The 142,190-nt window shown below is 47.2% G+C and overlaps 4 protein-coding genes across 15 annotated transcripts; 2 read left to right on the plus strand and 2 right to left on the minus strand.

Annotated features, from left to right (window-relative positions):
• Positions 1–3,895: 3,895 nt before the first annotated feature.
• Positions 3,896–51,160, minus strand: Dido1 (death inducer-obliterator 1). The gene is given in 17 exon segments (XM_037205465.1): positions 3,896–6,671; positions 6,674–8,530; positions 15,780–15,975; positions 16,742–16,831; positions 17,199–17,352; positions 17,715–18,243; positions 18,449–18,584; positions 19,406–19,510; positions 19,653–19,769; positions 20,867–21,026; positions 21,140–21,599; positions 30,375–30,603; positions 32,114–32,326; positions 34,851–35,172; positions 36,306–37,137; positions 39,960–40,049; positions 51,018–51,160. Coding segments are annotated over 15 exon segments (6,789 nt in total). The 5' UTR covers positions 37,136–37,137; positions 39,960–40,049; positions 51,018–51,160; the 3' UTR covers positions 3,896–5,280.
• A 10,782-nt stretch (positions 51,161–61,942) lies between these two features.
• Positions 61,943–68,847, plus strand: Gid8 (GID complex subunit 8 homolog). 3 transcript variants are annotated; one of them, XM_028885319.2, is made up of 5 exons: positions 61,943–62,031; positions 64,587–64,716; positions 65,993–66,189; positions 66,920–67,117; positions 67,927–68,846. In XM_028885319.2, exons 2-5 carry the CDS (start codon positions 64,599–64,601, stop codon positions 68,098–68,100), a joined length of 687 nt encoding a protein of 228 aa, XP_028741152.1. In that variant the 5' UTR covers positions 61,943–62,031; positions 64,587–64,598; the 3' UTR covers positions 68,101–68,846. The 3 variants fall into 3 exon arrangements, with proteins under 3 accessions (XP_028741152.1, XP_037061361.1, XP_037061362.1); XM_037205466.1 differs by lacking the exon at positions 61,943–62,031 and adding an exon at positions 62,488–62,585 and having other exon boundaries at positions 65,969–66,189; positions 67,927–68,847; XM_037205467.1 differs by lacking the exon at positions 61,943–62,031 and adding an exon at positions 62,488–62,585 and having other exon boundaries at positions 65,972–66,189; positions 67,927–68,847.
• Positions 68,848–75,416: 6,569 nt separating this feature from the next.
• Slc17a9 (solute carrier family 17 member 9) lies at positions 75,417–110,111 on the plus strand. Of its 10 annotated transcripts, XR_005091454.1 has the most exons (16): positions 75,419–76,228; positions 81,760–81,957; positions 82,332–82,471; positions 83,688–83,787; positions 85,661–85,791; positions 86,688–86,784; positions 87,025–87,121; positions 87,698–87,785; positions 88,578–88,612; positions 89,494–89,609; positions 90,211–90,266; positions 90,390–90,419; positions 95,021–95,218; positions 95,374–95,476; positions 97,080–97,187; positions 107,845–110,111. XR_005091454.1 is itself a non-coding variant. In XM_037205468.1 (13 exons), the coding sequence occupies exons 1-13, from the start codon at positions 76,137–76,139 to the stop codon at positions 95,086–95,088; spliced, it is 1,248 nt and encodes a 415-aa protein (XP_037061363.1). In that variant the 5' UTR covers positions 75,419–76,136; the 3' UTR covers positions 95,089–95,367. The 10 variants fall into 10 exon arrangements, 6 of the variants coding, with proteins under 6 accessions (XP_037061366.1, XP_037061363.1, XP_037061364.1 ...); XR_005091458.1 differs by lacking the exon at positions 89,494–89,609 and having other exon boundaries at positions 75,417–76,228; XR_005091456.1 differs by lacking the exons at positions 95,374–95,476; positions 97,080–97,187.
• Positions 110,112–126,982: 16,871 nt separating this feature from the next.
• Positions 126,983–127,883, minus strand: Bhlhe23 (basic helix-loop-helix family member e23). Its single transcript, XM_028885364.2, has one exon. It carries the CDS (start codon positions 127,834–127,836, stop codon positions 127,165–127,167), a length of 672 nt encoding a protein of 223 aa, XP_028741197.1. The 5' UTR covers positions 127,837–127,883; the 3' UTR covers positions 126,983–127,164.
• Between the last annotated feature and the right edge of the window lie 14,307 nt (positions 127,884–142,190).

The following is a 142,190-nucleotide window of genomic DNA, read 5'->3' on the forward strand; positions in this document are numbered from 1 at the left end:
CCACTGCCCCACAGGGCAGATAGCTGAGGCTGTGGCCCTGGGCTCTGCAGCTCTGGCCCCGGCCCCCTCTGCAGTGGGCCCTGTAGCCACGTCCCAAGAGCAGATGATGAGCCAGCCAGGCAGCATCAAAGCTGAAGTGGAGCTGCTGTCCATCTCAACCCCAGGATTGCACTCTCCAGAGGCTGTAAATCCTGACTCCAGGCATGTACTCCCCACCCATTAGCACATGGTCTTTTGCTGTAAGAAGATGCTTATGGCCCCTTCTTAGGGTCACAGAGCCAGATACCTGCCTGTGGCCCTAACTAGTTAGAAGTTTTTGTACCCTGCAGTGATGAAATAAAGTTGCTCTGGCTAATAGACTTTGGTGGTCTGATTCCCATTATTTGCACAACTCCAGGACCTAACAGTGCCAGTCCCTCCTTTCCCCACTGACTCCACATCTCCTGTTGGGGACCTGAACCCTGTTGGAGCTGCCACCCACTAATAGATGGAGCCTCTTCCAAGGCTGGGTTCTTGAGGAATAAGTCATGTGATAGTATTGCCATCAAGATACAGAGCAGTCCCAGTTCCCCAAGCTGTTCCATGTGCTGCCCCTTACCCTTGTCCCAGCCTGGCCACCCTGATCTTCCTTCTGTTCTCAAAGTTTCACCTCACACAGCTACTCCATGACAGACTCTGGAGGGCCCTGGCCTTACAAACATGGCTGTCACCCATACTGTGACCATGAACAGATGTAGTGACCGCGGGCCATTTCCTAGATTGGGCAGTTCGGAATGAATCCACATCATTTCCTCAGTTCCGTGCTTCTCAGAGCGTACCTTACTGCTTCCCCAATCCTCCAGCTTTTTATGGCACTGGGAAACTGCTTGCTTAGGTGCTGGCCTGAGTAGAACCACACACCACTTGAATAGCTCAATCCCTGCTCCCAGGAGCCCATCACCCCTCAGACAAAGCTGGCTCTGGCTGTTGCTGGTGAGTGGTGTCTCTAGGTCATTTGAGAAGTGCTTGCTTTACTACGTGGATCAATGTTTTGTTTGCTGCCTGTCTACGTGGCCCAGTTGCTCTGCATCCTGTCTCACTTGACATACAGCACTGGTGTGTACTGAAGAACAACACGATACACTCAGTTTTCCTGTCCTCTTAGGCTCTGATTTGTTCAGGAACAAAGAACTCAGGCAGCCTTGCTTCTCTTGTATCCAGACTGTCAGGCTTCACAGGGCTGAGACGGCCACAAGTCTCTTGAGGGGCATGGGTGCAAGCATGCCTGTGAGGCCGGCTATCTTTTGTTAGTTTTGCACAACAACGGTACAGAGTCTGGCAGCTGTGAGGGCAGAGGGTGCAGCAGTAGCCGGCCTGAGCAGTAATGAAGCCTGCACCCCGATAGGGGCCAGACCCTCTACTGCACCAGGCTTATGGAGCCACACACAGAGTCCTTTGTTCCCTGGAGCTTCATTTCTGGTAAGTAAATGCTCCTGTCACATCGTCCTCCCAGCCAGTAGTAACACGGCAAGGCAAAAAGGAGCGGGAGAACCATTACATGGCTGTCCCAGGATGGTGTGCTGTAGCTTTGGGCTTTCACACACTTCCTTCATTTCTCATTTCCTCTACCATGAGCACCAAGGACTTCACAAACCTACAAGGAACATTTATTTATTTACTTATTTGTTTATTTATTTATTTAACTTGTTTCACTATGTGACCCGGGCGAGTCTTGAATTCCTGTCTTCCTACCACACTTAGGCTCACAAGTGCTGGGATTATAGATAACACCACACCACACCCGGTGAGCTTGTACCCTATTAACTTTTCCTGGGAAGATATGAACATGTCTATTCACTCCAGATAGGACACTTCTGACACAACAAAGAAACAGTTCCACCGAAGTCCAACCTTGTCAACTAAGGAGTTTCCAAGCCTACTTGGAGCATGAGTGACTCCAAAGCAGCCGCATCACTGCCGAGTCTCGCATTGTAGATGGTGACCTCATGGAAGCTACATCATGGAGTCCTACCTTCAGTTAACTTTCTACTTCCTATTTACTCTAGCATTACTCAAGACCACTTGTAGCTGGGGGAGAGCAGGGATTATCAGCACTATTACCATGAACCTGACTATCCTTGTATGATGTCCTGTTTAACTGCTATGACTACCAGGCCAAGCTGATCTGTACTCTAAGATGGTATAATGTTATGCCCAAAGGAAAAAGTAGATACAAACCTTTCAAACAATCCAAAAAATGCAACAGTACTGTTTTTGAGGCAAGGTCTCACTGTGCAACCTGGCCTTAAACTCAGAGATCTGCCTGCCTATGAAGGATGTGCCACCACGCCCTCCTGTAAACAAGAGTTTTGGTGAATGTGTGATGCCTTTGGGAATCATCCAGTTTACTAACAAGTAAAAAAAAACAAAACAAAAAACCCAATAAATGTATTCTACTTAAAAGATAAAATTAAATATGGATCTGAAATGTCTCCCACAAGTTCAAATGTTTGAATACTTGGTCCTCAGTTGGTGGTGCTGTTCTGGGAGCTAATAAAACCTTTAAAATAGGGGAACTAGATGGATGACACCAGCCACCAAGTGGGGGAGGGTGGCTTTGAGGGTTACAGCCCAGCTGTGCTTCAGGTCCTGAGCAATGCTTCTTAATTTACTAAGATGTGAAAAAGACATGTCACAAGCTCCCACTGTCAACAACAGTGCACCAGTCTCTGTAATGGACTATTAAGCATTCTGTCACAACAATGAGAAAGGCAAATATGTAAGGGTATACCAAGCATTACTAGCTGTCTGCTAGATGTAAAATTATGGCTGGATTCTACCCCCAACTTTTGCTGAGCCATACAGATGTGTGCTGCTGCAGGGAGCAGGTGTGAGGTCCAGTACTTACCAGCTACTTTCCCAGTGGTTGCTGCCCTTGGTATGACTGTAGAGATCTGCCTTCTCTGCTCTACAGGTCATAGAGCCGGGCCAAAGCCAGTGTCTACTGCTTTCCCTAGGACACAGGTACTATTGCTTGCTTGTTACTGGACTTGGTAATGCATGTCTTGGCTGCTGTTGCCAGGGCTCTAGAATGGTCAGAGGGCGCCACTGTACACTGGGGGCCCTAACAGCTCTTTTCATTTCCTCTTAATCTGCCTTGTCAGGTGTGTATTAACCCTGCAATCGGTGTCAGAGTTTTGGGGTGAACACAAGTGACATAATGCAGTCACAGTACACATGTAGGATCAAGTTAAAATGGGAGCTGGGGTGATGGTACTGAGGCTGAAGGAGGACTGCTGTGAACTTGAGGCTATATTGAGGGGATATCTCAAAACAAAAAGGTGATGTGGCTTTCAGAGGCTTTTTTGGTGAGGGAGTTACTGTCAGCCTCCAAGCCCCAGCAAACACTTCACCAGCTGGGTCCAGGTCAGGATCTTCCTGCCAAGTTCTTGCTGCACTGGGTACCTATTGGAGATATAGCAGCTGGATTTAGGTCCAAGTCTTACCAGCAGGTGGCAGTCAAGGGCAGGGCCACATGCAAGCAACCTGGGCCATCAACTCCACCAGAGTAGTTGCTCCACAACCAGCTTTGTGAGCAAAAAAAGAAAAGCCTTTTCCTTTTAAAAAGCTAGCAGTGAAAGGCTGGACTCTACCCCCGACACCTGTGCATTCCAGAGCCACTGCTTCCTACTCCAGCACAGGTTGCCTTCAGTAACACCCCCAGGCTTCCTGCAATCCCATACACATGCAGTCAGGGCTCTGCATAGGTTACCAGCCAGCACATTGCTCTCTGGATCCTGACACCACACAGCAGGCAACATCCAGTACAGGGACGAGGGTTGCTAGTTGGGAGCAGGATACTTCTGCCTGCACCTGTGACAACCAGGGTCCAAGGCTGAGTCAAGAGAGAGACGAGAACTCTGTAGATATTTATTCTACTTCAAGTAACAAAACCTATGAAGTCCTGTGTTTAAATGGACAGTGATATAACACTCTGCAATACAAAATACAATGTACAGAAATTTCTATGAAGTAAACCTAAAGAAACACACTTGATTTTTATGCTTGTGCATTTAAGTTAGAAAATTTTACTTTATATGTTAAAAAAACCCTTCACATCTTATTAGATGTTGAAACTGACATTTTCGTGTAATTTTAACCTACTGACATTTGGTTTATAATAGCAAATATCCCAAATTGCTATTTTTCCATGTCATATCAACTTAAAAATTTGTGCTATAAAGTGAAAAAAAAAATCTGTAGTGATGTACAATGAAATAAGACTCCAAAGAACAAACGAAGCTCTCTAATTCTCTATCTGAAAAAGTAAGTTTATGAAAATATAAAAGGAACTATCAAACATATTTGCACAGTCAAATCAGTTAGCCGATCTTCTCAGCATCTTCAGAGGGGCTTGAGGGCAGCAGCAGAGCAGCCTTTCACGAAGCAGTCTGTCTCACCATCCTCCTCCTTTCTTCCAGATGTGGTACAAACGTTGCCCTGTCCCAGGGAGAAGCTTCCAAACCCATCCTGTCTGGGGTCTGTGACTCTGCAGAGAGCCACTCTGCAGAGAGGACAGCACTGGGCAAAGCTTTTCGGATTGACTCCTGTCTCTTCCCTCTTAAGCTACTCTGAACAGCTTTGCTTCTTTCTTTAGGCTGATAAATTTGAACATTTAAAAATAAATTGTTATTTGAAATGTAACAATTTCCACTAGGATGGATTACTTCTAATTATGTTCTGAAAAAACTTTTAAAGTGATGCACTGTGGGGAACCAGGCCTGGAAGACTGTTCTGCCACAGTAGCAAGCACACCCCCAGCTCACCCCTCAACAGTGCTTTCTTTCCAGGACAGCACTGAGCCCCTGACAGGTCTGGGTATCTGGAAGCAGAGATGGCAGCACAGGAAAGCTAGCTCTACAGTCCACTGAAATTCCCTTAAAACTTACACCAGTCAAGTTATTGGAAAAGATAACTTTATAATCTGAAAAAAAGCAATATGCTTTTGTAGATACTTTCCCATTTCTGTAATTTTAAATGGAAATATTAAGTTATTAAAAAAAAAAACATCAGAATTGTAAAGTTGGGAAATTTTGTAACAAACCATTATACACAAAATTACAGTAATTCCTGAAGTCCAGAATATTATATCCTGCATCTAAGTTCATAGCTATTTCAAAAACTCTTTGCTCAACACATTTTATGCACTTGGCTTTTAAAGGGGTCTTTGCCAGGCTGAGCCTATATTAACAATAGCTGACACGAGGTCTTTGTCCTCACCAGCCCTGAGTGCAATGGCCTCTAGGCCTGGGCTGTGGCAGGGCCCCCATCAGAGGTCCTGGCCTCAGACTTCAGGTCCCGAGGGCTCTCTCTGCTCTTGCTGCGGTCCTTCCGGTCCCGGCCTCGGTCCCGGTCCCTGTCTCGGGCTCTCTCACGGTCCCTGTCTCGGTCTCTGCTCCGGGACCTGTCTCGGTCTCGCCGCCTTTCCCGGTCTCGGTCGCGATTCCTGCTTCTCTCGCGGTTCCGGTCCCACTCCTTAGCCCGGTCGGTGTCTCGCTCCCTGTCCCTGTTGGAGATCCTATCCCTGCCTTTGTCCCACTCCCGATGCCGGTCCCACTCCCGGCTCCTCTCCCAGTCTCTTTCTCGACTCCAGTTTCTGCCTCTCTCTCGCTCTCGCCTCCGATCCTCAAATGCCCGGCCCTGCCGATTCTCCAACCCTGGAGCTTCAGGCTCATCCAGAGGCTTTTCCTTAGGTCCTGCTTCAAACCGCTCCCTCTGTCTCCCTTCAAAAGCCGGGTTCCTATACTCATGGCCTTTGCCTTCTCGGAACTCTGATGTGGCCCACTGCCCGTCAGCCTCAGGGCCCTGCCCAGGCCCAGCACTGGAAGGCAGGGTTGTGGCTGGGCCTGCCTCATCCCATCGGTCCTTCCTATGCTGAGGAGGGTGGCTTGGTAGCTCCAGCAGAGGCCGAGGGGGAGGCTTCACAGGCTGTGAAGATGGGCCTTGAAAGTGAAATCGAGAAGATGGCTGTTCATTTTTCTCAGCAAAGGGTGCAGGCCCCCTTGGTCCTCCATATGGCAGGGGTGCCGGTGCCCTCTGACCTGCAAACCGTGGCGGTGAGCTCACCCTCTGCTCTTCGAACTGCTGGGGCTGAACACCCCGGGGGCCAGGCATGAAACCTGGTGCTTGGCCCCTTGGCCCTTCAAATTGGCCAGGGTGAGGGCCCCGGGAAGTTTCGAACTGACTAGGATGGGGCCCACGTGGGCCCACAAAATGGCCAGGAGGTGGTCCTCTCTGGCCTCCAAACTGAGATGGTGGAGGTCCTCCACGGGGCCCTTTCATCTGACTCAGCAGTGGCCGTCTCTGGCCTCCAAACTGGAAGGGTGCCCTGTTCCCCATGAACTGGGCCTGATCTGGTCCTTCACACTGAGCAGGGGCACCTGTCATCTCGTTGTATGGAGTGTCCTGGAATTCCCTCTTCTCCCCATGTGGATCCTTGCGTTCTTCAAATTGAGCGGGTGCCCCTCCTCTGGGTCCACCAAGATAAGAAGGTGAGAGTCCCCTGTTGTCCCCATAGGGAGGTGGCCCATGTTGCCCAGAGAATAAGGAAGGGATTGGTGGCTTCTGGACCCCAAATCTGGCAGGTGGAGGGCCTCTTGGTCCATCATTGTTAGGAACAATAGTCTCTTCTGAAATGGAGGGACTGGCCCCCTAGGTCCTGGGAAACTAGGGCCATGATGTCCTGACATCCCAAAATTGCGTGGTAAAGGTTCACGCTGGCCAGGAAACTGGGGCTGAGGGCCTCCTCCCCTCTGCCCAGGTTGGGGGAATGGAGTAGTGCCCTCACCAGGCCTGAGCTGTGGCTCTCTGCTGTCCTCAGTATCAGCTACTGGGCTACCACTCCTCCCAGCAGACTGAGCACCCCGAGGGTCCTCGTACTGGGATGAGCCAAGAGATGTTTCCTTAGACAGAAACACGGGCCCTGAAAAAGGCTCCCTACCCCCAGAACTAAAATTCTGTGCTTCAGGTTGCAAAGGGAAGCTTGGTGGAAAGGTGGTGCTAGGGGGTGTGGGCAGCAGCACTCTGCGGGGTGCAGCTGGCCTGGCTGTGCCATCACCAGCAGTAGAAAAGTGGCTGCTGTCCAGGGGCAATGAGACAGGGTTACCAGGGTGCTCGCACTTCTGGATATCATGTTCAGGTCTCAACACAGCATTTTCACCCGTAGCCCAGGGATTAGCCACTGACTCCTTGGCCTCGGAAGTCAGCCCAGGGCCCTGGACTGCTGCAGTCCCAGCAGCAGGAGTCTCCCTGGCAGGCAGGGTGCCTTGTGAGCCAGGTGTGCTTCCTGTGGAGGCCCTGGGAAGAGGTTCATTCTCCATGTTCTCGGCAGCCAGCCTCCTGGCCTGCCTCGGATCCCTACTCTGTCTCGAGTCTAAGTTGTGGTTGGCGCCCAGGGCTCCATGACTTGGGTCAGGGGCCTGCTGTTCCTGAGAGAACAGGTCTGTCTTAGCCAGGGAAGACTTGGGAGGTGGTGACATCAATGCATCTGACACAGAGAAGTGTGCCATGGAGACACCAACAGCAGCCCTCTGCTGCCTAAGGGCTTCTTCTTGCTCCTCCAGCTGCCTCTTTTGCTCTTCAATCTGCTTATTTAGCTCTTCTAACATTTTCTGTTGCTCCACTAGAGAGGCATTAGTGGCATCAGTGGTAAAGTCAGCAGGCCTCTCCGTGGAGCTGACTTTCACACACATCCGATTGGGCAGGTCATCAATGGTCACTTTAGCTTCTTCTAAGATGGTCTCATCTTCTGGATCATAGGCCACCTCTTCCTTCTCGGCTGTCTCAGGGACATTTTCCACGTCCTGGTGCCTCCCTGGCTCTGTAAGCAGCATATGAAAGGCCCGCTCAGGGTTGTACTCCTCTTCTGGGTCATAGGGCCTGTCATCCTCCTCCTCTTCCTCCACAGCCTTGTCCTTTGAGAACTGACCGAACTGTTGGACAATTGGATCCAACAAAGGAGCTGCTGACATGGCATCCTCCCCCTTGGCCTTGGAATCCTGATGTGGAGACAGGGTAGACGCAGCAGATTCTTTGGTGGAGGGTTCAAATGATTTCTTTTTCCCAAACAGAGTCTGCAGGATGTGCTCCAGAGGCGAAGCTGTTTTTGAAGTGGCAGAAGTGACAGGGGAAGCTGTAGTGGTGACCACTGCGGATGTGGTGGGTGCTGTGACAGTGCTGGTGGAGCCCGGCTTGAGGGATGACAGTATTTTCAGTACTGGGGGTTCAGGAAGAGGAGGAGGGGGTGGAGGAGAACCAGGGGGTGTAGTGCTGCTGGCAGCTGTGTCTGCAGCGTGCAGCTGGTACTTGGGAGGCTTCTTCTCAGATGGCAAAGCTGTAGTCACTTTGGGATAGACTGAAGTTTCTACTTCTTCCTGTTGGACTCGGGTCCGCTTTTCATCTGTCTTGTCTAACTCTCCAGCACTTGAAGGACGTTTGACTTTCTGACATATTACTAACCCAAGAATTATATTTGGACGTGGTGATTCAAGACCTGGAAAACAAAATATTTTGACAAATTTTAGAATCTAAGCCTAGCTTTCACCCTTCAGAGGTGATGAGGAACTTTCACTGATGGGGAACTTCAATAGGCAGAGGAAGAAATTCTGTGATAAAATAAAATCCCAAGTTTAAGAAGCTTATTGTAGAAGGCCAAGGGATTGGAGTCTTTGAATGTATCAGCATACCCACCTAGAAGTTTGAAAGGGACCCATGACAGATTAACACCTGATCAGAAACCACAAAACAAGAACTCAAGTCACGAGCAAACTGATCCCACATTAGAATTTATGCTATGTCTTTCCAGTTGCTAAAATGCCAAAGCTATAGAAGAGGTGAGAGAGACAGGCGGCTGCTGGAACATCTGACTGGCAGGGTTGGCAAACTATGTTTTTCTGAGACAGGGTTCTGTGTAGCCCTGGCTGTCCTGGAACTCATTCTGTAGACCAGACTGGCCTTGAACTCACAGAGATCTACCTGTTCTTGCCTCCTGAGGGCAATGTTTTAAAACTCTCAGCCAGGTGGTGCTGGCCCACTTTAGTCCCAGCACTTGGGAGGCAGAGGCAGGAGGATCTCTGGGAGTTCGAGGCCAGCCTGGTCTACAGAGCAAGATCCAGGACAGGGACCAAAACTACACAGAGAAACCCTGTCTGGAAATCCAACAGCAGCAGCAAAGTCTCAGCTATGCTCTCCCACTCGCCCCACTGCGCATCAGGAGACAGCAGCCCCCTTTCAGTTTTAACATAGGAGTTGCATATGTTAACTATACTAAGCTAGCAAATAGTTAGGGACCAATTAAAATCAAGCTATAATGACCAATGACAGTGAATTTAGTGTTTGGTGTCAGAATTATAGTAATGAGAAAACAAAGCTCAATATAAAACAAAATTCATTGGACATTCATATATCAGATTTCTCCTGAGCTGTGAATGAATGGTAGGCACAGTGCATTTGCAAATGATGGTAAAGAACATACCCCAGGGAGGAAGCACTAGGGAGATTCAGGGCACATTGCTTTTAAATGCAAGGACCTCTCTAAAACAGTGTGGCAAACAGTCTCAGGAATGCCAGTTTTCCAGTGCTGCTTCCCACTCGTCAGGGTGTGGAACAAAGCAAGAATGAAAAGTCCAGATCACAAAACTTGTGACTTGGAGGAGGAGGAACGACAGAGCGTCAAGAGTACAAACGTGGAATGAAACAAGCTGTCAATCTGACCATACTACTCAACCGACTGTCATAAAAATACATTCATATAATTTGTATGCAATTAAATCACTATCAAAGATTTTTTTACTTGTATTTCAAGCTACTGTAATTACTGTATTTCAAGCAATTGTAAACAATTGCTTTTAGACACTGTAATGTAGTTAGTTCTAAGGGTGTTACAATTCCTAAATTCCAGTGAGGCTTAGCACAGAATGGGGAACAGAGGTGACAGACTGGGCCAGCCCTTGAGAGCTGGCTACCCAGCCCCCACACCTAGCCCTCCTTCCTCCTCCTAGGAATCTGTGAGCCAGCCTACTGCTTCCTGGAGGGATGTACAAAAACTGAGATAGGGCTGTAATTGCCTAGTGTATCAAAGACAGAGCTAGGCAGTAGAAAAACAAAACAAACAAACAAAACAACCCGGAGAGCAGGCAGATCCTACTGAACACTCAGGATATGTGGAAGACAAGTTCTTTTTCTAAGGAGAAACTAAGGGAATTTTAAACTTAAAACAGGAGTTGCTATTGCTTCCTGGATATTATACGGCTTGTTAAGATCTATAGTTTGGACTAATTGTTAAAACAGATTTTTTTTTTTTTTTTAAGCCTTTCTGGGCAAATCTGTAGGAAATGGCCAGAGCTTGCAAGTTTGAGTTATGAAAACTTTCTGGAACATTTGGGCCTCAGGCTGAAGTTTTATTGGACAGCTCTCTCTGTAAGCCAGGCCTTTTCTAGAATCTGACACTAGGAGGCTGGCTGGGGGTGTGAGGTTGTGGGTTGTGGAGGAACATGGTGCTAAGGGATGGAGGCCCTGGTATGAGGGGGCAGGGTAGGCAGCTTAATGTGGACCACTAGTCCTCCAGAGGGGGCTATATTGCCTCATTCCAGGAAGGACTTCCAGACCACCCAAGTGCAGGTGATGGGCCCTCCACTGCAACCAAGACTCATAACGGGGTCCAGGGTATTCATTAGAATTAATGTGTCCCACCACAGAATGCTCCAGCAACCATAGTAAGCTGGTAGTTGTGTTAGTGTTTATGCTGGTTTTGAGCACAGCAGGCTGCCTAGAATGGCATCTTACCAGCAGCTGTTTCTAATCACCTGGCCATCCTGTGTGCATACTGCAGGGCTCCACAGACTGGTCCAATTTCTGGCTAACCTCCCCAGAATGCACAGCCCTGTTCTGAAACAACCCTTACTGCCTACCTCCTATATACCTACAACTACATAAAGACCCACAAGGAATGGTGACTCATATGTATTATCTGCTCAGGAGTCTGAGGGCAGGAAGATCTTCATGAGTTCAAGGTCAACTTAGACTATATGGCGACTTCCAGGTCAGCCTGGGCCAAAACCAAACAAACAAACAAAAAAAGAACAAAACCCAAACCCAAATGTAGCTAGCCCCCTGGAAGCAGCAGCATCTTGTGAACAATCAAATTCAATATCCATCTTGGGCCTTGGAAGTGTCTTCACTGAGGAGGGGCATGTCCCAAAGTTAATGATGCTGCTTCATTGTGTATGCAAGGTATGCTATATAACAGGAAATGTTAATGAAGGTCAAAAGCCCCAAGCCCCTGTCTCTACCCCACACCTCCTGGAGGGGCAGTGGAGATCCAGGTTTCTTGGGGTCCAATTTCCAGGCTTGCTGCATTTCGTCAGCCATCAGGTAAAGAGTTCAGCTCCCCGGAGTGTGGGATGTATGACCTGAGAAGCAATGGTCACCCCAGCTGCAGTGCAGATGGGGTCCACAAGAGCCAGCACTAGACAGGATGGAAGTCACTTACTCATCACCCTTTGGGGCTCTTATGAGGTCGTCAATTCACACAACTACACAAAACAAGCACTGGGAGACTGAAATACTAGATCCAGTTAAAGTGTGCTGTCCAACTAGAAGGGATACATTGTTTAATGTGTATGAAAGCAAGCCCTGTAAGTTCGACATCTGTCCTCGTTTTCAAGGTGCAAATGTCTTTCTGGCCTTTGGACTCAGTGGTATCAGACAGGAAGGGAAACCAGACAAGGGTACACCTAAAGAAGTGTGCTAGTTAATCTCTCGGGACCTGTATCTAGACGTGTTAGCAAGAGTCTGAAGATGTGGCTGAAGACAACCACCTGCTTCTACAGACAGTGGGAGGTGGTACTGTGACCTGTGTGCATGTTAGCGTTCCCGTTTATTAACAGAATCACCCCAAAGTAGACTCCCACTGACCTCATACCTATTTAATTGACACCTCTATTCCCAAATCTAACAGTATGTTCAACATGTTCAGGATGAGAACCTTTTTATGGTTTGAATCTGACAAAACAAAATGTGCACACCTGCTGGATCAAACACTGTGTATGACTTGGACACACTTGGCAATGAGGGGAACTGTATACTTCCCAGCCCACCTAGCACACACACACTCACTCACGTCCTCCCTCCTTGACTGACCCCGTGCATGCTTGGGGTAACCAGGGCGCTGTCCATCTTCTTCCAGGTGCCCAAGTACAAAGGACACCATGGAGCATGCCAGTCTGCATGCCCTCTGCTGTGCACCACTTGGCAGGATACTGGGAGCCCTTGTACTACCAGAAGAGAGTTATGCTGGCTTACAAGGAGCAGAGGCAGGCCTAGGGCAAGTGGCCCTAGCTACCACATGGTTCCAAGTCAAACAAACAATGACCAGTTTCCATGACATATTTTTATTGATTTAGATAGACAAAGTAGTACATTCCATTCAATACTGTATTTGACTTTGATTACAGTTTCTGTGCAAAGCTTTGATACATACACAAGAAAACTGGAGTGCTTACCTGCTAATATTTCAAAGCATAAAACTTTCCAGCTAATAGAACTGTTTAAACACAAAGACACTGGAGTGTAACACTTCCTGAGGAATGTGTTCTATATGTAAAGGCATGCCCTTTCCCTCAGAGCCACTGAGGGTGATTTGGGGAGGAGACTGACTGCATGCTGAATGAACTGGGGAGTCCAACAGGCACTGACTGACACCAAACAAAGTGCCCTTGGTTTTCTCCAGCCTGGCAGTGGGCCCTGATGAATATGAGGTGGATACATGGGTTTCAGACTCAGTGTTGTCAGGGCCAGGTAGAACGCAAGAGTTCCCTGTAACTAAACTAGTCTCACTCCCTTGACTAAGGCCATAAGTCATCTGAGAACCTGTTGGTTGCTTTAAGATAGCATCTAAACTAGTGTGGAGAAGATGGACAGCAGAGTCAGAGGGACCTAGGTTTTTTAGCTGTCCTTTGAAATAATCAAAAGGTATAAACTAGGTATAAACATCAGTGTCTGACACACTAAGACCAGACAGCATTTTTGTAGAAAACCATTAAAAAGCACAAGGACTCTAGAGTCATGAAGAAACCCAGCGGCTCTGGATGTACTGACTGGATCTGTAAATCACATATGCTAGGCCAAGAACCAAATGCTGGCTGTAAGTGTTCTGAAGGTGTGGCCCAAGTACTTTTGAGGTCTCGTCATCCTTCAAAGTAAGAAAGAAGCCAATGTCTGAAAATCTTTGGCTCTGAGTTCAGTTGGAGAGGACCACCTGTGGTTCCATGTGTAGAAAATGGGGTACATAGACAAGTGGGTCACTTTCCTGCAAGGCCATCTCTACTCCTATCATGATCTTCTGCACACACACTACATGGGGCTGACTCTACCTGGTCATGAGGACATTTCCTGCTATGAGGACAGTGCTGTACCATTCACAGTCAAGGCGGAGTCTTTGGATTGAGAGAAAGGCTTTGGGTATGCAGACCCAAGCCCCAGTAATTTCCTAGGTATGTGACGCCCAGCTTGCTGGGTAGCTGGTACTGAGACGGGGCCATTGGCCGGCTGAGGGGACAGAGCTACTACCTATAGATGGCCCAAGGTGTCCAGAGCTTCTGGGAAGATGCTATAAGGACAGGGAAAAACAAGCCAGGAACAAGGCTCCAGCCCAGCCTTACATACATATAGCACACACAAGCATAAGCATAAACACACACACACACACACACACACACACACACACACACACACACACACACCCTACACCTAGAAAATGCCAAGTCAAGCCATCAGTACATAAGGCAGGTCCAGCCACAAGCCTGGCCTAGGCCAAGGCTGTTTGCACTGACAGTGTGCAAATACCACACACATGTAATTGTGGCAATGGTATCATTAAAAACTGTATGTCAGTCCTTAAGTTAAAAAAAAATCTTTTGAAGTTTACAGGTAGTATTTCATTACTTTTCTAAATTGTTATTTTAGCAAGACACATTTATGATGTACTGTGAATGGAACCTGCCTATCTTTTGAGCGCGCCCTTCAGTGTCATGGCCTCAACAAGTGTGCCCCTCTACTTGGCCAGTGGTCAGTGTCCATCTCTTAGTGGGATGCAATATGCCAACCCCCAACCCCTGTCATCTTGGAAGCACAGTGTGGCCTTGCCCTGTCCCAGCTGGCTATTCTACAACCCTGAACCCAGATGACTGTGCAGCCACAACCGATAGTGCCATTCCTCTGGCAGTTTCCTCCTGGCCCTGGCCACTGGGAACCTCATCCAAGATCTAGTTGGTTAAGGGTCCCATGTACCCCAACGCCCACGTACTCTGCAAGCTCCATGTACTCCCAACAGTCTGTTCTCATCTGGCAATGCTGAGATGGAGATGGGGTAGAGAGAATATAAAGGGTGAAGTATGCTTTTGTTTTTACGTAAACTGGAGGTAAGAGATCTAACTCACACTTCTGCAATAAATGGTGTACTTTTCCACCTGAGGAGGGTGTCCAGGGGCAATACCTACCCTCACTACAAACACCACCTGTGGACACTAACTCCTACCCTCCAGCTGAGACACATCTAAGCAACCGGCCGCTCTTCACACAGGTGCCAAGGGTCAGCAGCTTCTGGATCTTCACTTCCAGGAGAACTGGATACCTCTTTCCCCATGGTCATGGAATATGCTGGCCAGAGCTCTTCACATGGCTGTCATCGAACACTTCCAGGGCACTTTCTGCCACCCACAGTGGCAGTTTTTTTTTTTTTTTTAATCCCCAATATGGCTTCACAGAACACACTTTGCTTTTGAAATGTGCTGGGCACTAAAATCACCTATTGCATCGTGCCCATTATCATTTAACCCCTGAATTATGACACCAACCAATACCTTAATGTACACATATTTTGAAATTGCAGGCACAGGAAAACCATGCCATGAACTAGGAACAAGCTGTAGTTAGCAGAGGGCTGTGCTTGGGCAATGGGCTTGGGCCTTCAGCATCCCAGCAAGTTTAGGTGTAGTGCAAGTGGTGTGGATAAAGGGCTTGGGCATGCATCAGCTACCTCTATGACAATATTTAAAGAATATTTAGCACATGTCAAACCCAGTGGCTTTTAGGTTAAGACTAATCCTCTGGGGACATAATGACCAAAGAGACCAATTTAGGAACCTAGTGCAAATTCCCTAATTGAAGCCATGAAAACTCCTTGAAGGCACTTAGCAGAGCTGGACATCACTGGACCAGACCCCTCTGTGTCATCTGAACCCCCGTTTGTGTTTCTGTATAGGTAGGTAATCTGTTAAGCAATGCTTCATAGGAAAGAGCAAATCTAGATAGTTTGAAAAGATAAAAGAAATTACTACAGTATGTGCAGTGACTGAAAAGCAGTCATTTTGAGATGCTTCTTTATAGTAATAGCAACCCTCTTTCTAAGAGTGGAAGGCACCCCTGGATCCAGGCAAGCCCTGTCTCTCCTCTCTGGGTCTGGTTCTTGATCGTGGCATTTGAACAGCTCCCTGGTCTGAGGCAGCAAACAATTTGGTTGTAAGTAGTGAGTCAATTTTCACAAGAACTGAGATAGTTTTAGAGCTATGTGCCCACATCTCTCAGAGAACAGATTCTCCTGCAATAGTTGTCCTAATCTAGCTCTTTAGAGCTCTTTAGGCCAGGTGGCAGATGTCCCTGTGACAACCTGAGAGAATTGTGTCAGTGTAGAGGACTATGTGGGGACTGGCTGTGCCTACACCTCCCAGAAACTGGGTGCTTACCTGGGCCCTCAAAGGGCAAGAGTTTGGATGGCACAGGGTCCTTAGCACTCAGTGGAATCAGGTACAGGTCCTTGACATGCCTGTTGTTATTAGCTACAACCCCAAAGCGGCCACGGCTGCTAAAATAGGAGTAGAGAGAGATGTAGGCAACTTCCTCCTCCTCTGTGGCGGGGTGGAAGCGGATCAGACAGAGCTCCTGTAAAGCAAACAGAGCACAGGGAAGCATGCACCTGGGCTGCCCTGAACAGCCCTCCTTCAGATGCAGACCCTAAGACACACTGCCTAGTAGTTCTGACGGTCAGAACTACTATACTACATCGCTTGCACTTACATCAAGTGTAAAGAACAAAGGTTCTGGTTCAACTAGTGGGCTAAAACCACCTCCACTCCCAGGACTTTCAGTGAGCCACTGTGTACAGCTGTCAGACACCAAGCAAGCGTTCACTATTCATATGATGGGGTCACAGCACACAGGACACACCAGCAGCAGGTGTCTGCGTGTCCCCACACTAGAAAGTCGGTCTATATATATGGTTTACCTCCTCTTGTGAGCCTGCTCCAAACTATGGACCACTTTCAAAATAAACCTCACATACTTCACATGCAGCTGACTTGAGGGTTTTTAGGAAGCCTAAGCCTGCATATGAAGTAACACTGTGTGCCTGAGCCAGGACACCTCCAAGTTCTTACCTTCTTTTCTCTTAGTCATGAAAGAGGGAAGCAAAGCCTGTGTATTTACTAAAATTTGAATGCATTCACACCATTATGATAAATTAGAAACAAACTCCTATCGCTACTAGTCAAGTATACCTTCACACCTTTATGTACTTATAAACATTTTCAACATCTAGTAAGTTATAGGCTGATGTTTCAAGCCTTAGCCCAATAAAATGGAAATTTAAAAAAAAAATTAAGCAAACACAATTTCCCACTGTTGCAGAGACCACACTGTGAGCAGGTACCTTGGACACCGATGACTTGAGCTTGCCAACATAATCCCAAACTGTCTTTGGAGCAATCCTTCCACCGATGTGGATGGTGTCAGGCAAATCCTACACAAGAACATGAAGTCAACATCAGAGCTGCAGTCTTCAGAAATTGACACAATTAATTCCAAAACACCAGATCACACACCAAAGCCATCACCACTTTAGAAAGACTGTCGCCAGAGTGGGAGACAACCACTTCTTCCCAAGGATATTATGTTCCAAAACTGAGGCAGGTCACATACGTGGAAATAACCCACCTAAGCAGGGAACTGGAATGCCTGACTTCTGATCCACATTTCTGCCTTTGGCCATACAATATAAAAGCAGCATGAATCTGATTTCTCCAAGACACACCAACATGCCCACATACCCAGAAGAGAAGGAGAAAGGGGAGAAGAGAGAGGCAGGTGGGGAATTTCTTGGTTCTAACCTCACTGAGATAATCCAAACACCCAGAGACAGGATATGCCTTAGTGACAAATTTTGCTACACTCTGCATATTAATAAATCCTTTCCAAATCGTGCTGAGTCGAGACAAGAAGAGGGTTGTATCTCCTTCTGGTGGGGATCGTGATTCTGAAATGCTGTAAAACCAAACCATAAAAAAAAAAAAAGTCATTTTCTTTTTGTACAATGGATACTTCAAAGTATGGCAACTTCATACTTGGGAGCAAAAGGTGGCTTCCTTTACCAAGCAACTATTTAAGTCATAATGGTTTAGACATTTGGTCAAGAAAATAAGTGGATCAGGAACAAATCGGAATGGCCATAAGTTAAAACCTTCATACTCAAGACCTGAATGATCCCAAATTAACAATTAGACTTCCAAGAAATGGAGCATTTCTAAGATACTAAAGCCAGGTTTCTGATCAATCTAATCACTACCTTTCCTTGTCAGTCTAAAGCAAAAGTTTGAGGTTTTCTCAGAACCCTCCTAAAAACACACCTCGTATTTGGTGATGGTGGTACTGACAGGTATCTTGAGTCAGGAGAGGAGGATGGCTTAGCCAGTATGGACTTAGGCACCACTGCAGGAGTCAAAGCAGGCTTTAGCATGTCCAGTTTGGTTTCTGATGTGTGGGAGTTGTCCAGGTGGGCTGCCATGGAGGCTGTGACTGTGCATGATCCACTCAGGGCGGTCCTGGGGTCTCGGCCAGACACTGTGACTGTGGTAACCACCCCACTCCCACCAGAGGCAGAGCAGGGAGAGAGGCCATCCAGTGGGGAGGGCTCAGGATGGCCATCACCTGGAGGCCCAGGGAAACATTTTCTCTCCTGGTTCAGATTAGATATACTCTCCAGGTCTGGCTCAGAGGCATTTTCAGGCAGTGTCTCTGCAATTCCTTCATCAGCAGTGTTAGAGACTGGATCAGATGGAGAGCTGTCATGCCTGGGCTTCAAGTCTTCTTTCTTAGCAGAAGCTGAAAGCTTTTGCTTTTTAGGAGCTGGTTCGTCCTCCGATGATGGAACCTGACCTGAAGAGTATGAGGTATGAGGAAGACACATTCAAGAGCACAGCTCCATCACAAGCTCATCAAAAGCAACTGAGGCACAGCTACACACACCAGACCGCCACTCTCTGAACAGCTTGAAAACTGACCGCTACATTTACAAGAGCAATTTTAAACAAAATCCAATTTTGTTTCATTTCCAAAGTTTCAGGCCTTAAATTATGCTCACCTGTACAAATTTTACAGTTTAAATCAAAGAGATGAGCCCGATGCTGACTTGTCGTGTCCTTTAGCATGCTGCTGAAGACATCGAGGAGAGGCATCGTGCTCTTTTCAGGCGCAGCTCTTACTGATTCTTGTTGTTCCTACAATTGAAATACAAGTTTAGGTCTTGCCTTTGTCGTTTTCTTGAGACAATGTCTTGAAATGTAGCAGAGGATGACCCTGAAACTCCTGAACCTCCTGCTTCCGTCTAGCATAGTTCTTCACAACATTTCTTTATGCTGCCACCTTTAATACAGTCTCTCCTGTTGTGGTGACCCTCAACTCTAAAATATTTTTTGTTACTACTTAATAACTGTAATTTTGCTACTGTTATGAATTCTAATGTAAATATCTGATATGCAGGCCATCTGATATGTGATCCTTGTGAAAGGATCACTCTACCCTCAAAGGGCTCACAACCCACAGGTTGAGAACCACTGATCTAGAAAGTGCTGGGATTACAGGTAAGTGCCAACATGCTTGACTCAAATAGCTAATTTCCTTTCCAAAATCCAATCCATTTCTAAGTTAATAGCAGAAATGGTGAAGAACCAATGGAGAGCCAAGTGTGGTGCCTGGAGGTGGAAGCAGGTAGATCTCTGAGTTCAAGGCCACCCAGGTCTACAGAACAAGTTCCAAAAAAATAAAAAAAACCCAATGGAGAAAAAGCCCACCAAGACAGGTCTATAATCCCCCAATTCCAGAGGTAAAAATTTTAGGCCATACAAAGAGAAATTGTATCAAAAACTAAAGGAGCCCAAATTATCCCAATAAATAGCAGCACTTGGAAAACACTGCACCATGCATACATATACACTTGTTTAAACGTCAGTGACTTGCTCAGTGACTTAGGGCGCCTAAAAGCAGGTAAGAGATGTTAGTCTTAGTCTCCATACAAACACTGGACACCCCAAATGCTCACTTCTGAATCTGACACTGGTGGAGAATCTTCCATGTCAGGAATAGGTTCTGGCTTAGCAGTGTTCTTCTTGCTTTCATTAAGCAACTTAGTCCTGGACTCTATCACCTACAATAAGGAGGATAGAAATGAAGGCTTCAGCTTTGGGTTCCAGGGAGAAGGAATATTCATCCATCCTACAAACAGCTTATTAATGGATTCTAGAAAAATGAAACCTCTAGGGCCTCAGACAACCATCCTCAACACTTACAGATTTTGTAGGCTTCTCTGTCCACGTGGAAAGCTCTTTAGATACAAGTTCTTCAGGCTTCATTCTGACAAGTTTTGCCAAGGAGATTTCTTCTCGAAGAACTCGATGGAAGAGCCCCTATTTAAAAGAAAAAAAAAAAAAAGCACCTTTTATTTCCTCATCCATGAACCTTTGGTGTTACCTTCTGCTATGGATCAATATGAAGAACCAAAGCAGCACAACGGAACTCAGGTGGACACTGACTATTCCTAGAACTTAGCCACCCCCCTGCAGAGTGTGCTCCCCACCTGCAGTAGGCAACAGTGAATCTGAGAGAAGACTTCAAGGCCATCTGCAGATTCTATGCCTTCTCAGGATCACAACTCATGCACACAACTTGGAATATAGGTTAAAAAGTTGGAAGCCAGGAGAGAAAGGTGGCACATACCTGGGAAGCAGAAGCACAAGACTGCTTCAAAATTAGTATTTAGAAGGCCAGACTGTACACACCTTTAATCCTAGCACTGGGATTTGAGTTTGAGTCCAGCCAGAGAGCTACATAGTGAGACCCTGTTTCCCTCCGCAAAAAAAGTTAGAAATAAAGGCAGGAATATATCACTTCTACCATGGGATTGCAGACCATGGCAATGTATGTAGCCAAGGCACTTGATTCAGGTTCTAAAACACAGAGGCTGTGTGTGTTCAGAGTCTAGAGAACACTATAAACAGCCCCAGCAGCAGAAAGCGAGGGGCACCATGCTAGGCAAGGCTGAGAACTGCAAGGGGTGGCCCATATCATGTGGCTGAGGAAGAAAGGTAAGGCAGGAAAGGTTGCCTGATCCCAAATGTGGTAGCACACACCTTTAATCCCAGCACTTCCTACGCAGAAGCAAGTGGATCTCTTAAGAGTTTGAGGCCAGCTTGGTCTACAGAGCAAGACTCAGGCCAGCTAAAGATACGGTGAGACGTCTCAAAAACAAAAACAAACAACAACAACAACAAAAAGTCCACCAGACATCCCTGAAAATTGGGATGAAAAACTTTTATCTCAGGACGGTGGGCATGTGATTTGTAGAGGGGTTATAAAATCTGTTTAACTCCAGTTCTGGCAGAGAAAATGATGACCCACAAAGACAGAAAGGATACTCCAAATGCTATATGGTATGTCACTGTAAAGCTAACAGGGCTCTATTCTGGGTCAAGAAGTCCCAAGACCTAGCTGGGGGCACACAGACCTGATTCTTAGGATCCTTAAGGTTGAACATGATGCTGCGATATTTGCTCTTATAACGATTATCAGTAACCTGGAACAAGTTAAACATCTCCTTTTCAATGTGGAGGGCAATTTTTCCTACTTCATTTTCTGTCATTATTAAGTCATCGCTGTCATTGACTCTGAATAGAATGAAAAGAGGAATTACGTAAACCGGGGGTACTTGCTTACTGAGGAAATTCAGAATACTATCATCAATGCTTTATCTGCAAGAGTGACATGTACAATGGCCCACCTTTTCCACAAAATCTCTTTCAAGGAGCGTCTTATATTTTGCCGAATTTGTGAATTGGGCTGTGATGGGGCTGGGCTCACAGGCCCAACGCGTCCTGGGGCTGGAGTGGCTGCAGGGACATTGGCAGACATTGGCTTCCTGATAACTCCCACCACAGCAGCAGAGCCAGGCAACTTTTTGGAAGTAGCTGTCACAGGTGATGGTCCTGTCTGCCTGGCAGAAGTGCCTGAAGGGGTAGCTGTGGGCCATGACCTCTTGGGAATGGTACCCTTGAAGCCTGAGGGCAGCTTCTTGATGGCTGGTTTGGCTCCTGCCACGTTAGCATAAGGGGGAAGCTTCTTTGGAACAAGATTTCTAGGTGAAGTCTGTCTGCCCATCAGGGAGCCTGGAGGAACCATCTTCTTTGGGACTGCAGCTGCTGCCATTGTTCTGTCTTCCACTCTCCTGTCTTCCTTCATGGCTAGAAAGCAGAATGCAGACAGGGTGAGATACGGGCAACACATTAAAACTCCAAGTTGACATTGTACCATGTCCACCCTGGAAACAGCCAGTCAACCTAGGCATTAATCAGATACATTTGCATGTTTTTAAGATCTTGAAACTCAGAAAGGTTTTCCACAGTATTTTATGATTGTAATTATTCTTTATTTCAGAAAGAAAAGGCTTTAGTGTATTAAACCTTTCACTTCAAACAAACCAATTATCAAAGGTCCAACTAATCACTAGCTAAGCTGTAAAACTAAAGGATGAGCTTCCCATCAAAATAGGGCAGATTTACAAGATAACTTTTATTAACAAGTCAAAGTATTATTGTATGAACTTGAATCCCCACCCCATCCCCCATTCCCCACGCCCTGACAAGTTTTCTCTGTGTAGCTTTGCAGCCCGTCCTGGAACTAGTTCTGTAGACCAGGCTGGCCTCAAACTCACAGAGAGTGTGTGCCACCACTCCCCGGCTAAAAAAATATTTTCAAGGGGAAAATCAGACAAACTCTCCTCCATGAACTCTAAGGGTCCTGGAGGTTGACACCTTCCTGTTGGCACAGGGAATACACATTACTTCATCACTTTGCAGGAGTTCACTGGAGACAGTTGATAAAAATATAGACTGGTGATGTTTTCAATATAGGGAAGATCAGCCAACTTATTTTCATACAACTCAGAAAGACTCCAGTGGCTGTCTATTCCTAAGGACTCTCAGCTCCCGGAATATTTAGCATTTCACCTGCATGTCTGCACAGTTTATGTGAAAGGAAATCAGCACAGACTTTTGCTTGAGGGAAAGCCAGGGAAGCAATGAACATCAGATGCCAAAAGTAGTGATGCCCGTTTATACAGGTATCTACCCCTAACACTGCCCTTAATTAGGTCAGCATGGTAAAACGACAACCTGGTGTTTTAAATGCTTATTATATGCTAAGTCAAAGAGCTTTGGCTTGCACCAAAGCTTTTACATGTCAGTGGGCAATCAGCTTAATAAAAAATACTGCATCAAGGGCTCACAAAGTATCTCAGCAAGTAAAGGTACTTGCTGCCAAGCCTTAGTTCAGTCCCCAGAACCCAAATAGTGGAAGGAATAGACACCCCTCCCCCACCAACACATATACTTTCCCCAAGTCCTGAGTTAGGTAAGTGGATCAGTGTCACAAGCCTGGGTCATAGAACTGCATGATGCTTGTCCAACACGTTGACCAGCAGCCCAAGTGGTCAAACAAGGTAAGGAAATGTTTGTGAACATATGGCTCAGGAGTGGCATCTTTCCATGCAAGGAACAAATACCTTTGAGATGGCTCATCTAGATAGGCAATCAACACTGTCTGTGCTGGCAAAACCCACACGTACAGGGGCAGTTCCAGCCATCGCTGAAGCATGATTTCAAGACCATAGATGATTACTTTCCACCTTCTGCTCCCAATAACCATTTCCAATATACCAGGAAGCGTAGAGAGCTCAGAGAAGAGCAGAGATCCCATATACGAAGAAAGCTCACTTCAACAAGCTCCTCCAGGTGTCAAGGCGCCCCACCAAGTCCTGCCAGAACTGGCTGCCAATGTACCACAGCCATATGGCTATTTACAAAGAGGCACTGAAAACCTAGAAGATGCAAGTCTTGTATTTCATCTGAAACCCTTCCAACTTCACCCCAGTGGGCCTTTGCTTCAAGTGGTCTGTGTGCTCAGAAGCATGCCAAACCCTAGCCTCAAAGCACTTAGGGGCTTTGCAGAGTTGTCACATCTATCCAACACTGCACCTCTTGACACTAAATGAGGACAGAAAATATCGAGGCAGATTTGTACAATAGAAATTAGGAGTATACTCTGAACAATGAAATATACTTTTTTTTTTTTTTTTGAGACAGGGTTTCTCAGTGTAGTTTTGGTACCTGTCATGGATTTCGCCCCGTAGACCAAGCTGGCCTCGAACTCAGAGATCCGCCTGGCTCTGCCTCCCGTGTGCTGGGATTAAAGGCATGTGCTACTACCACCTGGCTCGGAATGTAATTTTTTTTTCTTTTAACTGTCAAGGACCTATTTTTTACAATACAGTGTGTAAGATAATTATTAGAAAAGAGCACATTCTGAGCCAAGGAGTACAGCCATGCTTCCCATAGATCAACATCCAAGGACTCTGCAGTGGTAGTCTTATTTCTAATTCAGAGCTCCAGGGGTATTCAACAATTCACCTGTATGTCTGGTTGCTGGGTTATGCAGAAGAAAAAAATAGTAGGTGCAGACTCCTTTGAGGAAGGGCCAACGAAGGAATGAGCACTCGCACAGTAAAGACCAAGTGCTCCGTGAGATGCTGACACTGGACAGGGGTATAATAAGTGTGTATTCGATTGCCAGTCCTTTAGGACAACTGCAAGAGTGAAGTGGTAACAAAAGCGAGATCTAAAACCAGCTGTCTTCCCCTCTATAAAATCAACACATTGCCAGAACCTCAACAAAGCCCCTCCACGTAGCAGTAATATGGCCTGAAACATCTCAGTGATATTTTTGTTCCTGGTTACAAATGTGGACTCCAAAGCCATGATTTCCACAACAGACCCAGTCTCTCTTTTGGTCTGACTGCATTCTGGTTATTCTTAACACTCCCAGGACACACCTGATGACCTGAGAGCAGACATATCTGAATACCATCCATCACTAAATGTAGCTCTCTAACCATCACTCTACAGTCTTGCAGCTCCAGTGGCTTTTGCCCATTGAAGGCTAAATCATCAGGACACTTTAGTAACACTTCCAACAGTGTGTAAGAGGTCATGTTATGTAATTATAAACCGGAAGATACATCTCACAAATAATGGATGTCACTAGCCATTTGCCTACCAGCACCTTGACACACCAAGCTCTCTATCCTGGAGGGGGTCAAATGCACTGCCATTGCTCAAGATACTGGCATGCTCCTCTAGCCCTTATAAGTAGGAAAAGCAGTGATGTTGACTTAAGAGCAGTAACTGCTGCAATGCCAACGAGGATTCACTTTCATTTTGAATAGAATAAATGAATTTTTAAATCCTTATTCCATTCCCTTCCCCAACCCCTGGGTTCAAAACCAGTGCCTTGTATGTACTAGGCAAATATTCTATCATCCAGCCACTTCAGCCTCAGAACTCACTTTTAGCTGCACACTGTATAAAAATTAAATAGCTGTAACCAAGGGGAGACCTATCTTATAAACAGCACTTTCCACTGTGTGCTTTCTCTGCTTGCTAACAAGAGCCATACCTGGTGCCACTAGGCAAAGGGCAATACTGGGTTCCCATCCACATGCCCACCCCGCTAGCTGAGCCATTCTGCTGGTATCCTCCTCTGCCCTCTTGTGGGGGTAAGAAGGTATTGACCAACACTGAGTAGAAGGTGTTTCCAGTGCTGTTGACCACTATTCTAGGTGAACTGCTGCCAAGACCACTTCTTGTTTGTAATGGAAACTAAGCTGCTTCACGTTTGATGGAGTCTAGACGTAGACTGCTCTGCACGGATCAACAGCTAAACTACTCTCGTCACACCATGGGTTCACTAGAAAGGATAAAGCACTTCTGGCCACCAGATGGCAGCAATGACCCACAATGGAGGGAAGGAGAAAGAATTGGAGGCACAAACTCTATTCATGTGCTCACCAAGCAGAACCCTAAAACCGCATGGAGTCGAAGCCTAACGGGAAGCAGGGTCCACACACAAGAAAGGGGTCCAAATCTACAGAGTGCCAACCACCCCACTTTGCCTGTTGACTGCCCTTACAGGGGGCTGCCATAGCTTGTCCCCAAGCAGGTATTTCATCTCCAGCACTCTCAAGGGAACTGCTTTGAGTGGCCATAACCAGCACCAGGTTTAATTCTGCTCCTCAGCTGTGGACCACATAACAGTTTCCCATTGTTTCACTGCACCTCTTCCCAGTGAAGCGGCAGTAGCAAGTGACAATGTTTGGGGGTTACTCTCTATCCCTAAACATGTATCTTCAAAGAAACACCCCTTTATCAAGGCCTCATACACATGCCTGTAATCTCACGATTCAGGAGCCTGAGGCAGGACTCTAAGGGAGGGGTAGCCAGAGCTATCATATTGAGACCATTTAAAAAACAAGCTTTTTTTTTTTTTTTTTTAAGCAGGTACTGATTTACTTTTATATAAAAAAATGAGACCTGGACAAAAGCAGCACAGGCCGTATCAGAGATGCTCCTCAGATGCCCACTGTGACTACAATGACCCTGTAGAAGTCCACATCCAACTGCTATGTTCTAGGGACGAAAACCAAAATTTTCTTACTGATGTCCAGTATTTGACTTCCATCTTAATGTAGAAACCAACTCTAAGAAACTTGCAAATTATCTTAACCATTTCACATAGTATCTTGAAATTTTTAACTTAAATCATGTTGGGTTGGTAATGTTAATTTCATACATTATGTTAGTGGCTGGAATGCAGTTGAAGGCCATGGGGTGTGTTCTGTCTGCCCAGCTATGTGGGAGCTGAGCTGCCGCTTCTCAGATTTCTCCAAACACAGGCACTGATGACTTCAGTAAAGTTCATTTTTAACCATTATTTCTTTGTACCTAAATTGTTTACTGAAACTAACAAGACAGGAACATGTTAAAACAATCCATGTGCCTTCCTTGGACCCACTAGACCTAAAGGGTCCAAAGCTAGAGGCACAGTGGAGAACCAGGCGAAGAGAATGCAACCAGTTACCTTAGGTTCTTGCTGAGCTCTTCCAGGTTTGCGGCAAATCAATGTTGCTCAGTAGGAAAGAATCTGATCTTCTACATTTACTAACTTTTGGACACTAAGCATGTTAACTATGTGCATGTTGGTGTGTAGCAAAAGCATTTTAACACTTTATGCAAATATACTAATGAGGAATCGTGGTAGGCATCTTCAGAGGTGACCTTTGTACTCTTGACATCAGCAATGCAATCAAAGGATTTTTCTTGGAGTGTTAACCCTTGGATCCACAGCTCCTTAAGTTTACAGGAAGGTAATTCAGAGAGGTGAAGGACACACAGGGACAGCTGTAGGACAGACTGTAGTATTCTTAGGGGCTCATTTGGCAGGTTCAAGTTTGTGCTATGATCCAATTTTTAACAGGCTTTTTTTTTTTTTTTTAAAGATTTGTAAAACTCAAAATGATTTAAAGTACCAAAAGAATTTAACTGACAACCTAGTAAGTTTCAGCTCTATGTATATTAGAAAATAGCTGCCAAGTTTAACCCCCTAGCACCAATTTTGTTTGGGAGAGGCTTGGTTTAAATGTGCAAAGCTGCTCCCCTATCCCCATTTTATTGCCACTAACTCTGGAGACAAATAAACGGCTCATACAGCTGATAAAACACAGGCCCACCCTTAGCTTTAGGTTTCTAGTATCTTCCACATACTACAGAGGATTGGTTCCTTCATGATCCCATGAAATGCGCTTCTGGAGCCCACACCTTGAGATAACCTGGTTAAAACCTATGTTCTCCCTGTTCCATCTACTACCCAACCTGGTCGCCAGTGCAGGACACATCCATCAACAAGGAAAATGTTTCCACATGGGTAGGATGGAGTCAATCCCCAGGACTTGGGTTTACAGGCTTTGGGTGTTTTCTATTAAATCCCCACAGCCAGATGCAGTGTTGTCAATACCTGTTCAAACACCTAGTGTTTTAAGTCACTTGATGAGCCATTTAGTGAGTCCAAAATACTACTGTGCATACAAGTATAAATACAAAATTGTTTCAAAACTAATAATCCAGGAATATTTTAGTCAAGTGTTCAGCCCCCTTCCCTCCCCTGACAATAGGAGGTGTCAGTGGAAATAAAGAAACACAGAAGGAAACAAAAAAGGATAACAGCAACATTAGGATCTTTGGGAACTTTAAAAATGACAATTGTTTCTATAATTTAAGGAAATTGTACAGATATTCTAGAAAAAAATTATCAGAGGAACAACTGTTCGTGAAATCGAATCACCTGCATGTAGAGGAATGGCTTCCTGTGCAGGGCAGCGTGCTGCCTGCCTGTATCCACTCAAGAGGGCAGCAGCAGGTCACAGCTCTGCCATGCAGTCTTCTCACAGTGTACATGGTGAACATCCATTCAGAAGATTGTAGGAAGTGTTCCCAGCACTGGTTTCACTTTGAACCCTACCCCCGACCCCCTCATTTGTGTTCTGCACACAGGCAGTGGGAGACAGGGCCAGAGTCCTTGGGCCACAGTTGCACAGTACCTTCCCACTGTGCAGGGGAAGAGGGGTCAAAGGGGACAGGCCCTGTTTGGACAGCAAGAGGCAGAGAGGGGACACTGTTCCTCATTGATGACACCACTCTCTTCTCAATGTTTGGAAGATAACATTTATGGGATAAAGGGAAAAAACAGAAGCAACTGGTTGAGAAACATGTCCTGATGCATGCTGTATTTTGAATGCCGGTCAATTTTGAGATGCTGGTATGTTGGGGAGATTAATCAGTTAACTTGTCCACATTCCTGCTCCTGGAGCCCATCAGCTCCACTAAAGAGCCAATGTGTAAGACAAGGTGGGACAGGTCAAAGAAAAAGAACCTCTGAGCATAGAAACCGGTCACCAGCCAGGCAACAGCTGCACACACCTTTAGTCCCAGCACTTAAGAGGCAAGTAGATCTCTGAGTTCGAGGCCAGCCTGGTCTACAGAGTGAGTCCCAGGACAGCCAAGGCTACACAGAGAAACCCTGTCTCAAAACAAAACAAAAATAAAAATAAACTAGTCACCTTGTTGACCCCTAGAAAGCCTTCCATCTCTCCCAACCTCGTGGAAGGGAGACAGAAGACAGTACTCAGACTTCAGGCCCACTATCCTCCATCTTCCTCACCAATATCCTCTCTCCAGGGCACAGGACTGTCTGTCTATGATGCCACATAGGCAATATACTTACCAGGGTCTGAAACTGAAACTAGTAACTGCTTCTAAAGTGAGAGAGACCCTGAGTCAGAAGTTCAAGAGCAGCTTTTCCATTCTGGACACACAAATAAAGATGAATCGAGTTATAATCACTCTTCAGCCCCCAAGTTTCTATCCTTTATTGTCAGATCTACAGACACTTAAAGCACTTGAGCCCTACACTTGGTGGGCCTTTCCCTATTCTCAGAGGTGGTACTTGGCTCTAAGAATACTCATCAGTTCATAATGCTGCTGTTGTAGAGCTGCTGTGGTGGAAAGAATACCTGAGACGAGACGTGTCATCTGCAAACAAAACTCACTACTCATAATGCAGTGGAGTAGGCTCATTTACTCCTTTCCTTGGGTCTTTTACATTCCTTTCCCTCCCACTTGCCCTAAAGTCAGGTTCTCACTCTGCAATCCCAGCTAGCCTAGAACTCACAATCCTCATCTCAATTTCTCTTAGAACTCTAGTTCTAACTCTCTGTTAGAACTCTAGGTCTAAAACACCATGCATAATAGCATTCTCATTTTGTGAACCTACCTGCAAGAGGTCTCTCCCTTAGTTATCTTGCTGAAAGGCTAATAAGAAATGTACCATGTTTATACTCACGGCATTCAGGGCTCTCTAACCTGATGCTTTAGAAAGGGTACAAAATGCACTAGCGGGGGTGGGCCACAGAGTAGTGCTTACCTAGTTAGGCTTGACCCCCAGCACCACATGCCTATAATCCCAGCACCCAGAAGTGAAGGTAGGAAGATCAGAAGTTGAAGATCATGAGCTAGAAATGCAGCTCAGTTGGTAGGTTGCTTGACTATATGCCCTGAGTTTATACCCCAGAACATAAATCAGGTACGTGCCTGTAAATCTCAACACTCTTTACAGGTGGAGGCAGCAGGAGGATCACAAGTTCAAGGTCATCCTCAGTTTCAAAGCAAATTTAAGGCTAGCCTGGGTTATAAGAGCCTCTATCTGGGGCTAAGGATGGGCAAAGATGGACAAAACACTATCAAGAAAACAACCAAAAATTCACTTGAAACCATTGTACAAAGGGTGTACCTTGAGAAGTAGGGGGCTATGAGACAAGAATGGCTCCATATTTTTGTGATCTAATCTGGGGTTTCAAAAATTTACTCAAACTACTGCCATTTCAATTATTTGAAATCTGGATCAGACTAATAATCTAAACATCTAAAAGTAATCTGGACGCCACTAACCACAACTCTCCCCTTGATGAGAACACTGCCCTACTGTAAAGGTCAACATGATTACTCACCATGGGGTCTGAGCTGCAACAAAAGATGACCTTCAAAATGTGAACTTGTTTATTATGTAGGTATGTAGTATGTGAAATAGACACAAGCAAATTATCTACCTGTCCTTTCTTAGCTCCTGAAAAATCGATTTTGCTATAGAAGAGCAGTGATGACTTCATGTGCAGAAATAGGTAATGTGGAAAAATTCCTCATGGTTTATGCATGGCTGTTCTGTGAGGAACTGGTGCTTGCACAGTACTGAGCCTGGAGTCTGAACAGTGATGTAGTCCCATCTTGAGAGCAGTGCAAATACTTACCAAAGCCTGAAACTGAAATAAGAAATTGCCTCCAATGTGAGACTCTCAGTATCGAGGCCTACTCAGCTCTTGAGGAAACACCCTCAGAAGCTCCACAGGCTAGTCAGGAACACTGGGGTCCACAGGCATCTTGGTATTTGTTTCAGTTTGGCGGTGAGCTGCTGGCTACCAGCAGCACCAGAATACCAGGACTCCAGTCCTAGATAGCCCCAGCAGCCATCCAGATGATGGGAGGGGCCTGGGAAGCCAGCCTTTGGGTGATACGTACATTTACTCAATAGGGTAGGTGAGAGTGCAGTGGGTTTCTCAGACTTCTCAGGCTTCTCTGGCTTCACAGCATTGTAGTTGTGGTCACTTGCCCAGGATGGTGTGGTGCTTTCACAGGTTATCTCCTTCCCTGAAGTTTCACTCCTAGGAGCCACCATCACTTTCTTCACTGGGTTTTCTTTTTTCTCTGAAGCTAGTCTCTTGTGCACAGAAGAGATTTTAATCCCCGCCTGGATAATCAGTGAAATCCCAATTATTAAGGTCTGAAATGATACCTTTGCTTCAAAGACCCATTAGAGGTATGATACTGCCTTTATTTTGATATCTGAAGACCCTTCACACAAGCTGAGCAGAATCTTGTGATTCCATATGGTTACGTCTACACATCCAATAACCCTTAGCATTCCCATGTAATATCTGTGTAATGTAAGGTTCCTGACCCAGATCTGTCCCGTAACCTAGTTGAGGCATGAACCCCTCAGCAAGACAATGAAACAAGCTAAAAACAAAATGAAAAGGGCCTGCATATGGGCATCAGGACCTGTAGAGAACAAATGATATCTGCATTTCCTGTGGAAAATCTGCCCACTGGGAAACTGTGGCCAGACCCCAATGCTCTGTACCATTACCCTCACACTGCATAGAGTAATACTTTTCTGGGAGTAAGATCCAAGATGACAGGCTTTGGAGGAAAAAAAAGTTATCTAGCCAGGCTTGATGGCACAGGTCTGTAATCCTAGCTGAGTGGGAGGATAAAGGAAGAAAACCAAGTTCAAGACCTGACTGGGTAGGCTACAGAACTTCCTTTAAAATAAAGAAAACACTCTCGGCTGAGAGAGCCACGGTTAAGAGCACTGCTCTCCCGAGTTCAACCCAGCAACCACATGTCTCACGACCATCTGTAATGAATTGACGCAACAGAACATATAATAAAAAAAAAAACCTTTAAAAAAAAAAAAAAAAAAAAAAAAAAAAGAAAACACTCTCCCCAAGACATATGTAGAAATCTAAGACTGCCAGGTGGTGGTGGCACATGCCTTTAATCCCAGGACTTGGGGAGGACGAGGCAGGCAGGTATCTGTGAGTTTGAGGCCAGCCTGGTCTACAGAGCAAGTTCCAGGACGGCCAGGGCTGTTACACAGAGAAACCCTGTCTTGAAAAACCAAAAGACAGAAATCATAAGACTGTTTGCATGCTAGGCATTCTACCACTGTGTTAGCCTATACAAGACACAGAGCCTTGCCCAGAACCCATGTCCTTCTTTAAGTGCCAAGTGGACTTTGCACAAGGCTCTGTGTGGTACACATTCTGAGGTCTTGGTTCTTCATATATATATATTAAAAAAAAAAAAAAAAAAAAGGAAGAAAAAAAGCCACATAGGCCAGGTGGTGGTGGTGCTTGCCTTTAATCCCAGCACTCAGGAGGCAGAAGCGGGAGGATCTCTGAGTTTGAGACCAGCCTGGTCTACAGAACTAGTTCCAGGACAGCCAAAGCTATATAGTGAGACCCTGGGGGGGGGGGGTTGAGAAAGGGGGAAAAAAAACCACATGCTTGCTTGTTTTACTGTATTCTAATCCCTCAGCAAATGAGGAAGAGATAAGGAAATTGTGATCTAGATTTTACTGCTAACTGTTGTTCCTGCACTTCTCATGCAAACAGAAACAAATCTATAAAGAGCACTTTCAAACACTTCTTGTTTCAATTTTTCAACTGTCCTGAAGGTGACTTTGGTCAGCTTACCTGAACACTGCATTTTGGAAGATTGAACTTTTCTGGCTTCATCTTGACCTTTTCCTTGGGTTTTGGTTTTTGTTCTTTACCTGAACTTAGAAATCTCATGGTAGCTGCAGCGTGTTTGAGAATGCAATCATTACTGCAGTACACTGAATCAGGCTGTGCTACATTGGAACACCCAGGGCCAATGCACTTAGCAGCACCAGGAGCCTCTACGACCTGCAGAATGAAACAGGTGACTTCAGACAATGTACGTACTGACACCAGTAGTGAGTGCTGTGACAGCACTACTGACGGCATTGATGGTTACTTGATTGTGACACTAGCAATATTTTTTGTTTGTTTGTTTGTGTGGTTTTTGAGAGGGTGTCTCACTATTAAATTATGGCTGGCCTGAAATTTGCTATGCAGCCCTGGCTGGCCTTGAACTCAGAGATCTACCTGCTTATGCCTCCCCAGTGCTAGGACTAAAAGTGTCTATCACTATGGCTGACTCTAACAGTATTTTTGATAGGAATAAATATCTATTCTTTTTATTCGTTAGCTGTGCATGATGGCACAATCTTTAATACAATTAATTCCAGCATTTGGGAAAGGAAGGTTGAAGATTCCCAAGTCCTAGGCCAGCCTAGGCTACATAGTAAGACCCTGTCTTTGTTTATGTGAACTATACAAAACCCATTTCCCCCTTAACTATCCCAGCAAGCCCTATATACATGAGCGCTTCAGATCAACATGCCCTCTACAGAAACATGTGCAGGTCCCAAACGATATCAAGAGTCAGCAGGGTTGGAAATATGGCTTGGAATGCTTTTACAGAAGACCATGTCAGGGAACTCATCACTGCCTACAAGTTTAGACTTCTGACCTCTGAGGGTACCTGCACTGTATACATTACCTTCCTAGACATACACATTAAAAATAAAACATTATGAAAAAAGTAAAAATGTTTATTTAAAGAGGTATAAATGATGTTAAAAATTTTTACTCTGTGTGTGTGTGTGTGTGTGTGTGTGTGTATAGGTACACACATGTGTACAGTTGGGGTCAGGACAACTTTCAGGAGTCAGTTCCTTCCTTTTATCATGTGATAACTCAGGTCATCAGTTTAATGGCAGGTGCCATTACTCAATGAGCCATCTCAGAGGCTCAGGTGAAAATTCCTTTATGTGTATGGGTGTTCTGCCTACAGGTGTGTCTTTCTACATGTAGTGGCACAGAAGACAAAAGAGGGTATCCAATTCCCTAACATCTGAGTTACAGATGGTAGTGAGTCACCATGTGGGTACTATGAATTGAACCCAGATCCTCTAGAAGAGCAACTAGTGTTCTTAATCATTGAGCTACCTTTCCAGGCACCCAGGAGAAAGAAAAAGTCTCCTAATGAAGTCTTGGCTGGCCTGGAACTCACTACATAGATCAGGAAAGCCTTGAACTCATATTGCCTTCAGAATGTGGGCTCTGCCACACCCAGCTCTCAGGTGAAAAATTCTTAAAAGAAAAAATGTGCCATTTCCTAAAAGAGAAGAGATCCAGTTGGTTTTGAAGAAAGGCAGCCCTTATTTTGGGTGGTGGTAATACAGCCAAAAGACACAGGATACCCAATTAAACATGCATTTTGGATAAATAGTGACCATTTACACCATTAAGTTTGCAGTATGTCAGAAAGACTGAATGGAACATATGTCTGACAGTTTGAGAGCCCCCAGAGAGGGTCATCTCTAGCTACCTTCTCATGAGATCACAGCCCCAGCCAAGCTGAAGCCCTGGAAAAAACTCTGTGCCCCTTAGGGTCAGGGCTCTGTACCAGGATCTGAGCCATGGAGACTAGAAGTGGAATTTTAAGCTAAGTCTGTAACAGCAGCAGAAACAACACATATGGATGTCTCTGCTTACAACTTCTAATGTTATGTTGATGGAAAAGCTAAGTACACATTAACATGTCCCTTACACTGATTCAGGCATAAAATGTCAGTTTTCAGGTTAAATATTTAACATAGTTGCTTTTCTTCTACCAAATCTAAGTTTACACAGAATAAAATTCAGGCCGTGTCTAACATACTGGCAATAAAAATATCAAACTGACAACTTCCTTTAATAAATGGTGCTAACAGCACCACATTTTCATCTTGCAGCACACAATGAATGCTAAGGCAGTGACATTCTAGACTCTACACCTACTGGAGGGCAGGCTATGAAGGTTAAGGATCCAAAATGAAAATGCACATAATAGTGGCACTCCTCATGAGAAATGCAATGCAGACGTTAAGAAGAGATAGCTCTCCTTAGCAGCAGAGACTGTTAGTTTTACTTTGGTTTATGGGAAATGTGAACATCATGGTCTGTAACAAGATGCTAAGAGGGGAATGCAAGTCACCTTTCTCTCAATAATTCTGAGCACTCAAAACATGTAACCCCAAGCACAGGTCAACAGCACTCTGGAGAGATGGGTATTTTTCCCTTGAAAGCTCCACTAGAGCATGTTGGTGGTATATACCTAAGGCAGAGGGTCACAAACTGGAGGCCAACCTGAGTGACAAAACGTGTGCAAAAATGCCATTAAGCTGATACAAGATGGAAGCAATAGCAGGATGCGCCTTTGCAGGGCTCGGACCCAGACAAGATACAGTATCTGTCCCCACAAAATACCTAACCATTCCAAAGGAAAGGCACCTTCCTAATCTTGGTATTTTATCAGCAGTAAGCCTGACATTTGTGCCTGCCACGGCAGACAGATACTTACAGGCTGGAATATCTTGAGTTTTTTCTTGCCGCTGGGGTTTGCCGCCTTTTCAATTCTACCCTTTATCCCCTGGTCTTCACCAGACTTCTGTTCTACTATCCCTATACTTGTACAGTCTGTGCCGTCAGCACCTATAGGTCTGCACCCAGGGTCCTGCTCATCAGAGGCACTGGCATTGGTTTCATCCTGCACTTGCAAAATGGTGCAATTTGGGCAGATGTAGTCTTCCCCATTCCTTTCCAGGAGCCTCCCTCGGGCCTCAGAAATACCCACACAGTCTCCATGGAACCACTCCTCACATCGATCACAGCAGATCATAAACCTGAAATGGGAAGATTATGTAGTTACGTCTAACATATTACCAAGTCAAACTTTTAACATTTCATTATGAAAAACATGCAAATAAAGTAAAAATAGGAAATCAGAGCGAAAACACCCATGTGTCCTTCCTTTTGTTACCAGTATTCCAAATCTGCTTCATATTTTTTCTTTTCTATTTACTTTTTTTTTTTAAAGATTTATTTATTTATTAATGTATACAGTGTTCTGCCTGCCTGTAAGTCTACAGGCAGAAGAGGGCACCAGATCCCATTATAGATGGTTGTGAGCCATCATGTGGTTGCTGGGAATTGAACTCAGGACCTCTGGAATAGCAGTCAGTACTCTTAACCTCTGGGCCATCTCTCCAGCCCCTATTTACTTATTTTTTGAGACAGAGTTTCTCATGTCTCAAACTCTCTATGTAGCCAAGGATAATCTTGAATTTCTGATTCTCCTGCCTCTACAGAAAGCTGAGATTACAGGTATATGCCACCTCACCATTTTATGAGGCACTGGAGATCAAACCCAGGGCTTCATGCATGGTAAGCAAGCACTCTACCTACTGAGCTACATCCTTAGTCCCTCATCTTTTGGATGGACCACTTGAGGAGTGAACTAGAGGCTTCAGAGTGTCTCTATGCAGCAGCAGCAGCAGCAGCAGCAGCAGCAGCAGCAGCAGCAGCAGCAGCTTCATCTCCTGTATAACCCCACTAGGATGCCCCATCACCACTTGGCAGCCAACTCAAGCAAAGGACCACACTGGATGCAGTCATATCCTGATCCAACTCTTCCATTGGATCTTTGGGACAACAGATGGTTCTCACCTATCTACAGTGTCCACTGGTTTTACATGGCTTGAGAGACTGAGGCAGTGAGCTTTTCATCTCATGCTGGACACTTTGTACACAAGTGACCATATGTGACTGCCACAGTGGAGGGGGTGCTCTAGGCAGTCCACATACACGCACTCCTTTTGTTTCTTTCTTCATAGGACTCATTCATCCTTTTTCAATAAACCAACTGCTTGGCAAGCCCAGCTTTAAGCTTCTTTGCATCAAAGCAAACAGGAGTCCACTCACTGTCTCCATCCCTTGGCTCTCTGAAAATGGGCACAAGTTCCCTCCCCCCACCTACCTGTTGTTATGAGGCTGGCGGCAGATGCAGTACAGGGCATTGGGGTCGTAAACCTCACACTCAGGCTTTGGTTTGCCCACATCCCTGGGGCCTTCCTCTTTACTTCCCTGAGTTGATATCCCCTCTGACTGATTTTCTCTGTCATCTTTCTCTGACTGGGACACTGGTCCCTGACTAGCCTCAGGCTCCTGCTTACAGAGAGGTGTATTCTCATCAGCACTGCCTGTTAGGACACTCCCAGTTTCAGCAGGGTCCTCCTCTCGGCGCTTCTTCCGCAGGCGATTCTGAATGCCTCTCAGAGGCCTCTCCACAGGTTCTTGTTCTCGCTTTCTTCGAAGGCGGTTCTGAAGTTCCTTCAAAGTAAGGCCATCGCTGTCACTGTCAGAGGTGTCTTCTTCCTCATCACCTCCTTTTGCCTTTTCGGAAGAGGCAGGATGTTCCTTCCCTGAGGAACCAGGTGCAGGGCCACTTCTAATCTCAGAACTACTCTCCACGCTCCCCTCCGAGGCTGTTTCCACATCAGTGACCGTGGAGGATGTGGGTTCACTGGAATCCTCCAGGGAGACTGGCACACTCTTTCTTCCTCGGCGGCGAACTGTGGTAAGGAATTCTTCTACCCTCTCAGTACGCTTTGGCTGCCGTCCGCTGCGGCGCAGGGAGAGGCTATGCTGCTGTGGTGGCTGCTCACTGGGGTCTACCTCGGTGTCTCCTGCACCCTCACGTTTGGCAATCGTGGTTCTTCGAAATCCCCAGGTTTTCTTGAACTCTTTACTGGTGGGTTTAATAGCCTTGGGTGCTTCATCATTGCTCAGGTGCCCTTTATCATCCATACCTAATGAGAAAAGGCAATCACACTGTGACCAACAAGCTACAAAGCCACCACACCATGTCGTCTTGGATGGCATACCAGGGGTGCCCCTTACCAACACTGGCAAGATAGGACATTTTCTTAGAGGAGCAGAACTGCACATAAACTTAATGCTTCTGATCACTGTTTCCTATGGTGTGTATGTGAGGTAACTTATAGAGGCCATACCATTCTCAAGGCACTCTGTGTAGTGTCAGGCTGCTCATGACCATCAATGAGCACAAGGCACATGGTGTGTGCCACATCTGGGCTTATCCACTGAAGTCTAGCCATGTCTGGCCAGGGCTTTGGCCCTGGCTTTTTTAGTTTCATCCAGGGCCTAGACTGGGAAGGACAGTGTCTGGAAAATAGAACCAACTGAGCATGGAGTAACTCTTGTGGACACCAAGTAAGAACTGCCACCCAGATTCCTGATCACAGTTTAGTCTGCCTGTACCTACTGATCTAAGGTATATTCCTCCCAAGTATCCCCATATCTGTATCCCTCCCTAAGGTCTTGCTATTACTATGTGGCAAAGGTCTGCTTTAAACTTGTGGTGACCTTCATGTCTTAGCATCCCAAGTGCTGAGACTATAACATATACCACCACACACTCAGGTCTTTCACTTTCTCTCTAAAAGATGAAATTTTCATTGTTGCTTAAAATGACAAAATTGGAAAAGGTATATACCTTGAGAATTCTTTTCCTAGCTGTTCAGGCTTTAATAGCATTTAAATGCTAGTGATGAATGATTTTATTGCACGGTCCATCTTAGGGAAAGGACTGGTATTAAATGAAAACCCTAAAAATGCAAAACACAGAAAACTTAAAATTATTAGTACCCTAAATATTGTTTTCCTTCCTAGTAGTTTAGTAAATAGTTGTCACTCAGCTACAGAGGCTGCCTAGCACTGACATTTACCACCCTCTAACCTTGACCTTTAGGTCTTGTGAAGCTGTTGAGAGAATAACCACTTCTTTAGTCACCTTAGGTGACCTCCTCTAAAATGGTAAACGTCAGAACTCAACTAAGTCAGCACAGCTCCTCAGACTGCCTAGACACCGAGGACAGAAACAATGGCATTAAACTGCTGTTACTCAAGAGGAGGGGCTGGCCTCATGAGCCTGAGGTGTGCTCCATTTTATCTTTTGGAGATAGTGTCTCACTATGTAACTGATTGGCCTGGAACTTGCTATGTAGACCATATGCTTGTGTTGATACTGTGTTCCCCAAAATATTGTGCACCCTAATAAACTTATCTGGGGTCAGAGAACAGAACAGCCACTAGATATAGAGGCCAGAAAATGGTGGCACACACGCCTTTAATCCTAGCATTCCAGAGGCAGAGATCCATCTGGATCTCTGTGAGTTCAAAGTTACACTGGAAACAGCTAGGCGTAGTAACAAGAGCCTTTAATCCCAGGAAATGATGGCAAAAAGCAGAAAGGTATATAAGGCGTGAAAACCAGGAACTAGAACTGGTTAAGCTTTTAGGCTTTTGAGCAACAGTTCAGCTGAGATTCATTCTGGATGAGGACTCAAAGGCTTCCAGTTTGAGGAAACAGGATCAGCTGAGGAATTGGTGAGGTGAGGTTAGCTCTGGCTTGTTCTGCTTCTCTGATCTTCCAGCATTCACCCCAACACCTGGCTCCAGGTTTGTTTTTATTAATAAGACTCTAAGATTCATGCTACACAAGTTGGCCTTTAACTCAAAAGATCCACCTGCCTCTGCCTCCCCACTGCTGAGATTAAAGACATCATCACCATGCCCACCTAGTGTATTCCTTTTAAATAAACAGCTAGGGATGGAGAGATGTTCAGCAGCTAAGAGCACTGGCTACTCTTCAGAACCTGAGCTTAAGTCCCAGGACCCACAAGAGAGCTAATAATTTATTCTACCCTCAGCCCCTTTGGCCTTTGTTGGCACTGCATAAACATGGTACACAACCATGCAAAATGTCCATACACATAAAAGTTAAAAATTCTACAAATTAGAAAAAAATTAAATACACAGAGCTGAGTAAATATCAAACTGTGCCTCCTATAGTGGCTTGTTCATTCAAGTTAGGAAATTTGGGGGAGAGAAGTATGGTCTTGCTGTTTATGCAAAACAAGTTTTGTACCAAAACATTTTAAAACTAAACTCTATTTTACCACTGAGCCATACTCCAGACACAGGCTGAAGCAAGACAGCTGCATCCTAACTTCAGGCAATACTGCATCTCTACTCAAAGTGCAGTCTAGGGGCCACCCTGTCCAGCCTTCCTAAGAAGTCCTCCAGCCCAGAACCCAGGAGGCAACTCCACTTTTCCTCTACAAAATTGTTTTCTCGTGCTGGGAGGTGGTGGCATATGCCTTTAATCCCAGCACTCGGAAGGCAAAGGCAGGCCTGGACTACAGAGTGAGTTCCAGGACAGGCTCCAAAGCTACACAAAGAAACCCTGTCTCAAGAAAACAAAACCAAAAAACAAACAAATAAAAAATTATTTTCTCATCAGACAGAAACTACACAATTAAGGTTTACAAACTGATAACATAGCCAAAGTGAAAACAAAGAAACAACGAGTCAAAGTCTTAACAATGGCCATTCATTAAACAAAGCTGTGCTCAAGTTACGAGTATAAAATCTGATACTTTAGATTATTAAAAACACATATAAATGCTACATTATACTAATTTCTTTATACAAATAATGCCACTTACCTGTCCCTAAACTGAAAGCTTGGAAATCTTTGGCTGAGAAATCCTACATATAACAATAAACCTGGGAACCAGGTCCAGCAGATAGCCAAGTCTCACCACACCTTTCTTTGTCAGTCTTAGCTCATCAGTGAGAAGATTCTGGAGCTTCCAACAACCAAAGGGACAGTGTGGACTGCTTCCTGAGCAAGCTCCTACAGGAAAGGGAAAACATGTTACAGATCTTAAGCAACTGTGATTAAACCACATGCCAACAACCAAGAAAAAGTAAATCTACTCTGAGAGTGACCTACAAAGATACCTGAAGAATAGGGAAGTAGTGATAATGGTGTACTTTGAAAGAAGGAGCCAACCAGGCAAGAGTCAAAGGCAAGGTAAGAAGGCGGCACAGGGCATCAGGTACTTCTGAACTCAATTAAGAGCCTATCATGAAGCAGACCCAGCACAAAGAAACACAACACTAGAGAGGAGAAAACAAAAAGTGGCAAGCCTGAACAACAAAATTATATAATTGTTTTTTAAAAATCTTAACAGTATAGAAGTATCATAAGTTAATGTAAAAATCTAAGAAATTTAGAGGACTAAATTTATATTTACTAAACATCAATGTGATATGGTTATCTATGTATATCTGAGAGCCAGGCAGGGTGGTACATATCTGTAATCCCAGCACACAGAGGCTGAAGCAGACAGAAGATCATGAGTTACAGAGGTCTGGGCTACACAGGAGACTGCTTCAATCCAAAATAAGTAAGTAAATAAATAATCATTTTAATTTTGCCCAATCTTCCTGGTAAGGTCCTAACTAATGACAATGTTTTCTGGCTCTATCTTAAAAAAGCAGAATACCTTCCACCCACCCCCTATGCCCCCTAACTTCCAAACCAGCCCTCTCCTTTCCTCTTTCATACAACCATAATATAAACAGTCTCTCGAGATGCCTTTGTTTCTAGCCAGTCTTTTAAACTACAAGGGCCAAAGCCAGCAATTCTGAGCAGAACTCACCTCTTAACTCCTCTCTCTACCTGGCTTCAACTGCCTTCCAGCTAACTGTGGTCTCCCTAGTGACCCAAGACAAAGAGCAAACATTCCATGCGTCCTTAAAGTGACAATGACCTTTTAGACCTCACGTCCAATCCATGTAGCTATAAGGAGGTGTCACTATAGCTTCTATCACAGGGAAGGCTAGCCAAAAAAAAAAAAAAAAAAAATCAACTTCCAGAGTTCAGAAACTACTGGCTGGACCAGATCACAGAACCTGGGTTGATTCAATCTATGTAGCACCTCAAAAACTAAACAGATGTCATGTGGGGGTGGAACAAGCCTTTAATCCCAGCACTCAGGAGACAGAGTCAGGTGGATCTCTGTGAGTTTGAGGCAAACCTGGGCTACAGAGTGAGTTCCAGGAAAGACACAAAGCTACACAGAGAAACCCTGTCTCCAAAACGAAACAAACAACAAAACTAAACAGACAACAAAACAAGAAGTCAGAAACTGTTTCTTAGAGTAAAATGGAAACACCTTTATAATATCGAGTACTTATAAAGACAAAAACAACAACAACAAAAAAAAAAAACCTCACAATAATCTCAGGAATGAAAAGCATTTTAAAAGATTCAATTTATAGGGATTGAAGGGATGGTTCACCAATAAGAGCATTTGTTGCTTTTGCAGAGGACCTGGGTTTGGTCCCTAGTACCCACAACTCCAGTTCCAGAGTATCCCCAGAAAATCTAGCACCCTCATTTGACTTCCACGGGCAACAGGCACATATGTGGTGCACTGACATACTTGCAGACAGAACACTCACACACATAAAACAACTTAAAAAGAATTTCTTTTAAAGATTCAATTCATACATGAGAGCTCGCTGGTAGTAGCTGTCTATCATGGATTAGATGCCCAACATTGGAGTATAAAGTACAGGTTAACCTGAAGAATAAACATGTTTCTAAGTATTTAGAATACTCCTGAATATTAAGAAGCAAAAATGTAGTTATTTCTGCTAAGTAGAATAAGACAGAAGTCATTCATAATAGATTATTCTGTATTTGAAAATTTTTTCATAACTCTGCCAATGCAGAAAACTACTAAAAATTCAGTTTTTGAAATAAAAGCACATAATGTATCAAGACAAAAGTACAAACAAAATGAAACCTATCATAAGGTATAAGTAAAAAATAGTGTTGGTGCCTTGCACCACAGCAACAGGCATGTGATTCTCAGTAGTGAAGGGATAGGGAGGATAGGAGAAAGGCTAGTTCAGGGCCAACCTCAGTTATATAAGGAGACCATTTTATAAAACTAAGTAAGAGCTGTAGCTATAGCACAGTAAGAACACTTGCCTAGAGTGCACAAGGTCCGGGGTACCAAGCCTAGCATCACTAAAGAATAAGTAAAAAATTGTGTTACATTTCTAACTCAAATTAGTATATAATTCTGCACACTACACAGCACAGTCCATATAAAAAGTGGCCATGAAATTGTAATCATATCATATTAACAGTTTCTTCCCAAAGAAGAAAAAAGTGACCATTTCTGAGTGCACTAAAGTTACAATTAATTTTCTACATTTCTAAGCAGTGCACAATCTCTGTCAGTCTCTTTCTGAGCAGGGTCTGATTCTAGGCCAAGATGCCCTAGAGCTCATGGTAATCCTACTGTCTTTTTAGTCTTCCCCTGAATGCTATAAAGGTGTGAGCCACTAAACCAGATACTTATAAAGGGCATTTTCCCAGCCTCTCAGCTAAAACCCACTGCTTCCTATTAACCAGAAGTACAGATTATACAATGAAATTACAGCATTAAAATTTTACGTAGGGGTAATGTTTTTTACTCAGTGTGATACATGTTTTGTAAGCATGAGGACCCAAGTTCAAATCTCCAGCACCCACACAGAAAGCTTGGTATGGCTGCATGTACTACAATGGCAACCCCAACATTAGAAAGTGCTCAGAAAGGCAGATCCTGAACACTTGATGGCCACAGTCTAGCTAAAATGCCAACCTTCCAGTTCAGTGAGACTGTCTTAAGGAAATAATGTAGAAAGCAACAGAGTAAGACACAGAATGCCAGGCACACAGGCATGCATATTCACATGTACACACCATACACATACAACACACAACTTAAAGCCAAGTGTGATGGCATACACTTATAATCTCAGTATTCAAGGGGAGCAGATATGAGGACTGTAGCAAAATCAAGGACGACATGTTTCTTGTCCTCAAAAAAAAGAGCTACCATTTCTCAACAGTGCTGTTAGGGACAGAGCTTCCAAAGATTCAATACCAACTACATGCTGAAGAGTGACAGCAGAAACAGGGTATATGGCTGACACTCTTAGATGGTAGGTTTCAAAGCTTTTAGTCTCAGCAAAATACACTCTGAGGACTCCAACAATCTTTTGTTTATGTGGAATGTATTGCTATTTCTGAAAAGTCATTTATTAAAAGTCCATTATACTTATTTTTTTTTTTGTTATTTCCAAAATCACACAAGCATTAAGAATGGTAGTATTTATTTTTGCAGCTCTCTGGCTTAACAAGATAACAGGATTTCCAAATATGCTTCTGCCTTGTATGGTTTTGAGTGAACTCTATGAAGAAAGTCTCACCTTACAGAAGCATGTCATTCATTTTACATAGTTGTGGATGTTCTTTGAAACCACACCAAATCAACAGCAGCAGTCTCAAAAATCAGCAGCGCTGTGGACTCTAAAGTCCAATCAAGGTCTCTTGCTTTCTTGTATTAACCCACTGGCCTGTCTGGCACTATATGAGTCTTTTACCCAACTTGCATCTTCTGGCCACATACACATGGGTCATTTAGAAAGCACTAGAGCACAGAATTTCATGCTGAGTTAGAGAAGAAAGGCATCTGTAACAGCTTGGATTGCCTCAGTAATGTTTAAATAACTGGAAAGCTATCAAGCTCACAATGACAGATGTAAGTTTGCAAAATTCTAATTTTCTCTTGAAAGTGCAAATTTTATGATTATCAAGAAATCCTCAGTTGCTTTTCTTAAGACTCACATTGCCGGGTGGTGGCAGCGTACACCTTTAATCCCAGCACTCGGGAGGCAGAGGCAGGAGGATCTCTGAGTGTTCGAGGCCAGCCTGATCTCCAAAGTGAGTTCCAGGAAAGGCGCAAAGCTACACAGAGAAACCCTGTCTCAAAAAAAAACAAAAAACAAAAAACAAAAAAGACTCACATCATTTGTACTGGAGATCATGCTTGCCTAACACTGAGCCTGACAGCTGCAGTGCCTTATCATCCAAGGAGACATCCCACAAGATGTACAAGTACCAACTCCCCATAGGAAAGTGGCATAGGTATGCACCTAAGAGCTAAGCCTAATAAAAACAGCATGTACATTTTGTTCAAGGATATTAAAATTTTTTAAATTACATTTACTTTCTCTGTACATGTGCACGCACATGTCTGCTATGGCGTGGGTGTGTAGAGGTCGGAGGACAACTGGCAGTAGTCACTTATCTCTTTCACCATACAGGTTTGAAGAATCAAACTTGGGCTACTAGGCTTGGCAGCAAACACTCATCCACTGAGCCATCTTTCTTGGCTCCAAAGATACAACCTCCAAATTCCCTTCCCATTCCCTGACTCAGCAAAACATCATTATCATTGCAAAGGAGAAATTAAGCAAAAACCAATCTCCCCAGATGCTAAAATATAAGAGTGTGGTACATGACCTTTTAACCACTCTAATCTGAAGATTCAACAACCATTATTCTAACTGCTGTGCACTAAAGATGTCTACAGCCACAGTCATAAAACTAACTTCTTAGCTCTCAGTAGGGGCTACTTTGAAATGTGACATATGGCCACAATGAAGTGCCTACACTCACTCATGCCACAGCAAGTCCAGAAAACCAGTCATGACAGTCATGACTCTTAATACCCAAGTGTACATGCACATTTTGCCCTACTGGATGCAACATATGTTTCCAAACTTCAGTTTTCCTTGAAATAATAATCAAAACTATTTTATTTTAGACAGGCTCTCATGTAATCCAGACTGTCTTCCAGCTCCCTATGTAGCTAAGGATGCCTCTGACTTCAAATACACCTGCCTCTACCTCTTGAGTGTTGTTGGGATGCTGAGAAGTCTGGCATGCTTCACCTGACTTATACAATGCGGGGTGTGAGCCCAGGGCCTGAGCACTCTACTGAATACCAACAAGAGTCCTTTAGTGTCCCCAAATTTAATTTCAAAGTAATTCTAACTTGTTAGAAATTCTATCCAGTGCTGTAATAAAGAATATTTGGCTCTAACTCAGAATTTGTTAATTCTGACAGGTTAGGCCAGTTTATCATTAATTATACTTTCTATTATTAAAGATATTTTATATGGGAAATCTGTTAAGTAAATGGGACTTAAAAGATGCTAACCTTGTTTATAAAACATGGAAGATTATCTAAGAAAAGGCTCTTTTTAAACTAAGTTTTATTAGAATGTGCCTAGGAAATTCAGCCTGTTCAGAAATGGGAAACTGCTCCTCTCAGTAGGAGCAACTTGCTGTCCATGACTCTTACCCAGTGGGCTGCAAGGCCTGGTGCTTGTCATTGAGCCCCAAGGTCTGCAGCTGTCAAAATTTTCTATCACATGTGTTGATGCTTGGGCCCATGAAAGAAAATTAAGAAACCCAGTTTTTATTTCTCTCAGTGTCTACTGCTCAGCAATACAAATGTTATTTACCAAATCACATGTTATTAACTTATTCTGGTTAGGTGAAAGAAAATGAGGAAAAGTTATGAGGAATCATACAAAAAAAAAAAAAAAAAAAAAAAGCCAGGAGGTGGTGGCGCATGCCTCTAATCCCAGCAGTTGGAAGGCAGAAGCAGGCAGAACTCTGTGAGTTTGAGGTCAGCCTGGGTCTACAGAGTAAGTACTAGGGCAGCCAAGGCTACACAGAAAAACCGTATCTAAAAAAAAAAAAAAATCAACAAAAATATCCTACACAGTTATTACTGCTTTATAAAACCACGGAGACCAAACACTTGTCAAGACAAAAACCACTTTGAGGACTGATGTTGCAGCTAGGTCCCAAGCCTCTCTGTATCCCGCAGATTCACTCCTTCCAGCTTCTAGTAAAAAAGTATAGGCTTTTAAGTTTGGTGGCAACAGGGAGGAAATTTCAACTCTTCTTGTGGTAGCCAGGAACTAGAAACTGTGAGACTAGCACTTGCACCAAGTCTCTTAAAGCAGCTACACAGGGTGGGCTCCCATCCTGCCTCTTTCACATTCCCAGAGACAGTGGGCTCTGGATAGGTACCGTGGCTCTAAGGGCACCACCAGATTACCTGCATTTATCATTGATTTCTTATGCTTATCAGGAAACCCAGTACCCACACTGTACTCACAGACTGACTACTCAACAATATGTGCACATGCACATGACTTGGAGGACCCTTTTTTAGCTACAAGCAAAGGACATGGGAGTCCCCAGGACCTAGAGCTAATATTCACTTCCACAGCCCAGATGAAGGTTAGTTATACCATCTTATGTCCCACTGTAAACCTACGGTAAATGCAAAGGGCTGGTCAAACATAATCCTGGTGTCTCTCCCATGCAGACATCACTAGCTGAATGTGGCATTATCCTAAGTGTCATGGAAATGGCAACTCCTAACTCACTTCCCTTGGAGGAGCATGAACTGAATGAAAGCACCTTCAATGTCACAAGAAAATCATTTGTCCCATACCTTTTCCCAAAGCAAGAAACTGGTTGAGACAATGAAAATAGTTCAAAGATACTGTCTAACAGTATAAAAGTGATCTGTTTTTCTAGATGTTTAGAGTCAATTATTAGAGTCAACTATTCTTTCAACTCACTTCAACAATAAGAGCACCCTTTTCAAGTCAGGGTTTCTGTGTAGTGCTGGCTGTCCTAGAACTTGCTCTGTAGTCCAGGCTGGCCTCGAACTCAAAGATCCACCTGACTCCACCTCCTGAGAGCTGGGATCAAAGGCATGTGCCCCTCACCTGGCAATAAGAACACTCTTAAGGAGGCATAGGCAGGTTAGCCTGGTCTACATAGTGATTAACAGGACAGCCAGAGCCACATAGTGAAACCCTGTTGCAAAAAAAAAAAAAAGAAAAGAAACCAAAACGAGCATTTTTAATTATTATGAACAGTAATGGTTACAATGGATAATTGGATCCCCAGATCAAAGCTATTTGCACAGCACTAAGGTACCACATGCTCTCTTTATTGTCACTGAGAATTATATTCACACTTTTTCAGAAGCTAGGTGATAGTGATGTGCCACTTAAAGTAGAAACAGATGGAAGAAACCAGTGACTGTGAGATAAACAGATTTACAAAAAGCATAAACATTACTTTTCTCAAGAAGTGGTCTTAGTCTTAGAAATTAGTTCCCACAAAATATTTGTTAACATAAGGGCAGATGAGTTTAACTAAGTATTTAAAAATGAATAAAAGGTTTAAATGTATCAGGTGTAAAATTGAACAATCAGGATCAACAAAGCCTAAATCCAAAGCTCTTTAGTGTCACTAGGAATTTTTGAGTATAAAGACTCCAGAGTTTGGTTTGAGAATGACTGGTATGGGGACTGAGCACAGAGCTCCCACACTTGCTGTCTACCTGTAAAAAGCACTCTTTCTGTCTAGCCTGGATTCACAAGGGCAATAACCAGACCCAATCTTTATCCTATCTCCTTCCCTCTTCATTGAGGTTCAGTTATTACTCTGAGGAGGCTGTAAGGCTTGGGAAACTCAAGTCAGAAGCTGTTACTTCAGCTGGAATCTTCCTTTCCTTCTTTGAGATTAGTAGGGGACAGTGCATGGGTTTTTTTCCCTTTCGTTTTTTTATTGGGGGGGGGGTAAGGATAACAAAGTATGGCACTGATAAAGGAGTTCTACAGTGTTTCCTGTATTATCTTTTGCAGATCCACACACAGCTGAACTCCATTCTCAAGCCAGTTAAGAGCAACAACACCCAGTACTTACTCAACATTAACACAAGTAAAAACAGGTAACAAGAAGGCTGTGTCGATACAAAAGACATGATTTTCTTTAGTTACATTCTAACAAATCCTGATGGTCCCTGACTATCAGGCTTCTCAGGGGATAGCGCTCTAGATATAGGCTCCAAATTCCTGCTCCAGTCCCAATAACCAGTATTTTCTATCTTCAACAGTCAGAGCAAGAATCCCCTTGAAAGACATTTGGGTGTTAGAGTTAGCCAAGCAGGAGTGGGGTAGAGGCTCAGGAAGAACCAAGTGTGAAAAGGAACCTTCAAGCCTTCAGTCCTGGCTGCAAATTGTGGACTTTGCACTGGGCTATTACCTCTTTTATGAAGTGGGGCCGACACAAGCCTCAAGTTTCCCAAAATCCTTCCTGAAGCCCTACCAGGTCAGACATCACATCAGCACCCCACATGGCAGACGTGCAACAGATGGTCAATATCACACACCAAATCCCAAGTGTCCACATTTCCTGTGGGATTTAGGGTCATAGTTAACCAAGAGCATCAAAGCGGACATTGTAATGCCTGATCCCTTTGATTTAGCAGACTAACAACACAGTCATGTTGTCAAAAAAGGTAACTAGTATGAAATTTTAAGACATCAACCCTTGGGCAGGTTCCACAATACTTGAAAAGAGCACTGACAAATAGTTCCCAGTGCCACACATCTGTGCTTCTGAACACTCAAACAGCTATAACATGGCTATCTGCAGTGTTTCTGCACTGTTTTAAGATTTTTTTCTGTATAAATATTATCCTTAAAAAAACTTATGAGGCTGGAGAGATGGTAGAGTGGTTAAGAGTACTAAATGCTGTTCCAGAGAATCAGGGTTTGATAACCAGCACCCACACGGCAACTCATAACCATCTGTAACTCCAGTTCCAGGGAATCAGTTACCCTCTTCTGACATCTGAGGGCACCAGGCACACATGTGGCATACAGACATACATTCAGGCAAAATACCCATAAGTATAAAATAAATCATTCAAAAATTTTTATCTATTTTTATCGTTGTTAATTTTGTGTATATATATTTGCACGTGCACAAGTGCAGGTGCCTGTGGGGGCCAGAGGTGTCAGATCCCTGAAGCTAGAGTGGAGTTATATGCTGCTGTGAGCTGCCTGGCATGGGTGCTGGGAACTAAACTCAGGTCCTCTGGAAGAGCAGTACATGCTCTTAACATGAGACATCTCTCCAGCCCATTCTCTTGACCCAACCACAATAAAGCCACCTTCATTTTGGAAAAACCTGGCTTACCTTTTCATGGTATATTACATATCACTTAAGTTTCTATCAGCACATGAAAAACATATCCCTAGCACTTACATTTGACACACAGAAGTGTATGTCCTACAAATAGTGCAGAAGAGAATCAACACCTAGGAATAAATCGACACAAACACAGAATCATTCTTTAAAAAAAAAAACAAAAAAACAAAAACGCTATCTGCCACCTGTGCGCAGGTGCCCAAAGGACCAGAAGAGGGCATAGGATTCCCTGGATTAACAAGTGTGAGCCCTCCAGATGACATAGATGCTTGGGAACCAAGCTCTGGTCCTCTAGAAGAGAAAAAAGGAGCTCTAGAACAGTTTCTCTAGAAGAGAGACAGAACAGCTGAGTCATCACCTCCCTAGCCTCCAGAATTACTCTTTAAAAGTATGTACAAATGCCTACTCACCTTCCCTTATCAACTTCTCAAACTGACCGCTCAAAAAATAAACTAAAGCCTGGTCAACATGGTCTGTCTCACAGGTGAGCTTGCACACTCAGAACAAATGAGCACAACTCAGACTTTGGGCTTTGACCTCTTCTTTCCTAAGAGCATACTATCACTGTCTGTTAATCATAACCTTTGTAACCGAATCAACACACATCGTTTGATACAATCATAGGAACTAATGGGCTTATCTGTCTATAGGACCCAGTCATCTAAGTAAGGTTCAAAAAAGACTGTTTCAGAACAATTTCTTAGTTGGGAACTACATGAGAAGCATCCTAAAACATGGAACACTGTACAGGGATCTAAGAGCAACGTGAAACAGGCTGGTTTACATATCAAACCTTTGTTTTTCCAGAGCCAAACAGAAGCCACCTGGCATGGTAGTACAGGTGTATAACATGGTAAAACATGTCCTGCTGATAGATGTGTAAAGCCTGGCAAAGCATCCATATGCTGAGAAATCACTCCTTGAGCTGCTCAGTACTGGCTCGGGAATTAAGACTCTTGAGCCTATTAAGGCAGAGATCCAGAGGTCCAGAGAGCTTTACTGACAATAGAAAATTCCTGCGAACGACCGTTCCACGGGAAGAGATACCATCTCACCTTCAAGACCTATCTGGACTCTCAGCCCCTAGCACATGTTTTCAGCAAGCCATTGTGATGCTACACATGCCCTGAGTGCTAGGAGGAAAGTGCTGGTCATGGGTGCTGGCAGGGGCAATCAACTGCACAACCTTTTTTTGTGTTCTGTTTCTCATCTGTACACAACTGAGTTTGCCTGACAGAACCTCCAGTTAATCAGGTATAACAAAGAGCCTCCTTTTGTGGAAAATTAAACAATACATAGCACTCTGAATCAAAACCAGGGCCTCTTCTTACTCAAGTCACTTAAGACTAATCTACATTAACATGCACCTGGTCACCAACATTGGTAAGAGGTAATGAGAGCCGGAGGCAACGCCCAGGCCCTAGGTCGCACAGGAGACTGGGGCTAGATCTTCCCCAAACCCCCCCGCTCCCCAAGATATCTGCTCGTACACCCGCGAACCCACACCCAGGCCCAGTCACGTCCTACCACAAGTGTTTTACCACAAGTGCCGAGGACGTGAGGCCGCGGCCGGCTGGGCCCGCAACTCCGACTGCACTCAAAGGGTTTCACAGCCTCCCAGGCCCGGACCAGCCTGGACCACACGATTCAACCAGACGCAGACCGCCCGCCCGCCCGGCCGGCCTCGCGCGCTCCTCCGCGACCCCTCTGTCCGGGCCCGGAAAGGGCCCAGCGGGCCGCGACGCCATTTTCTCGGCGCGATAACACCGCTCGCAGGAATTGGGATGCGGGCATGGTGCGGCGCCGCTTAGTCCCGATTCCAAGCGCCTTTCGGGTCCACAAGGTTCCCGCCCTCCTTCGCTGCACAAAGTCACTTACTGCGGCCAACGGGATCCCGCAGCCATTTCCAGAGCCGCCACGGAACTAGAGCGGAGGCCAGCGAGATTGCCGGCCTAGAGCGGCAGGCCGCACAGCAAGCGGAAGAAATCAACCGGCCACAGAGACGCAGCGAGGATAGAGCGGCTATGCCGTCCTGACCGCACGCATGCGCCACCGCTGCTACCCAGGTTCCCTGGAGCGCCCGCCTGGTCTGTGTCCTAGGCAAGCTTGACAAATTCCCGCGTCCGAACCAAGGGGCTAAACTGGGAGTCAATGCCACTGAGAGGTCCCTCGGGCTATCCTGGGGCAGTACTCTGCCCAGCATTTCAAAAGCTTTAGAGAGCCGGGCGGTGGTGGCCCACCCTTTAATCCCAGCACTCAGGAGGCAGAGCCAGGTGGATCTCTGAGTTCTGGGCTACAAAGTGAGTTCTAGGAAAGGCACAAAACTGCACAGAGAAACCCTGTCTCGAACCCCCCCCCCAAAAAAAAAAAAAAAAAGCTTTAGAAACCCTCTGCGCCAGCGGGATAGGTGCTTCGGAGTGAACTTGCGTCCGATTCCGTTGGGGAGGAGCCAGAAAGGAAAAGACCGCCCAAAGCCCTTACTCAGACCGCACTGCTCACTTGGACTCTGGCATGGTGTGCGGGGCAGAGAGAGGCGTCTGCCCAGCAGGAATTCCCTGGGACTTGACCCTGCTTTACTCCGTACTAGAAACACTCCTGCCCCGTGACCATTTCTTCCTAAATACCGACAAGGAGCCAGGACTCAATGCCTGGGTATACGTGAATACGAGGGTCGGGGACACCCCCCCCAACATTAAGAATTTCCCCCAATTGCTAACTAAAGTGACATTCCTTCACTGTGCCCTAAATACTTCAGGAAACGGGAGATAGGTCGCTACTCCCTTACAGCACCATGAACACTAACTAGCCACTTGCCCTGAGAGCACTTAACACCAGGGTAGAGCGCTCAGCTTTGCTCCATACAGCCCGCTTCTAATATACGTATGCACATAGGCATATTGCTTGGAAGCCAGTCTTCAGATCCTAATTTCTGCCTCTTCTAAGAACAAATACGTGTCCCTGTCTAGTAAAGCTTCACCCACACTGTGGAGACCTCTAATGCTCTATCCAGAAGCCCAGGACTTAAGCAGGTCACATGCCAACTCCTGGGGCTTCCAGTGGAGTAGGAAGCTGCTTCTGCTTCCCTTGGTGAGATTCTTCAATACCACCTTTCTGACTCTTGTCCAGGAGTCTACTCTTGACTTCTCAATTCTGACCTTGAGTCGAAGGAGGATTCTCTATCTACCCTCAGACACAGAACTAGACAGAGTTGAATCTAGTTTGAAATGGTGAGCGTGTGCAAGCTGCAGAATGGGGCTGCTTGCATCACAGGCAAAAGTGAAGGCCCAGGTATTAAAGAACAGGAAGGAAGCATGGAGAACTCAGACCAAGAACCAAGAGGACAGAAAAACCAAGCTCATGTGGTGGCTGCAGGTTCAGTGAACCACCCTGCATTGTGCTCTGAGAGCTGTGCCAGAGTGCTCATCTATGGGACAACTATCTGCTCACTGTCTTTTACTTGCTGGCATATCCAATAGGAACCACCTTCCTTGGTGAAAAAAATCTGTAGTTTGAGTGTTTTTAAGTTGGACTCTACTAACTGAATAATTCTGTTTTTTAAAAGTAAAAACCAAGTCAGGCGGTGGTGGCGCACGCCTTTAATCCCAGCACTCAGGAGGCAGAGCCAGGCGGATCTCTGTGAGTTCAAGGCCAGCCTGGGCTACCAAGTGAGTCCCAGGAAAGGCGCAAAGCTACACAGAGAAACCCTGTCTCGAAAACAAAAAAAAAAAGTAAAAACCAGAAGACAGAAGAACAGTCACCAGATCTTGTTCCCAATCTCAAGCATTCACATAACAAGCTGGTACCCTGTCAAATGTCTGTAACCCTGGCTCCAAGATGGGGGTTGGAGGGTGGAGATGGGAGTATCCCATGGCTTGCTGGCTTCTAGCCTAAAAGAACACTGGACACCACACATCACACGTAAGTGTGTACACAGACGAACTTTAAAAGGGGGGGGGCAAGCTGGGGGTTGGTGGCACATGCCCTTAATCCCAGCAGGTAGGTGGCAGAGGCAAGTGGATCTCTGTGAGTTCCAGGCCAGCCTGGTCTACAAAGTGAGTTCCAGGACAGAGAAACTCTGTTGGGGGGGATAGCAGGGCTATCACCTAGACTGACTACCCGAGTTTGATCCCCAGGGTCCACATGGCAAAAAGAGAGAACCCTACTATTCCAAGCTGTCCTCTGATAACATCCACACAGATGTCATGGCAACACATACAATAAAGTGTAATACAAAAAGTTAAATAAAGTCCTTTGAATGATGCCACTTAAAATTCTGCTCTGAAACCCCCATCCAAAATTTCAAGACCCTGAAGATATTCAGCAGACACTGGAAACTTAGTAGGCAGGACTACTTTCCAACTCAGCCCATGCCTGTGACCAAATTCTCATATGGGTGAGGAGGCAGAAGGATGGCAAGTTTCAGACAAGCACAGACTACCCACCACAGTAAGATCTTGTCTCAAAACAAACAATATCAGAGCCAGACACAAGGGCCTGGACCCAAAGTACTGCTGGCCCTTCAGATGGGCACCTATAAACTGTTGAGGGGATGTGTGGACCCTGAAACTAATCAGGGTTCAAAAGGGGGGATAAAGCAGGGGGAAATAAGGTAAACCAAGCTGGTTTGGCCTGCTTCTCTTCTTGTCCCCTGCTCCCTGACCTACACCTTAGCTGACAGGTCATACACAAGGGTAGTGCTGTACATCTACACCTGACCAGCTACATCTGTGGCACACTCTCACCCCCAGAAGTCTAACTAAACAAGTGTATAGACTGATAACTATGACAAAACTCCTATTCTACAGAGACAGAATGCAGATTCCCAGAAGAGAAGCCTAGCACAGCCCTCCCTCACAGGAGGTCTAGGAGGGAGCTGGGTGCATGACTGCTACCCAGGATGTTAACATTCATAGATGCTCAAGTCCTTTATGTAAATTGATTTATTTCCTTAGAACATACACACATAAGTCTCTGGATGACTTGATACAATGTAAATGCCACATAAAAGTTATGCTGCATTGTCTAGGGAATAAAGACAAGAAACAATATTGTACTTGTTCAGTGCAGATGCACACTCATGTGTGCATGTCTGTATGTATATACACACACACACACACACACACACACACACACACACACACACACACACAATCTATCAATGTAGCCTAGCCATCCTTGAACTCAAGATCCTTCTGCTTCAGCCTCCCAAATGTTAACATTACAAGCTTGTGCTACCAAGCCTGGTTCCAGAGCATTTCTGATCCTAAGTTAGCTGAGTCTACAGGTACGGAACATGCAGATACACTGGTCACTAAGGGAGGGATGGGGTGTGTAAGGATGATGTGTTTTCTTATTCCTAAGAAAAGCTTAAATCATTGGGTTTTTTTTTTTTTATTTTGCTTTTTGAGAAACTGATAAACCCTATATAAAACCAAGTAGAGAGATGGTTCAGTGGTTATAAGATCACTTGTGGCTCTTACAGAGGACTTAAGTTCCCAGCATCCCAAAGGAGGCAAATTACCCTTAACTCCAATTCCAGGGGATTCACTGCCCTCTTCCGGGCCATGCAAGCTGAACACTCACGCATACACATGAAATAAAAATTAAAAAATCAAAATACAAAAGTCAACAGTTAGCTTCTAGTTCATTTTATTATGTGCAGTGCTGGGGACTGAGCCCAGAGCCACGCTAGGACATGCTAGGCATGAGTGATCTGGTAGTCCCAACAGCTAAATTTAGATATATTTACTTGCACAGCACTGAATAATCCAGTAACAATCAAATCACCAGTTGCTTTACACAAAGCAGAACAGAGTAAGGCAGAAGTCTTTGGTTCCTCTTTAAAGAAAACAGCAGGTTCCAATCTGCAGACCTTTACCTGGCAGTGCTACATCCATACACAGCTGAGAACCAGCACCACCAGCCACCGTAGTACAGAGCATAGGGTAAAGGAAGAACAGAAAAGCCCCAAGAGACTCAGACTTTGTAGCCAGGTCTGACATTCATATTACTAGCACTAAAGAGGTTGAGGCAGGAAGACAGAGTTCCAGGCTAACTTTAGTTACATTGTGAAACATTGTCTTTAAAAACAAAAAATCTGGGCTGGAAAGATGGCTGGTCTTCCAGAGGACCTGGGTTCAATTCCCAGCACCCACATGGCAGCTCACAACTGTCTATACCTTCACCCCAATGCACATAAAATAAAGTTTAAAAAAATATTTAAAAAAAAATCAGACAGGCAGGGGTGGTAATGCTTTTAATCCCAGCATTGAGGAGGCAGAAGAAGGTGGATCTGAGTTCTAGGCCAGCCTGGTCTACAGAGTGAGTTCCAGGACAGTCAAGGCTACAGAGAAATCCTGTCTCAAAAAAACCAAAAATAGGGCTGGAGAGATGACTCAGAGGTTAAGAGCACTGACTGCTCTTCCAGAGGTCCTGAGTTCAATTCCCAGCAACCACATGGTGGCTCACAACCATCCGTAATCAGATCTGGTGCCCTCTTCTGGCCTGCAGTCATACATGCTGTATACATAATAAATATATAAATCTTAAATAAATAAATAAATAAATATTAAAACAACAAAAACCCAAAACCACCACCAACAACAAAAAAGAAGCTATAACAAAAGAAACACCAAAGCTTGTGTGTGTGTATGTGTGTGTATTACAAACTAATGTGTCCATAAGAGAACACAATCTGTGCAAATCTACCTATAGAAGGTGAGAGGTCAAAGATAATCTTTTTTTTTTTTTTTCAGATTTATTTTATGTATGTAAGTGTTCTGCCTGCATGTAGGTATGCCTAGGACCCCAAATAAGTCAGAAGGTGTCAGATCAGGTGTCAGATCCCCTGGAACTGAAAGGAAAAGTGACACATACAAAAGTTACCTCCTTCCAACAGAAAAAAAAAATTTGAGGAGTAAATGCAAAGCTGTTTGTTTTGCAGATCTTTTCTATAGAAGCCAAGGGCTCCCCGAATGCCAGAGTTTATTTTTTTTTTTTTTTTGTTGACAGTAAAAGAAAATATCCACAGAAACAATGTGGTTCTGGCCACGCCTGGTGGTATACACCTGTAATTCCAGAATTTGGAAAGCAGAGGCAGGATGATCTCTGAGCTCAAGGGTAACCTGGTCTACATAGTTAGATGCTGTCTCAAAGCTGGCATCCTGGCATCTGAACATTCACCTAATGGAAGTATTCTGTATTCTATCCTCAAAATGCTTTTCCCTCTTTAAAAACAACAACAACAACACCTCTGTGATATTTGATTATTTATTCAGTGCTGGGGATTGAATCCACTATAGATGGACAAGTGTTCTACCACTGAGCTACCACCTCAGACCCTTGATAGTGTTCTTTCAAATTTTATTTAAACATTTTTATTATTGTGGTATGCATACACCCACACCACCAACACAGGTGTGGAATCGTCTCTCCTTCCACCTTTACATAGGTTCCCAGGGTCTCTAGAACACAGGTCATCAGGTTCACAGCATCTATGAAGCAAGCACAAATACTTTTTAGCCTGTTGGGCTACCTCACCCACCAGTTCTTTCAGCCCATATACTTTTAGTTTCTCTCTAGAACTGCTACTCTCTTTTTTCAAGACAGGGTTTGTCTATGTAGCCTGGATGTCCTGGAACTCGATCTGTAGACCAGGCTGACCTCAAACTCAGAGATCCTCCTGTCTCTGCCTCTCAAATGCGTGTACCACCATTGCCAGGCTTGAGAACTGCTACTCTTTCACAGCGAAACAATTTCAAATCGCTGCCTTGGCTTGCATAACAGTGGTACCTTTGACCACAGGGTAGCCCCTCCTACCTCAGGATCAAACCTTATGGCGTCTCTCGCCCAGGTCCACTTCTTACATACAGGAAACTTGGCTAATGAATCCACCAGGCTGATGACATTTCTGTCAACTTGGCAACTGTCCCAGATTGTAGGCAGTGTGGCTGTCTCTGGACACGCTCACTTATTTCCTACTCTCATACATCCTTAGTACCATTGCACACAGGTCTTCATCACTCTGTTCCACTGTCCTATCTGTTCCACACATACTGTAGAAACCACCTCTACTCTGGATCAGATCTACCCTTCTCACCTGGTCCCCAGAACCTTCCCATGTATACCTCAAATTCAAAAGCATTTCAAAGTCTAACATACAAAAAGTGGCTCACAGGGATCAGAACATAACTCAGTGGGTAAGAGCATTTGAAGCTCAAGCAGAGGCACCTGAGTTCTAATCCCTACCACCTACATAATAAAAAGCCAGACATAAACTTGTGCCTGTAATCTCAGCACTGTGTGTAGGTGGTGGTGAAGGGGTAGACAGCATTGCTGGGGCTTGCTGGCTACCAGCCTAGCTTCAGGTTTAGTGAGATCTTGTCTTGAAGAAATAAGGTGGAGTGACAGAGAACACAGGCCTTGTCCTCTGGCCTTTATGCACACCTGGGTGTACATCCCCACACAAAGAAAAAACGAAATGAGTTATTGGTTCAAACCCTCTCCCCTTTGCGAGTATTCATCCTGGGGAAGGACATCAGTACTATTCATGCATTTATTTCCCCATTTACAACAATAGATTCATATAAAGTACCTAAAATGTGCCGAATATTTTTATTAACTGAGATGCCCAATACACAAAGAACCTTCCTTTCCTTTGTGTGTGTGTCTGTGTCTGTGTGAAGATGCACCTGTGTACTCAGGCAGGTAGAAAGCTAAAGGTCAATGTTGGGTCTTCTTCAATCTCTATCTTACTTTTGAGAATTACGCCTCATTGAATCTGGAGCTCACCAGTTCAGGTAGGTGGGCTTGCCAGGAAGCCTCAGGGATTCTATGTCTGCCTCCTAGCACTGGAGTTATACACAGAAGCCCCAGTGTCTGTCTTTTTACATAGGGATCAGCCTCAGGTCCCTATGTTTGTGTAGTGAGCACTTTAGTGACTGGGCCATCTCCCCAGCACAGTGAACCTTAGGTTTTTAGGGAATCTTGATATAAGGCATTGGCAACATGGAGTAGAATGTTGGAAGCCAAGGGAAAAAAATTAGTTCATCTTTTTTCTTTGAGGCAAGGTCTCTCTGTATAACCCTGGCTGACCTATAACTCACTATGTAGATTGGGCTGACCTCAAATTCCTCTGCGTCTAAGAGCTAAGATTAAAGACATGCGCTACCATGTTTATGTGTATGAGTGTTTTGCCTGCATTTGTATGTATGCGTACCATATACATGAACAGTGTTCATGAGGGTCAAAAGAGAAAGCCCAGAGCTGGGCGGTGGTGCCGCACGCCTTTAATCCCAGCACTTGGGAGGCAGAGGCAGGAGATCTCTTTGAGTTCGAGCCAGCCTGGTCTACAAAGCAAGTTCCAGGACAGCCAGGACTCTGTTACATAGAGAAACCCTGTCTCGAAAAATCAAAAAAAAGAGGGATCCCAACCCCCTGAAACAGGGAACAACAGGCAGTTAAGTGTCCTTAACTGCTGAGCCACCTTTCTAACTCCAGAACCTAGTTTCTCAAACTGTGAGTTGCAGTCCTATATGGGGTTGCATAACTGAAATAGGGAGATAGATCATGAAAAATTTGGCAACAGTTATGGGTTTCTACTTTAATCCCAGTACTTGGGAGACAAAGGCAGGCAGACTTCACGCCTGTCTAAAAAAACAAAACAAACAATAGTTTTTTTAATTTTGAAAACACTCTCCTACAGTCATTCTTCAGCATTTGAGTTTGCGTGTCCAACTAGTAACTTTGGATGGTGTTTAGGATATTAATTTTAAAAATTGCTGTTGGATTTACTGACTTGAGTTTTGCCAATAAACAGATCAGGACTGGGATGTAGTTAGCTGGCAGACTGCTTGCCTAGTATGCACTAAGCTCTGAGTTCAATCTCCAGCACCACATAAACTGGGTGTAGTGGCATCAATCTATGTTGTGGAATAGGACATTTGTTTAACTATGTAAAGATGTGTTGCTATTTTACCTTGCCTGACTAAGAAACCTGACTGGTCTAATAAAAAGCTGAACAGCAATAGGTAGGCAGAAGGGGAATAGGTGGAGCTGGCCGATAGAGAGAAAGGGGAGGCCATCCAGACATGAAGGAAGCAGGAAAGCAGTATGTCGATAAGGTAAATGAGACTCAGGGCAGCACATAGATTAATACAAATGAGTTAATTTAAGTTGAAAAAAATCCATCTAGAAACAAGCCTAAGCTAAGGCAGAGCATTCATAATTAATAAATCTTGGTGTCATGGTTTGGGAGCTGGTGATCCAAGAAAGCCTGCTACTAATCTATAATCCCAGCACTTAAGGTAGAGGTAGGAGATCATAAATTCACTGTCATTCTTGCCTACACATAAATTTAAAGTCAGCATAGACTACAAGACCTTGTCTTCCAAAAAATAAAATTCCAGGCTGGACTAAGGGGGTCAGAACACTTATTCTTCTTTCAGAAGTGGAGTTTGGCTCTTACAACCTCTGCTCCAAGGGTTCTGACAGCCTCTTCTGGCCTCCAGACCCACATGCTCAGGCATGCACACACAAAATAAAATAAATCATGGGGAAAAATTCAGATTTTTTTTGACACAGGGTTTCTCTATGTAGCCCTGGCTGAGCTGGAACTCTCTATGTAGATCAGACTAACCTTGAACTTAAGCACTGAGACTAAAAGCCTGTGCCACCTCATCCAGCCAAATTTCTTTCTATTTTTAAAGATTTGCCAGACGTGGTGGGACGTGCCTTTAATTCAGCACTCAAGAGGCAGAGGTAGCCGGGCGGTGGTGGCGCACGCCTTTAATCCCAACACTCAGGAGGCAGAGGCAGGTGGATCTTTGTGAGTTCGAAGCCAGCCTGGTCTACAGAGCGAGACCCAGGAAAGGCACAAAGCTACACAGAGAAACCCTGTCTCGAAAAAAAAGCCAAAAAAAAAAAAAAAAGAGGCAGAGGCAAGCAGATCTCTGTCAGTTCCTGACCAGCTTGGGCTACAGAACAAGTCCTTGAGTTCCAAAACAACCAGGGATACACAGAGAAACTCTATTGGAAAATAAAATATATTTAAAACAAAAACTGCTGTGTGGGGGTGGTGCACGCCTTTAATGCCAGCACTCAGGAGGCAGAGGCAGGAGGATCTCTGTGAGTTCAAGGCCAGCCTGGGCTGCAGAGTGAGTTCCAGGACAGGCTCCAAAGCTACTCAGAGAAACCCTGTCTTGAAACACCAAAACTAAATTAATTAATTAATTAATTAATTAATTAATTAAAAATAAATAAATAAAACTGCTGGATGGTTGTGGCGCATGCCTTTAATCCCAGCACTTGGGAGGCAGAGCCAGGCGGATCTCTGTGAATTCAAGGCCAGCATGGTCTTCAAAAGTGAGTTCCAGGAAAGACACAAAGCTACACAGAGAAACCCTGTCTCGAACCACGCCCGCCCAAAAAGTTACTTTCCCTAGACTCCTTTTTCAAGTCACAGCTTGTTGTGCTCTGTCTTTTTTGTTTTTGCGAGACAAGGTTTCTCTGTGTAACAGCCCTGGTGGCTGTCCGGGAACTCACGCTGTAGACCAGGTTGGCCTCGAACTCACAGAGATCCGCCTGCCTCTGCCTCCCAAGTGCTGGGACTAAAGGCTTGTGCCACCATCACCTGGCTAACTCAGTTCAATTTTAAGCAAGCATACTCAACTACCTCAACGCAAGCTGTCCAACATTCCTCCCAGAAATATTCCAGAATTATTTACATTACAATGACTCAGTTTACATTCTCCTCTGGTAGACAATAAGTAGACAATAAACATATAAACATGCAAATATCTATTTACCAACTACAGCCAGGCAGTTTTCTAGGGCCTCCAGCTACCCCCAGCTTTTACCGCAAGCTCTTAGGACCCATCCCAAGGCAAGGAGTAACCACAATTCCCAGTGCATGGGGGTCCCTTCTCCGGCGGCAGGAATCCCCTCTGCCGGCGACTCGAGCAGGGTCCCCCACCGTACGCAGCTAAGAGGCGTACACTCTGTGAGCGCCTAGAAGTAGGAAGGCCCTCTGTGCCCGGGGGTAGTCCCCACCGTGAGCGCTTCTGAAGCATGGATCCGCTCCGTTCCGTGAGTGCCTTAGAAGCAGGGAGTCACTTCTGTGCATGCTCCCATCCCTGAGAGCCCCAACACTAAGGAGTCACCTTCGAGAGTGCCCAGAAACCTGGCGTCCCTGCCCAGGGAACAGGAGTCTCCGAAGTCCGCTCTCGAGCTCTAGGCAGCGCTGTTCTGACGCTGATCTGGCCTCGATTATAACGTCCGCGGAGCAAAATCCTAGGCGCTCGCTTACGTCCGGAGGCCTTGCCTTTGGGACTAGAGCCCGGAGGACTGCAAGACGGAGAATGCCCTCCCTTTCTCGCGCATCCCCGCGTCCCCACACACCTGAATCCCTCCCCCAGCTCCATACACATACAAAAAAAGAAAAGAGCTAAGACCTTTGCCTCGAACTCAGTCTACACGTCTCCATCCCCGTGCTAGCACTCAGTACGCAGACGCCCCCGCAGCAGCCATCTTACGCAGAAAGCACATAGGCCTTTTGACTCTCGCGCCAACCCGTAGAGCTAGGGCACCGCCGAAGAGTTATGCGCAAAAACGGAAGTCGAAGTGCAAGTGTCCGGTGACCGCCCGCCCAGCCCCTTCGCGAGAGGATTCCATTGGTTGCTCGTTCGCATAGCGAGATCTTGTGATCTCGCGAGAGGTGTCTGAGGCGGACGCCGGTGTGTCTACCTCCGCTTCGCGCCCCGCCCCCGCCTCCGCCGCGGCCTCCGCCTCCGTCTCCACCTCTATCTCCAGCTGTCGCTGCCGCCCCTCCCCGGCCCCGGGAGCGGCCGCGGAGCCGCCGCCCAGACCCTGTCGCGCGGGAGGCGGGATCCGCACGGTAAGATGGCCGCAGCGGGCGCCGGCGGCGGTGCCGAGCGTCTTCACGGGGCTCCGGGGTGGGCCGAGGCGCGGAGGTCAAAGGTTGGGGGCCTGTGCCCGCCAGGCTGACCTGCCTCGGGTATCCGAAGCCCGCGGAGGGAGCCGGGGTCAGGGAAGTCGGCCCTGCCCTCCGCGGCCCTGCCACGGAGCGGGAGGTCTGGAGGCTGCGCTCACTTGGGGTGCTACCGGGACCGGAATAGTTTGCAAATGTTCCCACGTCTCAGTGATGAAAGCCGCAGTAAAGCGGAGACTGAAAGGTGAAGATGCAATCAGTTGCTTCGTTGAAAGTCATCCTCAGGGCTCAGGGTGCTTCCCTATCGACTGTGTAATCGCTGGATTTGGGATCACAGACTCTTAGAGAAACACTATCGCCGGGTCTCTCTCTGTCCGCAGTCTTGCTGGGTAACTGCTTCAGGCTGCCGAGTGGAAATGGAGAGGAAGGAGCCTAATTGGGGGACATTTCCCCAGACTAATTTTTCGCTTACCTGTGTATCCAGAATAAAAGTTGAATCGGTAAATTCTGCTGTTATCCTGTGGCTATGGAGAGGCACAGTCCTATGACAACCCCGTTGAGTTTCACTTCCCGCCTCCCCGGCTACCTTTCAGGCTCTGGGGCCTCCAAGTCCTCCAGAACTAGAAGTCCTAGTATGCCTCAAATTCTAAGCCCCTCTGCATTCTCTGACCACATTCTCCAAAAGTGGGCTTTTTTAAAAACACTCTTGCTTAAATAACTTTCCTCCCAGCGTGTGTAAATGTGTTTCCCTAATTACTGTTTCCAGCGTGGGTCCCAGGACCTGTAATCCGGAGTCCTCTGCACCCAGACTTGCCCTGCTCCTCCAACCTGTTCTACTCGCACCCCTCCCACGTTGTTGTGGTCCCATTTCTAAGACCTGGCACTCGAAACCTGCAGTCTCTGGTTGCCCATGTTTCTTCCTTCTCTCTTGTTCCTTCACACTTAGTCCAGCAACAGCCGTCATTGATTTGGAGGCCAAAACTTGATCTTGAGTGTCTGTTCTCTTCTGCTGCCCTCTATGACAGCACTAGGATGTCTCTTTGTTGGACTGCTTAGCTCTCCCCACCCAGTAGGCATTCCCTTGTCAGCCCAGAAACCAAAGCTATCTTTCAATTTTATGATTTATTAAAGCAAAGTAGCTTATCATTTGCAGTGTGCAAAATAATATCCATGAGATATATGTAATCCGGAAAATGTTCCAGCTGATGCTCCCAAGCTACCCCAGCTGCCTTCTTGTGGCTCTGCTATCCTGCCTTCCTCCCACATGAAACAATTCCTGTCAGATTCCATGTCTTTGCTTAAAAGTACTCAATATTTTGTGCTAAAGATGTGCATGTAGTTCATTTCCTGTTTGACTTTGCAAAACTCAGGTCACGCTTGGACTTCTGTTTTAACTTTTTTCCCATTCCCATTACTGTTTTAAAGTGATGCACAACCATAATCCCTCTGAAGTCTAAATACTCTGAATGTAAAAGCAGTATTTTAATTTTAGTTATTTTTGAGGCAGGGTCTTACCATGTAACTCTTGCTGGCCCAGAACTTGATCTGTAGACCAGGCTCAGACTAGCTATGAATTTAGAGACCTACCTGGCTCTACCTCACAAATGCTAGGATTAAAATTGTGTGCCATCACACCCAGCCAAAACAGTTTTTTTAAACCTGTTTGTTGGCAAAACTTGATAACATCTTTTAGCTTTCTTTACACTGAGTGTGAATAAGCGTGTTTCACTGAATAAATGATGTGTACTTGGACCATGCTCCCTAGTCTCTGGAGAGGCTGTCATACATAAAGCAGATGGGAACTTGTGCCATATTATCTCTGTGCAAGCTGCAGAATTCCACATTCAGAACACACCTGCCCAAGGGTTTGGTCATGTCATCTATATAACTGCCTCTATTCAGGCTGTTGAATGAACATTTTGGGGAGTGGTGTCCACATTTTTGCCATCTTGAGGTGTGTATTGGTGAACAGCACATCTTTGGTGCGTGTTAGAATCTTTCTAGAATGCAGGGATACAATTGCTGCACTGCAGGAGGCATTGTGTACCACCTTATAAGGAATGTTAAGTTGCTTTCACTATGTGTGTGTTCCAACAAAAGAGTTGGAGAAGATCTATCCTTCACTAAGACTTGTCTTCATTTTGCCTGTTTGATTGGTGCCTCCTTTTTTACATCATGGCATAAAATTTTTAGTATATAGCTCTCCTTTATACCTAGCTTCAAAACTAACCACCTCCTTCAGAGTGTGATGATTTTTCTATCTGACCCAATCTGATGTCTTGATCTCTTCATTTCATACTTCCCACCCTTGACCATACTTCCCACCCTTGACCTTCTTTATTTTACCCAGACATGTATTTTTCTCAGGCCTTTTTTGCTTGTCTCAAGATTAAAAGTATCCTCCTACTCTTCCACTTCTTACTACACTGCTGTGTTTATTTTCTGAAATGATTACAGTGGGTATATAATTCTTCCTCAGTTGTTGTATCTTTATCCTGTAGAAATAAATCATAATGAGTTATGCAGAAAAACCCGATGAAATAACCAAAGATGAATGGATGGAAAAGCTCAATAACTTACATGTTCAACGAGCAGATATGAACCGTCTCATCATGAACTACCTAGTCACAGGTAAAGCCTGGCTGTGAGGGTGTCACCACTTGGCAGTAGCTCTCTCTTTTTAAATAAGTAGCCCTTTACCCCTGAAGCATAATGATATTAGGTTATGCTGAGAAATCATAAAAACACAATGTTAACTTGATATTTGTAAATCAAATGGACATGTTCAAGATGGCCTTTTCTAGCCCTAAGTGGATTCACATCCGTAATCCCAGCACTTGGAAGACTGAAGCAGGATTTTGAGTTCAAGGCCAGCCTGTGCTATATGAGACCTTTTCTCAACTTCCCTACTCCGTAAAAAAAAAAAAAAAATACTTTTCCTGTCGATAAAATAATTGCTCCAGATCTCTGAGACCTTAAAGGAACATCCTTTTTTGGCTCTTGACAATTTATAGTTAAGCCTTCAGGATTATTAAGAGTGTTCTGACTCAGAAGGCTGAGGCAGGAGGATTCTGAATTCTAGGCCAGCCTGGACTGCACAGCAAGACCCTGTCTCAGAATTTAAAAAAAGAAAGAGAGAGAGAGAGAGAAAGAGAGAGAGAGAGAGAGAGAGAGAGAGAAAGGAGGAAGGAAAGAAAGAAAAGTTTGAGTAGATTTAAAGCCCAAATAATTGATATCTTCTGATCTTCTGGCCAGCTTGAAAAAATATTCTGGCCTGTTTCTAGGTGTGCCCAACTCAGAACAGTGAAGGGAAGGGAAATGGTGGAATATGCAGAAAAACAGCACTTTGATGCTCCTGTTTCAGGGGAAGGTTATTGTCAACTGGAGTGAGAGAGTCAGCTATCCTGCCCAATTTTCAAAAGCAAAGAGTGGAAGTGTTCCAGTAATCTTTAGCTTCCTGCACCCCTCCAATTAATTTCTGCTAAAATGTCTTAGAAAGTGGCTGTAGAAATCTTGGCCCTGCCGTTTCACCAGGCTCCTGTGGGTAAGGTGGCACCAAAGCACAGTGGCCCTGTAAAGATCCAACAAGGTGTCTGCCTCACCCGGCGTTGGCTCTGTTGTTCTGGCATCTCAGCCTATAATCCCTGCTCTGAAGGTGTCACAGCACACAAGGGCTAGCAGTCTATAACCCCCAGATGGAGGCTAGAGTTTTTGAAAGCTGCAAATGAATTATAGCATTCACTATTAATCACAAAAATAGTAAAAAAAAAAAAAAAAAAAAAAAAACAAGTCCCTAGGAAAGTGTGATTATATGTAGGATCATTTTAATGGTGGTTGGGTTCTCTAGAGGTACAAAGCCTTAATTCCTGGTTATCTTTCCTAGCAGTGAAGATAGTTTTCTTTTCAGAGGGCTTTAAGGAAGCAGCAGAGAAGTTTCGAATGGAGTCTGGGATCGAACCAAGTGTGGATCTAGAAACACTTGATGAGCGAATCAAGATTCGGGAGATGATACTGAAGGGTCAGATCCAGGAGGCCATCGCCCTGATCAATAGCCTCCACCCAGAGCTCCTGGACACAAACCGCTATCTTTACTTTCACCTTCAGGTGAGTTTTAGAGTCTGATGTGGATGCTTGGTAAGTTACGCTTGTTCGCAAAGGCTCAGAAAGACGTTGGCTGTTGGGTGTTAGTAGAACATTGCTTAGTGTTGAGAAGGGGACAGGCTTTGAGGTGACTGCTGCTTTATGTACTGTATAGAAACTAGTTACTTTTTAAAGGTGTGTGTGTGTGTGAGAGAGAGAGAGAGAGAGAGAGAGAGAGAGAGAGAGAGAGAGAGAGAACACGAGCACATAGCATGTATGAGAGAGAGAGAGAGAGAGAGAGAGAGAGAGAAGAGAAGAGAGAGAGAGAGAGAGAGAACACGAGCACATAGCATGTATGGTAGTGAGAGGACCATCCTGGGAGTCCTTTCTCTACTCTTACACCGGTTCTGGGAGTCAAACCGAGACAGCATGCTTGGTCAAAAAGCACTTTCACTGCAGCATCTCACCAACCTCTCCTTTTGCTTTTAAAATGAAAATGTACTAACTTAGAGATGCTAGAAAAGCCTTTCCTTTGAAATGTCTTTGTTTTTTCTTTTTGTGGTGGTGTGGGTAGAACCCAGGCCTTGACTGCATGCTAACCAAGTGCTTTAACCCTGAGTTACGCCCTCAGCACGTAAGATAGACTTCTGACTGTGTGTGCCAGCCAGGGTTGGCTGTCTTTGCTGTTGATCATACTGGATGTCATCTATAAGACTGTGTGTAGCTCAGCGTGTCTGTCTTTGTTACTGACCAGCAACAGCACTTGATCGAGCTTATCCGTCAGCGTGAGACAGAAGCAGCGTTGGAGTTTGCCCAAACGCAGCTCGCAGAACAGGGTGAGGAAAGCAGAGAGTGCCTCACAGAAATGGAGCGTACATTGGCCTTACTGGCCTTCGATAGCCCTGAGGAGTCACCTTTTGGAGACCTTCTCCACATGATGCAAAGGCAAAAGGTAAAAGACTGGAAAGGGAGAGCTCTGTTCGTGGACACTCGGGACTTGTGGGAAGAGGGTACACAGGCTGCGTTTGTGATGGGGTGAAACACACTGGGCTAGGGTCCTCCAGTAGGACACCAGCAGCTCCTCTCATCTGTACCCTTTATCTGGTAAAACGAGGAGCAGCAGCATTGTGACTGTTAGTATCCAAAACCCTTTGTCAATTTTTCTTCTCTTAACCTTCTTCCTGTCAGTTTAGAAATGGGTATCCTAAGTATTTTCAACTTAAGATCTGTTTATTCTTCTGAAACTTTTTCTTGTTCCTTCTGTGTGCTGCAGGCATGACAGCTCATTGCTTCTGAGGCCCATGTCTTCCTTTTCCCATGTCTGGATCCCTCTCTCCTAGGGCTCTGTCCTCTCCACACCGCGTTAGAAGGACTGCCCATCCTTAAGGCCTTGAGATGTCTCTTTAAGCTTGCCTGCAGGGAGCTCACAGAGCCATTGTGCTGCTCTTCTCCCTCAGAGTCCTCACAACACTTGTTTAAAAGGGTCAGGGCACTTGCTGACCAAAGTGTAAGACCCCTTCAGATGAGGACTGCAGTGGCTTATAGCCACGCAGTTAATGTGTTTTTAAATGAGTAACGAGCTTCTTGGGTGTGAACAGTATCCAGGTGGGATGGATATAGCTTAATGATAGAGTTCTTGCTTAACGTGCTTAAGGACCTGGATTCTATCCCTAGCACAACAAAAAGATGTCTTAAGTATATATCAGACTTGCTGGTAGTACATGTATGTGGCCATCTCTATTGGATGTGTTTCTTTTCTAGGTGTGGAGTGAAGTTAACCAGGCTGTTCTGGATTACGAAAACCGAGAGTCCACACCTAAGCTGGCAAAATTACTGAAACTGCTACTTTGGGCTCAGAATGAGCTAGACCAGAAGAAAGTAAAATATCCCAAAATGACAGACCTCAGCAAAGGTGTGATTGAGGAGCCCAAGTAGAGCCTGTGCACGGACCCAGCACTGTCAACCAGCACAGGACTCGTTCCCGTCTGTCTGCGACTGGCAGATTTGTCACTGCAGTAGAGAACCTTTCCCCCTGTCATTTTCTTTGGCCCTTATTGTTTAAAAAGGGGAAATGGCCTTTTTAAACACTGGCAAACCCATGATGGAAGACACCACCTCTGCCATGCCCTGCGTCCTGAGCACTGCACACTGCAGTTGACTATCCCAGTGCTTTCAGTGTTGCTGGCTCTGGAAGATCTGGTTTGCTGCGTGTGTGCTGCACTGCTAGGGAGTGTCATTTCAGCTGAAGGCCTCACGCTCACAGCATAGGAAAAGCACTGATGTTCTTTTGCTTTCTGCTAGCGTGCAGGCAGGCAGTGTTTTATTTTCCTAGGTCTTATCAGGCCTTCTTCAAGTTTTTCCTTACCCCTTTTCTTCTTTTCTTTTCCTCCTCTTTGTGTTCCTTCATAGGAAAGAATATATAAATTTGTAAATCTTAATTCAAAGATAACTTGTGTGCGGGTATTGAGTTTGATTTAGTTCTTTACTTTTTGGTGTGGGCTGTGTGGCTTTTGGGAGGGAATGTGTGTGTGTGTGTGAGGGATGAGGCTGTGTTTTCTTAATTTTTTAAATATATTTTTTGGTGCTGTATGTGATGAGAGATTCGTTCATAATGGACCAGTGAACCATCTCTTGTAGGCAACTTTGTTGAAAATAAAGATTTCTCTTTACTTCCAAAATGACCACAATGGCTTCTAAAAAATTGTCATCCACACAGCCCTTTTTTGGGTGTCCTGTCCCTATTGGCATAGGGACAGCACCTTTACCCATACCTGAAGGACTAGTTGAAAAGTCCATGTGCCTAGGGAATGCCCTCCATGACAGCAAGGCAACCTGGTGTTGGTGGGGATGGCTGGGTGGTCTCAGGCTTCACAGGACTGGGTGTTCATGCTAGCTAGTTTGAACTTCTGCTTGGCAAAGTAGTTTCTTGTGCTTCTATGTCGGCAGTGCTACAGTGTCCTGATTCTCACGAGCTATTTGTTACGTACTCAGTGGAAGGCAGGAGGGACATTACCTATGAGGTGTGAGGTGCATGTGTAGGTCAGTGATCAGAGTGTTGAGCATATACATGTGTCATGCCGGGGCAGGTGTGTTTGGTTGATTCTTGGCAGTGGCCCAGGCCTGATTGGGCCTTGTTAGAGCAGTGCTGAAGGCTGGGATGTGGACGCACAGACCTGCAGAGCCCTCAGCCAGTTAGCCATGGATACGGATGGTGGAGATGATATGGGCACTGTCCATTGGTAGAAGCTCTTGCCTGTCTGACATTAGAGCAAAGAGTTCTGGTCTTATTGCTGACAAGCAGTGTCCTTAGTAACTACTGAATTTGGATTGTTGGCCTTGTTCTTGAGCAGTACAGTGCATACTGACAGCTGGGTCAGACTGGGTTTGTTCAGCTTGCTGGCACCTAAGCTGCTCAGGTAGCACAACTAACCAGCTGCCTCTATCATGTCCATACTTCAGTATTCATCAGTATCTATTTTTCTCCCACAGGATACCTTCCTTGTTGGGATGGGATGAAGTGTCTTCCAGCTCTCTGCTTTTACTACAGAATGCAGGTGCTTTGGCAGTATTCTTAGGATCACATTAGCAACAGGCTCAAGGATAAAATTGTTGCTGTCATTACGACCCCCCCCCACACACACACACACACACACTGCTCTTCTGGTCTGTGAGTAAGGAGTGAGCAGACCTCCCCTTACCTCCTAAACAGGTGGCTTTCAACATCGTCTTCAGATGTAGCCTCTCATTAGGTTTGAGGATAAGAATAAGATGGAAGGAGTTACTGGAGAGATGGGATGCTGGTTAAGAGGACATGACGAATAATCACAAGGACCAAGAGTCCAGCACACACATAACAAGTCAGGTGTTCCCCAGATGCCTATAACTGCAGCTCCTGGAGATCTGATGCTCTCTTTGGCCTCCGCATACCCAGACATGCAGGTGCGTTTATACATGTTCATACACAGACAATTTTTTATATATTTTTAATTTTTTTTTTTTTTTGAGACTGTTTCTCTGTGTAGCTTTGGAGCCTGTCCTGAACTCACTCTGTAGACCAGGCTGGCCTCGAACTCACAGAGATCCACCTGCCTTTGCCTCCCAAGTGCTGGGATTAAAGGCTTGCACCACCACTGCCCAGCAAATATTTTTTTTTTAAAGGTAGAAGGAAAGGAAGTTTTAATTTTCAGGTAGCTAGTAAGTTAAATGAAGCAGAAGTTGGGGAGGGGTATCAGTAAAGATACAGTATTTGTTTTTAAAGTACTATATAAAGTTAGGTGTGGTTGCTCCTGCCTGTAATTACAGTATTCATGAGGCTGAGGAAGGATTTTTCCAGTCCAGCCTAGGCTATATTATATATGAGATCCTTTCTTAAACAAAATAGCACCAGATAGCCAGCATATTTGTATCTTTTGTTAATATATATATAAGATCATTCATATAACAAATCAGTTTGATATGTTCTTAAAACTAGAGGGCATGAAATGTATAGTAGTGGGAAGTTCCCTCAGTAGAGATTATCCACAAATCCACAAAAGAGGCTTGTTGCATGCATGAAATGTTAAATGGCCGTAAGACAAGGTGTTGACATCTTACCACTTCAGTCAGTCACTTAATCAGCCAACACCACAGATGTCAGCAAGGCTCGAGGACTTCAAATAGAACTGCTTATTTATCCATGATCTGCCAGTGCCTAGACATCCCCTCCCAAGGGAGTACATGTAGACTTCTGTTGCAGCAGACAAATGAAGTTAAGCTACTTGAGCATGCAGGATAGATTAGTTTTTCTACTTGTCTGAGTCTCACTCAAAAAAGTGCTTATGGCTTTTTACAAAGTAGCTTTATTTCTTTTTTGCTCCTTTTAATGAACAATGCCTTGAAATAAATGAAATAAGAATATTCTGGCCGGGCGGTGGTGGCGCACGCCTTTAATCCTAGCACTTGGGAGGCAGAGCCAGGCGGATCTCTGTGAGTTCGAGGCCAGCCTGGGCTACCAAGTGAGCTCCAGGAAAGGCGCAAAACTACGCAGAGAAACCCTGTCTCGAAAAACCTAAAAAAAAAAAAAAAAGAATATTCTGATACTCTTTCAATATCATAGAGCTGTGCAAGGAGTAACCCCAGTTTGAAATTTTCTAAAGCAGGTGATTATTGCACACTAAAGATGAGGATTTATTAGTTTTGTCACTTGAATTATAGTTTGGAGTTGGTGTTTGAGACCTCTATAGTGTATGTAGCTGAAGAATAGTGTCTTGGAGGTCAGGCCTGTGAACCTGAGGTGGGCAGTGTGATGTCTTTATTTTCTCCTGTGCTATTAGTTTTAGAGAGGAGGAACCAGGGTTCCAGAAGGACTCTTAGATGTTCCATGATAAAGACACTGATGTCATCAAGAGAATGAAATGGGATTCCCTTACAGGTTCTTGCTGTCCAGTCTCAGAATGAACAAAAGACCAAATTCCAGTGTCAAGTGAACAGAGTGGTCTGTGCACACCCTGCATCTGAACACACTGAATTGTGTGCAGTGGACGACATGCACGGTTACAGTCTTGATGTCCAGCCTTCACTCACTGTTGCTTTGTTAACCTGTCTTCTTCTGACACCATGTGCATTTTTTTGTTGTTTCACACGTGTTGCTTTTTTGTGATGCTTAGTAAGCTGGTTTGGCATCAATAGATGTGTAGAATCTGTATAAATCCTTAGCTTACTAGAGTACCCATGTGCATACTTATCTGTAATTCTTCATTCGCGGGCATTTGTGACCCAGCCACACATCTGAGAAGTACAGATGGGTAGCTTCTGGCTTCTTGCTGCGATTTGTTAGTACAAGTTTTCATGTTTTTCCCAGAATGGTTGTCTGAAAGCTCCGCCCCCACCCCCATTTCCCTGGGGGAAATGCAAGTCAGTGTAGAATTGCAAGCATAGGAAGATGTATCTGCACTCTGGTTTTGCTGTCCCCACTTCAGCAGTGTTTACCTTATTACAAGAAAGCTTCCAGACATCAGAAATACAAGCACTACCATGCCTCAGTATAATGCCAGTCCACCCCGCTGACAGCTGCAGCATTCCTGGGCCTCAGGATGAGATGGCTGTGGGTGCACTGTGCATTGTGTGTGCAGTGGCTTCCACGCTGCTGGCCAGTGTGGACCTCTCCATGGCCGTTTTCTCAATCAGGCTTGAGGGAAATGCAGGGAAAAGAAGCCTCCAAGGGCACCAAGCAGCACACTGCAGAAGCATCCTGCACTGGGTGGTGGGTGTGACTGTATACAGGAAAGGGCCTTTACCATCCCTGGGCCCTTCATGGCAGTGCCATGATGTGGCACTCTTGACCATCGCTCACAGTTCCCTCAAGCTTCCAGAGAATGATGCTAAACTTCCCAGTGGCAGAGATCTCTTCTTGTATGCTTGAATGTGAACTCTTACATGTTGAATCTGTGGAATTTGGGAGACCATCTGCCTATCATGAATGCTTTCCCTCAATTTTGGAATGCCATCCTGACTTGAGACTTTATACTTATATGAAAGAACACAAAATTTAGCCCCTGGTGTCATTACCTGTTACGGACTCTGACACAGTTCTGTGCACTATGGGTAATATGTCCTAAAATAGTCTGCCTGTTCTGGAAGCAGAATATCTCCAGTGGTATTAAGTCCTGAGCAACTACTCATCAATGGGGTTACATGTAAATCTGGTGGACTGGTAAGGCAGGAATGTGTGGCCTCAGGCGGGTATGGTTGTTTAAAGGGTTGTGGAAGTCTGCTGTATCTGAATCTTATCCATGCCCCTAGATGAAGACCAAGTTAAGGGCCCAGTGTGACCCTAATACAGAAGAAAACTGCAGAACTGTTTGTGCCTAACTGTAATCAAGAGATATGACTACAGGATGCTGCCTGTATATAACTTTTTTTTTTTCCTTTAGATTTTTAAAAATGTTATGTGGATGAGTGTTCTGCCTAGATGTATATTCATGCACCATATATGTGCCTAGTGCCCACAGAAGTCAGAAGAGTGTATCAGATCCTTTGGAATTGGAATTATGGACAGTTGTGAGCTATAATGTGGGTTCTAGAAATCAAACTCAGGTCCTCTGTCAGAAGAAGGGCTCTCAATCACTGAGCCATCTCTCCAGCCATTTGCATGTGAATTCAAGGAAGTTCTTTCTTAGATGCAGGTCCTGATGAAATTTCTTTTGCCTGGCTTCTCTGAAAGTTTGATGGAGACTCTGGATTGGAGGCTTTTGGAAGACAGCTACTACACTATATCCTTACTACACTACTATCGTGCATGTGATTGTCCACTTCCTGAATCTACTATGCCATGCATGACTACCAGTCTCCTAAAGCGGGACCTGCAATGCCTGGTAGATAGGCTCTAAACAGCTCTGACTTCCCCTTTCCTGTAAACATCTACAGGTTTCACCCATGTGCATGCACACATGTACACACAGGAATTATCCCTCTCATAGGTCAGATATCTGACAACCTTCCCCAGCTGGTTCTCAAAAGTAAAACAGGCTGTCCTGTCACCTGGAACTCTGGTGTGAAGAGAGTGAGGAAGTAGTGGAGGTGGTGGCCGTGTTTCTCAGCACTTTTGGTGTTTACAAGGTTCAGCTGAAGGCACCCAAAAAAGAGCTGTTCCAGAGCCCCAGAGATAATTTTGTGAATGGAACTGGCCACGCACAAGCATCTTTGGTCATCATGATGTCCACCGTCTGGCTTCCCGCAGACTCAGACCTAGCTGCTTGAACTCTTCTCTACCATGTGCACATTTGGCTTAGAAGGTGGATACAAATTACGTTCAGTACCAAAAGCTTTTTTTCTTCTTTTCAGATCTTAACTTTGTAGCCCAGTCTGGCTACATCTGTGCTGCAGGCATGCAACACTACATCTGGCTCCTGAAGTCTGGTAGCTGGAGAGCTCTGCAGCTACAAAGTCTTATTTGTTACATATGCCTGTCACTAATGGAGTAAAATCTAATTCTTCTCTCTGGTTTATTTGGACTTCTCACCTTTGAATTGTGTGTGTTGGGTTACAGAAGAGGCAGAGATTAAGTGGAGTCTTGGAGGCTTAGGCCCAAGGTAGTGTCTGGGAGTTGCTTTTATTCATGAACGCAGTCATCTGGACCCAGACTGCCTTCTCAGTAGAAATAAGCAAAGATCTAAGAAAGCCAGGATGACAGTATAAGCGGCAAGGAGTGAGTCTCTCAGCTCAAGGAACCGTGCCATGGCTCCCTGTGCCAGATTTGTATAACAAAACATGCTGACATGGGGCAGGCAGATGCACTCAAAAGGCACAGCCATTGCTCCAGAGGACTATGACAGATGTTACCTATCTAATGTCTCCACATGGAATTTTCCAACTTGAACTGCAAAGATGGCTTTGTCAGTTGGGTGTAGGGCAGCTCATAGTATCAACTAGAGAATGTCCACCCCAGCTACTGCCAACTTCTGGTGTTGCTCACCTCCCAGCTAGATGTGATCTTTCAGGCAATTCTGGCTGTACCCATGCCTTCTGCTTTAGTGACTGGGAACCTGGGGAGGAATGCCCCCCCCCAGCATTATCTTGGCTATTACTCAACTATTCACATGGCAGCTGGGGTATCCCAACACTGAGGGGTTGGGAACTCTGTCTTCAAAATTTGCTAGTGAAGTCTCCCCTGTACCTTGGCCTCACCTGCCCTGTTAACTCTGGCAGGGTAGCTATCCACCCTGTTGTTGAGGCTCTGGCCTGATATGTATATCAAACACCCTGTGGCTACTCCTGCAGACCTCATGTATCTTACAGGTCCCTCCTCCATTCAACCTACTTAAGGTAGCATCCCTTCTCTACTTTTGTTCACCTGTCCCCAGAACAGTGACCCCCCTCAAGAAGAAATGCTAAACAGCTGCCCTGCTCTGTGATTCTGGATCTTTCATATACAGTTTCTGAAGAGAGTCACATAATAAATTGGGTAACTAGAAGAGAACATACTTACTAGTACTGTACACTTAACATACAATCCCTGGGCTGCTAGGGAAGCAAGCCTTTCTCTTCCATCATCTTTGTGTCCTACTGGATAACTGATGTAGATGGAAGACTGACCTTACTTTTATTAGGTCCTGATTGTTTTCCCCAGTACTGGAGATTGAATCCAGGGCCTCACATATGCTGGGCACACCCTAGCCTCAGGTCCTAATATTTTTTAATACGTATGTATACTATAGTGAAGACCTGTTGTGAGCTGGGCTGTTGAAGGCTCATAAGGCATTGTGTGGAGGGTGGAGAGAAAGTGGAGCTTCTGAGTGCAATGGGAAGCCTTTAGTGGGTGTGTCCCAGTTTGCCTGCAGCTGTATGGGGGAGGGATTTATTTAGGATAGCTGGAAACAAAGGAGGGATGAGCCAGTATAAGGAAGGAGCCCCAGAAGCCTGCAGGTGAGGTGTAGCTGGGACCCACCCTAGTGCCTAACCGGTGGTCATTGCTCAAATCCTTTGCCCAGGATTTCAAGGCCAGTGACCACCTTCACTGCCCCTAGTGCTATCACCAGCTCAGTTCTGCTCCCAAAGATCCATTTTTAAAGTTGACTGCCCTAAAGTTTTACTGTCTTTGCATTTGGTTATGGATTGATCCCTGGCTTTTACTAGACCGTTTCACAGCCCGATGAGGTCTTTCATCACTATCTCCCAGGACTTTGTAGCAAGGACCAGAAACCCCCATACGTACTGCTCTGAAAGTTACTGCTGGCAGGTCTGGGACCACAATTCCCCCAGGGAATTCTCTTCCCCAGCCGGAAGTCCCAGTGGCAAGCCTGGGGCTGCGGAGCTGGAAGGTCCCTGGCCCTGCCTCCCCAGACATCAGTAGGGCGGGACTCAATTCCGGGGGCGACACGTCCTAGGAGAGCTAGACGGAAGCACTGGGACTGACACGTGGACTTGGGCGGTGCTGCCCTGTGGGTTGGCCTAGGCCTGAGGGGAGGGCACGGTACTGGGACACAGCGGTGCCCATGCCATCTCAGCGCTCCAGCCTGATGCAGTCAACACCAGAGGAAGCCGGCAAGACCCCATCTGCAGCAGCAGAGGATACACAATGGTCCAGGTGAATGGGGATGTGGGTGGTGCCGGGGCAGGGAGGACATTTACATTTAGGGAGACGCAACTTCACGGGACCAGAGTTCAGGGAGCACCAGACTCTAGGGGCGCCTCCTCGGCTCTCTGTATGTAACCTGCTACCTTCACTTCTGGAACTGGCATGCTCCTCTTAGCTGCCCAAGAAGAGGGAGAACGCAGATGCTCAACCAAGTAAAGGGACCCTCCTCTTCTAATCAAATACCAAAATCTGGCAAATGGCTCCTTCGCCCTTCTCCCTGCCAGTATTCTGAGGTCTGGGACACTTGATGGACGCACTGGGCTAGACAGATGCTCCCAGCTTAGGGATCCAAGCAGCACCTCTGTGTCAGAGAGGCAGATCCTGAGTTCACAAGGCTTCTAAACTAAGAAGGGAAACAGCAGTTACCATCCATACTCATTCATACTCCATTCCCACCGTTTCCACTGCCCTCCAAATAAGTAGCCCCACAGAAACCAGGTACAAGAAGGTGGCATCTGGCTACAGGACCACTGTGAGAGGGTTCAAATGGGAGCCCAGAAGAGGAGATTCAGAGTACAAAAAAGCTCACACCCTGCTCAGGTTCCTGAGGCCCCCAGATGGAGGTGCTGGACCCAGGGCCCAGAGTCAAGCCTTGGCACCTCCCAGTCACCTCAGGCAAGAGCCCTGGATCTCCTGGGAGGAATTTCAAGGTCCTCCTGGAGCAGCTGAAAGGCACAGCAGGAGGTTATGGAGAGGCACCAAACCAGATCTCACCCCTGCCAGTAACAATTAGGGGAGGGCCAGAAGAGGAGCATTGTGTGCCTGCTCTCACTAGCTCTCGCTCTCTGGCTTGCTACCTCCCACCCTACCCCATGTTTATCCCAATGACTCTGCCTCACCTGGGCCCTGGAGGCACCACTGTGGGCTTTCTGAGAACTCTGAACTGTTCTGCCAATTTTGCTGTAGGTTACAATTTAATGGCTCTGCTTGGCCCTTGTCTTTACTGCTCTCCCTGTGTGCATGCTCCAGTCACCTTTGGCAGAGGTGGTGGCTGAGAATTCTGGGGGATTTTGCAGGGTCAAGGTCACTCTCAACTCATGTGGGGGTAACAGTAACAGCAATAAGTATTCTGTCTGCCTCCCATCTCTTCCAGTCCTCTTTGTGACTTGGAAGGCAATGCTCTCCTCAGCAAATTTTGGGAGATGGGGAGGTTGGTGGAGGCTGAGTTAGGGAGATATAGCACCAGGGTACACTATGGTCTGTCTGGTGCTCTGGCCACTGGTGCCAGCACATTTCCCCTTTCTGAACTAAGGGCCATGTGACCACCTGTTTGCTCAACCCCGGATGTTCTGCACAGGCCATCTACAGGAAGCTAAGGCTGCAGAAGTCTGGGAGGAAGTATCATGCCTGTTGAGAGTGCCAGCCTGAGCTCTGGCTCCAATCAGGCAGGTGGAGCTTTTCAGGCAATCCTGACCCAAGCTCCTGGTCCTAAAGAGCTCTCAGCAAGATGAGGGATCTTGGACCTGAGGTTCTAACTAGTCCTCAGCAGCTGGCCTGGTAGGACCCCACCAGGAGAACTTTGATGTTGCCTAGGCTTTTTCTGACCTCTCATCGCCATCAGGAAGCTAGAGACACCTCTCATTTGGAAGGTGTGGGTCTAACTGGCTTCCTGCTTCTAACTAGTTTCTAGCAATAACAGGGCTGGGCACTCATAGGTGCACCTAGGGAAGAGTAGCATATTGGGTGGGTTTCTCTTGAACACAAGTGACTCTGCTGCTTTAGTCACATAAAGGAATAAAGCTCCTCTTGAAAGACACCTTTGGATTGTGTGGGTGAGTCAGTGTTGCTCCTGTGCTCCTGCTGTGATCCTTGTGCCTCCAGTCAGCTGAAACAAGCCACCTATGCTGCATATAGAATCCTCACCTAAGAGTGGGCTTCCACAAGTGGGACAACACTTTAGGGCAAGCAGGACACTTTCCAGGGCAGCATTAATGCTTGACTGGTCACCTGTGTTTTCAATAATCCAGTAGCAATGTTTGCTCAGGACGCTGTCCTGACAAGAAATGAAAGCAGAATTGGAAGGTGGGGGTTGCTGTGTTCTGGGCTCTTACTGGGAAGAGGTCTGTCAAATCCAAGAACAGACTCTTGAGGAGATAGGAGGGGAAGACTCAGAAACCCAGCTCCTAGAAGCCTGAGAAAGAACCAAGCTACACTATGCCATGTACATGTGGCACCAGCTAATGGGGGCAAAACCTTTCTTGCACCAGCTGCTGGCAGTTTCCCCAACTAATAAGCTTCAGACCCACTGAATTCACATGGAGTCTTGCCAGATGATGATCCCTCCTGCCTGCTAGCCTATCCATGCCTTGTCTTCTCTATGAAAAAAAGTAGCATCTGGGGATCCCAGCCTGGGAGTATCTTGAGCTCTGAGTCTTCCCCCTCAACCAGCAGGGAACTTGTTGACATCATATTGGGTAAGCTCCCAGCTTGCTGCCCTCCTCAGTACCTGGGGTCCCCAGATAAGTGGCAGAGGACTCAGTCCTTCTTGAACCTACTCAAGCGATTCATTCCTGACTCTGGGGTTCAGAGGTTCCTTACCACACAGTGGACACCACATTGGCCATTACTAGAGAAGACCTCAGAAGTATCCACCTCCCCTGACCTCTCTGGAAAATCTTGGCACTCTAGCCTGGGGACTGCTGCTGGTCCCCAGGAGCCCATCTCACCTGCTACCTGTCTCACTGTTAGCCTTCCTCTGCTCTTTGAGGCCCATGCTACCTTCTTCGCCTGCTAGACACTGATCACACAATTTGGGTTCCTGGCTTGTGGCTCTTAGTCTTCTCTCTGCCGTTTTATTTTGACTTTGCTGCTCCCGTGGGCTGTCCATTCTGCCTCCTGGCTCTCACCTGTGACTCTGTCCAGCACTTACCCTAGGGAGCTCTGAACCTAGCCCAGCTGCAGCCTCGGATCACCCAAACCTAGTCCTCTAGCTGGAGATCTGCTAGTTTGTCTCTTCCCTGCTCTGTCTGTGCCTATGTTGAGGGGGTGGCCAGTGTCAGTCACCTGCCTCGAGACTCCAGCCCACTTCCAAAGGACTTGTGTCCAGTTATGCAACCCCCCTGTCTGCCCCCTCCCAGAGAAGATGTCCTCCCCCAAGCCCTCCCTCTTTCTTTTGTATGGAGCACCCACTTCCCTAGACCTCAAACCCATTTCCTATTTTAAAAATCTGAACTGTAGTTTTCTTCTAGAATCCTCGTGAGGATAGTTATGCAGAATCCCCAAACATCCTAACCCACATTCTCCATTGCTGTCCTCGATGGATGGTATGCTCATCACTATTTGTGAGTCATTGTGGATATTCTAAGTGGCTGATGACTGACTGGCCAGTGCTGTGTAGAATATTCATGTTGACATTTGTTGTGCAGGGTGTCTTTAAGAGGAGGGTCTCATGGGCCAAGGGCCATTTCTCCACTGTTCTGCTTTGGCAGAATCAGGCCAAGTTTGCCTACTCAAACAATAAACTCTTACAAAAAAGAATCTGCTTGCCAGGTGACCACACACAGAGACAGGAAAGCAAGTCTCAAATCCACCTCCCACTAGTGACATGGCTCAGTGATTGAGTACTTGCCTAGCAAGAGTGAGATCTTAGGTTTGATTTCCACCTCTAGAAAGAAAAAAAAAAAAAAAAGGAATCAGATCTCTCTCCCCAGTAGAGAGCTGGGGTCTTTACAGGCTGAGATGAGGGAAATAATGTGGACCTTAGATCTATGCATGTGTGATCAAACTCATGAACAATACCCAGACCTACATGTCTGTCATCACCATCTCTCATAAAACTGCTGATATCCAAATTCACTGAAGAGCAAAAAGACAAAGCAGATGAGGCTGGTCATGTCTGGAGGGCATACCATATTTCCTGTTTCACTATCAGATCCCTGCGGTCAGCAGAATTCTCTGGGTGGATATTAATCCAAAACTTGAATGTTTAAGAAGCTAGCAGCAGCTGGGAGGTGGTGGCACATGCCTTTAATCTCAGCACTCAGGAGGCAGAGGCAGGTGGATCTCTGTGATTTCGATGCCAGCCAGTTCAAGGACAGGCTCCAAAGCTACACAGAGAAACCCTGTCTCGAAAAAACAAAACAAGAAGAAGAAGAAGAAGAAGAAGAAGAAGAAGAAGAAGAAGAAGAAGAAGTTAAGCAGCAGCAGATAGCAGCACACACCTTTAAAAACACTGCAGGAGGATCCATGTGCGTTGAGGCCAGCCTGGTCTACATAGTGAGCTCTGGGACAAAATAGAGAGACCTTGTCTTAAAAAGGGAGAAAAAGGCCAGGCGGTGTTGGCGCACGCCTTTAATCCCAGCACTCGGGAGGCAGAGGCAGGCGGATCTCCGTGAGTTCGAGGCCAGTCTGGGCTACCAAGAGAGTGCCAGGAAAGACGCAAAGCTACGCAGAGAAACCCTGTCTCGAAAAAAAAAAAAAAAAAAAAAAAAAGGGAGAAAAAGAAGCCGCAAGCTAGTTAGTAGCTTATACCTGTAGGTCTAGCACTCAGAAGGCTGAAGCAAGGGGATTGCTTTGAGTCTGAAGTCACCCTAAGCTTCATCATTCTAGGCTAGTCTGCACAGTAAGATGGAGGCGGGGCAGGGAGAGAGAGAGAGCACTTTGCTTGCTACCCTTCCATCCAGCTAAGCCCACCAGCCTACCATGTGACCTTAAATATACCAGGAAGTTAATTATCTTCAAAGCTCTTGTCAGGAAGCATGAACCTGGCCCCCATAATTGGGCCACATATCTCACTCCAAGATATCTCACTCCAACTCCTTTCTTAGTTGGAAGCCTAGCCAGGGTCTGTTCCCCTCTGAGGCTGTTTGCCTTCCCACTGTCCGATGTACAACAAGCCCAACACAAGTGCGAGCCCTGAGCTCCCAGTTGCACTGCTGTGTGGGATCTCACTGCCCATCAACCTTGCTCTGCCCGAATTCCTCCAGGGTGAATTACCCCCACAGTTCTATATCCTCTCCTGACTGCCTCCCTTTCTGGAAGGCTCAAGAGCTTTCCTGGGGACCTTCGAGGGCTGACTGTACTGGGATCCTTCTGCTCCCCCTGAACCTTGCCTTCTTTGGGTTCCCCTACTTAGCACACCACTGCCCTGAAGGTTGTTAGCTGTCTGCTAGTTCTGGCTCCCTTTCTGAATCCCTGTGGTCAATAAGAGGCTTGAGAACATGGGCAATGCTAGTGTCTGGTCCTCAACTTGGGATCCTGGTGTAGTCCTGGCAGCCAGAAGCATGGACCCAGGCTCTGAGCCTTGTGAATGTGCTGTCATGTATTTAACCTGCCCACATCTTGAGGGCTCTTGTACTATTTTCAGCCCCTGTGTTTAGTATTGGCCTTATCTTCTAGAAGTCAGTGCCAAACTCCCCACCAAAGAGGTGATCTTAATTCCAACCCTTACTGTATGCATGACTCCATTCTGGAAGGTATCTGAGTGATCAGGACTGTCTATGGGCCCTCTCCAGTTCCTGACCTCTCTCTGTGTCTCACAGGCCTGAGTGCCAGGCATGGACAGGGATGCTACTCCTGGGCACCTGCCTGCTGTACTGCGCTCGAGTCACCATGCCCGTCTGCACTGTTGCCATGAGCCAGGACTTCGGCTGGAACAAGAAGGAGGCTGGTATCGTGCTCAGCAGCTTCTTCTGGGGCTACTGCCTGACTCAGGTGGTGGGCGGCCACCTTGGGGATCGGTAACCAACCCCCCTCTCCCCACTGCTCAGGCTTGAAGGGGGGCCATCACCTGGGTGCCTCAGAGAGGCAGTATGGTCAGTCCTGCCCTTGCACACAGGAGAGGAGGGGCCGATGGGGGAGGAGCTCAACAAGTATCTGGGAAGAGGCTTAACCTGTAGGAAGAGGAGGTCGGGTGTGGCAGCTCTGGGCAGTGGGTACAGAAACATGAAACAGACAGGCTAAACTGAGTCCCGTACACAGCACTCAGCCCCCACTCTCTTGGGCAGGCCGTGCAGTGCCCACCACAAGGCTCTGAACAGTGGTTAGTGGTGGTGCTCCCTCAGCCCTCTCAAAAGGTACTTCATCCCTATGACTGTCCCCATGTCTCCTCCAGCATCGGAGGAGAGAAGGTCATCCTGCTGTCAGCCTCCACCTGGGGCTTCATTACTGTCGTCACACCACTGCTTGCCCACCTTGGCAGTGGCCACCTGGCCTTCATGACATTCTCTCGAATCCTTACGGGTCTGCTCCAAGGTGAGGGCCATCTCCAGCTTCCTCCTGATGTTGCCATTCAACCTTGCCAGATAAGGGTGGAGAGAGCCCTGTGCATACCCACCCGTGTGCCTATATCCTTTGCTCAAAAGTCTGTTCTATATAACTAAGATATTTATTTGAATGACTATTCACTAGGACAGGGATGGGGGAGGGTGTTGCCATATCTTTGTTATCTGTGGGCAGAGAGAGATGATGGAGTTACCCAACCCCATGGCTCTCCTTCACAGGGTGGTGGGTCTTTGACCTCTGCTGAGGTCCCAGGTCTCATGCTCTCAAGGAACAAGAACTGCCTTCTAAGGAGCCCCATTTATTGACATGGTGATAAAAAGTTCCAAAGGGGAAGCTGGCTGATGGTTCCTGCCTCCCCATTGTGAGTAATAACAACAGGGAAGCTGTGGGTTCCTATTACCACACCCACAAAGGGACCTTTCGAGGAGTCTCTCTAGACTGGGGTTTAGAGCCCTCTAGAATGAAGAGAATACTCAAGCCTTTTTTATTTATTTTGAGACAAGGTCTCTCTATGTGTAGCTCTGGCTGGCCTGAAACTCACTATGTAGACCAGACTGGCCTCAAAGTTTTAGAGATCTGCCTGCCTCTGCCTCCTGAGTACTGGGATTAGAATTGTGTATCCTGATATTTCCAAGCTTTTAAGCTGCCTACAAACCAGAGGAAACTCTCCAAAGAAGAGTAGGTAGAGTTACTTTCCTGGAAGGGTATATTGTGTACATGGCACACATATGGAAGTGTCTGAGGGTGCCAGAGCACAGGTGAGAATCTTCTGTGTAGTCTGTGTGTACACACATAAATGTTTTAGTGGGAGGGCTAGCAAGTGTCTCCAGGGAGCTGATGTGGGGCATATAAGTGTGTGTGTGTGTGTGTGTGTGTGTGTGTGTGTGTGTGTGTGTGTGCACAATAGCCTGAGGACCAGGTAGTATGCCTGGGGCAGAGGTGTTTTGAAGTAGAGTGTTCTCCAAGGGATGTTTTACATCGCTCTGTAGAACTCTCACCCTGAATTAATTTGGTTCCTTACTTAAATGTTGCCAAAAGCCCAGCCCTGCTGGTCCCTTACAACCCAGTGAGGTAATGGAAAGGAGACACGGACGTCTTCTGGATTCACAGCCCGAACTCAAGTGGTGTCCTGACCCTCACCGGCTTTCTCTGGGAACCCGGTGACAGCATTCTCTGCTTGTTTTAGGTGTTTACTTCCCGGCCCTGACCAGTCTGCTGTCCCAGAGAGTTCAGGAGAGTGAAAGGGCCTTTACCTACAGCACTGTGGGTGCCGGCTCCCAGTTCGGGTAAGGCCCTACCTTCCAAGGGTTCAGGAAGCTTCCACCTGAGCCCTCAAGGTCCATTCCTCAAGTCCAGCTGTGATGGTCAGGGTAGAGGTACTTGAGAACTCTGTTGGCTAGTGCTTGGTTCCAATGGCTGGTTGCTGTCCCTCAATTCTGGGAGAAGTGCTACATTTGTTGCCACCACAAAACAACTGACAAGAAGCAAATTAAGAAGACAGGATTTACTTTAGCTGGTAGTTTGAGGGTACAGTCTATCATGCAGGGAAATCATGACAGCAGGAATATGAGGCAGCTGGACACATTGCATGACTGCCAGAGCTGAGAGATACATGTTGATACTCAGTTCACTTTCTCCTTTTGGAGGGGGGATTGGTTTTTGTTTGTTTTGAAACAAAGTCTCACTGTGTGCCCTGGCTGGCTTGGAACTCAGAGAGACGTCCCTTGCCTCCACCTCCTGAGACCTGGAATTAAAGGTGTCTGCCACCACAACAGCTCAGGCCGGGACCTCAGCCTATGGTTTGGTGCTGCCAACACTCAGGATAGTTCTTCCTTCCTCTCCACAGTTTAACAGTTTATAGACACATCCAGAGGTGTGTTTCTATGATGATTCTAAATCTTGTCAAGTTGACAATAAAAGTTAACCATCACAGCATGTCTCTGCCTTTCTGGATGCTGTAAGCTGGGGCTCTGGCATGTGGAGTGGGTGAGCACTTGCTTTACCCTAGGGGAGCCAGATGCTGCCCCACCCTCTGTGAGATATCCCTATGTAAGCATGCATGGAGGAAGGGCCACTAACTAGTATGTTGGGTGGACTCCTGGGAGGTTAATGGGGACTTTCTGAATCATCCAGGCTTGGGTCTACTGTTGCTGAGTTCAGGATGGGGAGTGGAGAAAGTGGGAACACAGAGGCCACTCTGCTGATTAGGGTGGTCTGACTTAACACTAAAAGCACAGTTTACATCGTGAAGTGTGAGTGTCAAAGAAACAATGGGGCTCAAATTCTACAGAGGGGTCCAGTGTACACCTTCAATCCCAGTCCTGGTGTCCTGCACAGCAGACAGGGTTCTATGCATGGCCAGGAGGGCTGGGGAGGGAAAGTGCTGCCTCCACCAAGGGTAGACTACTAGGGTTGGGGATTTAGCTCAGTGGTAGAGCGCTTGCCTAGCAAGCGCAAGGCCCTGGGTTCGGTCCTCAGCTCCAAAAAAAAAAAAAAAAAAAAAAGAGAGAGAGAGAGAGAGAGAGAGAGAGAGAGAGAGAGAGAGAGAAAGGGTAGACTACTGCCCAGGTGCTGTGCCTGGGGCACAGATGAACGCACAGGAAGAAGAAAGGCAGCTCAGCTTCACACCAGAGCCCAGTGTTCTCTCTCTTTCTTGGATGAGTGCACAGAGTGATAGGTGGAGGCTGGAGGGTGAGGCAAAAGTACCATTTATTGCATCTGGGACCATAGTACCCTGGAGCCAAAGGGAAGAGGGAGGCTGTGGGCGTGGTGCTAGCAGTCATGCTTTCGCCCTTAGAAGTTTTTCTGGAATATTATCCTCTATAACACATGGTGAAAAAGAAAGAGGAAAGGAGTATTTTCATTTCAGTGTTTCCTAAGCTATCCTTTTATCCTTACCTTTTTTCTCCCAAGCATTCACATGACAAATTGTACAGCAATTTGAAGGTCTAGAAGAAAGAAATTAGAAACGCTGCGGCAGCAGTTCCCTGCTGAGTCTCCTTAGCTGCTCCCAGATTCCCTTTGCCCAACTGTCCCACCTCCAGTCTCGGAAGAGCAAAATAGATGAGGCAGGCCATCTGCATAGCTTCTTGCCCTGGGGGCTTGACTCATTTGTGGACAGCCACCGAGGTCACTGTGGCACTCCTCTGTATCTCCCAGGACCCTGGTGACTGGGGGCGTAGGCTCGGTGCTCCTGGACTGGTGTGGCTGGCAGAGTGTCTTCTACTTCTCCGGTGGTCTCACCTTGCTCTGGGTGTACTACGTGTACAGGTACCTGCTGAATGAGAAAGGTAACTGCAGCCACGCGGGCCAGTCCGTGTGCCCCCTCCCCTCCCCACAGTGCCGCAAACATCTGTTGCATGAACTTTTCCTGGGAAGAGTGAATAAATATGTACTCCTCCCAGACAGAGCACCACCACCAACAGATCAAAGAAATGATTCCACTCAAGTCTAGCTTGGTTTCACCCCAGCATGGGTGGAGTCCCCTTCTTACCTTAATCTCCCAAGCCACTTGTAGCTGGGGCAATATTACAAAAAACATGGGCGGTAGTGCATGCCTACAATCCCAGCATTTGGGAGGCAGAAGCAGGCATATCTCTGAGTTTGAGGCTAGCCTGGTCTACAGGATGGCCAGGGCTACACAGGGAAACCCCATCCTGGGGTTGGGGTGGGAGTAAGGGGGGAGCACAGGCAAGAGTGGCTGGAATCTCAGGTGAGGGTCTAATATCAGCAGGCTCCATATTGAGGGTATCTTTGTGGGTAATCATAGCTGCCTGGTGAAGATAGTAATGACCAGCTCAAAAACCTAAGTGCTGATCCCTTAGCCTGCCAGCCCCAGCCCTGGACTCTCATCATATGGTTCCATCGAGGCTAAGGCTGACATAGGGAATCTAGCAGGTGAAGGCAGGTGGTAGGACTAGGCTGAGTCTTCAGGTAGCAAGAAGAGGCCTCAGAGAGGCTCCAGACACAGGCACGAGTTAAACATAGAACTGTACTCTCATGGGTGGTCCCTTCTGATAGCCATTCCTTAGAAGGGTGTTGCCTCCTGATAGTCACTCCTTAGAAGGGATGGTAAGATGCACCTTGACTCCTCTGCCTAGCAGCTCCTAAATGGCTGCTGTGTTAAGGACAGAGATGGGGTGCCTGGTTCTGAGAGCTATCACTGTGAAATCATTTGTTCCCCCAGACCTTATTCTGGCCCTGGGTGTCCTGGCACAAGGCCTGCCTATGGCCAGGCCCTCCAAAGTGCCCTGGAGACAACTCTTCCGGAAGCCCTCTGTCTGGTGAGCCAGGGTTGGCATGGCCAGGCAGAGCATGGGTGAGGACAGGGCATGGGGCAAAGCAGCCACTGTTGCATGGAGCTGGCTATGCTTGGCAGGACCCAGTCCTGACACTCCAGCAAATGCCCCATGTTTCAGAGGGTAGGGCCTTGGTGTCCTGGGGGAAGGACTGGGTCCCACATGGAATCAGTGTCAGGAGCAACTGGCAGCTGGGTAGAACCCTGAGCCTGGTGCCCCACACAGGGCGGCAGTCTGCTCCCAGCTGTCCTCGGCTTGCTCCTTCTTCATTCTGCTCTCCTGGCTGCCTACCTTCTTCAAGGAGACCTTCCCCCACTCCAAGGTGGGTAATGCTGCCTGGGTCCTCACAGGGTCAAGAGGGCAAAGCTTGGGGTATAAAGGCCCTTGTGTGGGGGTGGTAACACCCTTTGCTTGGTAACTCCATCACTGTATGGGCTTCAGGCCTTGAGATGACAGTCCATTTGGGAACAGACATTCGTTCAAGGCTATGAGAGCTACCACTGTAATAGCTGTAGCTACCTCAGCCCAAGAAAGCCCCCTCTCTCAGGGCTGGCTAGTTAAGCTGCTGATGGCACATCCAAGCGAGACCTGTGAACACCAGAGTTCTTGGTCTATAAATTCCCAGGCATACTGGCCTGGCTCTAGCCCTATAATAATAAGGAGAGCATGTGGGGAACGTGGCTTCTGGAGCTAGCCATTAGAGGGCTCCATACTTGCCCAGGGGGCTGGTAATGGGCTGTCAAGGCCTGTCTTCCTGGGAACCTCTGCTCTTAGGCCCAGCCTGTGGGTGGGCAGAGCTCAACTGACATGGTGAACCTAGGGTGGTCCTCTTGCCTGGCTGTCATCCAGAGGCTAGGTGCCACCCTGGCCACCTTTGAGGTATCACCTCTCCCTACAGGGCTGGGTCTTCAATGTAGTGCCCTGGCTGCTGGCAATTCCTGCTAGTCTATTCAGTGGCTTCCTCTCTGATCGCCTCATCAGTCAGGGTGAGTGTTGGGGGAAATCATTGCAGGTAATCCACAGCCTCAGGGATCTCACTCCCCTCTGGCAATGCAGCTGCCTCACTGGGGAAAGGCCATACCACCATCCTGTGACAGACAGACAGACAGACCATCATTTAGAGTCAGCTCAAGGAATGGATGTAGCCTGGGGCTGAGGAGTCCCTTGTATCTTCCGAGGTGTCCTCTTTAATGGGTAGGGTTGGGGACAGTAAGAGGATCCTAGTGAACATAATCCCGAACCTCTCCATGGAAAGGAAGGCATCTGGTGCGTCAACTGTCACAGGTACCCAGCTCTGCTCTTGAATCTTCCAGAGTTCCAGGGGCTATACTGCAGCCCTACGGGGCCATATTGCAGCCCTGTGGGGAATGCCCTTACAGACTCAGGTGTAGAGGACTGGCACATGTGCGCTCATTTGCAGGATACAGGTTCTCCTCAATAGAAAGTAGCACATATTCATTGTGGTAAGATCAGGTAATTTGAAGAAACTCAGAGGAACTGGACTAAGCTTGCCTGATAGCTGACACTTTTGTAACAGCCCATGGGGCTGTCCTTCCATGTTTCTACCCAAACTGCACCACAGGAAACCCTCTGACACACATACTGAACATGGGAGGGTTCAAACCATGAAGGGAATCTCCTGTCTGGAACCCTGAGGTGTTGCCCTGGGCACCCATATTCCTCTTCTGTGATTTTTGGGGGGACCCCATTGAGGACACATTTAAGAGTCACCCAGATAAGCTGATGGAAACTCATCCTGGGTCTTTCTCCTTGCTCAGGTTACAGAGTCATCACAGTGCGTAAGTTCATGCAGGTAGGAAAATCATTTGAATCCCTTGTCCTATTTTTCTATTGCTATGATAAGGCACTATGATTAAAGCAACTTATAGAAGAAAGAGTTTCTTTAGAGCTTTTAGTTTTAGAGGGTTAGAGTCCGAGACCATCATGGTGGGCAGCATGGCAGCAGACAGGCATGGCCCTGGAGCAGTATCTGAGAGCTCACATTTTGAGACACAACCACAAAGCAGAGAAAGAAACACTGGGAATGGTATGGTTTTTTTTGAAACCTTATAGCCCACCTCTAGTGACACACCTCCTCCAACAAGGCCACATCTAATTCTTCCCAAACAGTTCCACCAACTGGAGGCCAAGTATTCAAATATTTGAATCTATGGGGACCATTCTAATTCAAATAACCACATCCTTCTATGGACATCCCTACTTCGTTCTGGTCTCCTGGGACCTGAGGGTGTGTACTCAAATCTCCTGACTTCTTGAACCAGGCTGAGATCAAAGATACAAGCTGGGAAAGTTATACCAGGTTTCATGGTCTCAGAAGCAGCACTTGCTCTTAGGCATTGGCAGGGTCAGCTCAGATTCAAAAATCTGGGATATCAAACCATCAGAGGTCAATCTACATCAATAGGGCCCAGAAAGGGGCTTCTGTAGGTGGCCCTGGAAGATGTTCTGGGGTCATTATTGGCTGATCCGAGAACCTTTTCTGAGTTCTGAACATGGTCTGTGTTCTATGTGTTCAGGGCACATAGGGTAGGGAAGCCCCAGCCTGGAAGGAGTTTTTAGGTAGAACCAACCTGATCTTGTTCAGAACACTAGGGATCCTTTGGGTGGGGCCAAGACAGGATAAGCCATATTGGCCAGCATGGCTCCTGGCCCCTCACCAGTCCTGTCCTGCAGGTGATGGGCCTTGGTCTATCAAGCATTTTTGCCTTGTGTCTGGGTCATACCACAAGCTTCCTCAAGGCTATTATCTTTGCATCAGCTTCCATTAGTTTCCAGACCTTCAACCACAGGTAAGAGTTCATGGTCTATTCCACGGGCTGCCAGGTTTTAGAGCATTCTGGCTCAGGGACTTATGAAGATGGAGTTAGGGAAAGCTTACCATAATCTGTCACAGTGAACAGATCTGAGTACTGAGCTAGGGTCATTCAAGAAAATAGGGATGCCCCCCCACACCCGGTACTGGGAGGAGGGCCTGGGAAGAGGAATGAACATAAACACCAGCTTGATGCCCCTCTGCAGTCTGTTCTCTTCCTTTTGCATCTTTTCTCTTATTCCAAGCAATAGCAATCTTAATGAAGCATCTTCGGGCGCATTAGGAACCCAGTTCAAAGCTGTTTCAAATTAACAGACAGCGAGCCTCCTGAAGCATGCTTTTCTGGCCTTGTGTACATTCTCAGGAGCAGCTTCTGGTGTTGTGTCAGCAAGAGAGTGGGAGAGCTGGGGTGTGGGGTAGATGGTGTCAGCAGGCCTAGCAGCACTGGCAGGTAGGAGCAGGGGCAGGTCTGGGTATCTTTTGGTGACTTATAGCCCTCATTATGTGCTAGTAGCCCCTTCAGGCCAAGCAGAGGTGGCCAAGCCTGTGCCACTCACATGCCTTCCTGTTTCCTGCAGTGGTATTTCCGTCAATATTCAGGACCTGGCCCCATCCTGTGCCGGTTTTCTGTTTGGTGAGCCGCTTGCTTATCCCTGCTTCGTTCCTACCCTTGCCAGTGGGCTGTCCCAGGTGGGTGGGCTGCAGAGCAACGGGGGGTCTTCTCATGGTGTCTCTCCCCACAATTTCCTGTTTGCAGGTGTGGCCAACACTGCAGGGGCCTTGGCAGGTAAGGGGTGGCTCCAGGCCCAGGCCTAGAGGTTCTCTTGTTCTTTGGTTGGGTCAATTAGGACATGAGCTTGGACTTGGAGTCAGGGTAGAGCACAAACCCCAAGATGGCCCAGGGGGTCACAGCTGTGCCAGCTGAGCTGCCACTTGACTTGGGTAATGGTGGGAGACTCCCAAGCCATTCTGCCCTGACTGTCCCTCCACCGGGTACCTGGGCTAACAGAGGTTCGTTCTCTACCTTCTGCTTTGTTTCTCTTGGGTGGGACGTGGCGTGGGGACACCATCAATATGTAATTTGGAATGGCCTGTGAGGTCTGTGTCCTCTGAGACTCCTGAGACTGAGTCTTTCGTGGTCCACAGCTCAGATTTTGAAATTTATCTCAGGGTCTTTGGAGGAGTCTATAGTTTACCCTGCTCTGCCCTTAGAGCTCACTGATATGTGGGGCCAGCTTCCCTGGAGCATCAGTCAGTCTCTGCCTCTTTTGTCCAGGTGTGATAGGCGTGTGTCTGGGTGGCTACCTGATTGAGGCCACTGGCTCCTGGACGTGTGTTTTCAACTTGGTGGCCATCATCAGCAACCTGGGACTGGGCACCTTTCTGGTGTTTGGGAAGGCCCAGAGGGTGGACCTGACCCCCACTCATGAGGACCTCTAGCTCCCTGACTATCCACTCCCACCCAGGACCCTGATGTCAGCAGCCTAAGGACAGCAGTTCTGTTGGTGAAACTCTGAATCTGCATCTCAGATGTATGAGCAGACAACAAAGACCATGGTCTCCTGGGGAATCCTAAAGAATTGGAGAGATAGGTGGAGACAGACACATGAACCCACACAGGCCCAGTCAGGAGTAGAGTCACGGCCTCTCTGAGCTTAGTCAGGACCATCCTGCCCTCCTCTCAGATGCAGTGGGATGGCTGCCTGCTCTCATGAAAGCTGCACTACTGATGGGAGGCGTTCACAGCTCCAGTCTATGTGGGTGGTTTCTCTGATAAGTTTTCTCTGTGTTGAAGATGTTTTGTATGCTGGAGGATGTTCAGGAGCAGCTCTGACCCCCACCTACTCCTGGCATCTTCCAGCCTCCATCTCTCCAGCTGAGTACCCATGATAAGACAGGCCCCCAAGAACCTCAGTGCTAGAGAAGCCATGGTTTCTGCCTCTCCCCCGAAGTCAGTCTGCCACTCTAGCTGGACCAGTGTGCAGTGGGCCAGAGGTCCTTGCTTGCCTCCCCAGCCCCTCCCCAGCCCCCGCTCCCTTCCTGTGGATCCTTCAGCACTACTGATGTGTCCTGGGTAGGTAGGTGCCTGACACTCCTTGGGCTCCGGCTGGACACCCCAGCTGTCACAGACCCCAGAACTCAGAGAAACCTTCCCCACTTTCTGGCCTTGTTTTTCTACCTCCCCTTTTATACTTGTGGAGCTGTGGTTTGATGAACTGATGGTGAATTCTCCAAGATGCCTGTTTATATAGAGATTATCTTTATATATGGTGAATCTCACCAAAGCCTTATTTAAGTGAAAACTATTAAACTATTTCAAAGAAGATTGTTATTTTATTCACCACCTTTTGTTGCATTGACCTTTTACTGGGGAGACAAACAAACTTCTATTCACCCATAGTAAGATCACTGATCACACACAAAAAAATGATTCTACATAGCCAGGCACAGGGGCACACACCATTAATCCTGGCACTTGGGAGGCTGGTGAATCTCTCTGTGATTTGGAGGCCAGCCTGGTCTACATAGTGAGTTTCAGGACAGCCAGGACTATGTAGAGAGACCCTGTCTCAAAACAAAACACAACAAAAAATGGTTCCACCCAAGTCTAACTTGGTTAAACTAATGAGGTTTTTTTTTTTTTTTTTTTTTTTTTTTTTTTTTTTTTTTTTTTTTTTTTTTTGAGACAGAGTCTCACTGTGTAGCTCTGGCTGTCCTGGGAACTCACTATGTAGACCAGGCTAGCCTAGAACTCACAGAGATCCTCTTGCCTCTGCCTCTCAAGTGCTGGGGTTAAAGTCTTGTGCCACCGTGCCCAGTTTACCAATGAGTTTAATTGGAGTTATTTACAGGAACACGGGCAACTTACAGACAGCTATACCACAAAGGAAAGTCTTCCTCACTGAGCCATCGGGGGAGGGGCCTGGTATGGCTAAACTGCCTCATGATATCTCCCTCTCCTGTGAGGGCATGCTAATGGACTCAGTCTTGTGAGGGTCTCATGCTAGTAATCAGCTGTTCTCACTTCAAAATGACCACGACATGCCTGTATTTCTAAGAATGAACATGTGGAGACTGGATAGGAGGCTCAGTGGGTAAAATGCTTGTTGAACAAGTATGAGAACCTGAGTTTGGGTTTTCAGAACCTACAGATAAAAGCCAGATACTGTGGTGTACACATGTAACCCCAACAAATCCTGAGGAGTCACAGACCAGCCAGTCTAGCTTAAATGGTGAACTACATGTATAATGAGAGACCTTGTCTCAGAAAATAGAGAACTATAGAAGAAAACACCCAGTGCCCACCTCTAGCCTCCAGATGCACTAGCATGGGAAAGCACACACACACATGCAATTAATTTTTTAAAGAATGAACATGTGTTGAGGATGCTTTATGATCCACTCACAAGGAAAACAGTCAGGTGCCAGCCAGAGGAGCTCCTCAGAGCACTGATGTGGACGTGAGGCCCAAACTGCTTTACTTAGTAGCCAGCAATGCTTCCTCACCTGTCTACTACAGCTGTCAGTAGTGTGCACACATTTCCAGAGTGAGATGCCCTGAGCCATATCACCAGATGTGCCGAAAAGTGCCATATGAGCATAAATGTTCCCCCATGGTCTCTCAATTTTTATAAAAAATAATCTTTCAAGACATTTATTGTTTGTTTATTTATTTATTTATTTAGTTAGTTAGTTAGTTAGTTTTTCAAGACGGGGTTTCTCTGTGTAGTTTTGGTGCCTGTCCTAGAACTTACTCTGTAGATCAGGCTGGCCTCAAACTCACAGAGATATGCCTGGCTCTACCTCCTGAGAGCTGGGATTACAGGCATGTGCCATCGCCACCCTGCTTGTTTTTATTTTTATGCATGTGTGTATGAATGTATGCCATATGTGGGTGGGTGCCCATACAGGCCAGAAGAGGACATCTGATCTCCCAGAGCTGGTGTTATAGGCAGTTATAAGATGCCCAGAGTGGGAGAACAAAACTCAGATAAGGTGATGTATTGTGTACCCTGATAAACTTGCTGAGGACCAGAGGACAGAGCCAGCCACGAGATTAGACACAGAAGTCAGGAAGTTGTGGCACACACCTTTAATCCCTAGAAGTGACATGGCTGGGCAGAGAAAGGTATATAAGGCCTGAGGACACAGGAACTCACTCTTCAGGCTGAAGATTTCATAGAGGTAAGAACTAGTGGCTGGCTGCTCTGCTTCTCTGATCTTTCAGCTTTCACCCTGATATCTGGCTTTGGGTTTTTTTTTTTTTTTTAATTATAAGACCAGCTAAGATTTGAACAACAGTTGGGTCTTCTGAAAAAGCATGTGCTTAGCCAATGAGCTCTCTCTCTAGCCTGGCCCTGTAGGATGGGGCCTGAGCATTTCGTCAGGGGGAGCTTCCTAAGAGCCTCAGGCTGTGCTTCCAGAAGCCTCCATGGTTGAGTCCCTGAGACTGGGGAGCTGTATCCAAGAAGGCCCCTGTGCTGACTATTGTTTTTCGATTTAACTCAAGTGAGAGTCATTTGGGGAGAAGGAGCCTCAATTGAGAAAATGCCTCCAGGCGATCTGGACGGGCCCTGTGGAGCCAGTTTCTCCAGTAGCAGTTGATATGGGAGGCCCCGCCCATTGTGGGTGATACCACCCCTGGGCAAATGATCCTGAGTTGTATAAGAAAGTAGATTGAACAAGTAAGTCATGAGGAGTAAGCTAGTAACTGTAGCATGAATCTTCAAAGTTCTTATTAATAAAATCAAACCTGAAGCCAGTTATTGGGGTGAATGCTGGAAGATCAGAGAAGCAGAACAAGCCACAGCTTCCTCACCTTGCCAATTTCTCAGCTGATCCTGTTTCCTCAGATTTGGATGCCTCTCAGCTGAACTGTGCTGCCAGGCGGTGGTGGCACATGCCTTTAATCCCAGCACTTGGGAGGCAGAGCTAGGCGGATCTCTGTGAGTTTGAGGCCAGCCTGGTCTACAAAGTGAGTTCCAGGAAAGGCGCAAAACTACACAGAGAAACCCTGTCTCAAAAAACAAACAAACAAAAAAAAGCCTAAAATCTTAACCAGCCAAATGCTGCTAGTTCTTTGTCTTCACGCCTTATATACCTTTCTGCTTTCTGCCATCACTCCCTGGGATTAAAGTCTTACTTCTTGGGATTAAAGGCGTGAGTCACCATGCCTGGCTGTTTCCAATGTAGCCTTGAACTCACAGAGATCCAGAGGGATTTCTGCCTCTGGAATGCTAGGATTAAAGGTGTGTGCTACCACTGCCTATCCTCTATGTTTAATATTGTAGCTGTTCTCTTCTCTGACCCAGATAAATGTATTAGCATGCACAACATTTTGGGGAACACAATGCCACCACAAGTAACTGCTTCAATTCCTGCCTTCAGGTTTCTGCCTTGGGTTCCTGCCCCAGTTCCCCTCAGTGATGCCGTGTGACCTGAAAGTTGTAAGCTGAAATGACCTTTTCTTCCTGAATTTGCTTTTGGTCATGATGTTTAATCACAGCAATGAAAACCCTAAGAAAGACCCGAGGAGTGGAGCCTGCCTCTTCAGTCTCCTCTCCTTCCTCATCCTCCTGTTTACAGGTAATGTAAAATTTATTATCTTGCATTTTTAAAAATGTAGTGGGGCAGTATTAAACCGATTGCATTGTGCAATCATTACACCAGCATCTAAGAACTCGTTAACTTGCAAAATAAACTGTCCTTGTCAAATATTAACTCCCTTTCCCTTCCCTTAGCTCCTAGCACCCATCACTCTACTTTTTGTAGATGAATTTGACTCCTTTGTACCTTTGTGAAGAAATTATTCCTTCAACACGATGCCCTCAGGAGTCACTTATGGTGAGGCAAGCACCAACATTTTCTACCTTAGCCAGGTGGTGGTAATGCACACTTTTAACCCCAGCACTTGGGAGGTAGGGGCAGGTGGATCTCTGAGTTTGAGGCCAGTCTGGTCTACAGAGTGAGTTCCAGGACAGACAGGACTACACACAGAAACTCCATTTTTGTTTTTGTTTGTTTGTTTGTTTGTCTAAGTTTCCTACCTTTCCAAGGCTGAATAATACTCTATTGTCTGAATCTAGGATGGAGTTCAGTACTCAACCTCTTACTTCAAATATGAGAGTTGCCTGGGTTCAATCAATTTCATTACCACAGGGGTAGGGGGAAAGCCAACTTCTGTAAACAGATGTTTCTGTCCTGCCAGCTACTCCCAAATACCCAGCATCTGCTTCCCAAATTACCACACAGAGGCTTATATTAATTATAAATGCTCAGCTGGTAGCTCAGGCTTATTACTAACTAGCTCTTATACTTAAATTAACCCATAATTCTTATCTATGTTTAGCCATGTGGTGTTGCTAGAGTTTTCCTGGTCTTGCCTGGCCCATGATCAGGACAAATCTCTCTCACTCGCCAGTCCCACAGCTGCTCAGACCCAACCAAGTAAACACACAGAGACTTATATTGCTTACAAACTGTATGGCTGCAGCAGGCTTCTTGTTATCTAGTTCTTATATCTTAAATTAACCCATTTCTATTAACCTATAAGTTGCCACGTGGCTCGTGGCTTACCGGTACCTTACATCTCGCTTTCTATGGTGGTGGCCGGCAGTGTCTCTCTGACTCAGCCTTCCGCTTCCCAGAATTCTCCTCTCTCCTTGTCCCGACTATACTTCCTGCCTGGCTACTGGCCAATCAGTGTTTTATTTATTAACCAATCAGAGCAACACATTTGACATACAGAATGTCCCACAGCAATGTGGCTTGGTACCTTCTCTCAGTTTGGTGTTCTCATCTTGCTTCCTCTGTATCTGGCTGGTGACTCCGCCCTTCTTCTTGCTAGCATTCTTAATTTGGTCACCCTGCCTGTACTTCCTACCTGGATACTGCCCAAAAAGTATTTCATTAAACCAATTTAAGTAACAAATCTTTACAGTGTACAAGATTATTCCACAGCAAACGTCAAATATTCCATTGAGTGAGTATGACTGTTTGAATGAAGATGGCCCCATAGGCCCACAGGAAGCAGCATTATTGGAGGTGTGGCCTTGTTGGAGGAAGTGTGTCATGGGGGGCAAGCTTTGAGGTTTCAGAAGCTCAAGCCAGGCCCAGTGGCTCACTCTCTCTTCCTGCTGCCTACTGATCCAGCCGAAGAACTCTCAGCTCTTCTCCAGCACCATGTCTGCCTGCTTGCTGCCATGCTTTCTGATAATGGACTAAACCTCTGAACTGTAAGCCAGTCAATGAAATGCTTTTTTTATAAGAGTTGCTGTGGTGATGATGCCTCTTCACAGCAGTACAAAACCATAACAAAGACAGTTGAGGGAAAAGGGTCTTATATGTTGTCTCTTGACTACTGGGCTCAAACTACCTCAGCCTCCTGTTAGCTGGGACCGCAGGGATGGGTTCCACTTCACTCATCTGTTCATCTGCCTGTTGACAGATGATGGCTTACTTCTGTCCTCATGTGAACCACGCTGCAGCCCATGTGCGAATAAAATTGGCACTTCAGGACTTTATCCACAGCTAGCTGGGCAATCTTTGCTGTGGGGTAAGTTCCCTTCTCCTGGAGGCCCTGAATTATGTGGCCTTCCAGTTCCTTGAAGCCCCTGTGGTGATGCAGTTCATGCCATTGGTTAGGTCCTGCTGGATTCTCTACGGGTATCACATTCCAGAGTAAACTAGAGGTTTATATCTGGTTCCTAGATGCATCTGCCACATTCTGTCATTTCTTTAAAGGGTAGATGGTAAGCAGAGGCGTCACCTCCCCTCAGCTGCTTCACCTGGGCCATTGTCTCAGAGTCTGTCACCCTCAGGCTGTGTCTGGTGGAAGGAGTGTGCTGGAGTTACAGCAAGGTGAGGCTGCATGCCTGTAATCTGGTAGGCAGGTATGTCATGGTCAGGGTAGTGTAGGCATGCTTCTACCACAGACTAGGATGAGACGGGCTGTGAGAGGATGAGCATGCAGTAGCTAATTGAGTACCAGTAGAGCCAACTGGCTAATTGTTTGCTGGTAAATTCTTGCCTTTGTGGGTTCATTCGACGAAATCCTATAACCTGCCTCTCACAGTTCCAAGCTCTGGAAGCAGCCACTGGGATGTGGAAGTCCTTTGGCTGTCTTAGGGAGTTCTGGGTAGGAGGTCTTGGCCATGGTGGGCATCGAGCTTTTCAGAGGCATTTAGAAGGGGTAAGAGGGAACCTTCCTGGGGAGGGCTAGTAGAGGCATTAGGACCCTACAGTGATCATGTACAAGCTGCATTTGGAGAGAGGTCTTCACATGAAGGGCAGTGAGTGCAGGAACTCTGAGCAGGCTGTAGAGACACCAGAGTGAGTGGTGAGAAGCTCGACTCCCTTCCTTCTCTCCTCACTTGCCAGATTCTCTTATCATCTCATGGAGCCCAGCTGGGCTCACCTCCCCAGCCCTACACATGCACATAGCTAGTCTGGCCTTGTTTGGAGGAAGAGCCGCAGACACCAGGTTCTCAGGCCCTTAGATTGATGCCAGAGCCTTCCTCCTGCTTCAGTGTCTAGAAAATGTTTTTAGAGCTTCCAGGGCAGTCCAGGGCTCCTGTTGGTGTCTGTGGGGTCTTTCTCCTGTAGGTCTGGAACCCTGAGGACATCCCAGAAACAGAGTCTATGTAAATGAGTGTGAGTATGAGTGTGTGTGAATGTCTATGCCTGGGTGTACGAGGCTGGTGGTGTTTTGTCTGTTGAGCTCACAGCCTTGCATACAGCCATTGACATTCCACCTCTGTCCAAGAGAGGGCACTACCAGACAGAGCCATGTTAACCTCAGGATTCTGTGGGGACTGGTGCCACCTAGTGTCCATCTCAGTACACAAAGGGGAAGTGAGGGCCGGTGTTCTGCCACCTCGAAGAGAAGAGGAGGAGGGAACACATTGAAGATGGCAGGGGTGAAGTCAAGCCCAGTTCATACATAGTGAGGCAAAGACGGATATGAAACCAAGGAGGAACCTTCTCTAGGCCTTCAATCCTTCCCCAGGGCTGGGGTGGGCATGTTGGATGCTAGGTAGGAGCCTGACATATGACAGGTGAGAACCTTTCCACCAGTCCCTCCCACCCTCAGTCTGGGACATCTGTAGTGGGTACCTCCTGCTGGCCAGCAGAGCTGAACATGTGGTTCCTGACTCCATCTTTGATGAGAAGACACAGAATGCTGGTGCTGAGAGATTGCAGGTCCAATCTCCCAATGATGCAGCAGTGTGGTACTACAGCGCCTGCCCTCCCACATCCTCCCTTTATATCCTAGGCCTTTGCTGCCTCTGGGAACCTGTCCTCATTCCCTCTCAGAGCAAGAGTGACTGAGATATTGGGCTTAGTATTGGTGGTGAGAACTGTCCTCTGCCTGGGCACATGTGGGCCTCAGTAGACTGCCCTGGAGACCTTCAATCTCTCCCTCAGGGGATAATCCTTCATGGAAAAAGAGGCTCATTTCCCCACACTGGGGCCCATCAAGGATGAGTCATCCTGGGCGGGGTCTCCTGGAAACCCAGTCTAGGGCAAGAGAGCCAGGTTAGGGCAGCAATGAACCCCACTTTGTACATGGTTTGTCCCTCATGATGATTCTGGGATTGACCATATTTGTGACCATTGCTGGATTATCCATAGGGGAATTTGGAGGGGCAGACACATCTCCTGGGGTCCTGTGTGGTCCTGGAGGCACACCCTGGTCATGCCTAGTGACTCCCTGAACCTGAGTCCTCCTACCTCTTTCTGCCTAAATGTCCCTCCAGCTGAGGCTGTACCTAACCAAGCTGCTGGCCTGTCCACAGGCTCCAGAAGCCCTCCCTAGGGACCCTCTAGCTCTAGCTCAGGTACAGGGCTTCCCCCTCCTAGTTACTTTAAGTGAGACTTTCCTGTCATTTTTTTCAAAGCAGAGTCTTTAATGGCTGTTTAATATTCATAATTAGTATGTTAATGTCCCCTCCACATCTCTGAGCTCTCCCTATGTCTGGGCTATTGTCCTTCAGCTGTAGGATAACAATGCCTTGAGGTGCCTACTCGCTCCCTTGGGAACTCCTGGACATCAGCCTTCTGGGTGAAGCCACCAGACCTGGGATGTGCCCTGGGCTGAGGAGCGTCCCAAGTCCCCAGTGTTCTCTGTTCACCTGTCTGCCTGCCCTTCCCCCATCCACTGGCTCCTGATAAGTGAGGTAGTAAAGGGAGATGGCTTGAGAGTTAGAAATACACTTTTGATGGGATTTACTTTATTATGTTTAATTGAAAAGCACTGAAGTTGGGTCATGAATATTCAGGTTGGATCTCTGGCAAGAAGCCAGTTGTTGGTGATTCAGGGACTCACCTCAGCATGGGGCCTGTCCAAGGGGGAGTAGTGGTGGAGAAGTTATTAATTGAAATAGCTTCATTAATTAGTAATTAACAGCAGGGTAATGACTATGTCACACGTCGTATTTCAGTGATGCCCTTCATGTGTTATGGGGCCTTTAATTAAAGGATGTGCATTTTAATTAAAGGCAAGCCTGGCCCTTTGGCCTTTGGAATACAAAAGACACCCTTGATTCAGTGAAGTTGGGGGAGGCTAGAGGCTATGAGGGTCACAGGCCAGTGCAGGAGAGGACCTCGGCCCACGGCTACAAAAGGGAAGGAGAGTCCCCTGAATGCTGCACCTAGTGCCCACTGATTCCCCAAGGGCCCAGAGTCCTGGAGGGGGGGCCTAGGGAACTGTCCTTAGGGACACAAAACCCCCAGTGCCAGCTTTATTCCCCTTCATCATGAGCAGGTGGTTAGTGAGGCTATGGTTACTCATCCATCTTAGCAACAAGCAGAAGGGCTTCAGCTCCTAACACCCGTAGAAAGACTCTTTTTACACAAGGGTTCCAAGGGCTTTAAGGCACAGCTGTAAAGTGACATTCTGAAGCCCAGCAGGCAGAGCCCTGGCCCCTGGCAGTGGTGCTGGGCCCTGGAAGGAAGCAGAAACAGGAGACAGGAGTCCTGCTACTTGCTTTGATGAACAAGGTTGCCTCTTGAGGTTCCTGTTGTGTCTAGCTTCCCTCTTCCTGCTGGGTCACCCCAGACAGCCCTGAAGCAGGGGGCCAAGCTGCTCACTGAATGGAGAAAGTGACTATGGCCAGTAAGGAGGGACTTCCTGCTCAACCCTGGACACACAGCAGCAGAAAGCTGCTGCCAGCTGGGTGGTGGTGGCCCACGCCTTTAATCCCAGCACTATGGAGGCAGAGGCAGGCGGATCTGAGTTCGAGGCCAGCCTGGGCTACAGAGTGAGTTCCAGGAAAGGCTCAAAGCTACTCAGAGAAACCCTGTCTCGAAAAACAAAACAAAACAAAACAAAAGAAAATAAATACTAGGGCTGGAGAGATGGTTCAGAGGTTAAGAGCACTGGCTGTTCTTCCAGAGGTCCTGAGTTCAATTCCCAGCAACCACGTGGAGGCTCACAACCACCTATAATGAGATCTGGTGCCCTCTTCTGGCCTGCAGGCATACATGCAGGCAGAACACTGTATACATAATAAATAAATAAATCTTGAAAGAAAGAAAGAAAGAAAGAGAAAGAAAGAAAGAAAGAAAGAAAGAAAGAAAGAGAGAAAGAGAGAAAGAAAGAAAGAAAGCTGCTCCTGCCCCAAGGCTAAACCTATGCTACAGGGTCCTTTCACTGCCCCAGCTCCTACTGGACAAACACTTGAGCAGAAAGCTGCTGTTCCTCCCCCCCCAGGCCCACTCCCTCTTTGCCATGCCCACCTTTCTGACTCTACCTGTCTTTGACTCTTTACTGCTTTGTTTCTGTCTTAGAACACTTTCACACACACGGGTCAATATTCACTTACTTATGTGTAACATGGCACAATTCATACACCCATACAGACACACACATACACGTATTCCAAATACATGGACATATCAATATACCATTGTGCATGCACATATCTGCACACACAAACAGGGGTCCCTGTTTCCTGGAGTTCATGGGCAGTGCGCCTCAGTATCTAGTTGCCCCAGTTGGTAGTGGTTATTGACTGAAGAAAATTCAAGAGCCCCTCGCCCGGCCTGGGAAGCGTGGCCTCCTTGTTTGACTGCTGGATGGAAGCAGACAGCTACGGGAGGTATCTGGGAATCCTTGCCTCCTGTGAGAGGGCAGGAGTTTGTTTTGTGCCCCTCTCTGGCAAAAGTGGGCAAAGATGCGGAATTGTGCATAGGATGCAGAATGTGCATAGGATGCTGGGGCCGTTGAAAATGTGACTGCGACTCTTCCCCTGACTCTGGTGGCTTTAGAAGCTTGGCTGAGGTTTCTGCAGCTTCAACACTTAGTGTTGGAATCCAGCTGCCATGCTGTGCAAAGACTCCATGCAGGAGCTACCTAGAAAAGCTGGCTCAGGCCTGAGTTCCTGACTGAGAGACCACAGGGTTTGGAAGAGGTCTATTCCTTCTTTTCTTTTCTTTCTTTTTAACATAAATTTTAATTAACTTTTCTTTTCTTTTCTTTATTTATTTATTTATTTATTTATTTATTTATTTATTTATTTTGAGACAGGGTTTCTCTGTGTAGCCCTGGCTGTCCTGGAACTCACTCTGTAGACAGGCTAGCCTTGAATTCACAAAGATCTATCAAAATTTTCCCAGGGGCCTGTCCTGAAAAGATTTCTCCCAGAGTCTTGGGGAAGACACTACAGCTGGTGTGGGGTAATCTGAGGGAAAAGAATCTTTATACACTGTGCTCTTTCGTTTGTCCATTTTATTTCTCTAAGACAAAATTTTATCTGCACAGCTTCAGGTCTGTTCTCACACTCGGTTCCTCTCTGTCCCCTCTCTTCCCGTCCTCTTGTAGCCCTAACTAAGCTCTTCTATCGATCTCATCTTTGTCCTCCGTTCCTCTGTTTCCCATCTTTCCTTCCTCTCCTACTCTCTTGACCTGATTCAAATCCACCTACAATCTGCAAAACCTTTTTCTTCCTCCCTCCTCCTCAGCCACTCTAACCCTTGCCCAAGCCACCCCCCCAGTCTTCACTCCACCTGGTTATGCAAAAAACCCTTTTGTCCTGAGTCAATAGCTCTGCAACGCCACTAGGCCTGAGAGAAAGGGATGGTCTGAGCTTCATTTGCACAAGAAACAAAGCTATGCATTTACACATCCGCCTGTCTCTTAGGCCTAGGAGACAGGTGTTGTCTCTGTAGGGGTGTTACCTAGTTCAGATCAGCAGTAGGTCTGAGAAACTTATACTGTTTGTTCTTATGGCCTAGGAGTTATGGGCACACAAGAAATTGATAGTAAGAAACAGCTAATATATTAAAAGCCAAATAACATAAAATATTCCTTGATATTTGACTTCTCCTCTAGAAGGATTCCTTGATCTTTCTGGAACAGCAAAGATCCACCTGCCTCTGCCTCCCAAGTGCTGGGATTAAATGTGTGTGCCACCACCACCTGGCACTTTTTTTTTTTTTTAATTTACCTATTTTATGTGTATGAGTGTTTTGCCTGTTAACCCTAACCCATAGAGGCCAAAAGAGGGTGTCAGATCCCCGGGGACTAGAGTTTCAGATGGTTGTAAGCAGTTATGTGTGTGTTGAGAATTGAACCCTTATCCTCTGGGAGATAGCCAGTGCCCTTAACCACTGAGATAACTCTCCAGCCCAAGGGGCTTGATGGCTTTATTTCTTTGTTTGTTTGTTTGTTTTTGAGACAAGGTCTCTCTACACAGTCTTGGCTATCCTAGAAATCACTTTGTAGACTAGGCTGGCCTTGAACTCAGAGATCTGCCTGCCTCTGGCTCATAGAGAGACCTGTGCCACCACACTCAGCCTTTCAAGGGGGTTGCTTCTTTTTTTTTTTTTTTTTTTGGTTTTGAGACAGGGTTTCTCTGTGTAGCTTTGCTCCTTTCCTGGAACTCACTTGGTAGCCCAGGCTGGCCTCGAACTCACAGAGATCCGCCTGGCTCTGCCTCCTGAGTGCTGGGATTAAAGGCGTGCGCCACCACCGCCCGGCTAAGGGGGTTGCTTCTTAAGTAGCAGCCACTTTCTCTATAGCTTAGAAGGAGAAAAGAGCCAGACCAGGTGCTGGGATTCTGAACTGAGATCACAGGCTGCAGAAGGTAAGGAGTGTGTAGGACCAGGTAAGGCACTGGGAAGAGGGTGTCTGAGCTGGGACAAAGGACAAGGGCTGCTTTATAGGAGTGAACATTTCTGGGGGAGGGGAGAGCCTGGTGGTTAGAGAGCTTGGCGTGTACATTAGGCAGTGTTGCCTGAGCCTCAGGTCTGGCCCAGTGGCCACCACCAAGAGCCTCTGATGCATCATGCCTTAGTCTGCTCACAACTGTGGCTTGGAGAGAATTTGACCAACACTGACTATAGCCTACTCTGTCTCAATCCTGTGCCCCATGTTATCAGAGCAGGCAGCCAGACCTCAGAGCTACTTCAGGAAAAAGCCTTTAGCTGAGTGAGTCTGTGTCAAGGTCATGCTAGTGGAGACACCACTAAGCATGCAAGATATGTGACATAAAACATAGCCTGTCCAATTAAATTATTTAATGCACTTAATATTAATTACCGTCCTCTAAATGCATGAGTGGTTCCCATGTTCCCGCCTTTTTTGGTCCAGAATGCAGGCTGGAAACATATTCTAATATTTCCCTGGGCTCATCAAGAAAAGCAAGACTGGACCCTGCCCTGTGTAGGGCCACAGGGAACCTTGTATCTGACTACAGAGGTATCAGTACACAGACCAGCTTACACCTCAGCTCTGGCTGTACACAGCAGGGGCATTCTGGGATTTTCTGGTTGTCTGGTCACCCCATCTAAGGGCCATGTGACTATTCTATAAACAGAATTGAGAACTTTCCTGTGGACACCTCCAGCACATAGCATCCTCAGTCTGTGGAGCTGACTTCAGTCAGGGTTTTTGTAATCAGCAAGGCAACCTTCCAAGTCTTTGAGATTAGAGCCTATGCCTCCATTATCACTCTGCTGACCTAAGCACAGTCCTGATTTCCTCGTCCCTGAACAATTTCCTGTTCCTCCAGCCCAAAGCCAATGTGGGAAGTTAGGGAAAAACTCCCAAAACTCTGGAGTCCTCTTCTGTCTGGGTCAGGTGGATGTGTCACCTTTGTCCTCTGTAAGAGCTGAGCTTGGTTAAGGCACTGGAGAAGTGACTGCCTCTGTGGGATGCTGGAGGGCTGGGGTCTTTTTCTGTGGACCCTCAGCTTCCTTATAACTGGTCTTATATGGGGCTTCCAACATTTCCCCCTCATCATGTTTAATTGGCTAAAAGGACTTTCACCATGGTTAATTGTAGCATGAATCTTAAAGAGTCTTATTAATAAAATGAAACCTGGTGCCAGTTATTGGGGTGAATCCTGGAAGATCAGAGAAGCAGAACAAGTCACAGCTACCTGTTCTTGCCAATTCCTTAACTGATCCTGTTTCCTCAGACTGGATGCCTCTCAGCTGAACTGTGCTGCTCAAAAGCCTAAAAGCTTAACCAGGCTCTAAATTTCTGGTGCTCACACCTTATACACCTTTCTGCTTTCTGCCATCACTTCCTGGGATTAAAGGTGTGAGTCACTATTGGTGAAATTATTATGGCCACTCCACGTAGTTAAAAGGGAGGTTTATTTTGTGGGGTAACTTACAAGTGAAGGGATAGTTTACAGGGTCTGGGAAAGGTGTAGCGCAGCCCGGCGGTGTTCTCTGGAGAACTCTGCTCAGTCTACCTCCAGTGTCCAGGGTCCAGGAACCAAGAGAGCCCGCGCATCTGGATCTTGGGTCTTCAGCATCTTCTCTCAGGCCCGCCTTGTAGGCATTACCGTTACCAAAGCCTCAATGGAGGTTGGAACTTCTAGGTCAAAGCTGGAATGGCTACCCACTACAAGTCACCATGCCTAGCTGTTTCCAATGTGGCTTTAAACTCACAGAGATCTGGATGGATCTCTGCTTCCCAAGTGATAGGATTAAAGGTGTGTGTGCCACCATTTTCTAGTCTCTGTATCTAGTGGCTGTTCTGTTCTCTGACCCCAGATAAGTTTATTAGGATGCACAATATATTGGGGGACACAATATATCACCACAGTTAATTTCTCTGTGACAAACATAACTGCATTGGTTCCTTGGTTGGGTTAGAGTTGACCTGCTATCTCTTCCACCCTGTCAGAGTCACCACATTCTCCAGTCTGAGATCCTAGTTGATTTGGAGTCTGTTATCTTACAGTTTGTTCATCCATCTGCCTTTAGTGGACAGCAAATGACCCTCCAGGCAAGTGCAAGGACCAGGTAGCCAAGAAAAGGCAAAAATCTTAGCTAAGAGCAGCATTCTTGGAGCCAGATCTGCTGCTGACCGGAGTCTCTTGGGAACCTCTCTTGGTGGCCTGTGGGGTTCTGTCCCTCTGGTCAGCAGCAGTCAGGGATATAGCCCCTCATTTCTGTCCACTGAGCTTTGCCATAGTGGAGGCTCTTGCCCCTCAAATCCAATGTTCCGTCCATATTGAATAGATTGCAGGCAGCAAGTGCCTTGGGCCAGTCTCTCTCTAGTCTATCTGTTCTTAGGAGACAGATGGACACTTGCATTAACCTTCCAGGAAAGGAGACACTCTGCCTCCTTAATTAGTTCTCCTGCTTGTCTCCCTGACCTCACCCTGGGCCTGGGAGTGTCTGTCATGAGGCATCTTTGGGATTGGCCTTAATTGGCAGCTTTTTGCACTCTTACAGAGATGGAGAGGTTGAAGCTGCCTCCAGGTGGGTGGAGAACCAGGTGTCGGTGAGGACAGGATCACGTAGAAGTACTAGGGGCAGCCTTTGCTCAACCCTGTGGGATTAGCTGCTCTCTAGAGCTGGCCCTTGCGTTCAGTCTCCGTGGCAGGGAAAAAACTCTGAGCATCTCCACAATCACTGTATTTGTGGTCCTGTTCAGAGCAGTGGCCCCAGGAAGCAATGGCCATGCTCCCACGCCCATACCACATGTGTGGCCCACTAGGTCTTGCTCCAGGAGACTCTGGCTTCCTCTCATAGCCTTGTCTTGCTATTCACCCCTGCATCTTCATCTTACAAAGACAGGGTCGGTGTCTGTTTGCTTGCGGGCGGGATTCAAAGGGGTTTGAAGAATAAATGTTTTCCTAAGTTTTAGCTGACATTTAATTTTAATGACTTTCTAAACAAAGTAACTACGGGTTGAGTGCCTTTTCATGGTTTGCTGATGTCTGACAGGTGTTTTGCCCATGTGGGAAGCAGCTGTGGAAAGCGTTTTCCTAATAGCTCATAAATAACAAGCACTTAGCATCTCTCTTTGTAGGTGGCGCTGCCAATGGCCAATTTGTTCCTCAGAAGTGCCCACGTTGGCCTGTCAATCAGTTTTTGCCGTAGGCACTTTTTGGTGATTAGAAGCCCCTTGGAGAGTGAGGACTCCAAATTAGTTTTAAATAAAAAATAAGAATATTCATGTTGCTGAACATCTAAAGGCAGAGGAACAGCAGAATTGGGCCAGTGGCTCTGGTCCCAGTGCCCGGGGGAGAGGCTGTGGGCCCAGACCCACTGGGGTCCCCAGGGACTAGATGCAAGCAGGTGACACAAAAAGCCACCGAAGTGGGGGTGACAGGCTCAGGACTCTCTCAAATGGAAGGGACATCATGGGCAGTACATCACTGTTTTAGAACACAGCAGCCACAGGAGAGGGCACCACTGTGTCTCAGGACAGGACATAATTGGCAGGCTCCAGGCAGGAGTGTTTCATGTCACTGAGCCTTTGCTGGGACATGAAAGCTCATTTGAGGAGCAGTGAGGGAGCAGCCCTGTCTCCTTGAAAGAAGAACAAATGTTCCTTTTGAAGAAGTTGCAGTGAGCAGGGCCAGCTCCTGCAGCATGATGGATGCTGTCCCTTCGGAACCCAATTCCCGATGCGGAGGCTAAGGCTCAGAGGAGCTTGGCCCCTGGCCAAGTCTGCAGCTTCTAAGATGCAAGCCAGGACGTAGGTCTAAGTTTGGATTCAACCCCCAAGCAGGACTGCAGAAGGCAGTAAGAAGGGAAGTAGCTCTGCAGCTCCAGAGTGGGTCCCAGAGAGAGGAGCCTGGGGTCAGCATGAGCCAGTCCTGAGAAACCAGCTCAGGAGCTGTTGGGTCCCAAGGAGGCCAAGGGCCTGCAGCTTCAGGGTCCAGGTCCAGGCCCAGGTGGTTTGACTGTGCCTGCTACTCTCCACTTGGATTAAGTCTTCTCTGTTTTTGTTCCTTTTGCAGATGAGAGCAGTGAGCAGCATGCCCACCCCCCACTGCCCCCTCAGCTCAGGAACGCAGGAACCTCTATGCAGTGTGGAATGGTGGCTGCCTACGTTTAAAGAGATCAACTTCTCCAAGAGGATAACACTGAGGAGAGATTGGGGGTGGGGTGAAGAGTACCAGAGCTTAGATTCATATGTGCAAAGGCTTGGTGTGTGTGTGTGCAGGCTCTGTGTTAGCTGTGGAGAAGCTTCTGGAATTCCCTGATCCTTTTTGGTTCTCTGCAAGGTTGGCTTGGGAGCTGAGGATGGATTATGGGGAAACAGAGGCCCACCCACTACGGGGTTGTCAGACTGCTGTTCTTCCCCCCACAGTGCCCATGGATAGTGGGTACAGACAGGTGAGAAGCCAGGGAGGACTGATGAGGACTGGCATGCTTGGCAGTAGTTGACCCAAGATCCCACTTGGTACAGTGAACAGGCCCCGACAATCTGGGAGGTAGCAAAGGGTCAGGTCCCAGGAGAAGGGGACAGGCAGAGAGAGGAGGTAACAGGGCAGTGGGAGCTGGCCAGGCCCACAAGGCCCTGGAGGCAGGGAGAGGTTGGGTGCAGGAATATTGGCTGTTAGGTACTATCTGGCAGACATAATGTGCTCTGCATCAGGCCAGCCTCTCTGAGAATGGGATGTATGGATACATGGCAGACCCAAATACATACAGTCTTAGCCCAAATGCCCCTCAACATGCCCTAGGCCCCTCCCCATTTCTCTGCTTCCCTTTCAGGAACTTTCAGTACCACAGTCACCAAACCTCATAAGGATTTATTTCCCTTGGAGTCCAGTCTGCCCCTCATGGTGTCACCATGCTCCTGGCATGAGAGGTGGATTCTCCAGCACTGAAGGTCCTTGCTGTCTATCCCAAGTCTTGGAGCAGTGGGCCTGGGGCCTGGGAAATGCTTAAGAATGCTCAGCATCAGATGCCGTAGGCCTTGCCCCTCTGCTATATAATTTTTGTCCTACCCAGCTTCCCATCTTACACACTGTTAATGGACAGAGATGACCCACATTATAGCCGTTTTGTGCTGACTTAGAGGCCCAGTGGGCATGGGAGGCTGGTGGCCCAGGCCCACTCTAAGTGAATAGCTTATGAGGTGATCAGGCCGTATGACACACAGTGGAGCCCAGTGGTAGTCTCTAAAGGTGACCGAGGAGAGTGTGAGAGCTGGTGCCTTCCAACCTGTCAGCTCAGAGCACTGAGGAATCAGCCCTGAAGCTGCAGGCCCTTGGCCTCCTTGGGACCCAACAGCTCCTGAGCTGGTTTCTCAGGACTGGCTCATGCTGACCCCAGGCTCCTCTCTCTGGGACCCACTCTGGAGCTGCAGAGCTACTTCCCCTCTCAGGCCCTCAGAGGTGGCTGTCTGCAGTCCTGCTGAGGATCTGGATCCAAACTTGGATCTAAACTTGTTTGCATCTTAGAAGCTGCAGACTTGGCTAGAGGCCAAGCTCCTCTGAGCCTTAGCCTCCACATCAAGAATTGGGTTCTGACAGGCAAACAAACACTCCTCAGGAAGTGGGTAGGGTCCCAGGAAGCAGATGAAGGCCAATGTTGCTATGTGAGTCTACACCAGGCATCTGCTGGCAAAGCTGCCTCCTGGGGCATGTTTACAGGCTAGGTTTCCAATCACAGTGATGCCAGCTGCCTCAATTTCCCCTTCTTTCCTATAGCAGTGCTCTGCTGGGCAAAACCCAGGCTTCAGTCCGCGTCCTCAGTGCCCCTCTTGACTTCACTCTGGCCAGGGCTCCTTCACCACCGTCCTCCACTTCCTGTGCCCCTCTGAATGTCCTCTTCTCCTCCCCCACGTGCCCCTGTGCTGCCTCAGCCCCTCCCACACCCTCTTCCTTGCCTGTTGAGCCTCTTGATTCTACCAGGGTTTGGCCCAGGTGTGCCCTCTGTGGGACCGAGATCAGCGCAGAGACCTTTGCCCCCCAGTAGGCTACAGATGCTGCAGTCAGTAACTCGCTGTCTTTACTCTGAAATGACTTTTTTAAAAAGTACAGATTTTTTTTTTATTTTTCTGAGATTACAATATAATTGAGTTATTTCTTCCTTCTCTTTACTCCCTCCTAAATGTTTTAAATGATTTCATTTTGTATGTATGCATGTATGTTTACCTGCATATGTATGTGTCAGATCACCTTCAACTGGAATCATGGATAGTTGTGAGCTGTGGATGCTGTGCTGGGAATTCTCTGTAATAATAATAAGTGCTTAAAACCAAGCCATTTCTCCAGCCCTGTTGTTTGGATTTTTGAAAGTCTCTGTATATATCTCTGGTTGTCATGTAACCCACCATATATATATCAGGCTGGCCTCGAACTCACAGAGATCCACTTGCCTCTGACACCTGAGTCCTGGGATTAAAGGCATGTGCCCAGCTGGTTTTTTTTTTTAATGTGTGTGTGTGTGTGTGTGTGTGTAATATAATCACAAAACAAGCCAACCATTTGTGTTGTTAAGGCTCATTTCAGCCGCACCAAATGCATTATAACTGAGCAACTAGCACATTTGTCTCTAGATCTTTTTCACCTTGCCCAAAATACCAATCATCCCCCTTCCCCCTTTAACACCCTGGGAGTCCCTGGTGGCCCCTAGTGGCCATCCTTGGTCCCCATGGGTTCATTATTCTCTGCACTTCATAGAAATGAAACAACGGAGGACATATGTGGCCTTTGTGCCTGGCTTCTCCTCCGACCACGTTTCAGGTCTCACCTGTGTGGTATGTCAGTGCTCCAAGCTTTTCATGACTGAACAGTAGTCCACCACGTGGCATGGCTCGTCTGTCTAGACGTAAGCTGACACGAATTTGCGCCAGTTGTTCCTGTTGAGCCCTGCGTAGGGTTGAGCGCACCGAGGATGCTGCTGTGTGTGTCCAGCATTTGTCTCAGTCTGTTTCTAGTTGTGACCCTTGAGCACACAGATTCTCCCAGGATCTTTGGCTATTTGCTGGTATAGAAAGAAGTCACAAAGGACCATCCATCTTGCCTCAAGATGCAACAGATTCTGATAGGCAGATAATAACAGGCTCCTACCAGGCCAGGGCTTGGTGATCATAGTGTACCCCTCCAATCTGGGGTCCCCAGTTGCTAGTGGGTACTTGTGTTTTGCTGGGTGTGAGTGTCTATATGACAGCCAGAGTCTCCAGCTAGGCCTCTGCTACACCACTAAATATTTTAGCAAAGGAACATTTTTTTAACTGAGTGGCCAGATGTCCAAGTTGACAAAGTGCTTAAGGCGTTTGCCTGATAAAAAGCCTGAGCCCCCGCTAGATGGAGATTGAAAACTCGCCTGAGGCAAGTGTGTGATATTAAAAACATCCCCAGATCCTTTGTGCGGGCTCTGTGCACGGAGGTTTGAAGTGGGCATCCATCTGTCGCCACAGCGTGGCCTGATACTCAACAAAGCCTGATCGATCTTGGAGCAGGGCACTCTGCAGCAGTCCGAGTAGGACCATGAGGCCAAGAGCTGGCTCCACACTGAGGGAGCATCATCCATATGTATGAGCTGGGCTGTGGCTGGCGGAGCTGAGCTGGGCTTATGAAGAGGACATAGACTGGTCTGTGGAAGCACCACCAAGCCTCTCCCCAGCTTTGTCTCCCAACTCTGCTTGCTGGAGATATTTGCTTCCTGGAAAACTACCTCTGGCATCTAGGAGCCTCCAAAGAACAGGAAGGATCCAATGGAGGCCACAATTCTCTCCTGTGCAGAGGTGGACATCAACCCAGAGCCTGAGCAAAACCAGATGTCTACCCAGACCATAAGGGAGAGGAAAGAGAGAAGGCCCTGGGAGGGGCTAGGGTAACTGAGGTTTCCCAGGAGCTGGGCACAGCCCATCCTAGCACGTGGTACAAAGAAAGAGCTAAGACTTCCTGTGGGGATGAGTGGAGCTTTCAACCCCAGCTGTGATTTGGCACCCAGGGGCTTGATTTTTAAGCTACTGTGTGCATGTGACTAATGGAGGTCCTTGCACTGACGGATCTAGGACAGGTAGCATTATTGACATGGAAGACATTCTATGGTAGGTCTGGCCTATACAGCCTGGTTTTGTTTGCACCAATAGCACCATGGCTATTATGATGCTAGTGACCATTGTTGAGCTTTCTATGGGCAGTCTGTCATTTCACGTGACTCTGACAGACCCTCACGATGAGGATGTCATCTCCTGCCTTTTGTATACGGCCAGGAAATGGACTTTGCCTCTGGGTCCTGGCTCTGCTCTGGGAAAATGTGGCTACGCATGCTTTCTTCTTGGTCACTGTACAGACTCAGTGGGCACATTTAGCTCTGCAGGAGTCTGGTGATCACACAAGGATCCAGTGTAAATTCCAGAGCCTGGCCGTGTGGGTAGACTCAGTCTGGCTGCTCAGCCTGCACATGTCCCATGGTCTTGAGTTCTCCTCTGCTCAGCTCATTTTGATGTGGATGAACATATCCTTCCTTGACTTCCGAGCATGAAGGCTGATAGATTCCTGGACCTGAGGGGAGGCAGCTGCCACTCAGGTAAGGGACACAAGTGAGGTGCTAATGTGAGGTAGACCCTGATCAGGAGAGGTGCTTAGGTGAGTATCCTGGTTTCCTTTAGCTTGCAGCAATACAACACTGACCAAAAGCATCTTGGGAGAAAAGGATTAATTTGGCTTACAGTTCCAGATTACAATCCATCATTGAGGGAAGTCAGGTAGGAACTCAAGCAGGACCCTGGTGTAGAAATCATTGCTGACTTGTTCTCATGATTATTCACTCCAGGGTTATACTTACCTAGCTTTCTTTTTTTTTCTTTAGATTATTTATTTTATGCATATAAGTGTTTTGCCTGTATGCATGTATACATACTACATATGTGCCTGGTATCTGTGGGGTCCTGAAGAGATTATCAGATCCCTTGGAATTGGAGTTATAGCCACCATGTGGGTACTGGGAACCAAACCCAGGTCCTCTGCAAGACTGTCCAGTGTCCATCTCTCCAGACTATTTGCTAACTTTCTTTTCCTTCCTTCCTTCCTTCCTTCCTTCCTTCCTTCCTTCCTTCCTTCCTTCCTTCCTTCCTTCCTCCCTCCCTCCCTCCCTCCCTCTCTCCCTCCCTCCCTTCCTACCTTTCTTTTCTTTCTCTTTTGGGGGGTTTTTCAAGACAGGTTTTCTTTGTGTAGCCTTGACTATCTGAGAACTCACTCTGTAGACAAGGCTGTCCTTCAGCTCACAGAGATCTGCCTTCTTCTGCCTCCCAAGTGCTGAGATTAAAGGCGTGCACCACCACTGCCCAGCTTGCTAACTTTCTTATATAGTCCACAAACAATGCCTAGGGATGGTACTTCCCACAGTAGACTGAGGTCTTGTGCACCAATTAATAATTAAGACAATCCCTCACAGCCACTCCACATGATTACTCCTTTTGTGAGGCGACTCTAGGATGTATCAACTAGACGGTGAAGTGTGCAGGTAAGGCAGGCAGATGCGGCATACAGGTGAAACAGTCATGCTCAGTTGGGCTGCACAGGGGACTCACCACTAGGCCAGCTCACAGGTTCTCATAGCTACAGTGATTAAAAACTCATCAGCACTTGGGAGGCAGAGTCAGGTGGATCTCTGTGAGTTCAAGGCCAGCCTGGTCTACAGAGCGAGATCTAGGACAGTCACCAAAACTACACAGGAAAACCCTGTCTCCAAAAACCAAAAACCAAACCAAACAAACCAAACCGAACAAAACGAACCTCATCAGTCCTGGCACCATTTAGCCCAGTGTATCCAAAGCCCTCTCTTCCATTCTTTTCCAGGAGGCAGTACTGTCCATGCCTCCAAAGTTCCCTTCATGGGGCACCCTTGGTCATCACAGGATCTGTGTGAGAGGTGGGCATGCAACCTACACTCAGCTTTTTGATGAGCTTTGTTCTACCTTGAAGATATTTTTGAGCCTGAAAATTATAGATAAGCAGGAAACTGGCCGATCAGGCTGGTTGGAGACAAGGGGAGGGTACGGCGGAAGGGTAGAGTGGGAAGGGTACAGCAGGAAGGTGCTATTCTGTATCTCTGACCCTCTTCTCCTCCCTCCCATCCTCTACACTTTATCCCTCCGTGCCTCCTCCTCTCCTTTCTTTCTCCCCCTTCCTCTTCCTTCTGCTAATGTCTCCTTTCCACCGGACCAGGCACTGTTTCCTGAGGCTATTGCCGGCTGAGGCCACCCTCCTGACTACTAGGATTCAGCTATTGCAGAAAGCCTGGCTACTAGTTTCTTTCTTAGGGTGCCCCTCTACATTCTTAGCAATCTTAGGGTGGCTGCCTACATACCTGTAACTTCTGGTAGCCCTCCATACTGTGTGGCTAGGATGTCTTAAAGTGAGTGCCTAGAAAACCAGAATACAGGGAAGTTTGCAAGGACTCCCTTCCCAGAAACCTTCCAAGGTGGCACCCCAACCCTGACTGGACTAGGTAGGGCATGGTCTTCTGTGGGTGAGGTTGAGTCAGAGACCTTGGTTCATGTTCTGGTATCTGTAGGCAGCAACTGAAGGACCCGAGATGAACCCCCTCACCTCCTTCTCCTGTCTCCCACCTGTGAGGTGGGAGTAACAAGATCCATGATTCTTCTCACTGATGCTTGTATTTCCAGAGCATGTGGCATGCACAGCAATAGCATTGAGCCCACATGGCCCTAAGATGGCCCCACAATGTAGCTTCTGGGCAGAGAGCTGAGGGGCTGCTGGGCTGGCAGGCCTCTCTGCTGACTAGTTTCTGGGATCAGATAGTTTCCCTGTAACGTGTGCACAGGTGTGCAGCCTTTGACCCTCACATGTATTGCATGCCAGGGTTAGGGACACGTAGCTGGCCAGCTCTGAGCCTCTGATTCCTCTAGCAAAACAAAGTCAGAGGTAAGACTTGAATGTGCCCGAAGGAGGGAAGGTGTGGGCCTGAGGCGTGGCTGGTGGCTCTGACTTCTCACAGAATTGAATGATCTTCTAAGGCTGCTCCAGAGGCCTTGGAGCTCCACAACTAAGTGCCATACACTAGATGGCCGAGATCAAAATATGCTCCCTCTTACACTTTGAAGCAGGAACCGGAATCAGTGGCAGCAATCCTCCTGCCTGCCTCTCTCGGCTCCATCCTTATGTTCTGTCTCTGAGCTCCTGCCTTGGCTCTCATCAGGTCACACAGAACAGGACAACAGGGGATGTTGCCTGCTCTCCAGATTGCAGCTTTACCACTTTTCATCAGATAGGCCATGGTCACAGACCTGGAAACAGGATGGTGGCCGGTTTTGGCCTGATGAAGTCCCATGTATGAGGATTTGCCCGAGGTGCAGTGACCCCAAGAGAGGCAAGCAAGTCCAGGACTGTGCAGGGACAGAGCTCAGTTTGCTGGGGACTCACTGAGCGTCCCTTTTCCTGGATGGCAGCAGGCCAGTGGGTTCCATGTTTGGACAGGAGGGGTATGAACACAAGACAAAGCAGTAGCTTTATTCACTGGACTGTGCTGGTTTATCTCAAGCTCACCTCAGTCTGGCACATCCACGCTTGGTCGCTGACTGGGAGAGCTGTATGCACCACTGTAGTGTATTTTTTTTTTCAATTATAGTTTTCTGGGAATTTATACAAAATAACCAACTAGAGTCACTTAGGGCCCATCATCAAGTTGCTGCTCATGATGGCTAAGATCATGCCATGCTGGGACCATACATACCCTTTGAGGATTGTCTCTCAGCCCATAAAAATATCCACAAGTGGTGGAGGATAATTCAGGGAGTAGAAGTGTGTGCGGAAGAAGGCCTTCCCCTTGTCCCATTTGCTGTTCTTGAGCACTGGAGACCCATGGTGGCCTGTTCACATGTCCCTCCAGAGTTGTTTATGCCTGGGCGGCTGCCACTGCCTCAAAGTGGAGGCCAAGCTAACATGGTGGCACAGCCTTTAATCCCAGCTCTCAGGAGGCAGAGGTGCATGGATCTCTACAAATACAACACTAGCCCGGCCTTCCTAGTGAGTTCAAAGCCAGCCAAGGTTACAAAACAGAACCCTGCCTCAAACAACAAGAACAAACCAAAATGGAGGCTGTATATGCTGCCAACAGTTCCTCTGCTCATGTGTTCCCTTGGGTCCTGGAACTGTCTGCATCAGAGGGTCTAGGTGGATGGATGCTATCAGTGGGTGGCTGCATAGTATTCTCTCAGTGAGTGGCCAAGTCATTTCTTGGTCCTGGTTGACAGAATGGAAGTTACTGGCCTCTGGTCACCTGGCTGCTTGGGCCTCATGCCAGGGTCTGGCAGTGCTCAGGGCAGAGCTGTGAGTTGTCACTCTGTATTAGATCTCTTCAAGACCAAACGGGTTTCATCTCTCTGGGCAATGCAAGGGTAATAGCGGCAGGCACATTTGCTACCACTTCCTAAGTGGCATTAATGTCCAGAGAATTGTGTGCAAGGCATTCATATGCAAGTGTGTGGATGTGTGAACACACATGTACAAGTATGTGAGTGAGCATGCATGTGTATGTGCAACCATAGGTGTGTACCTGTCTAGATATGTGTGGACTGCATGTGTAGGTATGTGTGGGTATGCACTTGTGTGTGCATGTGTATACATGTACAAGTGTGTGTGTGTGTGTGTGTGTGTGTGTGTGTGTGTGTGTGTGTATGTGTGTGTGTGTATGGGCAAGGGCCACATGTGGCTGTGGTTTTTGGGTCCTGGCTATGCAGGGAGAAAGAAGAAGATAGTAAAGTGGATGTAAGCCAGTTTCGGGTGCAAGGGACTCCCTGAACATGGGTGGCTTACGGCTTTATGATTGGGTATTGTCCAGGGCCTGGTGACCGTAAAGGGATCTAAGCATCATTCAAGACTCTGCTGTTATCCTCCTAAAATCCTTAATGGTTTTGGAATAAAGGTCCCTATTTCATCCTGTGCTTAGACTGCAAACTCCCAGCCCTGCTCCCAGCAGCCCAGGGAGCAGGAATATCCATCATCTTCCAGAAGAGACAGCAGAGCACTTTCTCTGGGGGCCCTTGCTGTCTGAGTTCTCCTGAATTGTGGTCTTATTTAATATGTGTAATGTGCAGAGAAGCAGGTCAGCATTTCAGATCAGCGCCCAGCACGTAACGAGGGCAGCTGCTTCTGTCCATCTGGAGCCTGCTTGCCCTGGTATTCCCATCCCAGGCTCAGCCACAGGTCTTGCCCACCGACGTCTGCTGGTCTCTTCTTAATGAGCGATTTTTGGATTAAAGTGGGAGTCGGCAACAAGGGCACCGATCTATATTAATTCTCAGCAAAATGAAAATTGCAAAGATTTACTTAGGGTCGTTACAGGAGGAAATTTAATCACAGCTTCATCCCTAGCATCCATTGGCTGGATGCATAACTGTTACCACTGGGGGATTTGAATCCCTGTGTGTGCCCTGCATCAACCTAGGAAGTGGCCCTGGATAACCCTCCAGGGCTTGGGGCGGGGTCTGTCACCTGATCAGTGAGTGACTCAACCTTGATTTACTTATTAAAGATATCACCTGATCAAAGAAGTATAAAAGGGAAATTGGGAGATGACATGTGAGTTGGACCCCTCCCCTTCTGTCTTGGGAGGCAGCCAGCGTTCAGTGGTGTCTTTCCTTGGCACTCATTAGGGGTGGTTTCAATGTATCCAGGGTTTTCTTCCTTGCCGTTCATGGGAACTTTCCCTCATAAGATCCGTCACAGCTGGTTTAAAGTCTGCGGTTTCTTAGGTTTCCAGCCATGAGAACCAAGGCTCAGCTGCAGCCCTGGGTGATGAGCTCCGGACCCACTGTGGCCTCCTCCTAGACTGCCATTTCTGCTTAGTTAGCATTCATGGAGACTCCTCACTGAAGATGCTCAGGCTGACTTTGACTCTCCCTCCTGTTTTATCTCCACCTTCCCGGCAGATCTGCAGCTCTAGCTGTGCTTGAGCCATAGAAGCTTCTCTAGGAACGCAGAAGGCAAGCTCACCCAGAAGGGGGGTGCGGCGTTGGTCCTTCATGGTGGAGCTTCTTTGTAGCCTGAGCATGAACTTGGGATGCCTTGGGATAGATTAGTGGGATTTCTTTCAGCAAGATTAAGTTCAGACTGGAATCTTCATGTCTCTCACCCCAGAGGCTCCCTCGAGGTCACACCTATAGAAATCAGGGGTGGGGACTGCGGGTGACAGCCATGGAGCTGCAGGCAGACAATGCATGCCCAAGGCAAGACTAAGCTACCAGTGTTGCCCTGCTTTCTCAATGCCAGATGTAGACCTGTTCTCACCTTCGTGATGGGCGGAGGCCCAGTAAGGAATCTGGGTAGTCTGCTGAGCGAAGCCCCCCTTTCAGCTGCTGAACTGAAGCAACACTCTGGAGTCATCACCTGCACAAAGGAAGATCAGAGACACAGGGCCAGGGTGCTTCGGGTTTTGGAGTAGGTAATGGCAATATGTTATAGCTTGTCATGGTAGTGGGCACATGTATTGATTGTGTATTATCAGCATCCACAGAACTGTACATCTCAGAAGGGGGCATTTTACTGTATAGGCATAATACCTCAATAACGGTGGCTTAAAATAAAATTGTGAGCTGTAAAACTGTTTTGGAGAAAGATGGGGGTTGCCTGATGTTGTGAACAACTTTAGTGTTGTTGGATGAGACATCTAAAAGTGATTAAAATTGGACTGGGGTGTAGCTCAGTGATAGAATGCTTATTTAGCACATCTAAGACTCAGGTTTATCCCTAGTACTACACAAGAAAATATTTAAGTTATTCATATTTTACCATGATTGAAGAAGAAGGAAAAAGAAGAGGGGGAGGAGAAGGAGGAGGAGGGAGAGGAGGAGAAGGAAAAAGGGGAGGAGGAGGGAGAGGAGGAGGAGGAGGAAGAGAGGAAAGGGGCTGGAGAGACGTTAGTAGTTAAGCACACTGACTGCTCTTCCAGAGGAATCCAGGCTTGATTCCCAGCATCCACATGGTAGTTCACAACCATTTGTTTCTCCAGTTCCAGGGGATATGATACCCTCTTCTGATATCATTGGGCAAAACACCCATATGTATAAAATAAATTAACTTGGAAAAAGAAAAAGGAAAGAATCATATTGTGGGAGGCTGATCAACTCCCTTGAAGAGCAGTCATGCATTCTCCCCACCTTCAGGCCTTTCGGAACAATAATCATTGTGTTTGTTGGCCACAAGCATTCTTTCAGTGGGAGCCCAGGTCCTGGTTATATGTGAACCTCCCTGACCAGAAACTTTTACCAAAGAGCCACAAAGCTATGTCACTGAAGTTTTAGCAGAAGCCATGTGACTCTCAGGTGCCTGGACAATAAGCTTGAGTGAGTGCCTACAAGGACCTGGAGAAGGTGACTCTCCCACTTAACCTTCAGTACAGAAGGCCTCTTCACTGTCACTCCACAGAGTAGGGAGAGCCCAGGTGGGGTTACAGGGAGGCCTGAGTGTCCATCTCAAGCCTGGTCTCTGAGAACAGGATCTGAGAAAAGAGTTCACAGTGCCGGAGAGAACTTGTTCACTTGTGTGGTGGGGCAGAGGTGCAGGGTAAGAACAGTTGAAAACCAGCATCCTCTCTGTGGGCCTGTTCATTTTATGGGTGTGTTCAGAGGGCCACAAGTGGTATCAAGGTTTCCTAAGAAAGTGTCTTTGGAGTCTGTCCACTCCTGTCATCCGTTAGCATAGCCATTTTCCAGTGAGATATTACCCTGTGTCCCTGTTCCTTGTAGTGTGGGGAGCATGTCCTCCAATGTTAATGAGTAGGTACCACATCTCTTCAAACCAGAAGCCACCTGGCCGCACATAGCCATTTCCTGGGCTGATAGGTCCCTTTTTGCCCTTTGCAGAGCTGGACAACCAAGGGTCTCTCAGAGCCAGATGAGATCTGAAGCTGGGTTGGTGATTCAAAGAACTGGGAATGTTCTGCTTCAAGACTGGAACCTAGGGCTGGCGAGATGGCTCAGTGGTTAAGAGCACTGGCTGCTCTTCCAGAGGACCTGAGTTCAATGTCCAGCAACCACATGGATGGCTCACAACCATTCATAATAGGATCTGATGCCTTCTCTATATAGAGCACTCATATATACATAAAATAATAAATAAATCTTTAAAAAAAAAAGAAGACTGGAACCTAGAACTCAGGAGCCTCAAGGGGGAAAAAGCTGTGTGTACCTCCACAAGTATGTACACACATGTACACATAGGCATGTTGCACTACATAGGGATGCACACAACACACATATATATTCTTGCCACTCATTCATGTGCACATGCAATCAAAACCCACACATGAAACCTAAGTGCATGTGCACACGTCACATGGACACGTGTGTGTATTTCACATGTATGCACACATTCAATAGTGTTTAGAATACTGTGCTCACCTGTCCTTCACGTGGTTCCAGACAGGACTGAGGGCAACTCAGTTGTTCTTTGCCAGTCAGGGTTTCCCGTCTAGGCCTTTCCAAAACCAGATCCATTAGCACCTCATCTGTGGGCAGTAAGCATGGCCTGGAACCCAAAAATGTACCTGGGATGCTCCTTGACGGTTGGGAGAAAGGCTATGTACAGAGAGGCATGGATGTGGGCAGGACCCATGTTGAGTTCCAACCTGCAGGTGGTGGTATGGTTCAGAGAGGAAGTTCAAGGAGTGAGCCCAGCATTTTCCAGGAAAGGACATGGACAGGACCCTGCTCTGGATGCAGGCCCTCCAGGTGTGGTTGATATATTGTGCACCCCAATAAACCTATCTGGGGTCAGAGGACAGAACAGCCACTAGATAGAGGCCAGAAAATGGTGGCACACACGCCTTTAATCCTATCACTTGGGAGGCAGAGATCCATCCGGATCTCTGTGAGTTCAAAGCCACACTGGAAACAGCCAGGCATGGTGACTCATGCCTTTAATCCCAGGAAGTGATGGCAGGAAGCAGAAAGGCATATAAGGTGTAAGGACCAGGAAGTAGAGCCTGGTCAGGCTTTGGAGCAGCAGTTCAGCTGAGATCCATTCGGGTGAGGACTCAGAGGCTTCCAATCTGAGGAAACAGGGTCATCTGAGGAACTGGTGAGGCGAGGTGGCTGTGGCTTGTTCTGCTCCTCTGATCTTTCAGCATTCACCCCAATAACTGGCACTGGGTTTGTTCTTACTAATAAGACCTTTTAACAATTACACTCCAGGATCAGGTTTTGTCCATTCTGGTTGATGTTTTTCCTCCTTCTGGTCCTCTGAGTCACCAAGGTAGAACAGCCTGGAAAGTTCTGAATTAATATCATTTTATTTGTCCTAAACATTGGAAGTTCTGATTCCCTGGCATCCTCTGTGGAGTGTATGAGGACACATTGGGTGGGAGTAGCTCTGTCCAGAGGCTACTTGTCTATGTCCAGTGTACTTGTCTCAACAGCCCTTCTGAATCAGCCTGTTGCTGAGGTCCTTGGCACTAACCAGCTCATTGATGGTGCATTTGTACATTTCTGACACTGACACTGTGGTCTGTTCCCACTTGGATGTGTTAAACATGGAATCCAGTGTGCAGCTCACGGACAGTGTTCCACTGCTCTACACAGAGCATAAGCACAAAGTCTGTGGACTTTGAAGTCCTGACTCCCACCCACACCACCACAGTCAGACAGAAAGGTCATGAAGTGCTCCTCTGGGGCTGTCTCTGACCCTCATCAGACCATGGCACCACAGCATTGGCCAAGGCAGACTGAGGATCACTTGATGCCTCAGGGTCTGCTGGGGCTGTGTAAGATGGAATCTTCCCTGTGTTTCACACAGGGGTTTTAGAACATTTAGTAGTCAGAAAGCAGGAAGTGCTGAGAAGGCTTGGCGCAGCTGCCGATGCTGCAAGCCTGCGGTGGCAGCAGAGGACAGAATCAAACATATATCCTGTCAGATGCCTTGTGGCTATCAAGAGCATCATAGATCTCATGTGTGTCTTAGCATTTTGGCCAAAAACCCTGGTTGGGCAAACTCTCTTGAGGACAGTAAAAGTGGTCCTTGTAGAGCTAGAGAGACTAGCCTCATGTCAGAGGCCTGGGGAGGGTGACAACTAGGTGTTCATTGCTTTGGACAAAGTGGGACTCAGGTAGAAACTGGACAGAAAGATACATTAGGTAGGTATTCTCTGATGTGCTGGCTGTCATTCTGAGTTCCTAAGTTAGTAGCCCAGGGTAGAATGGGCATGCCAGGTGACCTGAGAGTCTTGAGAACACAGGCCACCCAAGGGTCACACCTGGATCAACATTACATTGTGATGCTCATGCCTCCCTTTATGCAGACTCTGGCTGCTTGAGCCCCAGAAGTTTACAAAGGTAATCTTGGAGAACAGAGATAGTGACCTAGGGCAATGCTGGCCTACTCAGAGACCCTCTTCCCCACGTGCAGCCCACAACTGTCACCCTCCTTTCTGGTAGTGACTCAAAAGCAGCTTTTCTACATGACATAAGTAAATACCCACTGGGGGAGCTTCAGGCCGGCAGAGCATTGACCTGAGTCACTTTTACTGACGGGACAATACTGGCTTTGAAGGTCAGTTAGCTAATCGTTTGAACCTTTCTGTGCTCATGGCAACATGGGCTTTGTTCCTCTGGGGGTGTGTTTGCATTCATGTCGTATCTTTCCTGTTTTCCAGAACAGACTGTTGTTGAGGTGTTGGAACACAACGAACGGCTGGTTACAAAGAGGCAATTGTTAGAGAAATGGTTTAATACATTGCAAATCCCTCCATCTCCATCCCTTCAAAAGGGAATAAAGACCAAAAACAGATCACAAACAAATTTACATTATAAAAATTGCTGTCATCCTTCTCTGCCGGATTAACCCAGGCTTAGGAGTCTCTGCTCGGCAATTGCACTCCGGGTTCTTTCCTTTGGCAGAGCAGACGGTATGGCCCAAGTGACTTTGAGGATGAGATGGTGGTTTTTCACTTTCTATAGAAAATTAGAAAAATAGTGTTTGTCCTTTGTGAAGGAGTACCTCCTATGCTGGTAGGATGGCTTGGCAGGAAAGGCCCCTGCCACAAGGTGATGACTTGAGTTTGGACCCATATGGTAGAAGGAAAGAACCGACTCCTGAAAGTTGTTCTCTGCTCTCCACATGCGTGTTATGCACGCACGCCCCTCTCTGTCACGTACAAAGTAAGTAAAAATGTAAAAGTAAGAGCATTTTCTAAAAGTGCCTCTCGAGACTGGAGAGATGGCTTAAAGATTAAGAACACTGGCTGCTCGTCCAGAGAACCCAAGTTTGTTTCCCAGCCCCACACCAGGCAGTTCATAACGACCTGTAACTTTCAACTCCAGGAGGATCCAATATCTCAGGTCTCTGAGGGCATCAGCACTTGTGTGCTTATACCAACACATAGATACACACAGTTAAAAATAAAATAAGTATTTTTAAAAGTCCCTCCTGTTAATATTTTCATCTGGGCTGGGGACACTTCTACTTGATTCTCCAATGAGTTGGGTAAATCTGCGTGAGAGAGGGTGTGAATTCAACTCTGAGATGAAATTAACAAAATGAAACATCTGAAGAGTTGGAGGGGATGCTGGGAAGGGGGTGCCTTGGGCCACCTCTACTTCTCTGGGGTTGGAGTTGAACTTTCAGCAGCATTCAGAGTTGTTGGATGCCCCACAGCCTGGCTCTGGTGTGTGTGTGTGTGTGTGTTTCAGACCAAGTTTTCTTAAGACCTTTGTATAGATGGAACCTTGAGGTCTGTGGGGACTGAATACGCCACAAGCCCCAGGTGTTGATGGGGGAACCGTCAGCAAACAGTTTGGCTTTATGTGGCTGGTACCTGCAGTGTTTCAGTTACAGGAAGCACAAAGCATAGAAACTTAAGGAGAGACCGGTCTGTGTGTTTTTAAGAAAGGAGGGGAAGGGAGGTGATGTTGAACTTAAGAGTCTTGGCTCTTAAATCAGGTCACCTTAAGTCTCCTGACCTGTGTGGCAAGCTGGATGCCCTGGGGAGAGTAGCAGGCCAGATCAGACATCCTGGAGTGGACATGACAGTTAGTGAAGATGGTGTAGGACCTGGCTGGGCAATGTGGTTCCTAGGGAGCCACTGAGCTCATAACCATCAAGCCCCTGTAAGTTGGACTCCACCACGCCCTTCTCAGGATAGGCCAAGTCAGTGTCTTTGAGCTGCTCAACTAGCAACCGGCAAGGCTAACTTCACTCATGTGGTCAGCAGAGGAAAGTGGTGCTGATTCAAAACTACCTCTTCCCAGGTGGGAGGGACCTAGGGTTGTCACCGGCTTCCAGCCTTGTTTGATGGTGGGTTCCCCTGGCTTGGGTGTGGTCAGAGACTCAATGGACATTGCCCATTCCCCCTATTGATATTCAGCTGACAGTGGCTTTTCTCATTAGTCCCACCCCTAGCATCTTTGAGAGATGATATGAGCAGGTGTTGAAAGAGAAAAGGGATAGAACACTGTGCGTTTGCGTGGCTCTAGAATCTGTTCCCTAGATCGGTGGCATTTCTTGGTAATTATCAGACAAAGGGGAGAAGCAAAGGGCGTTTCAGTGCTCTATATAGTCACAGCTGGAGCTGCCCCAAGGCCACTGTGACCATGAGCCACGAATGAGCGTGGAGTACTGGAAACATCTCTGGTAGGAAGAGGTGAGCTTGGTGAGCTGCCATGATTACATGTGGAGACATAAACATCACCAATAAAAATGATTTTACCCATCTCTGTTCATGTTTTACACAGCCTCTAGGAAAATGTAAGCTTCACATAGCCCCCACTTCCCTGTGTGGGACACACTGACTCAGCATAGAGGGAAGATCCCAGGTCTGGGGACACTGCCTTAACACAACCACACCCACTTTCCTAGAAAACAAAACAACAAAACAAAAAGAACAACAAGAAGAAACAATGAGCTCTGCAGAATGCTAGTTCAAATCCCAGGTGTAAATGAAGTGCTTCCCCAATGACTCACAGTGATTCTCACCCACTGGAGCTTAACCCTTTACTCCCAGGGAAGAAACAACCAGAGCCCCCATGAGTTGCTTCAAAAGAGCCACACTTACAACAGGGGCCTTTGGTGGCTGAATTTTGCTGTTCAGCGCTGAGGTGATAAAGGGTGGCCTCAGAATCGAAGCTTGCTGTGCAAATTCAAGGATGCTTTATTAACGGCCACAATTGTTTTTATTAATATCACATTGCTTTATTAATAGCCACAATTAAGAAAGCTATGGAGTTTCACTTTGAAAAACACTACAAAAAAAAAAAAAAAAAAAAAAAAAAAAAAAAAAAAAAAAAAAAAAGCTATGGAGTTTCATTTTGAAAAACCCCACTTTACTCATTCATCCCGGTGAAAGTTTTGCTAATATTTGGAGAACAACTTGCAGTTTTAAAATGTTCTGATTTAGTTTGAACTTTTAGTTAAGATTAGTAATTGGGGATATTTTTATTAGTAAAATGGTTAGAAGTTGTTTTTTTTTTGTGTTGTTATTGTTTTATTTAGACAAGGTCTTGTAGTTCAGACTGAAATTGAATTGAAATAATTCTCCCATTTCTATTTCCCAAGTGTTGAGGTAGCTTATGAACCACTACCACACCCCACTCTTTAAATGCTGCTTTCATTCTAGGGGAAGATTTTTTCCCTTTTCTTTTCCAAAGGTTTTTTTTTTTTCCCTTCCTTTTTTCTGAGAGGGTCCCACTAAGGCTGACCTCAAAATTTCCATTCCCCTGCTTCAGTCTCCTGCAGGTTAGGGATCACTGGTGTATGTCACCCCACTTCACCTTTCTCATGTGAACTCACGTATCTGTTAATGGCCTATGGATTCATTTTAAAATCTCAAAGATTTCTTGGGGCTCTAGAAGAAGGATCCCAAGTCAATACCATTGTCTGAAGATTGAAATTATAAATCAAGTCATAGCACTTAATTTGATATTAAATTTTAATAATATTATTTTTGTAAAAATAAGCTGAAATCAAATATTTTATTCTGCACACCATCCCTGGTCTTAACAGAGAAATACAGGACTTTTTCAAATAACTATGGGTAAGGACCCCAGAACTAACAACACTTGAGTTTCCAGCTTTCCCTGTTCATCTTAAGAGAACTTGACAAACAGTCTGTTTTGAAATGTGCAAAGCAGACTAGTTTAGGGGAGGGGAAAAGACAATTAAGAAATAAAAAAATGGAAATGAGCAGAAACCAGTATTAAGCATACGTCTTTATGAATAAGACTTAATCACACACGTCATTTTGCAAATACAAAAGGGCCTTTTCAAATGCATTAATTGAAGTTAAGCGCTACAGACAGGCGCTTTGTAGGGCGGCAGCCCTCTCCCGATTTGCTTTACATCTACGAAGGCCAAGATAATTGGGTAAGCAGAGGCGGAAACTGCCGACCCACCGAGCGAAAACCAGCAAGCATCTCGGGCTCCCGGGCTAAGGCTCCGACTAGGGACAGCGTCAGGATTCTGGGTTGCGGTCCGACTTTGCGAACGACCAGTCCAGCGGCCGGGTACTCACCGGTAGCCCGGCTTCTTCCAGAAGTTCCCGAACTGGCGCAGAGGGGTTTGGTTGGCCCTGAATCTAGACGGGAGGCCTTGGCTGACCCTCCAGGGTCAAGTAGCCCCGTGCAAGTTGTGAGGACCTGTATTCCACCAGTCCCCTTGGAACATGCAGAACGAAATGACGTCCATCCCAGCACACTGGAGGCAGGCGCTGGAGATCCGGGCATATTTAGGGATGAGTTCACAGACTTTGAGGCCAAAGTCGGTTTCCTGAGCCTTTGGGCAGGAAAGAACGTTAAGAGAACAAGCTCAGACTTGGAAAATGCTGCAAATCTCAGCTCCTGGATTCTTCCTACGTCTGCCCTCATGTCCTTTGCAAAGGACTGCGGGGGAATCTCGCTCAGCGGCGGGTCCGGAGTCTTGGAGCTGTTAGAGGTCCCCATTGAGGGTCCACACGGAGCAAGGCCCTGCAGGTTGGCTTAGAAGGGATTGGGACAGAGGACGATCCCTAGTGTTAGGAAGTGGTCAAGTGATGCTCTGTGCCTGCGCTCCAGAGCAGAGTCACCTGTCAGAAGTGGGACCAGCCACTACCTGTTCCCTCCCAGTGGCTTTCTTTTGGCGGACGGCTGGTAATTTGTCGTTCTCACCTCTAGAGCGCTGACAACGCCCAGCGGACGCCGAGAGAGCTCTGTGGATGCGGTGGGGTCTTGAGTACAGTCTGACTCTGCCAGAACGGACTTCGCGTTCTGCACCCAACAGTTCTGCAAGCAGGGTCGGTCCGGGGTCCGCCTGTCTTCTCCCCATCGGGTCCCGCCAGTGAGGACAGTGGATAGTCTAAATAGGCGGCTGCGGAGGGACTCGGCACCGTCAGGGCTTCTCGCCGCAGTGCTTGCAAAGCGCCGAGGGCGATCCGGAGAAGGCGGCACACTTGTCTGGGCAGGGCCCGAGCGCCGCGCCCGCCGAGAACGGGTAGACTGCTGCCTGGCCGAAGGGGGTCAGTGGCGTGGCGGCCACAGGCGCAGCGAGGCCGTGGCCTTGGTTGAGGTAGGCCACCAGGCGCCGCATCTCCTCCAGGGCCTGAGCCTGCATGAGGATGTAGTTCTTGGCCAGCAGCAGGGTGGCGATCTTGGAGAGCTTGCGCACCGACGGGCTGTGCGCATAGGGGATGACTGCGCGCAGTCCGTCCAGCGCGTCGTTCAGGTCGTGCATTCGCCGTCGTTCGCGTGCGTTGATGCTCAGCCGTAGAGAGCGCTGCTCCCGGGGCCGCCGCCGTGCATCCACCGAGACCCCGGGCCCTCGCCGCCGCCGCCGGCTCTCGAAGGCGTCGTCCTCGTCGCCGCTCTGCTCCCCACTGCTCTCGACCGTCGCGGCAGGGACGCGGGAAGCAGGCGCCGCCGGGAGGTCGCCACCTGGACTGGATGCACCAAAGCCTCGAGTAGTTTCTGGTCCGCGCGCCGCTGCGTAGGCGTGGCCGGTCGCGGTGTAGCCGTGGCTCAGTGCCAGGTACGTTTCCCCAGACAGCGACTTGAGCTCCGCCATGACCCTCTGGGGCCTGCTATCTCAGTGCAGCTTTCTGTCCTGCGGGCGCGTCCGGCTGCCCGGCCGTCTGTCGGTCCCTGGGCCTCCGCGTGGCCTCTCCGGCCGCCACCCCTTCCACACCTCCTCGCCAAGGCGCATGGCCGGCCGGGGCCGCTCTAGCTCCTACTCGTCTGGGCTTCGTTTTTTAAGCTGCGGAGGTGCCCGCTGGGACTTCGCGTCCTCCAATCAGAGGGGACCAGCTGCCCGCGTCTTCCCAGCCCCACTCCGCTCCGCTCGCTATGCAGACCTACAAGCCGGGAGATGGGAACCGCGGGACCCAGGAGCGCCTTGCCTGCTTCTTGGTGCCACAACTGCCATCTCACGTTTCCTTGGTGGGGAGGGTCACCGCCTCAAATGCTCTGGTCCTGGAGCAGCGCCAGCTTCAGTCTTGCCTTGTTTTGGGTCCCACAGGAGCCAGCCAAGCGGGAGTTCTCAGCCGGGTTCTCCTCCGGGCACTAGGTGATCAGAGGTCTGGCCCTACGAGTTGAGTCATCACCTTCCCAAAGGCGTCTAGTCCTTTACCCAAGTCTGTCGCTTCACCACCAAGTGCGTCCCAGTGTGGCTCCTGTGGTCTCAAGTTTTGGTCTGAGGTGAGAACCAGTGTTTAGGATGAAACACCTTTTGCTTAGGACGGACAGCCTTGACTTCTCAGGTGAAAGATCCCCAGTCTTGTCCTAGGGGAAGAATAGGATGGATTTTCTCAGTTTTGTCTGGAGAGAGGAGGAGCTAGATTTTGAGGGCAGATTAGAGATCGTTGGAGAAGGGAAGTGTCCAGACTCGTTGTTGGTGAGCGACTGGGGCCTCAGTCTCAGCTCAGACCCCCCCCCCCACTCAATAGGTAACCTAGATCTGAGTGTTTCATGTGCCCCAATTGGTCCAGAATGTCTGCTTCCAAAATTGTCGCCCCTACTCAGGAGCAGGGGCTGTGCAGGGCACTGGTTCATCTTTCCTCTAGGGTTGGGAGCCTTGGAGCCAAAGTCTCTGCCCTGGGTACTGAAGGCTCAGACTGTCTGAAGCTGGGAGGGGCAGAGCAGGTGGAGTTTCTGATACTGCATGAGGTAGGAGGCTGGCACCCAAGGTTCCCTTTCTACCTACAGAACATGAATAGCTGCTGGTTGGCCTTCCTCCAAGTTTGGTAACTAAAGCCCCAAATGTGAAGGTTGCTAAGGGGCTTAGTTCTTTGCCCAGAGCCTCTCAAGGTGTGAACCTGCCAGGACTCTGGTTTCAGCAAGAGGTGGATTTTCTTCACTAAGGTGAGAGATGGAGTCACTCTGGCTTCCAGCATAAGGCAGAATCACTCATAAGGTCATGCTGTGTGACCTTGGCAGAGTCAGTTAACCTCTCTGTTCTGAGTTTCACTGGAAAGAGAAGATGATTCAATTGCTGAACACTCTCCAAGAATGCATAGATGCCTGATGCACATTTGTGAAGTGAATGGGTGAGAGCTATGTTTTCTGGAAGATTCTGGGGGCACTATAACATTACCAGTATGCTAGAACACAGATGAGCCAGGCATGGTGGCACATGCCTTTAATCCCTGCACTCAGGAGGCAGAGGCAGGTGGATCTCTGAGTTTGAGGCTAGTCTGGTCTATAAAGATAGTTCCAGGACAGCCAGGGCTGTTAGACAGAGAAACCCTGTCTTGATCCTCCTCCCCTCAAAAGAACACAGATAAAAATATGTGGATATATGCTTAAGGAACATTAGGCTTTGCTCTGGGCCTGGAAAAGAAAGAGGCCAGATAACAGCTTCTTGACTGCTCTGAACTGGCTCACCATGTGGCCAGCTGTGTTGCAGAGGGCAGGCATCACCTAGAAGGACATGGTGGCCCAAAGGATGACGTGTCTCTGTGAGGCCTTTTCCAAGTGCCTGCCCCTGGGCTGATGGCAGGTGTGGGTGGAGTTGGTGGAGAATCCAGTGTGATTGAGCCCGGATCTGAAAGTGAGGCATGGTTTAGGCCCAGGGCTGGGATGTGGGGCACATCAGGCAATCAGAAGGGGCAAGGCCCACATGATGAGCCACAGGGCCATTGGGATCCAGGGATGGAGAGGCATGCAGCCGCTGCAGCACCATCACTGACGCTGTCCGGAGCAGTCTTCTTGGCAGACAGGGAGGTTAGCCTTCAGGGAGACATCCCAGGAGAGTATCTTTAAGACCACAACCATGGCCACAGCTGCATAGGCAGGAGGGAGAAGGGGCACCTTTGCCTGTGTCTGCTGCAGTCCAGTAAAGCTGTCCAGGGCTTGACCAAAGCAGTGTGGGAGCCTGGGGAGAGTGCACTGTTTGGTTGGGGTCCAGATCTCAGCCTGTGTATAGAGCATGACCTCTGTGGACCTGTTGAATGTGAGGCCCTTGGGTGATGTTGAGTGGACATTGTGAGGATGTGGAAATGTTATGTGGGGATGCCAGCAGGATGCACTGGAGTCTAGGCCACAGCCATGGATGAGGTGGGTCTTCAAGCATTGCCCAGGGTAAGGCTTTAACATTGGCATTGCCAGGGAGATTGCGTTGCCTGGGCCTGTGATGGGATGGATAACAGACATGTCCTCCAGTTAGGTGGTTAGTGTTCATGGCCTGCTTGACAGAACTAAAATCTCCTGGGAGACGGAACTCTGGGTGTTCTGTGGGGGCTGATTGTGAGAGTAGAAGTGGAAGGCAGGTACATCCCCGGCTGTAGAAAATGACAGTGGTGTGAGCATGCATCGCTTGCTCTCTTGCTCTGTCTGGGTATGATCTGATGGTCTGTTTCAAGCTCCGTCACCTTGATTTCCTCACTGTGATGGACTGGACTTTGTGAATGAAAACAAACCGGCCTTCCCTTCAGTTGTGTCTGTCAGGGCATCTGTCACAGCAACAGGAGAGAAACAGAGACATCCAATGAATCAAGAACATTCACTATCACCTATCACCAGTGCTGAAGGACTTGGGCTGGGGAAAACCAGGGGACAGGAGAGTAGCCAGGTTCCTAATAGGCAAGATTGCTGGGTGTGGTGGCACATGTCTTTAATCCCAGCACTTGGGAGGCAGGGCAGGTGGATCACTGAGTTTGAGGCCAGCCTGGTCTCCATAGTGAGTTCCAGGACAGCTAGCGATACACAAGAGACCCTGTCTCAAACAAACAAGAGCCAAACAAAAAAAAAAAAAAAAAAAAAAAAAACAACCAAACAAGAGCCAGCTTGTAATGGGGGCATACAAGGAGAGGTAGGGTTTTGCAGTGCCACACTGCCACCTGCTGGATGGTAGGGAGATTGCACAAGCAATTTCTCAGACCCTTACTAGATTGGCTGTTTCACAGGCTCCTCCGTGTGGGAAGGAGAGAAACTCGAGCTTTGCCATCACCTCCATCCAATGTTCTTCTGCTGGAGCTGGGTGCTGGAGGCATCCCGGGGCTGAGTAGGACCATGGCCGAGAAGGTCGCGCTCCTCCTGCCTCTTATGTGCCACATCAGGGAGGGCTTGGGAGTCTGCACCAATTGAGGTGCCATTTGGTCCATTCCCACATCTGTACAATGTGGGTCATCTCCGTAAGGTGCATGGTCTTAGGATAGCCTGTGGGACTGGAACTAGGACTGGCCCATCCTTGCTCAGAGTTGGCATGGTTTGGCTGTTCTTTGATGCTAAAATGGACCTGGGGTTTTGGATGAGACTCTGTCCCCATTCACTAGTGTGGATGTCAGATGATGGGATGTGGCCTGTTCTAGGGTACTTCAGTCATCTCACGAGGGAAACTTCTGACTCATGCAGCTTTTCCAGGTGCTCCTGGGTGGCACTAGTCCATGCCCTCTCCCTTGGGGACTGTCTTAGTCAGTGATCTATTGCTGGGAAGAGACACCATGACCACAGCAACTCTTATAAAACAAAGCATTTTATGAGGGCTGGCTTACAGTTTCAGAAACTTAATCCATTATCAGCATAATGGCATAGCACACAGGCAGACACGGTGCTGGAAAAAGGAACTAAGAGTTCTACATCTGGATCAGCAGGGAGCATGGAGAGAGAGCAACACTGGGTCTAATGGGCTTTTGAAACTTCAAAGCCCACCCACACTTCCTCCAACAAGGCCACACCCTCTAATCCTTCTCAAGTAGTGCCACTCCCTGATGACTAAGCATTCGAATGCATGAGCCTATGGGGCCATTCCTATTCAAACCACTACCGGGACCATAGAAAAAGTCTTGCCCTTCTGTCCGGATTTTTGCCAAGGTTCCTGTTAGAAGTTCCACGAAGGGCATCCCCCCATCTGTGCACCAGCTTAAATATGTTTTTAGAATTGGCAAGATGGCTTGGTAAGCCTGATAACCAGAGTTCAATCCCCAGAACCCACGTGAGAGAGAACTGTGTTAGTTATTTTGCGGCGCTGTGCTCTTACCCTGCAAGGAAATGTCATGAAATAGGACAGAATCAGCTAATAAGAGTTTTGTTAAGATAAAAGGGACAGAGAGTGCCCAGGCCTGTGGAAGACACATGTGTAGAGAAGAAGAAGGAGCCGGGAATATGGCGCCGGCTTATAAAGGCTGGGCATGCACAGGTCAACGTAACTACTCCACACATGTGCGTAGATCACATGGCTATGATGCGTGCTTACGTAACCATGCAAAGTCACGGATCCTGGTCATGCCAGACGCCTTGACCCGGAAATGGCTATCTTGACCGGGAACTGGCTAGGCAAAAGTGTCCAGGTCCACTGGGCATATGCAAACACACCCAACCGTGGGGGCGTGTTGTGAACCCTTCAAACTGATTCATGAAAGTTATCATCTGACCTCCGTACAGGCGCTGTGGCACAGACACACACACACACACACACACACACACACACACACTCACACTCACACATACAAATGTAATAAAATTAAATTTAAGATATGTTTTAAACAATAGTTTATCAAGACATAATTTGAACAGTGTATCTAGAGCATACAGTCCAAAGACATACAGCCTGTGTATTCTATGATACACAGCTATCACCCAACCAACCTCAGGACATCCTCTACTTCATCCTACCAGATTCCTCCATCCCTTGATGATGCTCTCATCCCTCCCAGCCAGGGCCCTCTGTGCTGGCTTGTGGCGTTCTGCTCTGCACTGCTTAGCTGAGGGATGTGATCTACAGTGATTTCCCCAGCCAGGGTGATGAGAGGAGGCACAGGTTCTGTCCTGATGTAGTTACTTTGTCATCATCTCTACACAGTTTTCTTTTTCTTTTTCTTTTCTCATTTAAAATGTTTATGCACTGCTCTTTACCTAAAGATAGAATCCTTACTCCAACAGTCAAGGTCTCTCAGAAGTAGACAGGCTGTGTTGACATCCATTATGGCTTCTGGTATCCTGTCAGGACCCTAAGGGCAGGCCAGTGCGATGCCTAACTGTTAACAGTCCTTCCTATGGCTTCTGGTATCCTGTCAGGACCCTAAGGGCAGGCCAGTGCGATGCCTAACTGCTAACAGTCCTTCCTTTTGTTTATTATAAAAAGGTGAGGAGCTAGAAAGGGGTAGCAGGTGAGGCAGGGATGAGGGCACCGTGTTCTCGAGACTGATTCCTGCTGACCTGGGGGGCACTGATCATCTTTGGGGGCCCTGAAAAAATTAGGGTTCTGGCCACATCCTGGGGTAGCTGGCTGTTTCACTTCAGTCTGGCACCAGAGGGCACGGCCAGCAGCTTCTCTCGTGGGCCCTGTTGTATGATGTGATTCCTTCCCACCAATTTTTAAAATATGTCAACACGAGTGTATGTGGGTTTTCTTTCTTAATCGTTTCTAGTTTAGTCACCTTATGGCCAGTGGATGCGGCTCTCAGGATGGTAATTTTATTGGATGGGATTGAGACTTCCTTTCTTCCAATATGTGGTTAATCTTGGAAAATGTGCCTTGTGTTTTTAAGCCACAAAGAATGTGTGTATGTTGGAGAACAGCCATTCACATCCAATCAAAATGTTCCATTTGATTCCTAAATCCACTTCCCCTCTTTTAAGATAGGGTCTTACTTTGTTGTCTAGATCGGCTAAGAATTCATGATATACCTGCCTCAGCCTTCTGAGTGCTGGGACTGTAGACGTGTGCTACCACACCCAACATAGTTCATATTTTTTGTTTTGTTTTTGTTTTTTGAGACAGGGTTTTCTGCATAGCCTTGGCTGTCCTGGAACTTGTTTTCTAGATCAGGATGGCCTTGAACTTATCTGCCTACCTCTGGCTTCCAAGTGCTAAGATTAAAATCATGCACCACCAGTGCCAGACTAGTTCATTTTTTAAAATGTATTTATCTACTATATTTTGAGAGAGGTATGATTAACGTCTTATTATGTAATTGAAATAAAACACATACAACCCAGGATGGAGAGATGGCTTAGTGGTTAAGAACTGCTCTTCCAGAGGACCCAAGTTCAGTTCTCAGCACCCACATGACAGCCTACAGCTGTCTGTAACTCCAGTTCCAGAGGATCCAATACCCTTACACAGACATACATGCAGGCAAAACACCAATGCATATAAACTAAAAAATAAAAATAAACAAGTCATTACACACACACACAACACACACACACACACACACACACACACACACACCCTGGGTGGTGGTGGCACTTGGGAGGCAGAGGCAGGCGGATTTCTGTGAGTTCGAGGCCAGCCTGGTCTACAAAGTGAGTTCCAGGACAGCCAGGGCTGCACAGAGAAGAAACCCTGACTCAAAAACCAACAACAGGGGCTGGAGAGATGGCTCAGAGGTTAAGAGCACTGGCTGCTCTTCCAGAGGTCCTGAGTTCAATTCCCAGCAACCACATGGTGGCTCACAACCATCAGTAATGAGATCTGGTGCCCTCTTCTGGCCTGCAGGTGTATATGCAGACAGAACACTGTATACATAATAAATAAATAAATCCTTTAAAACAAAACAAAACAAACAAACAACAACAACAACAACAACAAAAAAAAAAACAGCAGAAGCTCCAGGACTGAAGCCACAAGATGAGTGTTCTCACATCTCTTCTGGTTCTGACCATATGTGCTTTGATCGTTCTCGAATCCCCCCCTCATTCTTTGTGACTCCCCTATCCGGGATCCACCCACAGTACTATTTTCTCACCTACCTTTAGTTTGCTGATTCTCTCCTCAGGTGAGTTTGCCATTAAAGGTCTTATTAAATTTGTAATTTGTATTCAGTGCTGGAACCGTTCACTTGGTAGGTCTCTGCTGAAGTCCTCAATCTTGTCTTCTCCCTCAAACGTGGAGCAAACAGACCCAAGCTGCTCTGCAGACCTCTGGCCTGCAGTTCATTTGCACCGTTTCCCGATCACCTGGAGTTTCTATTGTGTACTGACTGTTGTAGTTCTGAAAACTGTTTTGCAGATATCACTCAAAGTCTGTTTGCGTTCTTCCAGGGAGGAATTGGATTAGCCGCAGAGGATGTAGGCACAGGAATCCCAGGCCTTTGCAGTGTATCATTGTCAAATAATATCTTCTACTCACCCTTACTTCCAGAGTGTACTTACTCATGGTCCAAACTCAAAATGAAGAGTTTGCTGGCCCTGCTCTTTTTTTTTTTTTTTTTTTTTTTTTTTTTTTTTTGTTGTTGTTGTTGTTTTTGAGACAGTTTCTCTGTGTAGTTTTGTGCCTTTCCTGCAACTCACTTTGTAGACCAGGCTGGCCTCAAACTCACAGAGATTCGCCTGCCTCTGCCTCCCGAGTGCTGGGATTAAAGGTGTGAGCCATCACTGCCCGGCCCTGCTCTTAAGGGGCCTAAAATCTATCCCTGTGGTGAGTGCTACCTCTTCCCTGAGCTCTGTCCCTCAGGGCCAAGCCCCATGCTCAATGAAGACACTTCTTGGGAGGGAGATGTGCCTATCAGCTGCTGATCCAGAACACATCCAGCTCTCAAGGGTATATGTCAGTGTAGGAAAAGTGGAGTCAGCCCCAACCTCTTATCTTGTCTTGGGGGAGCAGCAAGGTGCTTGGCTTGTGCCGACCTGTGCTCTGGTGAATGGGGAGCTGGATGTGAGTCCTCCAGGGCATTCCACTTATCTCTGGGCTTTCCTGGACAGATGTGCCTCCCAGCTGTGCACTGCTGCCCAGTAGAAAGGCAACTGGGATCCCATTGCTCTGCTGCACCTAGCAATGGGTGACGGTTTTTAGCCCTTGACATGAGTATGCCTCTGGGTCTTTTTGCTTTGAGAATGGATGGGCCCAAATTCTCACATGACATTTCCAGGCTCAGTTTACAAACCCTGGGAGCATATTCCCTTCCACATGTGTCTCCAGCTTGCCCAGCAGCCTCGTCCTGGCCCGTCTTCCCAGCCTTCTCATCTCGCTGGCCTCTAGTGCTTTTGAAACCCCAGGGCTCTGGGATTTTCCTTCCACACCACCAGTCCTTGTTCCAGCCCCTGTTGTGTGTGTGAGCTGCCTCTCTGCTTCTTCCCATCCTGTGACAAGGCAGGTGTTTTCAACTCCAGTACAAGCTGATTCTTCACAGGAAGTCAGGACTTGCCCAGCTGGTCCTCCTGTGGTTTTCTTCACAAATGATGAGGGCATCTTGTTAAAACAGACCAGACATGATCCCACACAGCGAGTCCCTTGTGTGCCTTGGGGCAAGGCCCTTGCCCTCCCCTGTCTGGTGGGCAGGGTGGTAGCCCCTGTATGGCGGTGATCTCTTCCCTAGCTCTAGCCCCCCTACACGGCCCTGCTCCAAGAAAACGTCCATTCTGAAGTGCCCCCCCCCATTCCAGGGTCCTGCCCAATGGTCTCCATCCTTGGCACTGGTCTTCTCTCTCTAGATGCCTAAGCAAGAGTAGAGAGCACCCTTAGAAGGTCACCCAGGCAGCATCCCGTTTAGCACCCTAGAGGGTATGAGTAGTGGCTCTATCTGGCGGGGTCTATAGATCTCTGGGGTCACAGTGAACCCTGCGTGCACGTTTCTCTCTGTGTCTGGGGACAGTCTGCTGTCCAGGCAGAGGGTCGGATTCTGATCCTTCTAGAAGCCTGAAGGGGAGGTTGGTGGCCCAGACTTGAGCAGTTCTCTTTCTGGCCTCCAGGGGGCAGCAAGCCCCTGGTCTTGTGTTGCTGTGTCCAGCTACGAGTGAGGTTTTATAGGCAGCGAGAGCCCAGTAGTCGTGTGTCTTTGTCATTTTGTTGTTGGGACCAGATAGTGGGCCCTGAGCTCTTAGGACTAGCAGGGACACAGCCAGCGGGACAGCTGGAGTCGGGTTGCACAGAGTGGGGCAAAAAAGGGTAAATTGGGGCCCTCTTGCCCAGACGTGGGCATAGCAGCCCTGTCTTGAAGAGATCTCAGGGTGCTCCGAGGGCCTCTTAAGGTTGAAGAGGACAAGGCAGAAGCAGGGCATGGCTCATGTGATGGCTGATGTAGTAAGGCATATCTCAGGACCAACACCAGAAAGTCTATGCCAGCACCGCTGACATCAGGCCCAGGAAGACAGACTTCAGGAAGAGGCCAGGGCCCAAGTCTATGCTGGCCGGATCCATAGCTCTCTCTTAATCTGTAAAATAAGCAGATGGAGGCTGTCATGGCACCTGCTTTCAGAGGCTGCCGTGATTAGCGAAGTGACTCTGTGAGCACCGGTGGTGACAGGCAGCCTGCCTGAGGATGATGACAATATGACCATGTGTCCCTCTAAACTTGTCTCCTGGGTGTCCTCTCAGAAGCCTTGTGGGAATGATTTTTTTTTCTCTACAGAATGAAAGGCAGCCAGGAGCAGACAGTGAGTTTCAAAACTCACGCAGGCAGGCTGAGTGTGATGGCGCACGCCTTTAATCTCAGCACTTGGGAGGCAGAGGCAGGCAATCGCTCCTAAGTTCAAAGCCGGTCTCTTTACACAGCAAGTTACACGTCAGAGCTATGGAATGAGACCGCATCTCAAAACCAAACGAAACCAAGCAGAAACTCATAAAGCAGCCGTTTGTATTACCCGATATTTTCCGAATTTGGCTCTTTATTCTTGTGTATGGACCCATCTGGAATCATTTTCTCCTGCCTGGATGGTATCAGTGATTCCTCAGCACACACTGATGGTGATCATTTCTCTTAGCCTTTAGCTGGTTGGTTAGTTTGCCTAAAAACGTCTTTATTTGTTGCTTCTGTGGGGATGCATTCCTTGGATACAGAACTGTGTTAGTGTGTTAGGCTGGCAGGTTTGCTCTGTGTGTGTGTGTATGTGCATGCATACGCGCATGTGGTATGTGCCTGTGGAGGCCTAAGGACAACCCTGAGTGACATTCCTCAGGCCCTGTCCACATTTTTTTGTCATTATTGAGATAGGTTCTCTAGCTGGCCTGGAACTCACCAGTTTGGCAAGGCTGACTATCTAATAAGTCATAGGAATCCACCTGTCTCTGCTTCTGCGACACAGGGATTGCAAGTGTGACACCATATCTGAATTTTAGTGTTATTATTATTTTTGTGGATCTGTTGATTGAGCTCAGTCCTTTTGCTTGCACATCAAGCACATTACTCAGCCTTTCCCTTTCTGATTATTTTCCTTTGTGTCCTGGCTGCTCTGGACTGGAGGCTGTCTTTGATGACACATCGCTGGCAGCAGATTTGTTGAAACCTTTTTGAAGTGTTGGACGTTGCTCTGGGTACAGTGGCTTCTTCTCAAGTCTGCTCTTCACCCCTTGTTGGCTCCCCGTGAGCCACCATGACCGCTGGCAGGGCTATCCCAGAACATCGTGATCCATCACTGCTCACTCACCACCCTGTGAACACCCTGCACATCCCTGTGAATACTAAGCTGTTGCCTGGGCTCTGGTCTGTGATGAGGAGGGTGGTTCTTGTCAAAACTCATTCTTGCAAAGTGACTGGCCAACCTGTCTGGGCTTTCCGCACCTCCACCTCCACTGGTGTGGGACTTGGGAAAAGGGACTTGGTTCAGTTAGGGTCCACTGAACAATGGTAGGGTGACCTCTGACATGACAGCTCCAAGCCAGGCTCTCAGTGACCTAGTTTCCTGGTGTTTCCCAGTGGAGGAAGACAGGGCTGCAGTGAATCCAGATCCTCACTGGCAGAGCCAGTTTTCACTATCTGGGGTGGGGGGTGGGGACGGTGGGGGGAGGTGCTGGCCCACTAGGAGCACAGATTGTGGAATGGTGAGCACGGTGTCCTTTCATCTGTGGGGAAAACTCAGGCAGCTGAGCTCAGGTATATCTGATTCCTGTCTGTATTCTGTCCCCCTCCCCCCATTTTCATCTGTGTGCCGTCAGAGCCTGAGCAGGAGAGGGCAGGAAGGCATGAGGGAGCATATGACAGGGGCCATACATCTGACAGGGGGCAGAGAGCCAGATCCCCTCAAGATCTGTGAAGGAGACAAGCTGGGCTCATTGACTGTTCTGTAGAGAGACTGTATAGGAGGCTGCCTGCACTGGCATACCCGTCAGTGCTATTGTGTTAATGCCTGGCAGTCACACCCTGGCTGCAGCACCCAGAGCCCGAGCCTCCTGCAGTGTCTGAGGAGATGCACATGCCTGGAGATGCACTGGGCCATAAATTTGTCTGTCAATGATTCTCCCCTGTGGTTGCCACATTGCTCAATGGATGATTTTGCACTTGGCTGAGATTAAATGCAAATGCATAGAAAAATTAGAAGGAGACATTGTAGGACTCTGAAAATGTGCGTAGGCTGCAATTTCAAAACTGCTATTAATGGTCATTAGCAGCAAGTTTGTTGGACTCAGTTTGAGTTGTAAAGTCAGGGAGTACTCAGGAGGGGAGATTCCTCAAGGGAACCTAGACCCTCCATAACACAGGGCAACGGGGACAGGCACTCTGGTGTTAGCTCTTCCAGATGCACAGATCAAAGGAGAGGTCTAAATACAAACCCACATCTCCAGGGAAGCAGAGTACAGCAGCGTGAGCTATGGGGCAGTGAGGAGTCAGGCCAGGGCTTACATGCAGACTAGGTACCACCCTGTCTCTCAGGAACTCTGCTTCCTCTGCACTTGTCAGAACAAGATGCACCTTTCTTTTGGGCATCCAACTGCAGGAATCCTGCAAGAGTCTACACGCTTGTGAACCAACAGGGTTCCAGGAACAGCTGGATCTAAGCATCCACATGGAAACATTAGCACTCGACTCCACCTCCCCACCCTGCCATATTCACCTTCACGCAGCTGCCACCTTTCCCCGGGTGACAGCTGCAGGCACCTCCAGGCTGACCGCCTGCTGGCTCTGAAGCTGCTTTTCCTTTCTGGTATCTCTTCCCTTTTGGCCTGGACTCCCAATCTGAGTCTCATTCTCTCTCTTAGTCCTTATGATTTGGGGACCATTGCCCACTCCAGGCTTAGCAGCCAGGATCTCCCTACTTCGCAGAGAGATTCCATTCATCCCAGTCTTTAGGGCAGCCTAAAGAGAGCTGCCCACAAAGGCTGATGCAATCTCAAGTGACCATGCCCCATGAATGCCTTATGCTAGCCTGGAAGGAAGTGGCCTGGGGTGAGGGGTGGCCATGTGACCTTGTGATTCTAAGACTTCACAGAGAAGGCAGCCACTTGGGCTGCATCCTACTTGGGTAGAGGGCTGATGTCTGTGGGAAGCTCTTTTCCCTGGCACTGGAAGAAGCTGGCACAGACATGCTGTGCCTCTCTATTCAGCTCCTTGCTGTGCCTTTCCGTTCTGTGCATTGCTGCCCAACCTGGTTGAGGTGAGGTAGCAGCAGCTCTGGGCTCAGGGCAGCTTAAGCTCCTGCCAACCTCCATCCCATTTCCTGCCTCCTCTGCAATGGGATCTGCACTTACTCCACTGAGGGGCTGGACCCAGGTGGCCTCATCCTATACAGTCGACCCTGTTTCTTCAAGCGCTTGACTGGTTTTCTGGGGGCTGCCAGGAAGGGGCAGGTCAGTCAAGTGTATGGGCTTCGACTGTTAACCTACATTCTAATCAAGAGGGGAATCTGAAACTGTGGCTGGGGAGAACTTGACGTGTGTGTGTGTGTGTGTGTGTGTGTGTGTGTGTGTGTGTGTGTGTGTGATGTATTGCCTTCTACCACACAACTCCAGGAAAAGTCTATTAAATTGGGAGCACCCCCCCAAACCCAGAACCCTTATAGGACCCCCACCAGGATCTGAACCTCTACTGGAGCCCCAAGGACCTGGACTCCCACTGGGACCCTCCTCTGGACCCCACCAGATGCTAAGTCCGATTAGGACACTCTTCCAGGATCTTAACCATCACTAGGACCCCTCCTAGGATTCTGAACTCTTCTGGGCCCCCCCCTAGGACCTCAGTTCCTGCTGGAAAGCCCCAGCACTCCAACCCTTGGTAAGACCCCTTTCTCAGGATTACAACCTTCACTGAGACTCACTTCCGGGACCCTAACTTCCTCTAGAACCACCCCAGGACTCTGATTCCTGTGGGAACCCCCTCCTAATCCCCATTAGTCCCCTCCCTTCCCTGGCCTCCGCTCTGCAGGGTTAGGGAAGGGAGACAGGATAATGAGGAGAGACAGTCATCATCCTTTGTAGTGCCACCTCGTGGTGACATGTGGGCAGTGCTCAGACATCTAGATTTGAAATTAGGCAAAAGTGATTAAATACATATTTTCAGGCAGGCATGATGATGTATGCCTTTAATCCCAGCACTCAGAAGGCAGAGACAGGTGGATCTCTGTGAGTTTGAGGCCAGCCTGGTCTATGTAGAGAGCTCCAAGTCAGCCCAAAGCTACATAATGAGTCCCTGTTTCAAATTTTTTTCTTTTATATTTATTTATGTGTGTGTGTGTGTGTGTGTGTGTGTGTGTGTGTGTGTGTGTGTGTACATGCACATGGAGAGGTCAGAGGAAAACTTTGGGGAGTTGGTTCTCTCCTTCGAAGCACTGTGTGGGTCTAACTTAGGTTCTCAGACTTGGTTCTCAAGCTTGGTTTTCCAGGCTGTCCTGAAACTCTCTCTGTAGACCAGGCTGGTCTCAGATTCACAGAGATCCACCTGGCTCTGCCTCCCGAGTGCTGGGATTAAAGGCCTGAGCCAACACCACCTGGCTTCACAAATGGGACTTTTAAGGAGGATGAGAGATCAGAATTATTTTATATATTCCATATAGGGTCAAACTCTGAAGAATGTGAGATGCAGTACAGCAGTATCAACAAAGTAAGATGCCCCCTGCTTGTCCATGTACTTGCAAAGACTGAACGCTAGGATCTTGGTTGTGAGCCTGCTTCTCCACTGGGTTAGGGTTGGAGTCCTCTGAACCTGGGAACAGCACCATGTGTTACTGGCACCCACAATGCCCAAACACTAGCTAGCCCAACTAGGATGGAACAAAGTCAGAGGCCATGTTTCCTGGATATCTTGTGGAATGTAGACCGTCATTCCCCTGCAG

Source organism: Peromyscus leucopus, chromosome 4 (genome assembly GCF_004664715.2).
Source record: "Peromyscus leucopus breed LL Stock chromosome 4, UCI_PerLeu_2.1, whole genome shotgun sequence".
NCBI lineage: Eukaryota > Metazoa > Chordata > Mammalia > Rodentia > Cricetidae > Peromyscus > Peromyscus leucopus.

Bases quoted from the DNA above. Each gene is read 5' to 3' on its own strand.
- Gid8 (XM_037205466.1), top strand. From the start codon at position 64,599: ATGAGTTATGCAGAAAAACCCGATGAAATAACCAAAGATGAATGGATG. The intron at 64,717-65,968 runs GTAAAGCCTGGC...TATCTTTCCTAG, and splicing joins CATGAACTACCTAGTCACAG to CAGTGAAGATAGTTTTCTTT. The intron at 67,118-67,926 runs GTAAAAGACTGG...TTTCTTTTCTAG, and splicing joins ACATGATGCAAAGGCAAAAG to GTGTGGAGTGAAGTTAACCA.
- Slc17a9 (XM_028885317.2), top strand. From the start codon at position 76,137: ATGCCATCTCAGCGCTCCAGCCTGATGCAGTCAACACCAGAGGAAGCC. The intron at 82,472-83,687 runs GTGAGGGCCATC...TGCTTGTTTTAG, and splicing joins CCTTACGGGTCTGCTCCAAG to GTGTTTACTTCCCGGCCCTG. The intron at 87,786-88,577 runs GTGAGTGTTGGG...CTCCTTGCTCAG, and splicing joins TGATCGCCTCATCAGTCAGG to GTTACAGAGTCATCACAGTG.
- Bhlhe23 (XM_028885364.2), bottom strand. From the start codon at position 127,836: ATGGCGGAGCTCAAGTCGCTGTCTGGGGAAACGTACCTGGCACTGAGC.